At 41.7% G+C, this 144179-nt stretch overlaps 3 protein-coding genes and 1 pseudogene across 6 annotated transcripts in view; 2 read left to right on the top strand and 2 right to left on the bottom strand.

The window, feature by feature from the left end:
- The first annotated feature begins 34320 nt into the window (after window positions 1-34320).
- LOC136131876 (coiled-coil domain-containing protein 162-like) lies at window positions 34321-62349 on the top strand. Its single transcript, XM_065888646.1, is given in 9 exon segments — window positions 34321-34445; window positions 35572-35683; window positions 37110-37159; window positions 37539-37715; window positions 44598-44715; window positions 47220-47382; window positions 51815-51953; window positions 60234-60387; window positions 62245-62349. Coding segments are annotated over 9 exon segments (1143 nt in total).
- Window positions 62350-62378: 29 nt separating this feature from the next.
- Window positions 62379-111304, top strand: LOC136131875 (coiled-coil domain-containing protein 162-like; annotated as a pseudogene).
- A 9145-nt stretch (window positions 111305-120449) lies between these two features.
- Window positions 120450-134873, bottom strand: CD164 (CD164 molecule). Of its 4 annotated transcripts, XM_065888861.1 has the most exons (7): window positions 134583-134766; window positions 131648-131731; window positions 130154-130225; window positions 128659-128694; window positions 124610-124666; window positions 122861-122956; window positions 122204-122250 (listed from the first exon to the last, which is right to left on the bottom strand). In XM_065888861.1, the coding sequence occupies exons 1-7, from the start codon at window positions 134764-134766 to the stop codon at window positions 122204-122206; spliced, it is 576 nt and encodes a 191-aa protein (XP_065744933.1). The 4 variants fall into 4 exon arrangements, with proteins under 4 accessions (XP_065744932.1, XP_065744933.1, XP_065744935.1 ...); XM_065888860.1 differs by having other exon boundaries at window positions 120450-122956; window positions 134583-134873; XM_065888863.1 differs by lacking the exons at window positions 122204-122250; window positions 124610-124666 and having other exon boundaries at window positions 122790-122956.
- Window positions 134874-142444: 7571 nt separating this feature from the next.
- PPIL6 (peptidylprolyl isomerase like 6) overlaps window positions 142445-144179 on the bottom strand; it is a 34252-nt gene continuing 32517 nt past the window's right edge. Inside the window, exon 8 of the mRNA XM_065888977.1 lies at window positions 142445-142641. Coding sequence (XP_065745049.1) covers window positions 142530-142641 — 112 coding nt within the window. The 3' untranslated portion in view covers window positions 142445-142529. The remainder of the gene's footprint in view (window positions 142642-144179) is intronic.

Genomic DNA, 144179 nt, shown 5'->3' with positions numbered 1-144179 from the left:
AGAGTTTTAAAATGTTTTGTATTTACTATTAGCATTGAAGGCTTTTCTTTAAACACAATTCTAATTCCACATACACTTAAAGATCTGGGTTTGGGAGATTAGAAAGGTCAGATTTTCATGTCCTTGTTAATTGACAACGATGTATAACTAGAAAGAGTTAATTCTGATCCAAATGGACTGCATTTTGGGATATTCTTTTGAAGAAAACTTAAGATAATTTAACTGTAGTCCTGATCAGAAGAAGGACCAGCTACCCCTGCGTAGATACTCCCAGACCTGTAATTCTATTACTGTGTCCAATTCCATTCTTCTCAAAAACACCTGATTATTAAAATGGCTATGTACAGACATTAAATACTGCTATCGACCATCATATTTCTAAAGCTACAGTTTACATTGGTCGCTGTTCTTTAACTTTATGGAGTGGTGAAGTGGCAGAAAACACTGCATCCTTTGCCTCTTCTTTTGCTTCTTCTCACTGGCCACACGAAGGAGGGAAGAAGAGGACAGCCGTTTTCCCCATCTGTGTTCCTGCCCCCCTCCATCTCCAGCGATAATGCAATATAGTGAGTACATGGTGTGCTCTCACAAAAGTGGTGTTGTGTGTGGTAGCTCCAATGTACAGGAAGTTTAGGGAAACGTGAAACACCTTTTTCCTGGCTTTCGTCATTAAATTCAATAGGACATTTTAAAAACAAACATTTTCTGATGACAATAGTGACGTGTATTTATCACAGAAAATTCAGGAAATATAGAAAAGTTCAAGGGAGAATATAAAAATCACCCATTATTCTATCACCCCAATATAACAACAGTATTGTTAACATTTGGTATATATCCTTCTAGTCTTTTTACTTTGTGGGTATACACAAGTAAACCGTAGAGACATTTGGGCAGGTGGGAAATACATAATAGGCTTACTTTTCCCCTAATTATTCCCTCCACTCTACCTCCCACTCCACTGCCCCTGCCAATTTTCCGGGAGAAAATGAGATTGGCAATCAGTGGAAATCCCTGAACTGTCAAAAAACATGAACTCAGCCATTCTGGTTTCAAAGACCCAGCCACAAGGCAGTGTAAATGTCAAAGAATTAACCTACCCAGGAAGAGAGAATGAACACAGGTGGTATTGACATTCTGGTTTCTAGTTAGCCCTCTGCTTAACTGTGCTGTGTCCAGTTCTCTTAGGGGAATACACTCATGGACTTACGGCATTTCCTAAGCAGTTTGCTTCTGTGGGCTGTGGCTGGTTCGCTTTCCCGGGAGGATGCTGGGCTGTCTATCTTTACTCACCCTAGCCTGCTGTGCGCGCTTCCTTTCTTCCTGGCAATCTGCCGGTCCAACAGTATTTTTGTGGTTTGTTCAGTCATTCCTTCAAAGTGTCTTTCACTGTAACTTGACATCACTTCCTATTCCTTCCTGTGTAATTCTGGGTAATTTTAGAAGCAGCTGAAAAAGTCACAACCCCACAGAGAAAAGCTGTGACTCCTAGGCTTCCGTCTGGAGCCATATCAGGCAATGCTGAACACAAGAGCAATATAAGTCCCAGCGGCAAAAGGCTTCGGTAGAGCCCCTCTCACCCAATATTCTGGGTCAAATAGAAACTATCAAAATTCAACCCCCCTCATGGATTTCCTATGAATTTTTTTTAATTTTAAATAACAGAGATGATGATCCTGTGTTCCTATATTAAGAAACAGGAGTGCACCATGTCACCTCCTAGGGTCCTCTCCAGTCTTTGGGTTGTGGGATGTTTACACAGAAATACACTGATGTACATACTTACCTGGAACAGACAGGACCTACCTCTGCCCACAGGCAGAATGGGAAGCCACTTAGAGATACCCGGTTAGACAACTTTCTCTTTCACTGTCTCTTCCCAATATCCCTGTCCAAAGTTTTCTTCCCCACTGCCTGTCATAAAAACTGGTAGTCTATCTTTAGAGTCCTGGGGACTTTATTAGTTAAGATTAGGTTTGTGTGTCGGTCGTAGTTAAAAACAAAATAACAGAGGATTAAAGGAGATGGAAATTTCTCTATTTTCCCCTCATATTAACATCCAGGGGTAGGAAGTACAGAGCTGATGTGATGACTCTGCTTCATGGAGTCCTCAGGGGCCCATGCTACTTCCATCCTGAAGTTCCAACAAATGTGGCCTCCATACCTGAGATCAACACTTGGTCTGAGATGGAGCTCCAGCTGTCATTCATGTGCTAGGCAGCGGAATGGGGAAGCTGCCAGCTGAGGGTGATTCCCAGAAGCTGCCACATGGCATTTTTACTTTCATTCCATTGGCCAGAACTTAGTCACATAGCTACACCTAGCTGCAAGAGAAGCTGGGAAGTGTCATCTTTATCTGGGTGGCCATGTGCCAAGCTACATATTCAAGTACTGTGGGAGAAGAGGAAAATGGATATCGGGGAACAGCCAACAGTTTCTACCATAAGGACTTGTTGGAATTCTGAGAACCACTGTTAGAATACAAGTAACCCAGCTAAGCCACTGACAATCAGTGTTTTCATGAGGATCAGTGCCACTATGAAAGAGCACATCTTATGAGAATGGGGTATATGCCCAGGTTCAGGCAGAGAGGGCAACTAAGAAAGGGGCTGTCCAGAGGGCAGGGGTAGGACCATAGGTCAATATCACCTTCCTCACAGTTTTCCTTAGGGCCCTGGGTGCGTGACCTCATCCTTCTCGACATTAGGAAAGATGTCTATGGAAATAAGTGTAAACCACAGATTCTTGTAGATCCCACAGGGCTGACTGACTACTGCCATCCCTGGCCAGGAGAGAAGTGGCATGTACTGAACACCTATGAGGTACCAGTCACTGAGCTTTACACACATTCTAACATTTAATTCTCACAGCAACTTATTTTTCAATGTCATGCTATTTTACAAACGTGAAAACAGGATCAAGACTTTAGATGATTAAATCATATAGCTAAAAAGTAGAAGAGTTTAATCCACTGATCTCTCTCAGCCTGGGACAAGACTAGATTAGAGAGGTTCAGGGTTCCAAACATCTACAAATATGTGTGTCCACTGTTCATAAGATGAATCATAGTAAAAACAGCAACCTCTAATTTATTGTAGAAATCCAGATTTTCATAGGTCAGGTTGAAATGGATCATAATGCTGTTCTACTTGTTCATCTAAATGTGCCTTGGATCATGAGATTTAATTTTGTGATGACCCAACTTTGATTTTGTTAATAATATTGTGAATGTTCATGTAATTCAACTAATGCTACTTTTTTGCTAGAATGAAAACATGAAGGAAGATGATCTTTCAGTGGAGCGAGATGAAAATGACCCAGCACAAATAAGTCTTAGCCAGTGTGCTGATGAGCCTGTCAAGCAGAAGAAAGAGACAGGGTAAAATTAAATCATTTATTGGTGACTCAAGGAAATGGAATAAACACTGTGGAGAAAATTGAGTGACTGATTAATATGTAGGTTACATATTAACTCAAAAATATTTGAAGCTGAAATAAAAGCAAGAGTGTTACAGCAGACCAGATAACTAATGTTTCACCCTAGGACTGAATTTTTAATGAAAGTGATTGCTAAGAGAAATTTCTTTTTGAATTTATACATATAGAGCCATTATTTTCCTTCCAGTGCATTTTTAAAAAGTGGCTATTGTGAAGTTAAATAAAATGACTTCAGTATGGTGTATATGAATTTTTTGAACCACTTTGAGGAGAAAGGCATTTGTTCTGTCTTTCCTGCCTACTAAAGGTACAGTTATGCAGTGGCCCTACAACTGCTGGGCTTGGATGACGGGACTGGGCCCATTGATAGAGATCCTGTCCTGATGAGGGGGACCTACTTGTCCTTTCTGTATCTGCGCCACCTGAGGATCAGGGAGCTGCAGGTATGCGGACGGCCCTGCATGTATCTGAATTGCTTGGTTGTCTGGAAAGGGGGCTTTCCTGCTACTCTGGTAGTAATGCATTTTTACACTTTGTTCTTTGTTCTGATTCTTCCATGAAACCAGGCCTTTTGTGGGGTGGTGTGTTCCTTTTCCAGCAGTAGGGTTGACCTGCCAACTTCTGGGGCCCCAGTGAGTTTCACTCTGTAGGGTGGGCCAGCAAAGGCAGGGTCATGACCCTGTTCTTTCTTTGTTTCAGCGCATCTGCTTAGGAATTCTGAACTGTTTTAGATCTGTTGAGCAAACACTGACGATCAACACTTCAGGCCTTACCTTGGTTGCAGGGAGTCTGGTCCCCATCTCAGAAGATAGTTTCTGGGTAAATGTGGCAAAAGGAGGCTTGGGCACCTTGCAAGGCCTAAGCGCTCACCACTGTGCCCATGGGACATCTGCCAAGCACAAGGTGAGGAATCTGCTACAATTTTTTCTTCCATAATTATCTCATCTCCCAAGCCACCTTCTTCTTAACACCTGGAATCAGTTAACATGATGAAGTAACAGGTGGGAGTTTCTAGGGAAATAGCTTTTCTGAAAAATTGTGGTGAAAAGGGAAATGACTTTTTAACCCACAATAAAAGGCAGTGTCCACTTGAGTGCAGGACATGGGCAGGGAACACTCAGCCCTGGAAACCACAATAGGAAGGAAGGAAGGCATTTCAGCTGCTGGTTTGTCCACTTGATAGTGAACAGAGCAAGAGGGGCCCTTTCTGTTATCCTGAGAACCACATGTCCTTACAGAGAAACTCTTGTAAGACCCTCCTTGACATTGCTAGAGGTACTTTTTTTTTTTTTTGCCTCTTTCCTGTTCTCTAAACCCCAATTTAAAAAATAGGTTAAAAAACAAATGTAGAAAAAAATTTGAAACAGAGAAAAATCTAACCCTCCCAAAACCTACTTGTCCCTTGGTGCTTTCACTATCTCTTGAATATGTTTTTCTATAGTCTAAAAAATTCATATTAAATCCCTTTCTTTGGGACTAAAGTTGAAAATGCATACATTTTCTTGAAATGTTGTAGACACTCTTGCAATATTTTCATCTCAGTCTCTAGAAGGTTTATTCCTGAAGGTGGGGTTTAATATGGATTTTATCTTCTTAAAAGATACTAACTTGACAAATGTGAAAAATAAAATCTATTTAGCTGCTAAATAAGTCATATTTTAAGCTTGTATGACCCCTGACTTATGATTGTCATGTCTTATAAGGGTATGAAATCTTATTATCAAATATTGTTAATATGCAGTCTGCAGCAGTGCTGTCCAGTAGAAACATAATACAAACCACGGGTATAATTTAAAAATTTCTAGTAGCCACATTATAAAAAGTATAAAGAAACATGAAATTAATTTTAATAATGTAATCTATTTAACCCAATGTATCCAAAATATCATCATTCTTACATGTAATCAATATAAAGAAATCATTGATGAGATACATATTTTTTCATACTAAATCTTCAAAATCTAGTGTGTACCTTATTTGTACAGCACATCTCAATTCAGACAAGCCACGTTTCAAGTGCTCCATAGCCACATGTGATTAGAGCCTACTGTATTGAACAGTTCAGCTCTAGATATTAGAAAACATTTCCTTATTTTTCCTACCTAGTCACCTCGAGTCCAACTTTCACTCAGTATCTGGGAGACTCCTCTTTTTGGTCTCCTTCCCTAACGATTCCCCCCCTCCCATCTCCTCACCATACACAGACTTCCCTTTTTACCCCTTTGCCCTCTTCCCTTGATCCTAGTTCATGGTTTGTCAAGTCCAGTTAGTATGTTCCACAGTGGAGCTGGAGAGGAGGGTTAAGACACTTTGGAAACAAACACACCCATAAAACAAACACATCTTTCTGTTGCTAATATCCAGCCTGTCTTATATCACAGCTGTAGATTAAAAAAAGATCTTTCTTACCACTGAGCCCATCTCCCAGTTTGTTTGTTCTGTGATGGGGTGGGGTGAAAATGAAGGAGGAGAGGGGAGACAAATCCTATCCTGTCCCATTAATTGTAGGAGGAGCTTCTCAAGGGTAATACAGTTTTTCTTTCCTATGCTCTCATAAATGATAGGAATAACATCACCCTTAAGAAGCTGCCAGCAGCTACTACTTCAGTGTGAGAAACTCAAGGAAGTGGCCTCTTTCAGGGTCTTTAATAGGACCATGTGGTTTACTGCACTCCATGTATGTGGCCATGTCAGCATTTAATCTAGAATGTCCAGAATAACTATGTGATTCTTTCCCATGTAGAAGATGGAAGGAACAGATGCTAATTTGTTGGGTTGATCTCACCAGGCCAGGGCTGAGGCTACTGGGAGCAAGGTCACTGGGCTTACCAGCCAGGGGAGCTAACATCGAAGAAGCCCCTGAGATGGAGACCCTCTTCCCTGGGCCCAGTGTGTTTGATCCCATGAAGAAAGTCTGGGGCCATGTGTTTGCTCAGTGATAATACCAGAAAAGGAAAGCCCCTACAACCTGTCATGGACACTTTGCCATGTGCCTACTTTAAGCATGTGGCAGGGTAGAAAGGGCCCCAGAATGAGAGGCAGCAGGCTTCTCCTGGCTGTTTGACCTTGAGCATGTCTCTTCAGACACATAGACCTGACACCTCATAGTGTGTTCAGGATCTGCCTGGACTTGACATGCCGGTGGCAGAGACTGTTGTGAGCAAGTAGTGGGAGATGAGGTTGCAGAAAAAAGCGGACCACGAAAGGCTAGGCTCTCCTCAGGATGTGGGACTAATTCCAAGGTTGGTGAGGAACAGAATTTTAAATAAGAAAATGGCACTCCTCATTGTTTTATAAATTTCTCCAGATCTTTGCCCAAACATAATCACATTTATTCCCTTGCTTGAAGTCTTTATGAATTTTCTGTTTCTCACAAGATAAAGTTCAGGCTCCTTGGTGAAGTTTACAAGGCTGGGTGCAAGCTGGCCCCTGCCAGCCTTTCAGACCTCATTTCCCCCCACTGTCCCTATACCTTCATTCTTACAGAGCTGGGCCTGGCCTTCCTCTGAATGGGCAGAGCTGTTCATGCCTCTGGGTCTTGTGCATAATGGCCCTTCTGTCCCTCACCTCCTCTTTCCTTGATAAAGGCCTGCTCTATTCAAGTCCATCCAAACATTACCTCTCTGAGAAGTCTTTCTTACATCTCTCTGCAGAGCTGAGTGCTTCTCCCTATGACTTGTCTACCTACATTACAGCACTTGACTCATTCTAAAACTGTTGGCTTATCTACTCCCACAGGCTGTGAGCCTGTCATTCATTCATCCTCCCATTCATTCACCCCACAAATGTTCTGACCAATAAATATACTAGGCACTAGGGATACAGCAGTAAACCAAACTGTCACAAATCCTCGCCATCATGGAACTATTTAATGGAAAAAGACATTAAATAAGTAAGAAACATATATAGAATGCCTAATGGTTTGGCACCAAAGCTTCTCCAGACATCCTAGGCCCTTGCAGTTGGGAGGCGCCAGAGGGCTGTGAGCAGAAATGAGATGTGTCACTTCCAGTCCAAAGCATGTAAGAGCCAATCCATGACGCTCCAGCATGTCAAGCCACAAAATAGAAACATCCTGGATCCCTGGGTCACTGCTAGAAGAGAGAGGCCTAGAAAGCAACTAGTCCTGCAGTGGGCTCTGCCTGAGTGATAAATTAATTTTAAGTATTGGCTACTGAGCTTTGGGGTTGTTTGTCACAGAATAACCTAGGCTTTGTGGACTGGTGAAGATGGTGGTAGAAGCTGTGGAGAAAAATTAAGAAGGAAAAGGGGATAGAGAGTTGGTGATGGGATATTGCCAGGTGTAAGTAGGGTGATCAGGGAAGGCCTTACTGAGAAGGTACTATCTGAGTAAAGACCTGAAGGAAATCAGGAAGCAAACCATGTGACTGACTGAGAGAAGAGTGCCAGGCAGAGGAGAGAGCCAATGCCAAGGCTCTGAGGCAGAACCGTGTCCAGCAGGAACAGCAAAGAGCTTAGTGCAGCTAGAGTGAATGAGGGGGAAATTGTTAGGAAATGAGGTTAGAGAGATTGGAACAGGTTATGTAGAGCCTTATGGATCATTTTGAGGACTTTGAGTGAGAAGGGAAGCCCTTGGAGAGTTTTGAGCCAGAGAGTGATGTGATTTAACTTATATTTTAACACTCGTGCTGCTGTATTGGGAATAGACTGAAGGGCTAAGCAGAGATTCGTTAGGAGGCTATTACATTGATCAAACTAGAGACAATGCATCTGGGAAGACAGCATGATGAGAAATGGTCAAGTTCTGGATATATTTTGAAGGTACAGCCGCTATGATTTCCAGGCAGTTAGGATGTAGAATATGAGAGAAAGAGAGAAGTCAAGGTTGATTCCAAAGTTTTGGCCTGAGTATCTGAAAGTTTGGTGTTGCCATCATCTAAGATGTGGTTGGAGCAGGTTTATTGGGAAGATCAGGATCTTGGTTAAGGGCATTGAAACTCAGCCATTCTTAATAGATGTTCAGGTGGCAAAAGGAAGTAGGGAGTTGTATATATATCTTCCACATAGTAGGTATCTAGTAAATGTTTGTTGAACAAAAGAAATGTTCTGTTCGTAACAGAATGGTTGTGAGGTCACAGCCACACAATATAAATGAAAGTGCTTTGCAAAGTATATCATGCTGTTCAAGTGCAGAAAAAATCGCTATGATAAAACAGCTATGATAAAGTATCACTCTGCAGGTGAGGTGGAGACTAGAAGATATTTTTTATTTTCGTTTTAAAAGATTGTAGCCAAAGGATTGGGTCAGTAACCCAACAAAGTTTGATGAGTTCTTAGACTGGGTTATAGTAGTAGTAGTAGTACTATTTATTATTTGAAATTAATGAAAAGATGATTTAGAAAAAAGCAGGCTAGCCAGAGAAGTATTGTCTACATTGCCAAAAGGCCTAAACTTTTTACTAACAAATGATGGCAGAAATCAATAGAGTGAAAAGAATTAATGATGGGCACCAATTTTCCTGTAGTTACTATACTCAAATAGTTATTTTGGCATCAGTTAATTTGCAGGCTTAAAAACATGAATCATCCCAAAGATTAGATTATACCTTAGTCAAACAGGTAATTATTGCCACCCTTTTCTTGCCACTCCTCCAAGAATAATATTGAAGGATCAACTCTCTACACCACAAAAACATTAGAAGAGAAGGTCTTCCACATGGCTGTGGAAGAAATGAAAATAAAAAGGAAATATTATAGTGACTGAGCCATAACCCTATGTGAGGTAGTTTGGCCATCTCATCTTCACAGTTCATCTCCTGTGGACATAAGTGTACATTTCAGACACAGGAAGTCAGGGAGGGAAAGGAAAGAAATATGTGTGTCTATATAAAGGGCTTGAACCATGACTTGGGGGTGGGGAAAGTGGATAAAAAGACCATTTAAGTAGATGATGGCATTACAGTCGGCATCCTGACACTGTTACTGCTTTCCATCAGCTTCAGAACTCAATCCGGTAGCCATTTCTTTAAAATCTCAGAAAATTCCCCTGTACAAGAACACAGGGAAAGAAAGGTCTTTTCCAGCAAAGTGGATAAAACATACCTCATTAAGTTGTCCCTCTTTTCCTCAGAGGAGAGCTCATTTTGCATAACAGGCTACAGGAGCTAAATGCCAACAGAAGCTGACATGCTAGCTTATAAATCTAAGCAAACTGTTTAATTTTTGTATGTTACATGTAATTTTTTCAGCATCATTTCTGTTTTCCACGATGCCTATCATTTCATAAAAAACAATATGTTCACTTTTGGAACTCCTAGTCAAAGGAAGCTCCTAATTATTAAAGGTCAGAAGTCAGATTTTTTAAAGTCAACCAGCCAAACAGACAAAAACCACTAAGGGCTCTATTTAACACATCCCACCTCAAAATATATAGGCATATACAATAGTATCTGAAAATTCAATAAGCACATACACCTCCTCAACACACACCATTTTAGAAAAGATACAGTTTTGTTTCCAGCTCAGGTCCCCCATTTGTTGGAGACTGTAACTTGGTTATAGTTCTTACTGTTGTTTAGACTCTACTTGTTGCCCAGTGGCATTTCTGCCTTACCCACCACGGGGTGCAGGGCCCTGAGGGAAATTAATGATTTTTTTTCTAAGTGACAAAAAACTGATTGACCTTGGGGAAACTGCGGTTAGAAGCAGAGATATTCCTGAGTTCCTAACAGAAAACCACCAGGATGCAAAAAGCCCTGGGCAGGAAAATGCCAGACAAGCCCCAGAGGGAGAAATCATTAGTCAGGGTAATCAAATAACCCGTAATCTGTATTCTCTCTTCCTTTTGGCATCACTCAAATTTATCCAGTTTTAGAAGTAGATGAGGTAAGAATATTCCTATTGGAATAATATGACTGCATTAGCATTGCATTTGGAAAGAGCTTAGAGTTTCTAGACACATTGCAACACCTGGAGGGAAATTTAGCAAGAGTTTGTGCTATTTTGTAATATATGTAGACTTTAATTAAGGATAATTCATGTTCATATTCTTATAAAGGGCTGCTCTAAGAATGTTTGACAATTAACCTTTCAGATCCCAGACAGAATTAATTTAGTATTAGATTGAATTCTTTGTTCTGTCTTTGTCGCAGACCATTTGGGATCTGAATCATGGGATGCAGTGCTGGCATCCAACATTCCAGGGCATTTAATTTCAGCTCTTAGCTTTTATCTCTGCTGGTCATCCTACATTCTAATGCATCATTTTTGCTGTTAGTTTACACTACGATTCGACTATTTCCATCTCTTAAGAACTTACTGTGATTGAAATACTTAGTCACATGAGCATCTCTCGCTGAGCTAGTGAGTATACGGTCATCCATTGTAAAATGATTTTCCAACTGCTGCTATAGAAATTCCTGACCAAAGCCTTTCTCTTGTTCAAGTATGCACCATATACTTGATAATTATTAAACCTGAAAATCTCTTACTTTTGAATATTTTATTCTGAAATAGACCACTTAAAATTTTAAGCAATAATTGATGTCGACAGTGAAAACTTACAGTACTATAGTGGGAAAATATTTTAGCTGAATAATGGCAATGATTACACTTATTGATTTAAGTTAGTAATTAACATAATTAAGGAATATCTTAGAAATTTCCCTGAAAATTTTTGACTTGGCTGGCATCCATTGATACAGCAGGTTAAACTGGGTTTGTTGTTAAACCACCAGGGACCTGTTTTTACCGAAGGAGAAATGTGTGTTTTGCCTTTAAATTACAGGTTTGCAGACATTTTAGTAAATATTTCATGTTAACTGAATTTTGGTTATATTTCTAAAATTAGTCTTTTAAAACTAGAAGTAAAAACAAAAACCTCTGTTGATTTAAAAGTCAGCAAGTATGAACTTAGCACCTGGTCTTGCCCATGGCTCTTTAACCGATTCTCAGGAATCCCAGTTACCCGTTCAGTGTTTTCCTTCCTGAGAGGGAGCTGACAATCTGAGGGGTCCATTTCTACTAGGAATAGCTTCATAGAGAGACCTGTCTCTGGTCATTTTCATCCATTTCTCTACCAGGTCACAAAGAGGGCAGCGAGTCAGATGTTGACCAGGACTGGGGATGGGCCCATGCAGGTATGGACAGATTTGCTGTGCTGTATGACATGTGGACTTGGGAAGCAACTCTTCTAGAAAACAAGCGCCAGGTATTTTTAACTAGAAAACAAAACATCTATTGAACATTCTTATAAACCCCAATATATTTTTTTAAACCCAGTGGGTCTTTTAGAGCAGTTCCCAATAAAATGAATAATTATTTAAATAACCTTAGCTAGTTGTAAGGATGTGAGTAATAAATTTTATGTTCTTTACTGTGGTTCTTTGTTACAAAAGATAAAATGTGAAGGATATGACTTTATCTTAAGGGAAATTTGTTAGAGGGCTGTATAATTCAGGCCCTTTTATAATATGTATGCTTTTATCAACAACGAATGATGATTCCATTCATGTTCATTGTCCTGTCAGGGACAAGCCTCACTTTGCTAAACACAGACAAACTGACTGACCTTATTATGGCCTTTAGAAGGGTATGCCACATGTGGTTGGGTGAGAGCAGTTGGGCAAGGATTTCCAGAATGGAAATAATAGGATTTGAAGACTGGATGTTGGAGTGAGAGAATGAGGGTGGAATTAAAATGACTTCCTCGGGCTCAGGGAGGAGGCTGTTAACTGAAACAGAATGAAAGAGGAGGAGCCTCTTTAGAGGGGAAGGTAGCATTGAGTCTAGGACACAGGTATGTGAGGAGAGTTTGCTAAAACCCAGGTGTGAATGTTTTGCGGGAGCTGTAGGTTTGAAGCTCAGGAGCAGGTATGAGCTGAAGTATGAATGTGGAAGTTGAACCATAGTAATGAATCGAAATGACTAGGAAAAGCCAGAGATGCCTGAAATGGGTTCCTGGGAACACTTACATTTAACGGGAAGGTCATGGAACAAGAATCCATGAGAGGAACAAGAAGGAGGAGCCAAAGAGACTGAAGAAAAAAAGAAAGGGCTAGTGTTAGGAAAGCCCACAGGAAAAAAACATTTTAATTAGGAGAGGATGGTTTCCTGTGTGGACGTGAAACATCAAGAAAGGTGAGTCCTAAAAACCAGACAGTGGGGTCAGCCATCAGGCGGTCATTGCCAGCTTTGTAGGACTCTCTCAAAAGCGTAGCAGAGATGGAAGCCAGTTACAGTGCATTGTGATGTGGTCGGAGGATGAGGAAGTGGAAATGTTTTCTTTGAATTGTTTTTCTAGTAGAGTAGAGGGTTTACCATTTCATCTACACTCTGGTCTGTTACTCATGGAGATGTAGGTCACCCACTTTTGAAAACAACTGGCTGGACTTAAAGGGTGCAAGCGTTGGCCTTGAAAATTGTTCCTCTTTTCAAAGACAACTGGCTTCTAGAGTTTGCATCTGCAAACTTGATCTGCCAAACAGAACCTTACTGTGATCAGCTGAGTAAATGGGAGATTTAGACTCAGTGTAGAAACTGGAGAGGCTGCATTAAACGTAAAATAATACAGAATCCTCAAACTCGACAAGTTTATTGGGCCAGACATGAGTTTTAAGCAGGCCTTTTATGGAGGCCCCAGGCAGGACTCAATGGCAGAGAAGAATAGAAAGACAGAGAGTAATAAAAAACAAATTTCTTCTTACTTTGGCCCAGGGTTCATTCTGTGCTAAGCTACCAGGCCTGTCCACTGGTTTCTTCTGTGGTATGTGAAATTATTTTAACTTAAAACAATCATTGAAAATATCTCCCTCCTTTCTACCCCAAGAATGTGTTCCCTATAGAAACTGAGCTATCAGTGCCCAAAACTGGAAAATGTGGCTTTCTAAATCAGAAATTGTTGAAAGGGCCTAATTTTAATGGATAAACCAGATTTTTATCTAAAGTACAACTGATTTCCCCCAGTACTGATTCTACTGCCAAGTGTCCTCAGCTGTTTTTTATTGTTAACTATATTGGAATCACTAAAGTCAAGAACTGTTCAAACACATTGGCTTGTCTTAAATCCTTAAAGTAGCCATATTATGTAAAAGGCTCATAAAAATAGAGCTGGTGTGAATTTAGGTGGATTAAGAGACTCAGAAGCTGGGCATCAGCTGTGCCAGTTCCTGACATTTATACCAACTGCTAATTCTCTCCACAGCCACCAGAGGACACATTTTCAGGATAATTTGAATTAGTGTTTAGAGCACTAAAAAAAAGGCCAAAAATTCTGTGACAAGATGTGTCTGACACTGATTTTCTGTTTTGCACTTTCATTTGACCTAAAATACTGTTTTTAAAAGTATTTTAAGTCCAAGAAATAAAAAAAGGCTGAGGTAAAAAATATAAACACAGTACGGTTTGAGATTATTCACTTTTCTATTTTCTCCAATATTTGATGCCTACCGTCAGTGTGCACCACGTATTACTTTGCCTGAGAGTTGGCCCTTGACATACACAGGTGACATTTGACAGGCTAGGAAGACTTCTTAGACAAATATCAGCCCAGAGTTTAAATGGAAATGGGCCAGTTAGCAAACAGATAATAAATAGCAACTGTGAGGCAGAAAGATCACAGTCCTACCCCTACTGAGAAAGAATTCATAATAAAATTATGCAAAGGACCATCTGAGAGCTTTTCAAGGTGGAGGGCAAAGCTTGGAAAAGGCTTGTCCATTTAAAAAGAGCCACATTTTCCTTCTCAACAGCTAGGGTTGCCAGGTAAAATATGACAATATTGGGGACATACTGAAAAAGTATTGGTTGTTTGTCAGCAATTCAAATTTAACTAGATGACCTGTATTTTTATTTGTTAAATCTGGTAATCCTACCAACAACAAAGTGACAGTGGCAATTTAGCACCAGCCTCTGCAACCTGGTATCACCAGATTGGAATCACCAGCAAGAACCCTTACCACAAACTTCCCCTGCCAAATAACCAAACAATAGGGCTTATTGTACAAAAACAGGTCAAGGCAATACAAATACTATAAACCAGCTCCTGGGATTGCCCTGGCCCAGCCAAAAAGGTTTAAATTCGTCCAGAATGATTTAGGGAAGTTATTGTTTCTTTTCTAATCTTCCCCTAGGCTATTGAGTGGCACCCTTCTTACCCCATCACTCCTTCGTTTCTGCTTTGTCTTCTGCTATTTAATAACTGAATGCTATTCTAGAGTAGAGCCCTGTGGATGGGATAAGGTCATTGAGATCACCCTGCTTGCTTCATTTTCCCTGGGGTTCACTTAAAGGCAAGGGAGCTGCACCTTCATTTCACACTCTGAGCTGTGTGAGTTTTTAACCTGTGGAGCACATTCTGTGTCCTAAGCTTTTAGCCTCTTCTGGTGTTATCCTTTTTATACTGAGGTTGACCCAAGGCCCCTTGAACCAATGTTTCCCAAAGGGCATCCTGCAAAACTGGATGCTAAATAAAGTGCCCCAGGCTCTCCATGCTTGAGCCTTAGCATTGAAGCCCTCAGACACTGGACTTCTATTACTGAGGCAGTATTTGATTCCTGGTCTGCTATTGATTCTCAAGTGATTACCTCCTTGGGAGCTTCAGGAGTTGTTATTGCAAGATGGAGACACTCCTGGCTTTTCCTGCCACTTGGTTCCTTTACTCCCCGCTGCGCTGTTGCCACCTATATTCAAGTAGGGCTTACACCCTCTCAATTCTTTCTGGTCTTGCATTCTTAGCTGTGGGCTCCACACAATGAAAGGGGCTCTTTATCTCCTTTTAGGAAATTCCGTAGTTTGTTAAGAAGTGGGCTGGCTTCCTGGCCTCAAACTACCAGGAAGACCAACACCCAAGGAGACAAAAAGTGCTCTTTCTCTAATGCATCTCAGTGTGTGCTAGGCTGTCGGGTGGGTAGAAATTGCAGGCTCAACAATCCACTCCTTGCTGTCAATTAAATGCACACAATGGGCACACCTGTGTCTTTGGTGAGAGCTGAGGCCTTTCAGAAGCGTGAAACCTCCATTAGAGGAGTGGGTCAGAGAAGACTGGGGAGGGACATGTTGAGCTGAAACTCTTGGGGGGAAATTGGATTAGATCGGCAGAGGAAAGGGATCTGTTCTGTTGTGAGACCATTGGGAGTAAAAGTTCAGAAGCTTTCAGTTAGAGTTGATTTATCCATCAGGTAATATAGACGTGGTGTTTAGGATCTAAGAGCTTTTCAGGGACCATTGAAAATATGTGAGATCTGAGAGGAAAAAAAAACATGCATTACTTGGAAATCCAAAAAGAAAATACAAAACAGTTATCAATAAATGCTTAACTGACATGTCCATAAAATGTTAAAACTTTAAGCACTTGTAAACATCTCATTACATTTGAAAACAATTTATAGATCAGATTTTCTCAGTTCATAAGAATTCTCAAGTACATACTACCCAGAAATCATAGCCAATCATTAATGAAATGTATTGCTCATAGCCAAATAATTTGAAAAGCAAAATTATAAATATCATTTAACATTTTTACAGAAAAAGTTGATTGGGATGTGTTTTAATGTATTTGATATAATGTGGGTCAGGGTCTCCAAAAGTAAGTGAGTCTAAGGCCTATGAAAGTTTTTTTTTTTTTTAACATCTTTATTGGAGTATAATTGCTTTACAATGGTGTGTTAGTTTCTGCTTTATAACAAAGTGAATCAGTTATACATATACATATGTTCCCATATCTCTTCCCTCTTGCGTCTCCCTCCCTCCCACCCTCCCTCCTAAGAAAGTTTTAAAACAACCCTAAGACAGTAATTACATTGTTCAGAACTACTTACATATTGGCCCTTAGGTCCCTGTTTGGGATTCCAGCCCAGTGATCTCTGAAGAGCTTTTTCTGATTAGCACCATGACTGATTACACACAAATAGAATTTACACAGAGAACAGAAATTCCTTAAGTGCATAAACAAATGTAAAAACAAAATAAAGAGCATCTCTTTCTGAATTCCCACACTAAGAACCCTCTTCAACGGTTAGTGCATGGAAGCTTCCTTCGGTTTTTAGAAAAGACTTGTGAACTCCACTAAAACAGAAGCTCCCTCGATGCTCTTGAGAGTTCTGTACGTAGGTCTTTCCTAGTGAAGTCTGATTTGGGATAAATGCCTTTATAGCTAGAGGGCACTTTCATCCTCAGCTTGCCACTCTAACCCCCTCCCCCACCATTTCTACATAGGTGAAACTTCTGCAAACTGTTAAAGCGAAAGGGTCATAAATGGGACTGAGGATGTAGAAGACGGGTGGAGGCCACCTGCTCACCTTTGGTGATAGAGTAAAATGGGGGAGGGAGAGTGGATCTGTGGAAAAAGGTGTTGGAGATAAATGGATTTGATGAAGTGACATTGAATGCACTGTCTCATTGGAGCTTATAATTATTAGATGTTATATTATTCATTATATTACCTCCCCCCCTTTATTTGTGGAGAGCAGAGGAAGAGGGGACAGCGGTGAAACGAGTGCTTTGTCCCTCACCCTCCCTAGCTTGGTCTGTGTTGCACTGGTGCGGCAGCTGCCCACCCTGGCCTGGTAACCAGAGGTTCAGAGCTGTCCCTTTCCTGCTGATGGTGGGGGTCTTTCCAAAGCATGGAATGGGTGGAGGCTCACCTCTCTCTGCTGGGCCCTGTTCCCTGACTGTCAACCTTATTTGAAACTTCTTGGCAATTACTCTGAAGCCTACCAGCATGTGTTGGACCCAGAGGAGAGGTTTGCCTTAGCACAAGTGATCACTGACGTCATACACAGGTGCCCAAGGTTTGATCTCAGCTACCCTTACTTCATTAAGGCCTACCGAGAGGAATGCACCTGCCTGAGGCTTCACCTGCAGCTGGTGAGGGGCATCCTTACGTGAGTATATTTGGGTGTTAGAAGATTCCGTGTGAGAAGAGGATGAAAAACACAGGCCAGAACTGAAAATCATGTTTTCCTTTCAGTCCCAGTCCAGGATCTGGGTTTTCTAGGGCAGCACGTACACGATGTTTATTTGTAAGGTTATTTGCATTGTTGAATTCCAAGCATGACTACAATCTTAAAGGGAGGTTTCCAATCCTAATTGCATTTAACGATACCAAAGAATTGACAACCTGTTTTCTTTCAGTCACAGAGTTTATAGTGAAAGAAGGATGAAACCTACCCCCTTGTAAGACATTAAAGTGTAAAATTATATTTATTTTTTAGAAGGTTGCAATTATTTCTAGGACACTACAGGAAATGATCACAGTCTGTGTCCTCTGGGGAAAGGCTAGGAGATAATGATTGTTGCAGTACAGTTACCTTAGGCCTGCTTAGAATTTTTTCCTTGTAGTCAGTTATTTGACAGAAAGAAGTTTTCTTGTGCCTCTTAAGATTGCCTGAAGCTGGTTGCCTTTGCTTTCCCTGGCTGACCCTCAGCTCAGACTAAAGACAAGCATGTCTCTGTGTGAGTGAATCCTTAAAACCCATGTCTGGGTGAAAATTAGTCAAATAATGAAGAGATGCAAAGGGCTGATGTTCTGTTCTTATCATGCCAGGGCTCATAATTCACATCCATGGGAAAGTTTGACTTTTCTAATTTTAACTTTTATGTGATATTTCTAGATAGAGTGTCAGTGGGAGTATGTCCAGAGGCTTTGGCGTGAAGGCCATCCAGATGCTAGCAATACATTTGGACTTCCCCTTAACATAATTTGCAAATAACTCATTTCCATCAACAATAGCTGGTAAGTTGGTGTTGTCTTCAGACATTTCACATTTAATTTCTGGATAATTTAAGGGTATGATGTTAAGCCTAATACTATTCTACAAAGCACCTCTCAAGTATTTGGAGCTGAGAGAAGTAAATATAAAAGTCACAGAAGAGGGATCCCTTGGCATACTCAATATCTATTTACTTTGTAAATAAAGAATAGGAGGCTAGAATTTAAACTTATGCCACTGGGTGCAGAATCTTCATTCCCTTGAGGAGTCCTAAAAAACCCTGGTTGCTCTTGAAATGCTGTCATAGGATTTATCAGAGGTGCCACACAAGCCAACCTATATGAAACACAGATGTGCTTTAAATTTCTCAAAAAGGAATTTCCTTATTCTAGCAAGTGTCAACAAAAAGGTTTCTGCAGGCTTATCCTGTGATACCACCTCCACCCCTTTAAGGAGCAGATTAAATTTCCTGAGATCACTCAGAGAGAGTACATGAAGTCACCCGCTTTATATGTGGTATGATTCCCCCTCACCATTCCTTTCCAGGCTTCAGGGGTACAGAGGAACCAAGAAGCTGGTGACAGGCTCCAAGTTGGTCTGTGTAACCCAAGATCACAACCTCTCTGTTGCTCCAAATGGGCGGAGAAATTGTCCAGCTCCTTTCAACATTCATCAAATATTTTTGAGCATCTACATGTACCAGGCAGTGTGCTAGGAGCTGAGGACACAGAATCAACAATGCAGGCATGGCCCTATGCTCCTGTGAAGTGTATAGTCTAGCAGTACAGGCAGACTTGCAGTAAGAGATTGCCACAATGGGCTGTGACGTCATCTTGGTCCATCATTTCATGGACAGGCATCCCATGGGTAGGGTGCCATGGGATTTCATAGCTGAGGTTCTAACCTTTTCTTTCTTTCTCTTGAGAAGGAACCCTGGGAGCTCCAGGCACAAGACTGCATTTTCTCCAAAGACCTTTCACAGGACTGATTTTTTAACTATAGTAAGTTTGAGACCACTTCTACTGTTCAGGAAGTGGTTTTTGACAGAACATGCTAGGACTATATGGATACTAAAACCTGTCAGAGTGTCTCAAAAGCAAATGATATTTACTTGATGAGATTCCTTTCCAGACTTAGGTTTGTATTTTCTAAGATCTAGGAGTAAGAAGAATACCATTTGCATGGGTTTAAGAAGTATTTAGATATAGAAAGGCCCTTGACTTGACTGGTGCTATATCCTTTATTTCCAAAGCAATAACCCACAGAAAAGTGTTTTATTATCTCTGGCCTCATTCATTCATAAAATATAACATTTTTATGGCAAACATGAATGATTCCAGCAGTTGTGTACAGAACTTAAAAATCGTCTTCATCCATTATCATTTTGGGGGAAAAAAATGGATAAAGAATCGGGTGAAAAATAGAAATAGTCATGGAAAGTATTTGTTTAATATTTAGATACTTTTATATTAAGTTATTTTGTTTTCAAATATTTGGCTAAATATTGATTACTGAAATGTTGACAGGTTTGCCATATACAATTTTAGAATCCCTTTTTTCAATTTTATTGAGATATAATTGATATACAGCACTGTATACATTTAAGGTGTACAGCATAATGATTTGACTTACAATGAATCTTATTCTTTTTGGCTTTTAGAGTAAACTATGTCTTCTAGTTTTAAAAAGGTTCACATTAAAGCAAAAAGCACGTTGTGTAACTTGATGGGCTCCCTGGACAGCCTCTGAGACCCCATTGAGCTTCCAATTTTTTATAATGCCCTGGATTATAAGAGTGTTTTATTGGTCTCGAAAAATATAAAATCCAAATACCTGTAGAAACATTAAGTTCTTCACTGTGTAAAATCGTCATTAATTGTTTCTCTTCATTAAGCCCAGCTTTGACAAACATTTACCTGCTGGAGTTCCACCTTTCCCTGGGCCTGGCATTGCGCATCCCCAGAGCCCTTGAGCACCTCCTCAGGGAGGCCTGCCACACCTGCAGGCCCACATCAGCCATTGCCCTCACCTTGCTAGAGAGACACATGCTGCAGCTGGCCCTGGATGTGTGGCTCACTCCAGCCAAGCCCAAGTCCTGGTACAGCGCACAGCTCCAGAAAGACGTAGGTTCTCTGAAAGGAGTAGGTGGGTCCTTGGCAAAGAGAATGTTTCCTCCCAGATGTTACTACTTAGCTTTGCTTTTATGTTTGGCTCTATTCCCCTCTATCTGGCCAGGGACAGATCATAGTCCTAGGGCTTGACAACATTTTTATTTCTATTTTTTTTTCATTTTTGAAAAAGTTTCTAGTTTTCATTTTCAAAGTTTCTAGTTTATCAGGATGCTGCTACAGTTATAATTTAAAGGGAGATGTACTAGATATGGGGAAAATATTTTCTGGTTTATTATTTATATTTTTAAAATATCTTTTTAATTAAATTTTTTTCTTTCTAAGATTCTTCCTAAAATGTACTCTTTTGTCCTGAGCTGAGATCTGGTAGAGGAGAGACAGCACTGAGTGAGGAGTCAGTGACTTGGACTCAAGTTCAGTCCTGCATTAACTTGCTGTGTGACTCTGAGCCTTACTTTCCTATTTTTTAACATTATGTTTGTGTATTTGAGGGGAGGAGGGTAGAAGTGAGCTCAATGATCACTAAAGCCCCTTCCAGCTCTAATGCTCTGTGGTTCAAACTGTGGCCCAGTGATTTACATGGTGTTTGTAATTGGATTTTAATTTTTTCTTTTTCTATTAAGGCTATCACAGTTGAGCCTGGGTTTCTAATTTGACCTTACTCTGGGTGGGTACTTGCTATTAAGATGAAGGAACTTTCAGGCTTCCCTGGTGGCGCAGTGGTTGGGAGTCCGCCTGCCAATGCAGGGGACGCAGGTTCGTGCCCCGGTCCGGGAAGATCCCACATGCCGCAGAGCGGCTGGGCCCGTGAGCCATGGCCGCTGAGCCTGCGTGTCCGGAGCCTGTGCTCCGCAACGGGAGAGGTCACAACAGTGAGAGGCCCGCGTACCGCAAAAAAAAAAAAAAAAGTACAGCTTGGAACTAGGAAACCTAAGTTTATTCTTGGTACTGTTGTATGACCTTAGAAAATTTCAGTGTTGCTTCAGACCCCTCACTGGTAAAATGGAAATAATAGTTATCTATGATGCCTAAATCATGGGTATCTTGTGAAAATAAAAATGAGTTAATATACATGAAAATACTTGAAATTTTTAAAACTTCAATTAGAGTTTATAAGAAATTATTAATATTATTATTATTGGCCACTAAAATACTTGAAATATATCAGATACTTCTATTTCTATTTAGGTCATCTTTGTCATTTCTCTCTTTATTTTGGCTTAAAACATTTATGATAATGGTAATAGCAAATACTCTGTACCAAGCACTTTTGTATATATTAACTCACTTAACCCTCTCAACAACCCTATGATACAGTTTTGATCTATCAGTTCCTATTAGGTGCTGTTATTGTCCTTATCCCCACTTTGCAGATGAGGAAACTGAGAGACAGCTAAATTGAATAAATTGCCCCAAATCTCACAGCTTATAAGTGTCAGAGCTAGGACTTGAGCCCAGGAACTCTGGATCCAAAGTCTATGCTGCTGATGTATTTTTCTTAATATGTCAAATTTCTTTTTGTGTGTGTGTGTGTGTGTGTGTGTGTGTGTGTGTGTGTGTTTTAAAAAGTATTCTGTTTTCTTTCAGCTGTTTTCAGCTAAAGTGATGGGCGATCCCTTCCTCGTGGGGGAGATAGGCCTGCTTGCATTCAAGTCTGCAGCAGACGTAGGACAGAACCAAGGCCAAGATTCTCATATGCTGCTCCTACAGACATTTTCCAAACTTTTGGAACTCTTGACCCTCTGGCATAGGCTGATAGAGATGAGTCTGGGGAGTGTACATTTAGCACGGTCAGTAGGGGGACTGAGGATCCAGATGGAGGATAACAGACTATGGGTCCCCCTACCTGCAAGCCTTGCCCCATCTCTGCCCCAAGAGTAGCCAGAGTGAGCTTTCTAAATGGCTGAAATGATGACCTCCCTTTCTCCCTCCCTCCATCGTTTATCCTCTCATTCAGGCCTCCCCACATGCCTCTCTGACCACTCAGCTAGGCTGGGTTCTCCTCCGAGCACCCGGGCTTCCTCTTCATTCAGCCATTGCCTTTTAATTAGATGCTTAATATTGGTTTGTTGGTTTTCCTGCTAGTGTAAGCTCCCTAGTATCCTATCAGGGGTATGAAGCCTGACCCTCACTGGGCACTCAGTGAATACTGATTGTATTTGCTCTCAAATATAATGAAGTTGAATAGCAGAGCAGAAGCAATGGAGGGCCTAAAGAAAGGAAAGAATGAGTCAGTGACAGCATCCAGGTCTGGCAGAGGTATGGAAGGTTCAGCAGGCAGGGGGAGAGAACACTTAGTGAGTTAGGTTTTAGGTATGAGCGTGAGATGATGGTAAGACATTTAAGTGAATATGTTCCCCAAACTGGAAAAATATGGAACTTGAAGATTTGTTGCAAACGTGTATGAGTTCTGTTGTGTTCTGTCCCCATGAGAGGCCCTGAAGACGCAGAGTCCAATCATCAACCATCAACCACTGTCTAGGGCCTAGTGTGGCCAGGGTCTGTACTGGGGACTTTACATGTATTAGTTCATGTACTCCTCAGAATATTCTTTTGATATGATAGCTTTATGATGTCCTTATGATATATTATGATATGATAGCTTACAAACATGTTACCAGCAGGAAGGTAGAGGCTCAGAAAAATTAAGTAATTTGCCTAAGATCAAATAACTAGAAAGTAGTAGAAGCAGAATTCAAACCAAGAGCCCAGATATTATTAACTGCTATGATACTACCTCCTCATAATTTCTGATCCTTGTTCTCAGGGAGTTCACAATGTAAAAGTTCCCCCTAATAAAGTTTAGTATGATATTTTAGTCATATGAACAAAATACTATGGGAGCACAGGAAATAGTGTATTTCACTCTTTCTAAGTGAATCAGAGAAAGTTCCATAGAAAAGGGCCTAGGGATGATTGTGTAACTCCAAAATTCATATGTTCAAGCTCTAACCCCTAGTACCCCAGAATGTGACCTTATTTGGAGATAGGATCTTTACAGAGGTAGTCAAGTTAAAATGAAGTTATCAGAGTAGGCTCTTATCTAATATAACTGGTGTCCTTATAAGAAGAGGTAGTTTGGACACAGACATACCCAGAAGGAATACTGTGTGAAACCACATGGACAAGATAGCCATCTATTAGCCGAGAAAGGCCTGGAACAGCTCCTTCACTCAAAACCCTCAGAAGGAACCAACCCTGCAACACTGATCTTGGACTTCTGTCCTCCAGAACTGAGACAAATTTCTGTTGTTTAAGCCCCCCAGCTTATGGTACTGTTTCACAGCAGCCTAGCAAACTAATACAGGTGCCATTTGAACTCAGCCTTAATGTACCAAATTCTCAAGATGAAGAAGTGTGTTAGAATGGGGGTAAGAGAGGAAGGGAAGGCATTCTAGACACAGAAGCCTGAAATGCCAGAGCGACATCTGAATGGATCCTGGCTGCAAGCCATGAACACGTGAGAGTAGAGCTCAGAGTTGAAGCAGGACAGAGATGGGGGTCACAGGTTCTTACACAAGGGGGTGATGGTTAGGGCCTGGAGTTGGATGACAGACTCCCTAAGGAGGGCATGGAGAAGGTGAGAAGAGGATTAGGTTTAGAACACCAGGAAACAGGTGTTGAAAATAAAGAGGAGAAGCCGGAATGTAGCGGCAGCAATGGTGGCGGGATGGGGGCAGCAGTGCTTGGCTGCTCAGCCAGTGCCCTGGCGTGGGGTGGGTGCAGCTCTTTGTGGTCCGCCAGAGCCACAACCGTGTCATCAACAGCCCGGGGGAACGTCTAGCAGGGGCTGTGCACGTGCGACTGGTGCCACTGCCCTTCCGAGCCATCTGGGTGACCCGCATGGGGTCCTGCAGTGTCTCCAACAAGGTCAGTGACATGGCATGGGTGGTAGAGGAGGGCTATTTCAACAACCAAAAAGAGGAGAAGCCAGTGAAGACTGAGAGAGAGTAGTCAAGAGGCAGAAGCATGGAGATCCTGGATCCAGGAGAACAAAAATGTTCCTCAGGGAGGAGACAGGCCAACCATGAGGAGCTCTGAGAAAAAATGGTGACCCTCCTATTGAGGGCAATATTGGTGACCTCAGGAGGGCTCTGAAGACAGAAGCCAACTTGTAGGAAATGAGAGTTGAGGAAGTGCCCAAGCATATCTCCTCCCACCTTAACTACTATCTTTAACTGTCAGAGCTTAGGGCAGACTCAAAACCCTTGTGACTCATTCACTTCACACCGGACTTGGCTTACTTTTGTTTTGACTTTTGCTTTTGTGCTTATTCAGATGGTTTGGTTTTCTTACCACTTACTTTCCTTTTAGGGGAAAATAATAGCAAATGTTCTTGGCTTTTTTTTTTTTCCCTTTTAGTCTTATAAGGACTTGGCATGTGAGATGGGTTTTGAAGAGTTCCATTTGTATCTGAGGCCTGTTCACTTTGAATTTGCATCACACGAAGACAAGGTGGTCCATCCACCTCCTGTCTTTATTATCTCTCTGCTGGAGGACAGTGACCGTGTAGATAGGTGAGCCTTGAGAGGGTCAAAGTAAAAATAATGTAACAGTAGAATGAGTGGCCAGTAAAAACTAATTTCTATCACCGCTGGCCATGCAAATGCAATTGCATTCTAAATTCTCTCCCTTATAATCTATCTGCCATGATGTCAATGTTTTTCTTTTCCTTTCTTTCTTTTTTTTTTTTTGTTTGTTATTTTATTTATTTTTTATACAACAGGTTTTTATTAGTTATGTGTTTTATACATATTAGTTTATATATGTCAATCCCAATCTCCCAATTCATCCCACCACCACCACCACCCCTGCCACTTTTCCCCCTTGGTGTCCATACATTTGTTTTCTACATCTGTGTCTCTATTTCTGCCCTGCAAACCGGTTCATCTGTACCATTTTTCTAGGTTCCACATATATGTGTTAATATACGATATTTGTTTTTCTCTGACTTACTTCACTCTGTATGATAGTCTCTAGATCCATCCATGTCTCTACAAATGACCCAATTTCGTTCCTTTTTATGCCTGAGTAATATTCCTTTTATATATGTACCACATCTTCTTTATCCATTCATCTGTCGATGGGCATTTAGGTTGCTTCCATGACCTGGCTGTTGTAAATAGTGCTGCAATGAATATTGGGGTGCATGTGTCTTTTTGAATTATGGTTTTCTCAGGGTATATGCCCAGTAGTGGGATTGCTGGGTCATATGGTAATTCTATTTGTAGTTCTTTAAGGAACCTCCATACTGTTCTCCATAGTGGCTGTATCAATTTACATTCCCACCAACACTGCAAGAGGGTTCCCTTTTCTCCACACCCTCTCCAGCATTTGTTGTCTGTAGATTTTCTGATGATGCCCATTCTTACTGGTGTGAGGTGATACCTCATTGCAGTTTTGATTTGCATTTCTCTGTCACTCAGATGGACTTCTTTGCTTCTATATGTGTACGTGCAGGTTTGTATTTGTGTGTGTATGTTTTAAACACTAATCTAATCTTGGCAGTTTTACAAAAGCCTACCTTTGAGCATATATTTGCTAGTTAATCAGAGCCTACTCATCCTTTTCTGATAACTGGGGAAACCTGATGCTGTCCAGATACAGAGCAATTAGGCCTGGAGCCTGCCTTCATGGGATGAAACACTGCTTATGGACAGACCAAATTCAGGCTTGTGGCTGAGGAGCAAGGATCTCAACGTATCCAGCAGTTTGATCCATACATTTACATGTTAAGTAAGTGGTGATCCCCACCCTCAACTTCACCTTTCTGTTATGAGAGAAATTCCTAATTACTTTCACATTTCTTCCTTTAGCTCTTGTTCCATCCGGGAGTGGAAAATATGCAAGTGACCCTTGCATGCCAAGCTACTCAGAAAAATGCTTTAATGGTGGCTGTCCAGCAGGCGTCCTTCTATCACACTCCCTGAGGGGGCCGTCATGCTGATGTCAAGGTCAGCCTGTAAGATAGAGAAGCCTGAGGCGTGCTACCACTACCGCCAGCTACTGTCAGGTTGCCCCATTCTTTCCTCCCTCCCCCTTTCCCTCCCTCCTCCTTCCTCCACTCCTCCCTGCTTTCCTTCTTCCCATCCTCCCCTTTTCCCTCCTTGTCTTTCTCCCTTTTTTGACCATTTTTTCCCTATCTTTTTACCTTCTTTCCTTCCCTCTTCCCCTCCCTTCCTTCTTTCCTAATACAAACTGACATATGATCAAATTCTTACTGGGTCTCTTAATTTTCAGTGGTTTGCTGATAATTTTTCCATTGTATGTGACTCTATAATATTGACAAGCTAGAATCAACCAGCAGAAAATATCCTGTTCCTCCACGCCTACCCTTTGTGGATAAATGATTCCATTGTTTTCTGTTTTATCCTTCCTGTATTTCTTTTTGCAAAAGTAACCAGATACATTTGCCCTTCTTTTTTTCACAAAAGGTAACACGAAATATATTCTCTTTCTTTTCCAAATTTTTTAGTTGTTATTGATATAATTCACATAACATAAAATTCACCCCTTTAACGTATAATTCACAAGACCATGCAATCATCACCACTATCTAATTCGAGAACATTTTCCTCATTCTCAAAAGAAACCCTGTACCCATTAGCAGTCAACCCCCATTCCCCACTTTCCTCAGCTCCTAGCAACCAGTAATCCACTTTCTGTCTCTATGGATTTGCCTATTCTGGACATTTCATATAAATGGAATCATACAATATATGGCCTTTTATGTCTGAATTTTTTCACTTAGCATAGTGTCTTCAAGCTTCATCCATGTCGTAGCATGTACCAGTACCTCGCTTTTGTTTTGTTTCATTTTTTACTGATGAATAATATTTTATTATATGTATATACCACGTTTTACTTATCCATTCATCAGTTGACAGACATTGGGTTGTTTTTACTTTTTAACTATTATGAATAATGCTGCCATGAACATTTATATACAAGTTTTTGTAAGGACATATGTATGTTTTGAGTTTTGCTAACACTTTTTATTATCTCTCTTCTTTATTTTAGCCATCTAGTGAGGGTAAAATGATATCTCACTGTGGCTGTGATTTGTATTTTTCTAATTACTTATGACATTGAGCATCTTTTCATGTGCTTATTGGCTATTTGTATATCTTTGTTAAAGACATGTCAATTCAAATCCTTTGCCCTTTTATAAAATTGGATTTTTTTTATTATTGAGTTATAAGAGTTCTTTACGTATTCTGAATAAAAGTTCTTTATCAAGTATATGATTTGAAAATATTTTCTTCCATTCTGAGGATCATCTTCTTACTTCCTTGATGGTGTTCTTTGAAACAAAAGTTTTTCATTTTGATGAGTCCAATTTACCTATTCTTCTGTATTTTCTCCATTCTATTTCCAAGATTTTGAATCATCTTTACTGTCATTACTCTGAATTCTTTTTCAGGTAGACTGCCTATTTCCTGTTCATTTGTTTGGTCTGGTGGGTTTTTACCTTGCTCCTTCATGTGCTGCATATTTCTCTGTCTTCTCATTTTGTTTAACTTAACGTGTGTTTGGGGTTTCCTTTTCGCAGGCTGCAAGTTCGTAGTTCCCATTGTTTTTGGTGTTTGCCCCCAGTGGGTGAGGTTGGTTCAGTGGGTTGTGTAGGCTTCCTGGTGGAGGGGACTGGTGCCCGTGTTCTGGTGGGTAGGGCTGGACCTTGCCTTTCTGGTGGGCAGGGCCGTGTCCAGCAGTGTGTTTTGGGGGTGTCTGTGAACTTAGTATGATTTTAGGCAGCCTCTCTGCTAATGGGTGGGGTTGTGTTCCTGTCTTGCTAGTTGTTTGGCGTGGGGGTGTCCAGCACTGGAGCTTGCTGGCTGTTGGGTGGAGCTGGGTCTTAGTATTGAGATGGAGATCTCTGGGAGAGCTCTTGCCAATTGATATTACGTGGGGCCAGGAGGGCTCTGATGGTCCAGTGTCCTGAAGTTGGCTTTCCCACCTCGGAGGCTCAGGCCTGACAACAGGCCTGGTGTCAGGCCTGATCCTGTCAGCTGCACAGCCAGGTACATGGGGATTTTCTTGCCTTTTAGGAAGTCTGAGGTCTTCTGCCAGTGTTCAGTAGGTGTTCTGTAGGAGTTGTTCCACATGTAGTTGTATTTTTGATGTATATGTGGGGAGGAAGGTGATCTCTATGTCTTACTCGTCAGCCGTCTTGAAGGTCCCCCTGAAATAGGAGACTCCACTAAAGACACCAACCTCCGCAAGAGCTAGAGGTACAGAGGCATTTTTTTCAGAGGGTTTGCAGCTTGCTGGAATGGCAGAAAGGGAGAAAAAGAGAAGATCCTCTAGGGCAAGGGAGGAGAAGTAAGACCCACAACTGCAACCGCCATCGCTTTTGGGACTGGGCCCAATTTACCAATTCTTCTTTTGTCACTTACTCTTTTGGTGTTACATCTAAGAAACCATTGCTTAATCCAAAGTCAGGAAGATTTACTCCTATGTTTTCTTCTAAAACTTTTGTAGTTTTAGCTCTTACATTCAGGTCAATGATTCATTTATGGTTAATTTTTATATGTAGTGTGAGATAGGGGGTCCAACTTCATTCTTTTTTTTTTTTTTTTTTTTTTTTTTTTTTTTTTTTTTTTGCAGTACACGGGCCTCTCACTGTTGTGGCCTCTCCCGTTGCGGAGCACAGGCTCCGGACGCGCAGGCTCAGTGGCCATGGCTCACGGGCCCAATTGCTCCGCGGCATGTGGGATCTTCCCGGACCAGGGCACGAACCCGTGTCCCCTGCATCGGCAGGCAGACTCTCAACCGCTGCGCCACCAGGGAAGACCCAGCTTCATTCTTTTGAATGTACTTATCCAGCTGTCGCAGTATCATTTGTTGTAAAGACTCATTTTTCCCCATTGAATTGTCCTGGCACCCTTGACAAAAATCAGTTGACCATAAATGTAAGAGTGTATTTCTGGACCCTTAATTCTTTTTTTTTTTTTTTTAAGAATTTTTACTCCAAAGATAAAAAAGTAATAAAGAGGCAGAGAATCACATAGTTATGCACTAGTTAGATTAGGCATATTGATAATATTCCTTTGAAGTTGTAGATGGCAAATTTTTCCCTTTTACTTTCTTTTTTTAAATTACATTATGATTTTATTAGTATTAAATATAACAAAAATTAAAACATAAAGTTATCACATACAGTGCTAGATTAACATTTAAATACAACACATAAAAAATCACAAAATAAGAAATGAAAAAACAAAAACCAGGTAAGATTTATTTACACAACAGTGTAAAGCAACTATACTCCGATTTAAAAAAAAAAAGATTTATTTAACGTGGTAGGTGTGCTTGCCTGTTCATAAGTTCATTCCAGTCTGGAACACAGGAGGATAATGCTACTTGCATATCTGCTGCACCATTTAATCCATTCCTTTCCTTTGTTTTTTCTGGGTTAAGACTGAAAGCCCTAGCTCACACAAACTAGTTGTTGTGAATGGTAATAAGAGCAGGATACTCTTTCGACTTAACAAAGGAAAGTCTTCCTTTATCTTAATCCAAAATGTGATAAACTTAATGTTTCATAATCATTCTTCAATGTGTATGAAGAACTGAGCTATAATAATTCATTTTCTTCTTCAGGCACCAAGTTGAACTCAATTATTGATTCTGGGTTTCGAAAAGCGAATGGATCTTTTACCCAACAATTTTGTCTTAATGTTTCAAATTTCTCTTCTGGGAATAAATGGTTAAAAGTTTGACATAGAGAAGTGAGATGCAACAGTATCTCTAGTTTTATTTCTTCCAAAATGTTTTCATTAATAACATTCTCTTTGATGTGCTTCAAAATCCTTGGAAACATGTAGTAGCTAGGATGGTTGCTTTTTTTTTTTTTTAACATCTTTATTGGAGTATAATTGCTTTACAATGGTGTGTTAGTTTCTGCTTTATAACAAAGTGGATCCGCTATACATATATATATATATATATCCCCACATCTCCTCCCTCTCGCGTCTCCCTCTCACCCTCCCTATCCCAACCCTCTAGGTGGTCACAAAGCACCGAGCTGCTCTCCCTGTGCTATATGGCTGCTTCCCACTACTATCTATTTTAAATTTGGTAGTATATGTAAGTCCATGCCACTCTCTCACTTCGTCCCAGCTTACCCTTCCCCCTCCCTGTGTCCTCAAGTCAATTCTCTATATTTGTTTTTCTCTTTCTGACTTACTTCACTCTGTATGAGAGACTCTAGATCCATCCACCTCACTACAAATAACTCAATTTCGTTTCTTTTTATGGCTGAGTAATATTCCATTGTATATATGTGTCACATCTTCTTTATCCGTTCATCTGTTGATGGACACTTAGGTTGCTTCCATGTCCTGGCTATTGTAAATAGAGCTGCAATGAACATTGTGGTACATGACCCTTTTTGAATTTTGGGTTTCTCAGGGTATATGCCCAGTAGTGGGATTGCTGTGTCATATGATAGTTCTAATTTTAGTTTTTTAAGGAACCTCCATACTGTTCTCCACAGTGGCTGTATCAATTTACATTCCTGCCAACAGTGCAAGAGGGTTCCCTTTTCTCCACACCCTCTCCAGCATTTATTGTTTCTAGATTTTTTGATGATGGCCATTCTGACTGGTGTGAGGTGATACCTCATTGTAGTTTTGATTTGCATTTCTCTAATGATTAGTGATGTTGCGCATCCTTTCATGTGTTTGTTGGCAGTCTGTATATCTTCTTTGGAGAAATGTCTGTTTAGGTCTTCTGCCCATTTTTTGACTGGGTTGTTTGTTTTTTTGATATTGAGCTGCATGAGGTACTTGTAAATTTTGGAGATTAATCCTTGGTCAGCTGCTTCATTTGAAAATATTTTCTCCCATTCTGAGGGTGGTCTTTTCGTCTTGCTTATGGTTTCCTTTGCTGTACAAAAGCTTTGAAGTTTCATTAGGTCCCATTTGTTTATTTTTGTTTTTATTTCCATTTCTCTAGGAGGTGGGTCAAAAAGGGTCTTGCTGATTTATGTCATAGAGTGTTATGCCTATCTTTTCTTCTAAGAGTTTTACAGTGTCTGGCCTTACATTTAGGTCTTTAATCCATTTTGAGTTTATTTTTGTGTATGGTGTTAGGGAGTGTTCTAATTTCTTTCTTTTACATTTAGCTGTCCAGTTTTCCCAGCACCACTTATTGAAGAGGCTGTCTTTTCTCCATTGTATATTCTTGCCTCCTTTATCAAAAATAAGGTGACCATATGTGTGTGGGTTTATCTCTGCACTTTCTATCCTGTTCCATTGATCTATATTTCTGTTTTTGTGCCAGTCCCATACTGTCTTGATTACTGTAGCTTTGTAGTATAGTTTGAAGTCAAGGAGCCTGATTCCTCAGCTCTCTTTTTCTTTCTCAACATTGCTTTGGCTATTCGGGGTCTTTTGTGTTTCCATACAAATTGTGAAATATTTTGTTCTAGTTCTGTGAAAAATGCCATTGGTAGTTTCATAGGGATTGCACTGAATCTGTAGATTGCTTTGGGTAGTATAGTCATTTTCACAATGTTGATTCTTCCAATCCAGGAAGATGGTATATCTCTCCATCTGTCTGTATCATCTTTAATTTCTTTCATCAGTGTCTTATAGTGTTCTGCCTGCAGGTCTTTTGTCTCCTTAGGTAGGTTTATTCCTAGGTATTTTATTCTTTTTGTTGCAATGCTAAATGGGAGTGTTTCCTTAATTTCAGATTTTTCTTCATTAGTGTATAGGAATACAAGAGATTTCTGTGCATTAATTTTGTATCCTGCTACTTTACCAAATTCATTGATTAGCTCTAGTAGTTTTCTGGAAGCATCTTTAGGATTCTCTATGTATAGTATCATGTCATCTGCAAACAGTGACAGCTTTACTTCTTTTCCAATTTGGATTCCTTTTGTTTCTTTTTCTTCTCTGATTGCTGTGGCTAGGTCTTCCAAAACTGTGTTGAATAATAGTGGTGAGAGTGGGCAACCTTGTCTTGTTCCTGATCTTAGTGGAAATGGTTTCAGTTTTTCACCATTGAGCATGATGTTGGCTGTGGGTTTGTCATTATTATGTTGAGGTAGGTTCACTCAAAAGTTCATTGCTGGCTCTGAGAGAGCAGTTCTAAGGGGGTTAGAGTGAAAACCAGACTGCCAGAGTTATGGAGTGACAGAATGATAGCAATGTAGAAGTAGGGTATATTTACAGCTCCTACATTAGTCTGCTGGGGCAGCCTTACCAAAATACCATATACTGGGTGGCTTAAACAACAGAAATTTATTTTTTCATAGTTCTGGAGGCTAGAAGTCCAAGATCAAGGAGCCAACATGATCAGCTTCTAGTGAGAGCTCTCTTCCTGGCAGATGTCTGCATTTTCACTGTCCTCTCAAGGCAGAGAGAGAGAAAGTTCTGGTGTCTCTTCCTCCTCTTATAAGGACACCAGCCCTATCAGATTTGGGCCCCACCCTTATGACCTCATCTAACCCTAATTACCTTATCTAACCCTAATTACCTCCCAAAGGCCCCATTTCCAAATACCATCACTGGGGGTTAGGGCTTCATCATAAGAATTTAGGGAGAGACACAAGCATTTAGTCCATTATAACTCTTTAAGAAGTTGGGTCAGAATTGAAGAGGAAGCTTAAGGGGTCGGAGAATTAAGAATAAAATAGATGTGATCATATTTGTAGGAAGGGACTGGAAAAAATGAAGAAAGTGAGGATAGAAACAAAAGATGGTCATGGTTGAGATTTTGAGTGCAACTTGAGGGAGTCAAGGATTTAAGGGTTCCACTTAGCAGCTTCTATGGTCCAGGCAAGGCAGTGAGCTAAGTGATGGATATACCTGAGCTCATGGGTCCTCTCAGCAGCCCTAGGAGATGGAGGACATCATCCCCTTTTTCTAGGTGAGGAAACAGGTTTTGAAAGGTTAGGGAACAGAGCCAAGATCACCAGCTGAGTGTCAGCACTAGGATCTGATTACAGAGCTTATTTTCTTCCCTCTTAGCTCACTCATAGCCTTTCGAAGACCTCTTGAGTCTTCTGAACTTGTATATTCTACTATTTCCAGGAGACTGGGATAGCCCAAGAGTCTTCAGAAAAAATCAAGATGGAAACTTTAGCCTTTTTAACCCAAGATTTTTTTCTTTTGTCTCATTTTCCTTAAGTGTCCTTCAGTAATTCAGCTATGGAGAACTTATTTCTTTCTTTGAAGAAGAATAGTCTTTCCTTTGAAGGCTTAATATTTTTCTTTTAGTTAGTATTTTAGACAAATGTAAAAGAATTCCATCCATCATGCCCTGTAGTTCCATAACCAATAGGAATATTGGAAGATACAGATTTCCCTTTTTTTCTTCCCCCTCTTCCTTCCCCACCCTCCCTCCACCTCTCCCTCCATCATTATTACATTATGCAGGGCAGCATATACAGCCCACCTCCATATGCTTAGGCTATACAAGAATGGACAGGCCTTCCCTGGTGGCACAGTGGTCGAGAGTCCGCCTGCCGATGCAGGGGACACGGGTTCGTGCCCTGGTCCGGGAAGATTCCACATGCCGCAGAGCGGCTGGGCCCGTGAGCCATGGCCGCTGAGCCTGCGCGTCCGGAGCCTGTGCTCCGCAACGGGAGAGGCCACAACAGTGAGAGGCCCGTATACCGCAAAAAAAAAAAAAAAAAAAAAAAAAATGGGCACCCTGAGATGATTTTTCAGATCTTGCAGCCATGAAGTTCATCAGCTGTATTTCTTGAGAGGCCAGTATACAAAGCACTCCAACTAGCCACCTTGTAAAATGGTGAGTTTTTTCTCAGAGCACCTTAGACAACTCTATTCTGGAAATAGTCACACTTAGTGCCTCACCCCTTCATTGTGCAAAATGGTATCTCTCTTCCGTTTGCTCCCTTACTCTCTCCTCTCCTCCCCTTCTCTTCTCTCCCTTCCACTCCCTCCCACCCCCAGTGTATCCAGCCATTTACATGTATTTGGGGGTCAGTTATGGCTGTGAGATAATTTTACAGTCAGTACCACAGGACTTACAAATCCAACAAATTTAATTCACTTTGGTTTGAAATATTTTAGGAAATAACTTTCTCAGGCCTGAGAAATCATAGTGGAATGGGTCCAACCAGAAGAAGAAATTCCAGAACTGTGAATGGCATAGAAAGCATGCTGTTAGCTGCAACTCCAAAAGTCCCAGACACACTTATTCATCCTTCAGAAAGATTCCAGGCTACCAAAAGGTACTGCATGGGGGTGGTGGTGAAGGGTTGTTTATAATAACAAAAGTATCCTCTTTCAAGCCAGTTAGTAACAGTATTATGGGATTGAATGATGCCTAAACTCCCAGAGTCACCAGCATGTGTTAAATTTTTAAGACCTTGTCTGAAAACGTTATAAAACACCAAGAAGGCTCAGCTCCTTCTAATATGCTCCAGTCTCTGAAGGAGAGTCAACAGTTCCTAATTTCAGACTCGACTCTTCTCCCTCTTCTCCTTTCTCTTTCTCTTCCCTTCTTCCCCTCCTTCTTCCCTCTCTCTGTATTTTTCAAACTCCAACGAGGGTAGAACATAAGGAAGAAGAATATCAGCATGTCCAAATTTTCCACATCTTAAACAGAAAAGCACAGAACTACCCTCACTATTCTAACAAGGGTTTTTCCATTGCTTAGAATAATAGAATGGTACATTGTCAGAGAGGCACGGCCTCTACAGACATATATCTATAAACCAGGGTTTCCCTATTATATCTTGATCTCGTATTCTGTAATAATTTGTATTACAGAATACGACATTTGTATTCTGTAATAATTATGAATACTCTGAATATTTTATTGAGGCATACCAATGAGACTCTAGTCTAATTCTGGCAAATTTAGAATGAAAAAAAATAACAGGCAAAGCCACTCTACTCCTCAAGATGCCCTTAATCTGACACATGACCAGAGTTTGAGTGCTGTAAGTTCACATTCCCAATGTGTGGATGGGAGATTTAAGACCAATGTGTCTAGTCAAGAGGACCCTTAGGAGGCTACTTCAGTCCAGGTACCCCTACAGTTCAGACCAGGAGGGCACAAAGGGACCTTGGGAGTACAAACACTGGGCCAGGCTATGAAGTTTGGGAGTGAGGGGAGACTGATGATGCATGCCTCAGGCACATGAGGGTCCCCAACAAGGATGGTGACATATCAGCATCCCCACTGAATAGAAGAGAAACACTTGGAGCAGGTAAGAACCACAGAAACAGAGCCACATGATCTCCTGTTGCAGTGCCCAGTATGCAGCCGCAGGTGTTCCTGTCCACCAGTCTTATTGTTATATGTCCATTTACCTCCTGCCTTGGGCTCACATGTCTCTGTTCACTTGTCAGGGCTCTGGAAGCTTTCGTGTCTATTCAACTAGAAAAGGTGGGGCTGCGGGACATTATGCTGAACGCCTTCCTCCTCAGGAAACAAGCCATGGCTGACAGAATGAAGAACCTTGTGAGTGTAGTAAGAAGGGCTCCCTAAAGATCTCACCATCTTTTACATTTGAACAAATAAAAATTCTTAACTTGGAACCTGTTGCTTTCAGCCTATTTGGTTAGAACTATTGAAAATATAAAGAAATGAAAAAGAGAGTTCAATAAGAAATAGAAAGGAAGGAATTCAAGCTAATTGCAGTCTAGTTTTTAAAATATGTGCATTTTTCCAAGGGCACATTTTGTTTTGTCACTTTCTAAGCAGACCTAGTTTCAGCACCTACTCTGGAACATTTGACAACTCCTGAGTGACCCACAGGTGCTTAGGGGGTTTAGACAAGGTACACAAGGGCTCTTGCCATCAAATTCACCTGTTATCTTGGTTTTTCAGACACTACCACCATGTTTCTATTAAACAGTTTTATACTGACCTAATCTTTTGAGAAGTATTATGAAATTTAAACCTTTGTCAATTAAAAGTGTTGCTTAATTTTATGGATATTATTTCATTATTCATTAATTTTTTGATGAAGAAGTCCTTAGGCTAATATATAGTTATTTGGGAATGAAATGACAAGGTTCACAATCTCTAGGCTTTGTCCATACCTGTGACTGAAAAGGAAGGACTTCAATTTACCTAATCAAGTTCTACAAATTGGATATGATGGAGGCTAGACCTTCTAGATTACTGCTGAGCAATAATGGGGGCAAAGGACTCCTTTTGATAAGTATTTAAGTAAATTACTTTGATAAGTAAATTACTTTTTTAACTAAAATATTCAAAAAATATTGACCAAGTGAAAAGTATATTAGCTCATTAACTGCCCTTCAGGAATATCCAATGCCTATCAGATTAGAAAGGGTTCAGACAATATAATTGTCAGTTTTGTCAAGGTCTGGGATTTTAGCCTACTTATAGCTAATAAGTTAGCCTGTTACTGTTCTGAGGATGCTGGCAGAGGACACAAGACTCCTAGGTCAGAGACAAAGAACTTTGTTACTCACAGCAGAGCCAGCCTCATGAGCCTCATGTTTGTGCCATTTCCTTTTGCCTCCGAGGTTCCACAGGGGCAACATGGAGGAGCCGAGGTACACGCAGTTTTGTGTCACAGTTGAGTAACATTGAGCTTGGGAATCCACCTGCTTTTTTTTCTAGAGAGAGATGTTACCTCATCCCTCCAGACTGCTCTCTGCAAACATAACCCTGAGAAATGGTTCAGGTAAAGAGTGGTAAGGGCCTTGAATTCTTGGCATACTCTCAAGATGTGCTGGAGTAGGAAAGACCCACAGAGGAATATCTCCCAGTAGGTTGACCTTCAGAAAGAATATCTCAGCTGTGTGGCCTTCTCCTGCTTTAAGTTAGCTATAAGTTTGTACAGATGTATTAGCTTGGGGAATTCTTATAGCCAACTGTCTAATAGGAAAACTGTCATTCTCTTTTATCACAGGATGAAATTGGGAAAGTCAAGAGAGATGTTATAGCTGAATATTGCCAGAAGTAAGTATAGTATATGTGAACTACACATGCTGATTTATGACTCTGAACTCAATAAACAACAGTATTATACAGAAATCCATACAATTAATCAGCTGGTTTGTGTTTAAATAAGCCACAGTCCTACTGGATAAAAGCAAATTAAACTGCCTTCTGACACACAGAGGAAGCAGTATCAGAAGTGACAGCTAAGAGGCACTTGGAAGAGATCCATGTCTCTGCCTTCAGACAACAGCAGCCTGACCAAGACAGAAGTTTCTTCTTGACAGAGGTCCTCTATTCTCTTTGAAAAGTCTCCAGGGACTTATATCCTGGAACTTCCGTGAGAGATGGAACAACTTGGATTCACCTCTGTACATCATCTCTTCTTCTGACTTTTTAGATTCAACCGCCACATGTCTCACTATGCTCTTCGGGGGCAGATCATGGCATACTGCAACAGCCTGAGAGCCCTGCTGGACAATTTCCCTACCATCAGAGATACCTTTTTCGTGGTGGGACAACCACAAGAAGAGAAGGGGTCGAGGGACTCCAAGGAGGGCCTCAAGCCTGACCCCAGGTGCAGAATTCTCTTTAGAGCTTGTTATTCCCCCTCCCCATCCCACTTCTCCTAGGTGAGAGGTTTGTTAAGTTTGGTATGGAAATCTTGCTCCCTTTAACATATTTAACCTTGATCTTCTGATCCAGAAAGGGAAAAGAAAGAGCTAACACTCCAAGAATAAGTGTATCTTTGTATTTGAATGCAAAAGGAGTTCTTTGTTTATGGGCTGTTTGACTGCTTTTTCAATCTATGAAGTTTTGTTTACCCCTGGAGTACCCAGAGATTTTCATCAGTCACACCCTTTTACATAGGCCAGCATCTAAAGTAAGTAAACTTAATCTTGAACTGTTTCTGGCTTCAAATATTTTACTCAGTGGAGTAGAAGAAATATTCAGGAAAAAACAAAACAGTGATACTCCAGTGCTTTGGATAAATCAGTGTCCTTCCGTACTTCACCGATAGAGAAAAAAATATATATGTAGAATGATATTAAGTGATAAGAGTGGAGCTGCTTCCATACCTCCTTATCATGCCTTATCCAGTTTTCCAGATGTTCGTAATTCAGCCTACCTAGAGTTCACTCACTTGGATGGAGGAGTTGGCATACCTGTGCTGTAAGTGACCAAATTTCCTTTGAGGAAAAAAAAAGGGGGTATTACACAGTTATACAGCCTCCAAGAGGGAGCAAAAACACCCTATAGGGTGAGCTGCCTTCCCTCCTTACTCTTTCCCTTTGGGCACGGACACAGAGTTTAGTTCTGAGTAAGAGTAATAATAAATATGATCACAGAACAGAAAGATGGAAGGGAATTGAAAGACCATTTGTATCAGACCACTCTTTCACTCACTTATCATTCATGGATTATTCAACCATTATTTGTTCAGTGCTTAGTTAGTACCAAGTACTTTGTTATGTATACTGGAGTTTCAAAGGTGAATAAGTCATTTTGACTCTGGCAATAAATTCAGTCTAGTGGAGGAAATCTCTATAAACAAACAAGTCACTTCAAAGATTTCAAAGATAACATGTTAGAGTTATGTGAAAGTCCTGTGCGGACACAAAAGAGGAAGTGTTGAACTCTAGCCCAGGGCCTCAGGGAGAAAGTCAAAGAAGAGGTGACAAGTAAGTTGGAGTTCACCAAGGAAGAGGTGATGGTAGAACAGACTAGAGAATGCTAGAGAATCAAAGAAGTTGAGTCTCTGCCCTTGGCTGACTGAGAGCTGGCTATCAAAATAGTGGCCAATCTGACCTTGATACTTATAAGATGACCAGTTTGTGGAATACCAGTGTTTTGTCTCATCAGCCCAGCCAGTACATTCACTTGGGTAGAATTCAGGATTTACCTAATGGAAGAATGCATTAGAGAGAGAAGCAGGGCAAAAAATACCTCAGGAGACTGATAATTTTGCTGAAAGTTTGACTGGACATCTATTGCCCAGTGAGGCTGAAGTGCATCTTTCTTTCATATAAAAACATCACAGGATAATCCTCTAAGACTTCTTAGTTCCATTTTCTCATCCACCCAATAGCCATGTCAACCATTTATAAACCCAATCTACATTTGGATCAAATTTTAAAAATAGTTTACAGAACTCTAACCGTGAGTTCACTACATTCTTATTTAGGATAAATAGATTAAGGAAGTCGATTTTGGTTTCTAATCTGTTTTATTTGCAGCCACCAAATAAGGAGGTCAGGATGTAGAGAGGGAAAAAAAAATCTCTCCAACTTGCAGGTTTTGCTCTATTCCATTATTGGTTTTTTTTGTTCGTTGTTTTTTTTTGCTTGTTTTTGTTTTGTTTTGTTTTGTTTTGTTTTTGTAGATCATGTGTGTTACCTAAAGATTAAGGGAAACAGTCATTTAAGTGGGAGAGGCTAGAGCCCTAAATCGTCTGGTCAGTTAATGTGTGATCATTTCAGGACAGGGCTTTGGTCTAGGAAAGTGTGAGCAAAGGGAGTGCCCACCCAGAGCCCAAGTCATATAGTCAGGCAGTGGATGAACAGCAACTGACTGATAAAGATTCAGCAATTCTCCACTACACCCATCTCCTGCTTCGTAAAACCTCTTGATATTAACATGTCCCTTTTGATCACTCACATGAAATGGAGCATGGAGAAAGGAAGTTCTGTCTTCTATGGAAGTTTGGAAAAGGTACTGTATATAATTCTAACGCTAACCCTAACCCTAACTCCAAAGTCTATGATTCCATGCATTGAGTATTAATAAGAAATGAACCTCAGCCACAAGAAGGTATAATAGGGAGAGCCATGGCCCAAGAATTAGAATGTTGGACTTTACCCGGCATAGTCATAAGTTGTTCTGAGGTCTCGGGCAAATCACTTTTCTTCAATCTCTGGACTTCAACTTTCCATCAAATAAGTGAGGAGATTGTAGCAGCTCTCTGAAGTTAAACATGCTAAGTTTCTTAGTGGTAAATTGTCTAGAGCTTTATTCCAAGGAATAGGACTGCTCAGGAAAGACTTGCTGGGAGGGGAGCCATCTAAGAATGTTCATGAAATGATCAGTGGGAATCATCCCAGGTCAAGATTAACTAGAGATAAAGGGACAGAGTTGAGGAATGAGGGTCACGGAGAACAGAGGTCCTCACCTTATTCCTAAAATAAGGAGTTGTGTTAGATCAAGGATAAGAAATGTTTTATTTTAAATGTCAATTCTGTGTCCTGCTGCATTAGTGTCCTGCTGAGGATTCTAAGACATCCCAAACTTGTGATATTGTTGTGATAGATTGGCAATGTCATACCATGGTCAAGGAAAGGGAGAAAGGAGGCCTCCCTGCTTGTGTTTGCCATCCCCTTGACTAGAAGAGCCCCATAAATTCTGTAGGTTTAAAATTCTAAGATGCTACTTAATCCTTAAAGGCTGTAACATACTGTTTAGCTTTAGCAGAGACACCTGCTCCTAAACCAGAACCTAAATAGAAGAGGAGCCAAGGGAAGCTCTCCTCCAAAGAATGATGCCCCTTGAGGGTTCTATGTCCTTCATGGCTCTAGAGGAGACTGGAGTCTGGAGACTGGGATGACCCTTGGCCACACTCCCAGGAGCCATGGCGCTGGCTGATAGAGGAGCGCAGAAGGGACAGAAAGAGAGGACACTAACATTCAAGCCCCTACTGTGTGACAGCCAGATCCACCACTATGCCACACTGCTGCTTTATGAGGATTAGAAGAAAGCACGGTTTCCCCCGGGCAGGGGTAGCCCCATGCCAGGGTGCAGAGCTTGGCAAGTAAAGTATAGGCTGGATCTCAGCCACTGCTGGTTGCCTCAGGGCACAATCTGAACAACAGTACATGGTAGCCTTGGTGCCAAGCACTGTATAGCAATGAATTAGACATGGTTTTTTCCCTTCAGGCAAGGGGAAATAGGCAATTACAGTACGTTGTGATAAAGAATAAGATTAAAGTATAATGAAAGCACTCACCAGGAAATATTCAGTATTATCTGAAGGAGCAGGGAGGTGGGGATGAGGAGCTAGGTGGGCTTCAGGGAAGAGGGGACACTTAACCTGGGTCTTGAAGGATGACTAGTGTTTCAGGTGCACAAGGAAGAGAAATTCAGTTCATGCTGGGAGACCCGCATGTGTAATGGCACAGAGATATGAGACAGCATGTGGACCTCCCAGTGGCTCCTGTCCAAGGTACGTGAGGATGAGTTGGGGAAGCAGAATGTACAGCACGAAGGGCAACCATCCAGAAGTCTGCCATTTGTCCTTCAACAAACAGGGAGAAGGGGGCAAGATGATTGTCGGCGACCATTTAGGGACCTACTAAAACTGTACAGACAGGAGATGTTTAGGAAGTGAAATCAGCTAGGCCAGGTGCTAGATTTAATGCAGAACTGAGTGAAGAGAAGGAAGAGGAATCTAGGATGTCACCCAGAGTCTCTGGCTTGGGTGAATAAAAAGATGGCAGTGTTGCTGTTGTTTAATGGGTACAGAGTTTCAGTTTTGGAATATGGAAAAAATTTCTTCTGGACACAAATGGTGGTGGTGGTTGCACTGCAGTGTTAATATACTTCATGCCACTGAAATGTGCACTTAAAAACAGTTAAAATGGTAAATTTTATGTTATATATGTTTTATCACATTTTATAATGGAGGAAAAAAAGAATGGTAGTGCCATTAAGAGGAGAGATATGGAGGGGGAGATAATGAATCACAGCTCAGAAGCCCCTGTTGTGAATTTCTTCCCTTGGTCTCCCAGCAAGTCTCAGACGCTTCTTATTCTGGATGTTTTCCACTTTCACATACTTCCATTCCTCCATGCTTCTATCATAGCATCATGCTCGCAGGTCTAGCTGCCTCTGGAATGTAAGATCCTTGAGGGCAGAGATTGTCTTCACTTCATATCCTGTGTGTGTGCCTGTGCCTTTGACCTTGGTTTGAAAGGGAGGATGGGGAGGGGAGAGTGAGCCCACAGGAAGTGGGGGCAGTTCCAGCCCCTTTAATTCAATTATGAAATAACAGACCATGTCATCATCTGCTGCTAGGAATTTGGTATGAGGCTTAAGGAAGACTTGGAGTTGTTGAAAAGGGAAATGGACATGAGAGCTGATCAAAGGAAAGAAAACCAATTTTCCCTGGCATGACACAGCTCAGGCTGGAAACCATTTTTTTGTTGCTGCATCAATGCAATTAGCGGTATGATTTCCTCTAGCTGTGCTCAGCAGCATGCAACTAGAAGCAGAAAGCAGACTAGCTAGAGGGATCCAGAGCTGGGGTTTTGCTAGATAAGTGGGTCACGAGTACAAAAAAGCAGAGAACCGAAGGTGCTGGTGGGAGAGTAGTTCATGTGCTTGGCTGTGAGACCCAGTGTGGGTAGGGAAGGGAGTAGTGGGGGTCAGAATGGAACTGACAGATGGAAGGGGAGGCCAGAGGGCTGGATGACGTCAAGGAGCATATTTTGTGGGGATGAAGGAGGTTTAGTGGGAGTGAATGAGTGAGAAAACTGGAAGAATAAAAGGTTGAGCCGGAAAGTAGGATATTTGAGTTTAAGTCTTTAGAGGTTATATGGTTCCAGGTGATGATAAGGTCTGGAGTGTGGCCCTGGAATGGGCGGTGAAGGAGAATGGAAGTGAAGGGGGTGATGCCGAGCAGGTCAAGGAATTGTCAGGCCACTGAGTTGGTGGGCCATCACAAGCGGGGAAGATTCCTCCTTGCAGGGCTGAGAACCAGGCTTTGCTCCTGCACTGAGCACCGAAAGCTTTCTGCTGCCCTCTCTGTCCCCCTTCAGTAGAGGGCTACCTGCTGCAGGCAGGGGTAGAAATGGCAGGAAATAACGGATGAGAAGGAAAGGATAACATTTGGTAGAGGGCCCTGTGGCTCCAGGAACACATGTGCTTCTCAGAGGTCAAGACTGAGTTCAGCCACCCTGCTGCCCGCCCCATGGCCCACAGACCTGTGTGCTCAGACACGGGCCTTATGACTTTTTCTTGTTGATAGTCAGTGTTTCCTTGGGGCACCTTCAAACAAATAATAGAGATAAGATGAGCTTAAGCTGGTTTTGACCTACTCCAGGACAGGATAGTCTGACTTTGTGGTTGCTGAAATAAGAGAAGTTCTCCAAACTAACACCACCGTACTTTGTTCCTGAGCTTCAAATTACCTGATTAAAACCCTGAGACTTGAGACTACTCCAAGTAGAGTTTTAGTAATTTAAAAAGTTTCATATTCAGAATGTTTGATATCGAAAACATTCAGCCCTCAGTTAAAATGAATTACATTTTACTTTAAGAAATGGAAAGGGTCATCTGAGTCTCTCCTAAGGACCCAGAAATAATGACAGTCAAAAAATGCCCCTATGATTTCCAAAAGGCTCCCTAGAAGGTGAGACCCTCCCTTTGAGAGTCTTTGCTATAGACAATGGAGTGGGAATGGAAACTGGGTACAAGAGAGCAATGGGATCAATAGGACCTGAGGGATAAAGAAGGAAGCATCTAAAAATGACTCCCTGGTTTCTGGTTTTGAGGACTTGGGGGTTGTGTTTCTTTTAACACAGGAGGAAGCCCGGGATCGGGGTGCGGGTAGGGGTGAGGAGTTCAGTTCTTGCCTTTTTTGACCGAAGTGCCCTGAGGCACTGCCAGCCAAGGTGGAGCAAGTTGGGACTCTGGAGCTGTGGAAGGGCTTCAGAGGAGCTGGAGACATTCTGTTTCCCAGGCCAGGTAGTGGGTACCTGGGCTTGTGTGAATCCTTACACCAGACATATATGAATTATGTATTTGTATGTAAACCAGTAACGAAGAGATAGCAATACTGCTGCCTAAGAAATGATCAAGTATTTGAAGGAGGAAGAAAGGAGAAAGAAGGAAAAGTGGGCCAGAGTCTAGAGAACCTGGCAGGAAACGTGGTGGGGAGAGAAGGAAAATAGAGGCTGGTCTCCAGAGCCTGGATTCTAGAACTAGACAGACCTGCGCTTAAATCTCAACTTCATCTCTTAGGAGCTGGATAGGAAAGATCTACGTAGCCTGGTAGGGCCTCAGTTTTCTCATCTGTGAAACAGGAACGACATAGGAACATCCCAAGGTTGTCGTAAGAATTAAGTGAGAAAATGTCACCCGAGGTATGGTGCTGGCACCTAATTTATGCCCTCCGCTTCCTTTCTTATTACACCTTTCCCTCCCCCTGTGCCCACTCCTTCCTCCCGATAACAGCTGAAGCTAAAACCAGCCCAGCTGCTCTTCTCCTGTTGAGTTATTTATAACTGTAGCCACTTGTGAGCAGCCTGAAGCGGAGGGCTGCTGCCCTTGGGCTTAGACGCTGGGTGTGTGTGTCACCACAACGTGGGCTCTGGGGCTGTGGCTGGAGGGCGGTGGTATAAGTTCATGCCAGATGCCCCTTTTAGAAAGAGAAATGTACTCCCAGAGTTTTCTTCTCATGCCGCAGGAGTTTTCAGCCCTGGCCGCGATGTTTGCTGCCTGCTGACGGGAAAGTCTTCCTCAATTTATGGTTCATACCCCATCCTTCCGAAGTGCTGATTGTGTTCAAAACTCTGCCTGAAAAGGTTTGTATTTTTTTATGTGTGCCAGAATGGAAATTGGCTTTTTTATGTCCCACAGTTAAACATATCAATTTCAGAGAATATCTCTTGTTGTTGTTTTTTTTTTCAGGAACACCTAATAACTGAAATCTCACAGCTCCTCATGTTTTTGCCTGCTTTATTATATTTTTCCCTTGTGCCTCATTATTTCATAGTTCTGTTTCTCCATGGTCATTACTGAACACTAATTGGAGCTTCCAACATTCCTTATTAATCCTTAATTTCCTCCACAACGCCAAGAAAATCCCACCCTGATGCGCTGAAACTAAGGAGAGGTTGAGATCGCACTTAATCACAGTCATTAGCTGGTTCCTGTTTTTTGAGGGGTTCCTCTAAGTACCTCATTTACTGATAGAGGGTGACCATTAAAAAAGAGTAGATATAGAAATACATAAAGCATTCAAGTATTAGTTAAATAAAATGCAATGTTGAAAATGGCAATTTGGGAACATTCTGATTTTTCTTTGTAAGTGAAAACCTGTTTAGCAATTTAGGTTTCTTATCCTTCCTTTTCCCCCCCCAGGTTTATTGAGGTGTAATTAACAAATAAAATTGTATATATTTAAAGTGTACAGCATGATGATTTGATATACATTGTGAAATGATTACCACAGTTAAGCTAATTAATACATTTATCACCTCACATAGTTACCTTTTTTTTTGGAGGTGAGAATGCTCGTCTAACTCTCTTAACAAATTTCAAGTATAAAATACAGTGTTATTAACTATAGTCACCATGCTGTACATTAGATCCTCAGAACTTATTTATCTTATAAATAAAGTTTGTACCTTTTGACCAACATCAGCCCATCTCCCCCATCCCCTGGCAACCAACCACCTTTCTATAAGTTTGACCTTTTCATTTTGATTAGATTCCACATATGAATGAGATCATACAGTGTATGTCTTTCTCTGTCTGGCTTATTTCACTTAGCATAATGTCATCCAAGTTTACCCATGTTGTTGTAAATGGCAAGGTTTTCTTCTTTTTTATGTCTAAATAATATTCCTGTGTGTTTGCATGCATGTGTGTGTGACGTTTTCTTTATCCATTTATCCATCTACTGGACACTTAGGTTGTTTCCATATCTCGGCTATTGTGAGTAATGCTACATGGAAGTATGAATAATCTCCTTGATATACTGATTTTATCTCCTTTGGATATATACTCAGAAGTGGGATTGCTGGATCATATGGTAATTTTACATGCAACAGAATGAAACTGAATCCCTATCTTACACCAATCACAAAAATTAACTTCAGGTGGATTAAATACTTATCTGTAAGACTGGAAACCGTAAAATCAGAGAGGAAAACAGGGAAAAAGCTCTTTGACACCAGTCTTGGCAATGATTTTTTGGATACAACAACAAAAGCACAGGCAACAAAAGCAAAAATAAACAAGTGGGATAACATCAAACTAAAAGATCTCTGCTAGTAAAGAAAAATCTCAACAAAAGGAGAAGGTAACCTACATAATGGGAGAAAATATTTGCAAACTATATATCTGATAAGGGGATAATACCTAAAATATGTAAGGAACTCATATAACTCAATAGCAAAAACAAAACAAAGAAAAAAATTTTAAACCAATAATCCGATTTTAAAATGGTCAAAGGACCTGAACAGACATTTTTCCAAAGGAGATATACCAATGACCAATACATAAATGAACAGGTGCTCAGTATCACTAATCATCGGGGAAATGCAAATCAAAACCATGATGAGATACCACCTCACACCTGTTAGGATGGCTATTATAAAAAAAGACAAGAGAAAACAAGTCTTGGTGAGGGTGTGGAGAAAAGGGGACACTTGTGTACCTTTGGTAGGAATGTCAACTGGTGCAGCCACTATGGAAAACAGTATGGAGATTCCTCAAAAAATTAGAAATAGAACTACCCTTTATTTCATTCATTCACGGAAGAATTTTTAGGGTTTTTAAAAATATATAAAACTACTACCTTCTGCAGTTAAATCATAATTTTTCTCTTTTCCTTCACTGAATGTTGATATTTATGATCCATTGTTTGTTTTTCAATCATGTGTTTAAGCTGTGTTGATAAGTAGTTATGTTTTGCTTACAGGTATTCCCTCAGGGCAATGTTGTCTGAATATGAGTCCCTGCTAGGAATTTATCTGTGACCCTTGTAATTCATTGATAGTTAGTCATACAAACACATTTTGATGTGTTTTTGGCCTCCAATGGCTTTAAACAAAGAGAAACACTTTGCTTTAATTCCCCAGCCGGAGTTACTTTGTCCAAAGACATATAACACCTGAGTTCATGAAAAGGCTTGTTCTTTTTTTCAGATATTAACCTGTAACTATTATCCTGTATTATATTGTGAAAATGTTTATCTAAATATTCTTGTTTAAATATATTATTCCTAATCGATGCTCATATATTTTTATATCCCTTTAGAAGCTTCTTGAAAACTACTTCCTTGTATTGATTTTACCCACAGGTAGCTTTTAGAGCCTTAAAGCTAACTCTACAGCTGATAGCCCCTCTCCATGACATTGTGGCCTACCTCTTCAGTTTGACTAAACTTGGAAATCATCCAAATTTTGAATTTCCTCTAAGTCCTAACCCTCTGAGAGACAACTGGGGAGGAACTAAGGGTATTGGTAAGTGATTAAAGGTGATTAAAATTGCCTTCAATATTCAGTTGAAATTCCATGAAGCTCTTTTTTTTTTTCAGCTTTATTGAGGCCTAATTGAAGAATAAAATTGTCATATATTTGAAGTGAACAACTTTATATTTGATATACATATACATTGTGAAAAGATTTCCCCCATCTAGTTAATTACTATGAAGCTCTTAGTACCTGGAAAGACAGGACTAAAATATTTCCTCATAAATGACAGAAGGGCAAAGGGAAAGTCCCATTATATACTGCCTCCAAACGGATTGATTCCACATTTACAGGTTAAACCATGAAGTATGCCAAGTCAGAATTTGGGGGGCCTGGGTTTTTACCCTGCCTCTGTCACTTGGTTTACTAAAAGCTGGGCACTTTACTCCCTGGCTCTATGTTTGTCATCTGTAAAACAGGGGTGACAACACCTGTCTCAGGGAGATGTTCTGTGGATTAAAATCTGTAAAAATTCTAGAAGGATGTACAAGTCCCCATTAAATATTAGCTTTGCTTTCATTCCCTTTCCCCTTCTGGGCTTCGTGAACTAATGTGGCAAGGTCAAGGCCAAGCATTCACTGTCAAGAAGCTTGCAGACAGCCCTCAGTTAGCTAACAATGACCTGGTAGTCCTGTTAGTAAGAATAGTTGAGGCTTTTGTTTTATCTGCCCAGTGCTAATCCGTGAACTCTCACTCAGCACAAGTTCTCAGATAAATGCATGAGGTAAATTAAAGACACTGAAATGCTTAGTAAGCTGGGTTTATCAGAAGCAGTGAAACTGGTCTTACTATTTAAATAATTTGACTCCCATCCTAATTATGTCATTAGTCATGTAAATATTAATCAATTAACAGCAGTATATTATAACATAGTAGACAAGGATTTTAAAGTGTGAGAAGAGCCAAAGAGATGAGGTAACATGCCTATCTAAACTTAGTGGTCTTAAAACAAACATGATATAATCTGAATCTATTCCTCTCTGGGCGGTGCATCAAGGAAATGTTTGTGGGAGATTCTGACTTGTTTCACGAGGAAGATTGATGCCTATATCTGAGGAGAGGCAGCATGAAGAAGGGAAGGGGGTTGGTGCTACCTCAGCAGAAAGCACAGAATTGTTGCAGGCCTACTAGCAAGTCTTCAGTATAAGCATCAAGAGATTACAGAAGTTCCAAAGCACTCTTAGCTCCTTTCCTTTTGCTAATCTGGGGACTGTCGTAAGGGGTTAACTCAGAAAATAAACTAAGATGCTCTGCAGTGGAGCTGGATGTTGGGAGGGTGTGGGGCTGGACTGTAGATGAGGGACAGGAGAAAGGAGGATGGGCAAGGAAGAATGCTATCCCTGCCCTCGAGAAGATGAGATAGAAGCCAAGGTAGGGCCAGAGCCATGTTTCCAAAAGAAGTCACTGCATAGGAGGTTCTGTAGCAACTGGGAGGGAAGAGCCCGCAGGGAGGGTGATCTGGGGGGACTTGTCCTCACTTGAATCAATGGAGAAAAATAGGAGGGCTTGTCCTAAAGGGGGACAAGAAAAGGATACTGGCAAAGATAACAGGCAGGACTACACATGGCCAGTCCAGAGAGAATGATGAACCCACCAGTGCAACACTGAGGGATAGTGGTAAATGAGGCCAAATTGTTGAGGACCTAGAATTGAGGATGAAGGAAATTGGTTTTTTACTATTTAAATGCTTATGAACCGGAAACCATTGAAATAATTGGGGCCCAGGCTTTCCAAGGTGTACAACTAAAGAGACACACCTTGTCATGTTGCCAGTAAAAACATTTGTGCTCCAGGGAGAATGTGCAAAGTTTTACATACTCTGCTTTGCTGAAAATAGATAAAGAGCAAACTGAACTAAAAAAAATTCCATTCTAAGATAATCATCTTTTTTAAAAGGCTAGGCTGCTTAGTTCCTGGCCTGCTTCCCAAAGGAGACAAGGAAAACTAAGGTGAAAAGAGGAGACGGGTCTGTTCATAGACCCACCCAACTCCTTTTAGCCATTTCAGAGCTGTTTGGAGTTAAAGTGACTTTTGAAGACTTATGTGCTTTAAAATATCTTTTAAAGAGACACTTCGAATTTCAGCTGTGGTCTTCCCACTTGACTGAGGAAGCAGCTCTGAGATACTGTGGGCTGGTTCTGTGGACCCTGCCAAATTTTCTCCTTCCCTGAAAGCCAGCAACTCCCTTTGGAGTCAGTGTGAAGCAGAGGGTGGAATCAGAATGTAGGAGTTTACATTATGATTTTCTTGTAAAGGATTAGGAGGCCAATTAAACCCAGACACTACACACTGAACTCAGGGTTTCATGAACAAAATGTACTGGCTTTGAATATTCACATGGAAGCAGGGCCACTGTGATTCTGCTCTCTCTGTCTGATTTCCCAAAGGGAACCCTCCTGCGGAAAGGCACAGGAAGAGGCTCATTTGTTTCCCGGTGGAGAGTCTCCTCCCACCACCCCCATGACCACACGGCAACCATCTGCCCCCTCCTCACAGACAGGCTGCCTTCCCTGCCTGTGCCTGCCATCTCTGCTCCCACTGAGCCGTGTGAGCCCACAAGAAAGGGAGGCCCAAATGAGGACTGTTACCGGTGCGTAACAAAGGAAAGGTAGGCCCTCGTCCACACCTGTACTTTAATGATAATGCCACCTGTCAGCACAGAACAATTTTGCTGGGAAGTGATCATATAAAAGTGCACACACAGCATTATATAAACAGTAATGGAAATAATGAAAAGAGAAAAATCACCCATAATCCAACCATTGTAACAAGTGAAATATTTTTATTTATCCTTACTTCCTTCTAGCCCTTGCCCAAATACATTTTACAGAGCTTTAATCACAGGGTATGTACAACTTCGTATTCTTTTTTCATTGTCATTGCAGGCGATGATAAACCTTTTCCCCTGGTTGCTGCATAGCCTGACAGAGTGTATTGCTTGTAGACCAGCCACATTAGACCTTGAACAAAAGGCTCACTGACCATCACTCCTCTCATCCAGTGCAACATTCTTAAAGTTCTTGTACAATTTGATCTGTGACTCCTCTTCTGGTGGAAGTTCCTTTTCAGCCCAATATGACCATCAGATTTATAGAGGATTCATAAAAACTCTAATGATTGGCCCCAGTTCTTTTGTGGCTGGGAAAATACCCAAAAAACATTTTTCTGTGGTGTGTAAAACATCAAATGGATATGAAATCTGGACTGCTCATCTTTTCCTAAAGCCAAGAGCATATATCGCAAGTACATATTAGCAACCATTCTCAGACCTGGCTCTGCCCTGATCAGGCTCTCATGGACAGCCTCCCTGCTCCCTCAGTTCCCCTGCCTTCCATGCCAGAAATGTAGGAAGAGATCCAGTACCAGGCCAGATAGGGTACAAGTCTGCTCAAGTCTGGATGAGAGGTTGACATAGAGTAACTCCGGAAATGCTTCGTGGATCTCCCATCTCATTTCTGCCATGGGCTACAATCAGGGTTGGTGATCAATTTCCACAATCCTTCTCTTCCCATAGCAGGGATGTCCTCTCAAGTAGAAAACTATCACTGTCCCCACAGGGAGCTGATAAGCATTTCAGATCAGCTGACATTCTGGTAGCCCTGGAAATGGGACCCACCCACCTGCCCCATCAGTGCTCCCTAAGGGCTTGTCATTTTCTTGCTGTGCTCTCCCATTCTAAGCAGCTCATTTCCTGAGCCAATAATAGAGATGCTAGTACAGCCATCTAGACCCAGGCCAGGTTCCTCAAACCAGTATTGAGTGCCCCAAAAGGCCTCTAACTTAAATTTCCATCCAAAACACATATAAATCTTTTGCAGTAAGGGTCCAAGAAATAAGCCAATTTAGGATCTCCCACATCTACTCCTGAAATGATGAGAATATCCTAGAAGGATCTATGTATGTGTCTGTATACATGTATACATATATGTATACATATTTTTGCTTGCCTTGGATGATCCTGAGTCTTCCTTAATCTATGAGCCATTGACAGGATGAGCCAGTGACAGGGCTGATTTGAATGGCATGGCTATGAGAAATGAGTGCTGGTTTATAGTAATTTCAAGCCCCTAATAGTCTTACTGAGGCCTATACTTTCCCATTCCTTGTAATTTCTCTTTTTCAATCTATTTAGAGTCTGTAGCCTTATAAACACTGAAACTTTCTTTCAACAGTATGTTCTTATTCTGCTGAAAAGCAAAGCAAGTTATTACATTCTGAGGGAGGAAGGAAGGAAGGAAAGATAAATCAGACCTTGGGTTCTAGAACATAAGGCTTTGCTGATCTTGCAAAACATATAATTAGTATACTCACAAACAAAGAGAAGTCAATTTAGGTAAAAAGTTAGCTTTGGAGGTGAAATGGTTCACAGGGTAGCTAGGGTAGCCTGTGTTTCACAGTGAGTAAAATGTCGTCCATCTTCTAGGGTCTGAGCTTCAAGAGCTGCAGAAAATGATTGACAGCCTCCAGAGCCCCGAAGACCCCACTCTGGTGTCCCAGGTCCTCCTCCTTCGAAGGGAGGTTATGTTTCTGCAGTTTGACGCTGCAGTGAGGTACCTCATCCGGTAAGGGCTGGAGTGCTAATCCTGTCCAATAAATTCTGTGGGGCAGGTGTTTCTGAGTGATCATGGAGGGAGGCCACTCTTGGCACTATTAGGTAATGAGCTTTAAATAGTCGGGGGCACTGCCGCTACCAAACACGTTCGGCTGCGGAGGCTGTCCAGGTGAACTGTGTTTTTGTTGGATAATAATATTCTTGATTTTATTAAATGTGATTTCAATATAGTTAGTTTGCATAACAGGCTGTTTTATTGGGAATCACATTTTTTATACTTCTGAAGATGATTTTTCCTAAGAGTTTTATTTTTTCAGCCCTTAATTACCTTTCAAAAACACAGAATTTTCACTGCACATCTGAAACCAACGGAAATCACCACCTGAGTTAAATTTATAAATAAGTTAATTTACCTCTGGCCTTGTAGATATTAAATACTCTGCATTCAAAAAGAATGTTTATTTGGTTAATTAATCATGACTGATGAAAAAATTAGCTTGGATTAAGAGTTACAATGTTTCCTGTATAAATAATAAGCTGTGTATGGGAAGGGAAGAGGTCAGGCCTGAGGGTCTCTGCTTATTCTTAAATTGTCAAAATTAATTAACTTCATTTGATAAATTCCCAGTGTGAGTATTTAGTCAATGAGGGGGACCTGGGAGGGCAGTGCTTTTATCTGTGGATTATAATCACTTCCCACCATTAGCATGAGTGTCCATAGAGAATAGGAATGTGGGGCTTGGACTGAACCATATTTTCTCTTTCTGCTCTGCTTTTTCTTACTCTGAGCATCATGGGAGTCTGGATTTAGAATGCAAATTCAGCAGGACAAAAAATCAGGCTAATTTGTTTTCTTTGATTGACAAACAGCTTTGGGAGCTGTAGCTTTGTCAAGCACGTAGGATATAAAGGTTTTGACTAATTGTCATGATAGCCATTCATTAGCCCTCTGGGCTCTGAAATCTCAAGTCAGAATTTGCAAGGAATTTACATAGGATGAAGAAATAGGACTATACCCTAGAAGTTCTTCTTGGATTCCAGCTCCATGGAGTTCAGCTTGCTCCTGTTCTCCCAGGGGAGCCACTCTGCTTCCCCCAGGAACTGCTTTGTGGGGCTTTCTCTGCCCTGGTGCTCTCAGTCTGCAGGAATGGAGGGCACTGTGTCCTATGACTGATTTCAGTATATTCAGTATATTTTTCAGAGGACCTCAGAAGGAACCAAGAGTCCTTCATTCATAGCATTTCCTCCAGCCTTTTTTCTTCAGAGGTCTTTGGGGGTGTGTCTGTGTTTGGAATCACACAGCCAGGGAGTAGCAGACCAGAATTAGAACCTATGTGCATTTGACTCCAAAGCCTGAGAACTAGGATGGATGCCAGACAGCAGCAGGATTGATGGAAAGGGAGACTCCAAAGAGAGGGCAAGAGGCAGGAGGAAAGGAGAAGCTGAAAGATAAATGTCTTTCCGCTTGAGGATTTTACTTAGTGCTGAACCTGCAAGCAAGGAGAAGTCCTTAGATAACCAAAAGAGACAGGAAGCTTGGAGAAGTTCCCTCGCCCTTCCCAGAGCTCACCAACTGAGTAAATATGACCAAACATATTTACATATATGTAAATATATACTTTTTTTTTTTTTTTTAACATATAAAAGTTCCCCAGGGAACTTTTTGCTTAGGTAAACTGAAGACTTCTCCAGAGTTTGAAAAGAAGGAACTCTTACCTGGAATGAGAACAGCATACTTCCATAGACCAGGGGAGGAGAAGAAGCATGTAGCTCAAGGACAACAGGACAGTGGCCCCGTAGGGTCCCTCATATCTGGCCTCTGCTTCTCTGTGGCATAGACCAGCTCAGATTGCAAGAAAGTTTAATGTTTCTAGGCACAAAAGTTTCACTCTGCTCCTGTCGACCTGTCCTCTGCCAAGGACCTGATAGAAATCGGTGCTGTCCTCCGATGGCATCAGAATCACATTGCCCAGGGCCTGTCATTCACCTCTGGGCATGTCCACCAACGTATAAGAGTTATTTATTAGCCAGTGCAAGAAATGCCTGACGATTGAGCTTATCTTTAATTTCAGGTGAATTAATCATTTGCGCCAAAGGTAAATGCTTCAGTAGTACAATTGGTTCTAATCAATCTCATCTGTTTAAGTTAGGGATCAGCAAACTACTGCCATAGGCCCCTGCCTGATTTTGTAAGGCCTGTGAGCTAAGGATGTTTGTTTTGTTTTTTCCTTTTTCTTTATTAATTTATTTTATTTTTGCTGTATTGGGTCTTCGTTTCTGTGCGAGGGCTTTCTCTAGTTGTGGCAAGCAGGGGCCACTCTTCATCGCGGTGCGCAGGCCTCTCACTATCGCGGCCTCTCTTGTTGCGGAACACAGGCTCCAGACGCGCAGGCTCAGTAGTTGTGGTTCACGGACCTAGTCGCTCCGCAGCATGTGGGATTCCCAGACCAGGGCTCGAACCCGTGTCCCCTGCATTAGCAGGCAGACTCAACCACTGCGCCACCAGGGAAGCCCTAAGGATGGTTTTTATGTGTTTAAATGGTTGAGGGAAAAACTCAAGGGTAGTATTTTGTGACACATGAAAATTATGTGGAATTCAAGTTTCTGTGTCCAGAAATGAAGGTTTTTTTTAGAACACAGCCAGGCCTATTCATTTATAGATAGTCTCTGACTGCTTTCACACTAGAACCACAGAGTTGAATAGTTGCAACAGAGATTATATGATTCACAAAGCTGAAAATATTTACCATCTGACCCTTTAAGAAAGAGTTTGCCACTCCCTGATTTAAAGGATTGAATTCGTTTGAAATTCAAGGATGGAGGGAAACCAGAAAAAAAAAAAAAAAAAAAGTCCCTCAAAGGAATTCTATAGGACAGAATAAAACATATGGCATGCAGAGTGCCACTGATCTGAGTGTATTATTGATGTTCAGAGTGAATATGGTAAAAAGGAGGAATTTAAGGAAATAAACCAAAGGTACCTTAACTTTCTGCAATAAGCCTGATTTAAGAGATCATCAAGCAATCTCTCAAGAAGCAACACCAATTCTTAGTCCTCGAATTTGTGTTGGTTTTCTCTTCATTTTTCAATTTATCTTTATGCTCACCTAGTTTGAGTGTCTCTGAACACACAGATATTAAAGTGTGCTTCAGGGTTATCTGGGGATTTCTGGGCGACACAGAGAAGGCCCCATGTGCTCCTTGGTCTCCAGCGCCTGAGAAGTGAAGAGCCACAACTTTTGCCTGGCCTCCTCTGGCCACTTTGCAGGCGTTTTTTGGGTTTCATTTTCTTTTTCATATCCTTGCATCCAGGAAAAACCCTAGCATGTGTCCCATGAATTCCCTGCTCCCTGTGGCTACAGCCAGCTTGCCTGGGATCGCATTATGGCTGACTCTGTCACACACAACATGACTGATATTCTAGGAAACCCTTGACCGCTTCTTGACAGTAAGGCAGCTGGAGTGTGGCAAAACAGTTTGGAGAATGTGATACGTCTATCCTTGTATTTTAGTGGACTGCTGGGGAGACCTGACTTTATTAGGGGCTAGCAGTTGGCAGGTGTAGCACTGGCACAAGCAACAAGCTGACCTTTCATTCCTGTGAGTTTCCCTGTATCTTGAGTGCTGCTGGCAAGCTGCACTGGTCAGACGTACCCCAGCAGAAGGCTCAGGCCAGGTTTACCAACTGAGGGTCTGAATGAGTTGTCACAGTGAGCTGTTTTCAGTATTTCTAAAGACATGATGAAAAAGACACGTTTGCCCAAAAGTTTTGCAGGTAAAGAAAATGTCACATTTCTTTCTTTTTTTAACTGGAATCATAAGAACGAATGAGATAAGGAGCAGAGGGAACTTGCTTTGGTTGAGTTCCCGCCATGTGCCAACTCCGTGGAATAGCAATCATATCACCATCTTTACAGATGAAGAAATAGAGAGAGAAGTTGCATAACTTGCCCCAGGGTCACAAGCTTGTTGTAGCAGACCTTACATTCACAGGGTTTTACTGACTCCAGTGCCCTGTTCTTTCCTTTATATCATGTTTCTTCATCTCTTCCTGCAGCTCAGAGCTTAGGCTAGGTGTTTATGTGGCTTTGAGTTAAAAACAGGAGAATGCTTAATTTGGTAGAAAAATCTTTCAAAATATTGGGTGCATGGGGAGGAAGGAAATAAAAGAGGATATAGTGCTAAAAATGTTAAGTATCATTCTGAGACCCCTTTCTATACATAGCATTACATTGTACAGCTCCCTAATAAGTAGTACTATTGATAAAGGAGAGATGGGACCTATCAAGGACAGTGATCTAGACTGAAGAATTAGGAACGTGAGGAAAAGGTTAACCAATGATTTGATCAATGGTGGTGCCTAGAATCTGACTCTCATCTCTCTAGAGAGTGTATCATGTGCTATGGTTCTCTAGCTTAGAGTAGCAGTCATATTTATATCTGAACTGTATTGATATTTTTTAATAGTCTCCAAGTATCTATAAATTAATAGACCTAGTACGTGTTTGGGGCTCTAAAACTCTGCCAAAAATTGTGGTTGTTTGTGGCACTTAGTAGTTAAAAGTTCTGCACAAACTTACCAAGATAAGAGAGCAAGTCAATGTTCTATGTTCTCTTATGTGAAAATCAGTCTGGTGCAGCCACAAGAGGAGACACAGGAGAGACTCAGGAAAACAAAATTATTATACTCAGTTCCTAGAAACATCCATCATGCCATGTCATACAGGGCCACAGGTCGGGAGCAAGGAGAGTGCTTAGGCCATGACCTGGAAAGGCAAGGCAGGGCAGAGGAACAGTTTAAGATCGGCTACTTTGAATAATTCCAGCGGGCTTTGGGCTATAGGAGAGGTCTCTAGTTGCCTGTTAACTAGCCCTGGGATGATTAAAGGAGAGAAATATTGCCTCCTGGGTTGCAAGGGTCAGAGGACGTATGGCTCAGATTGGTTAGTTTGCATATCAGAGGCATGCTGGGCCCTTAGCTATCTCTAAGAATTGGCTATGCAGGGAAGGGCAGGCTCTCCCCAGCCAGCAAGGTTTTTTAAAGATGTTAAAACATCATAATAAACAAAAAAGAAATTTTAAAATATAAGCAATACAGTCAACAGTATGGTACGAACAAAGCTGGACCCAGAGGCTGAGAGAGAGAAAATAATTTTGTGGATTGGTGGGAGAAAAGCATAGGAATGACATGGAAGGAGTCAACCAGGAAGAGGTTTGTGGGATATTGGGCTTCTGTGCTCTTGATTTAGGCTGAAAATAAATGTTTCCATTAGAATACTCTGCTTTTTGGTACTGTTGGCTAAAGAAAAATGCACAGCCTAAAAGTTGCAAATCTTTTATTCCGGGAACCTTACTGAGGACTATAGCCTGGGAGACAGTCTCTCAGATAGCTCTGAGGATCTGCTCTGAAGAGGTAAGGGAGGAGCCAGGATATAGAGGAGTTTTTACAGCAAAACAGCAAAAAGAGCAAAAAACCCATGTGGTTGAACATCAAAGGACTACTGCTAATCACAAAAAACAGACATCACAAGTTAATGATTTTAGTGATTTTCTACGTATGGGAAGATGCAAGAGTCTGGACTCATTAAAATTATTTCTTAGATATGCATCTTACCTATCTAGGGCCAGTATCCTGTTTTTCTCTATCCTGAATTCCCCTCAGGGTGCACCGTTGGGGGGCAGCTGTATCGGCTGATGACTTGGTGGCAGGCAACATTCTTTGTTTAGTGGAATGGCAGGTGACATTTTTTTGTCTGCAGTACCATTATTTTAAGAAGATATATACAACCTATAAGGGAGGTATATATATAGAAAGTGCCTTGGGAGTTTAGAGGAAGGTCAGAAGTAGCTGGATAATGAGCTCTGCCTCACTGGGCCCTACTGGGCTAGAAGGTCAGACCCATGGGGGACCCATCTTTGTATCTCAGACAGTTCCTGACACAGTACTCAGTACATAGTAGATGCCTGATACATCACTGTCACATGGGTGTTGAATGAATCATGGGCCTCTTGGCAGGGCTCATTGAGAATCATGAGAAAGCATGTGAATGATATGAGAAACAGGAGAAAATGTTTATATATCCATTGAGCAACTCCAAGCGCCATCCTTGAGCTATCAGGATAAGTCAAAGTTTTTATTCAGTGTCTCAGTATATAACTGTATGCAACTATCTTTTGTTAATTCTCACAAAAACGTGAAAAGGGTGGTATGATTTTTGCACTAGTACAGTGGTTTGATATGCAAATAATTGAGTTACCTTTATCTGTCTTTGAACTTAAGTTCATAAGCCCCTACTTCTGCTGACAAAAAGATTAAACTTTTCAATTCCATGTCATTCAGCCACATTTACAGTTTAAAGTAGTCAGTTTGAGATATAAAATCAATTAATTCAAGATTATCCCCTTTTACCTTTGTTTTAATTGCCTCCTCCTACCCTGTTGGTGAGGGAGGGATTCTGCCCTAAGGTTATGGGGATGGCCAAACACATGACACTAAATACTTGACAGATGGGATCAACAGCAGTTTACTCGTCACATGTACTCACAGCTAAGGGGAATAGAACATAGCATGCCATGCAGGGCCACAGAGCATTTGTACTTGTGACCAGAGTGAACAACTAGGGGCTTGAGAGGCAGGCTTCCTGGCTCCCATAGGAGGATGTGATTGGTTCATTTGAATAATTTTGTGGTCTGGCAGGGAACTGAAACCACTACTTGGGGATAAGCAGGGATTGTACTTGGTCCCTTTGATAAGGAAGTTTGTTTGACTAGGGGACCTTACCTGTGGGAGCAGAGTAGACAGGGGAACTTATAGTTAGGTCATTCAAAGCCCTCCCAATTTTACCAGATGTCAAGGCAGCACTAATACTGGACCTTAACTTAAGCCTTACACCACACCCTTCTCCTCCTTTATCCTTCTCAGAGGTGATCTAAATTCCTGGGGGTGCTTATAAATTATCCCAGCAGTTGAAGAGGAGTGGCTACCTCACCCATCTCTGTCTAATCCCAGATCTCTTCTGATTGGCCTGTGGCTCAGCACCCCACTTGGACACCCCCTTGTGGGGTCTTAGGCACTCCTCAGGTCTTTCCACAACACTTGACTATCTGCTCATCTCTGGGAGGCTGCCTCATTTCCATCAATGCTAACATCTCCCTCAGTCATTGCTAATCTCCTTTTTCTTTTTTTTTTTGTTTTGTTTTGTTTTGTTTTTGCAGTACGCGGGCCTCTCACTGCTGTGACCTCTCCTGTTGCGGAGCACAGGCTCCGACGCGCAGGCTCAGCGGCCATGGCTCACAGGCCTAGCCGCTCCGCGGCATGTGGGATCTTCCCAGACCAGGGCATGAACCCGTGTCCGCTGCATCGGCAGGCGGACTCTCAACCACTGCGCCACCAGGGAAGCCCACTAATCTCCTTTTTGATATCTGTTTTATGCATGACTTGGCAAAACCCATGGAGGATTTAGGCAAAAGATCCCTTCTGTCCTGGGGATCTTTTGGATCCCCCCGAAACTGATCCTGTTTCATCATCTTTTCTTGGGCATCCACAAGATCTAAGCTCTAGAGAGAGTCTTTCCTTGCTCGCTAAACTCATTTCCTTTGGGGCAAGAAAATGATTGTGATTTATCAAGCATACTTCCTTTTCTGTGACTTATGGTATAAATTTCATGCTCTAGTCTTCAGGATTTTTGGTTCTTGATATGCAAAGCCAAGTTTTGTTCAAAACAAAACAAGAAACTTTCTCTCTCAAACCCCAGGCTCTTATTATTTAACTTAAAATTTGGTTTTACATATCAGGAATTGCTGTCTCAGCTACTGGTCTCAAAATAAATTCAACAACTGATGTCTTTGTTCTAGAGCTACAGCTGAGCTGTCCAGTACAGTAGCCACATGTGGCTATTTTAATTTAAAAGTTTAAATTAATATTGATTTTGATGATATAAGACTTAAAATTCAGTTCCTCAGTCATGGTAGCCACATTTCAAGTGCTCAACAGCTACATGTGGCTAGTGGCTACCATATTGGACAGTCAAATATGGAACATTTCCGCCCTGCAGAAAGTTCTGCAGTTAGACCGTGCTTGTCTAGAGGATAGCTACCTTTCCCTTGAGGGCTGTGAATTGTGAGAGTGAAGGGCAGTGTGTAAAGAAACGGGAGTGAGGGATGACGTTGCTGAGGAAGAAACCTGTTGATATCTCAAAATGTTATCTTGCTCCAGTAACCTTGAAGAGAGTTTTGAGCTTTAGAAACTTGAGTAACTGCTGTTAATGAGATTCCCTTCCTGTTTTAGTAGAAGAACATTTTTGGCAGCTGGAAATGCTCCTGCCTACCAGTCTGTCACAGATGACATGTAGCATGGGTTGCCGCCACTGAGCAACTCTCTCATGAAGAGCATGTTTGCTTCCCAGCTCAGCTTGCCACAGCCGCTGGATCCACAGAGCCTCCAGGTGTGTTGAGAGCTATTTTTATACCAATCAAAAGTGCATTGTGCTGGAATGCCCTTTAGCCTTGGTAAGCTCTCCTTCACTCACGTGGTAGAGTGGGCTAGGCCCCCATGGCCCACTGTTACTCCCAGTCAGGTGCTCTCCCTCTAAACCGCTCAACAGGCTAATTGGGACAACAGCTTATCTGCTCACAGCTGGTAGCAAAACCAACACCTGATCTCTTCCATGTAATAAATAATAATGATAGCAATTACAATACGTAAATTAGGTCAGCAGCTGAGTTGTGAACAGCCCGGTAACAACATGCGTTATCGAATGTAATCCTGGCAACTATTATTGCTCCTAGGCACTAACTATATTACCCACCTGCTACAACTAAAGAGTTTGAGGTTCTAGAAGCCCAGAGATCAGACTGCTGCATAGTCATGGCAACACTAGGTCACAAACTGTGTTAGTTATCTATGGCTTCAGAGCAAATTACCCCCAAATTTAGCAGATTGACACAATAAACATTAATTATCTCATATAGTTTCTGAGGCTCAGGAGTCTGGGAGCAGCTTAGCTGGGTAGTTCTGGTTCAGGATCTCTCATGAGGCTCTGGTCAAGGTGCTGCACCTCTTAATGGGAAGAGAATCAAAGAATTTGTGGACCGGGACTTCCCTGGCAGTCCATTGATTAAGACTTCGCCTTCCAATGCTGGGAGCGTGGGTTTGATATCCGGTCAGGGAGCCAAGATCCTACATGCCTCGTGGCCAAACAAACAAAACATAAAACAGAAGCAATATTGTAACAAATTTAATAAAGACTTAGAAATGGTCCACATCAAAAAAAATCTTTAAAACAAAAAAGAATTTGTGGACATATCTTTTTTTTTTTTTTTGGCCTCACAGTGAGAACTTAGTTCCCCAGCCAGAGATCAAACCTGTGCTCCCTGCGGTGGAAGCTCAAAGTCTTAACCACTGGACCCCCAGGGAAGTCCCTGTAGGCATATCTTTAAAACCACCTCACAAGCCCAGATCTTTTGACTCCAAAACCTCCAACTTAATGTTTTTATGTTACAAAGCTAAGCCAAGTAATGCCAGCATCAACCCCATGTAAGTCTCACACTTCTACCTTCCATAGCTACAAGACAGTGACTCTTGGCCCAAGCCTTGACCCTCATTTAGACCCGAAAACAGGGTTGGACCGTGACCATTGGGCCTGCTCCTGCTGCCTTTGAGTGTTGCCTGGGGTTAGGTGGATGCAGGTGTCCTGGCTCCCTGCTACCTGAATCAACTCCAACTCTAGGAATTGTCTGAAGCCAGTACCGAGTCTGGAAGTGTAGAATGGGGTCAGGTGGACAGGCCCACTATATCCAGGACTGCATGTCATGCCCCAGGGAGTAGGGGATGCCTTGGCTGTTGGACAGTGATGTGGAGAAGACAGAGGCCCATGTGTAACGTTGTGACATTGGTTTTGAGTTGATGCCTAGAACTGGAGCACAATGGAGATAAAGGACAAATATTTAAGGTTTGTAATATTGAAAAAATTTGAGTAAGTTTACTTTTTTTGATTATAAATATGTACCATTGGTTTTATACTATTCTGGGACTTTGAAATACTGGTGTTGACTATTTACACTGAAATCTTAAGTACCCTCTGTGTTTAGTCACTTTCTGAAAAATCAATTTAAAAAATAAGATTATTACTCTCTCCTGTGCATCATCCGGGACTATCCATCAAGAACTATTTCTACATAATAGAGAAATCATCCCACAGTGTTTTGGTGTGCAGACACAGACATCTTGTTCATATACAAATGTCTATTTCTTATGGACATTATTATGCAGCATTATTATATTTATTATTTGGTTCTTTTAGGCATTTGTGCTGTTCCCTTGGAGAGCATTTCTGGAAGATGGAGGACCATTTCCAGTTACAAGTAGCAGCCCAGATACCCTAGAATATAAGATGCAGGTAGGATAGGTCTTCCCACTTGTCACAGAGAGAGCCGAATGCAGACTGCAAAGCAGGTGTCATTGGGTCCGTAGGTCTGATCCTTCATACTCTAGTCAGCGGTGAATAATTTATGAGATAAGCAAGGTGTTTGGTTATGAAACTGTAAACCCAGTGCTGCAAGGTGAGTCATGTTTTCTTATGACAGAAGAAAATCATGGTTTCAGCTGGCATCAGACTTGAAACAGCTGAAATACTTATGGCTAATAATGATCTGGGGGAGTGGTCATCCATTTCTGGTCACTCTCGGGAACTCTTAGAGTAACTCCCAGGCTGGCAGTTCAGAGACGTGTGACTACTGACCAACCTACAGTAGTAGGAAGAGAACTCTTTAAGCAGAACTCAAAGGGAGAATTTCTTTCAATTATATGTTTCCCCTTGATTATTTAAGCAAGTATTATTGTGTTTTCATTTTTTTAAATAGAAAATATTTAAAAAGTATTATTAACAACATTAAAGTCAATGACACATTTGCTTCAAAATAATATGGAGGTGGGGAGTGATGAAGATGGGGCAGGACTGGCCATAGGTTGGTGGTTCTTAGGGCCGGGTGATGGGAGCTATTCTGTTTGCTTTTTGTATGTGCTCAAAATTTTCCATAAGTAAAAAGATTTTTTTTTAAAGTGAAATAGTAAGAATGGCTTAAAAAAAAAAGTAATCATAGTCCCCCACTAGGGGACGGTCACAGTTCATTTTGGTTTCTTTCCAGTATTTTCCCTGTGCATACATGTATCACACTATACATACACCACATACGGACACCACCATAAGGTTTAGGAAACTTGGACTTCCACACAGAGCCGGAAGTCTGATATGTTCAAGGGGGACTTTGAGCTAGATATGTTGCTCTGATTTTTATGGATTTTTTTTTTAATAGTTGAGAGCAGGGGACTTGTAAACACAACTACTCCTAATTTTCTCCCTCAAAACCACGTGTAAAGGATACATAGAAGTGTTCAAAACGGATGTTTTGGTTTCATTTTGTTCCTTTTTGGTTTTAGCTATGCCTCTGTAGGCTGAGTGACCGTGACCTCAGGGAAGCTCATGGAGAGCTGGTGGGCAAGCAGCTGCTAATGGAAGATGTCCTTCTGAGTAACTATCATATGATCATGGAGGGTCCCCCAGGATGGCAGGCCACACTGGACAAAAATACACAGGTATTCTTGGTGAACGGTCTACGTACTTGACCAGTGCTGCATTGTACCGAAGGACCTTTCTATCTGGGAGAGGGACTAGACAGCTTCATCCATCCCATAGCCTCTCCCAGGGTCCCGGGACTGCGCTTATCTGCACGGGAGCAGCAGTGAAGCAGCGGTAGCCCGTGACAGCCCCTCCAAAATATGTTCTTTCACAGCAAGTCCCATGATCAGTGGTATATCTATTTCTTTTAATTTTAAAACTAGAACAAACTTCATGGGGGGCGGTCCGTTGAAACCAATTTGAACTCCAACTGGCTGCTTTTCCTTGTGAGTCTCACACATTTCGGGCTGGAGTTGGCAGGGTATGACAGAGGCCCCAGGTGAACATCTTCAGCCTGGCTCCTGTCTGCATCACTCCGCTAGCCCATGGACTCCTAAGCAAGCACTCCCTTCTCCGGACTTGCCTCCCTGAAGCTCTAAGGTGCCAAGAGCCAGTAGTCCCCCTAGTATCATAACTTGAAACAATCCTGCATGATTCTGGAACTAGACAGAGACTTGTCTGGACGTGGGGTAAGCTAGCCAGTGCCCCCATTTAAAGAGTCCCCTTTTCAGAGCCAAAGTCTCTGCACCAGCCATTTCCATTTCCTTACCTTCCATCCACTCCTTAGAAACTGTGATCTGTCTTCTTCCTCATCTCATCAAGACTGCTCTCACTGAGAGCACCATGGTCCTTGTCACTAAATCTCCTGGATACTTTTCAGTCCCCTTCCAACCTAAACCCTTAGCAGCATTTGACACAGTGTGTCCTTCTTGAAGCCTCTCTGCCCTTAGCTTCTAAAGCACAGCTCTCTCCAGTTTTCCTCTGACATCGTGGGCCATGCCTTCTCAGACTTCTGTGTCAAGTCCCCTCCCTCTGCCAATCCTGAAAATGTTGCTTTTTGGGTTCTGTCCCACTTCCACCACTGCCAGGGCTGCATTTTGACTTCCATGACTCTAGCCACTTTTGTCTTTGTGGGCCCATTTCTCCATTAGAAAACATGAAGAGTTATAGTTTACAACTGTGTTAATATAAAGAAAAATATATTAATATCATAAATTATAGCATTTTATTCAACCTAAATATTCTTTTTCTTTCTGATTTTAAAAGAAATTAAAACATTTTGTGGGCCCTAAGCACTGTGCCTTCTGTGTCTAATCAATAAGTTGGCCCTGAACACTATTAATAGATCATTATTAATTAATAATGTCTATGATTGAGATCTGTTCAGAGGCTTTATTAACTATTAATTTCTTTAATTCTCACAATAATCCTATGAGGTAGGTACTTTCATTATTCTCATTTTATAGATAAGAATACCAAAACTCAAAAAGGTTAAATGATATGCCTAAAAGTCACTTGCCGAGAGAGAAAAGAAACGCAGGTTCCAACCTAACAGCCAGGCCCCGGAGCTCCCTCATACTCTTATCCATGATATTGCTCCACTCCTCGCCCTCTCCATGGGCAAACCCAGCTAATTTTATAACTTGGATGGCTTTATGCGATGACTCCAAAATTTATATGTCTAGTCCAAATCTCAATCCTATCAGATTCATATGTTCAACTGCCTTGTTCCATCTCAGAGATACTGTGTCCCAAACTGAGCTCATTTTACTGCCCCTAAAGGTGCTCCTCCTTCCTTATTCCCTGTCAGTTAACCACCACCTGCCCAGTTACCCAGGCAAAAAAAATCTGGACACCCATCTTTGATTTCTGTCTATCATACCCCACAATCAGACAGCAAGTTCTACTATCCTATTATTTTAATATCTTTCAAGTTTTCTCCATCCTCCCTCAGCACTCCCCTCCACCAGTCCAAATCACTGTCATCTCCTAATGCTGGGCCAAGATCATAACCTCCAAAGGACTCCCTGTATTCCCTTTGCCTCCTTCACGTCCACTCACCAGGATAGTATTTTAAAATGCAAACCCGATTATGTCACTTCCCTCTTACAACTCTTCAATGACTTCCAAATGCCCTGAGAATAGAGTCTGGGTGCCTTAACCAGATCTTCACAACCTGAATCCTGCCAATATCTCTACCCTCAACTCCTTTTATTTTGTCAGATGCACCATGCTCTCTCCTCAGTACCTTCATGCAGACTGGCCCCTCTGGTGGAAAACTTCCCTGTCCTCCCACTCTCTGCTTCATCATCTGATTAACTCCTACTTATCCTTCAGATTTCAACTTCCAAACCACTCTTTCAGAAGCTTTATCTGATCTCCCACCTTTGAGCCAATAGCCCTCTGTGCCAGTTAGGGTGCACCTGCTAGAAGTAACTAGTCATGACTTAAATTAGAAAGTGTATTAATCTTTCCAAACAGGTGTAGAAGGAGGCAGTTCATGTTGGTGCAGGCACCCAGCTCTGCCATCCTGGGTATGTCAGCAAAATGTCTCCCTCATCCTTGTAAGATGAAGACAGGAGCAAAAAAGCTTTCTCCTTAAGGGGCTTTGTCTTTTTATCAAGGAGGGAATTCTTTTTCAGAAGACTTCCAGTAGATTTTTCTTGTGTCTCACTGGCTAAAACTGAGTCACAAGTCCATTTCAGGCCAACTAGTGGAAAATGAAGTATGTTAGATGTGCCAACTAAATTCCACAGCGGGATTCAATGCTTCACCCAGAGGGAGCATTTGCAAAGCTGGATATAGACCAAGTAGTGCCAAGACCAAGAAGCCTGCCAAAGGGCCCTTTGGTCCTTCTGTTTACTCTCTTTTGGCCCTGTTTCTGATGGATTACCATCTTTCCCTGACAATTCTGCCCTCCCCTGCCTTGTTCTTTATCCTGTTTCCTGTTCCTTCTCCCATCCTGTAAAACACTTAGGAAGAGAAGACTTCTCTTAACAGGAATATATTAACAAGGTAAGTTTGCTTTTAAATTATTATTTATTTTAATTGGTTTTATTTTATGATTGGTTCCATTTAAGAGTATTTCAATATTCATAGATAATAGGCAGCCCTGGAATTTATACTGCCTGTGACTTAGGACTCTAGGTTTCCTCTCCCAGCTAAGCCACCAGTTCTATGACCTCTTAGACTTCAGTCTCTAAGACTCCCAAGTGAAGGTGATGGATTAGCTCAGGACCTTTAAAATGGTCCCAGGAGCCCTGGGTTCCTCAGAGGCACCTTGGGGCTTTTTGAGTGGAGGGGCCCAGCTACATGGCCTGTAGGCAGCCCCCTCCTTGTCACCACGCTTGGCCTCGGTCTGTTGGATATCTTGGGTCACTGAGTAAGATTTCATTTGCTGAAAGGCTTCTGAGGATAAAATAAATTTGGAAACGCATGAATTAGCTGATTGTTGAGGAGGTAGGCTACTAGGTGGAAGGGTTGCCAGCTGTTGGCAGGAGTTCACTCTCCCCTTGGTCTTGCTTGTAGTTCTTCCCCTAACGACCTCTCTTTCTGGCAGCCCCACCCCCATCCTACCCTCCCCATATGTTAATAGCACTGATCTAGGGTCCAGTTACATCATGTGGTGGTTCTTCCTGTTCCTGACCAGGAAACTTGAGTGTCCAAGGTGTTGTTACCTGAATGTCCTCTGAGTCCCTTCCTGTCATAACATCATGGTCCAGGTGTGCAAAGGAAAGCTCCTTTTCCTATAACTGAGACACTGTCTTCAGGCTGAGGGTGGGATACAGGTTCCCCTTCTGTCTGTCACTCTCTGGGTAGCCCTGGCCCTCACATCGCTGGTGCAGGAGAGCAGGGACCTGAAAACCTTATTCCCTCCACGTCCTCCTGGGCTCTCAGCAGCCCCTCAACAAACACTTATTTAAGGAAAGCACCAAAGAATGAATGAACAAATCATAATTTTAAAGTGAAATTTCCTATTGAATAATAAATTCAAATCAAGAGACATGTTCTCTGCCTAACTTTTAAAGGATGGGAGGAGGAATAGGAGATAAGATAAACTTAAGTTTCCATTTCCTTACCCATAAAATGGGTAAAAATCCCCAATTTAAAGTTATAATATAGCTCTACCATGATGGGTTGTTAAATCTTGAGTGTGTGGAAGAGCTCTTTCCAAAATGCAGAGGCTAAACATGAAAGGCTCAATTTTTCAACGGCAGATAAAATGTTGGCACCCAAGTAAAAGAGTTTTAAAGTGAGTGGTTCACAGCTCAAGCAGAAACTTGAAATGGAGACATTTCTCTCCTTTCTATATACTGTCTATTCAGGAAGGATGCTTATACTCTAAGCTCTACATGTGCTGCTGGCCTGTAAACCATTCCTCCTGGGGAGAAAAGTCGTTCTCCAAAGACTTCATTCTGCATGAGCTGAATGAATATAAAAGGTCATCCTGTAGTGATCTATGGCTAATAAAAAAAAAAAAGAATTTCTGTAATGCTTTCAGCCAGATTTGTCCAGAGTACAAGGATTCAGAAGTCGGTTCCAAAGCAGCTCAAAGACCTCCAGGCTGCTGGGGGGCCCATGTGATGCAGTGATGTCCCTTGCTTTGCTGAGATCATTTCTGGTGCTCTGGAAGCAACTGGAAGCGCTAAAGGAGCACTGGGGCCGACTCAAGCTGCGAGGCCGGGACATCAATTCTCCCTCTCTCCACAAACAGTTCTCGGAGCTCTATGGGTGAGTGTGCTCAGGGGGAAATTCATGTGAAGGAGTGGAACCTGGGATCTGGCAGATGACTGCCCTTGCTCTGAGGGTGACGTTTGGTCCATGAATTTGGTATGCCTAGCCCCACTGATCACAGAGGAGGCTGGGCAGTGTGTCTCTGTGAACAGCGCTTTACAGGAAAAGCTGAGTTCTGTTGACTGCAGGGACAGCCCTGGATTCCACTGAGCAACACTGTATATCATTTTCCCAGAGTTCTGCCCCTGGGAACTGGTGCTTCTGAAGTGTCCCTTCAGTGCTAACTCTAAGCTTTTTAGCTCATAGGATCCCAGCGAGAATTGAGTGGGGAGTGCTGCTGCCGTGACCTCCTCTCCGCTCTCTGCCCCATTAGACCCAAGTCTAATGAGTCTCTGAGAGCCTCAGGCATCCCGGCAAAGGGTACAATATGGTGCAGCGTGAGGTGTTCAGTATGCAGAGTGCTGGGCTGTTTTCTCAACTTCAAGCCCAGGCTGGGATGACTTCGCTGGTGGGAAAGGCATGTGGTTTCTGCCATGTGTCTGTAAGCAAACAAGCATTCACTAAGCACCCAACCACCCCCCAGGACCTTACTGAGGGTATTAAGGCTCACTTTGGTGGCCTAGTCCAAATCGTCGATCTTATGAGTTATGACAGTCCGCTTTCCTGGTAAACAGGGAGTGAGGAGACGTGTCAATATTTTGAAGAATGAAGACTGAAATTAAATGTGCCCAATGGGAAAAGGCCTCACGATTTAGTATTGACTAAGGGAGTGGTAACTGGGGTGGATTTAGATGTCGATGTAAGTGTCTGTGATGAGTTGGGAGGTTTATGCATGATGACGGGAAACAGAACATGAATGAAAAGAATTGTCAGAGAATCTGAAAGAGAAAAAATGTTTGTTAATTTCTGTCTCTCTTCTTTAATAGAACTCACATTCTCCACCCTAGCATGAAAGCTATAGCTAGGTGGATCGGGAAAGAAGATGAATTTGAAGGACTTATAATAAGTAGTAAGTCTACTCTTCCCGCTAAAGGAGCTTCAGAAATTGAAATAAAAGCTCAGCAGGTATGCAGGAGCTATTTTTTTTTCTTTTTCTTTTCTTTTTTAATAGATCTTTATTGGAGTATAATTGCTTCACAATACTGTGTTAGTTTCTGTTGTACAACAAAGTGAATCAGCCATATGCATACATATATCCCCATATCCCCTCCCTCTTGAGCCTCCCTCCCACCCTCGCTATCCCACCCCTCTAGGTAGTCGCAAAGCACCGAGCTGATCTCCCTGTGCTCTGCGGCTGCTTCCCACTAGCTATCTATTTTACATTTGGTAGTGTATATATGTCCATGCCACTCTCGCTTCACCCCAGTTTCCCCCTCCCCCCACACCCCATGTCCTCAAGTCCATTGCAGGAGCTATCTTGAACTTGACTTGAAAATTTACTTTATGACATTAGCATGTAAAACTACAGATATACCCAAGTGGTGTTTTTTCTAAGAAGATACGTGTTTATTGAGGGTTTGTAAATTGCTGAACAGACTCTGAGGAAACTCAGTATGTAAAGGTATGTGGGGCTTTGATTACCATCTCAGTTCTGTAAGTCTAGGTTTTCCTATTTTTATTTTCCTCAAATTAAAAAAAAAGACAATAGAAAACATAACTACTAGCATCTTAAACATAAAATCCTGCACACAGGTATCTCCCCTGCAACACGCACACTCATGGAAGTGGAATATCTAAAATAGCTCCTGTGATTGTTTTTCCGAGAATAAGACAACACAATTTATGTACTAGTCTATTTGGTGTGTGTTGATGGTCTATGTGGAGGGGTTGTTTTCCCAAGTGTTTGTTCCTCTTGGTCCTGGGATGCGGGCTCTGCCTGGCTGTGCTTATTGTAACAGGGAACAAAGACTCTAGCTGGTTGGGTGTAAGTGCAGAGGTGCATGTCCACTGAGCATCCAGGAGAACTCAGCACTTGCACCTCCCCCCCCAGCCCCCTGCCCACACACACATACCCCAGTCCCAAGCCCGTTGCTTACCCTTCTGAACTCTGCTTCCTCTCTAGTACCTGGGGTCCTCTGACAGGGAGAAACGTGGGCTTTGCAAGCATAATGGGTAGAGTAAGAGCTCAGGGGTATTGGAACAGTTTTTTCTTGATCATGTATGGAGTTGTAAATCTTCCCGTGAAATCCTCCTTGGTATCTAAATTGAGTTTTAGACCTAAGCGCTTCCTATAATAACAGCTCATGAAATTCCTGGCCACATTTAGAGACTCCAAAACACAAGAGGTCGCTTCAGACATTGAGCACTTTGCAATTTAGCAGAACCTGGTAAAAAGGGATATATTTTATCAATCAAGATGTGGGCCAGGAAAAAAAGATGTCTGTCTCCAAAAAGGTGCATCTATCCCACTTGGGAACCCAAAAAAAGGAACCGTTTCTTCTTCCCCAGGAGAGAGTAACAAAAGGACTGGACCCAGCCCAAGGCCCTTATGCAAGAATTTAGGAGCCTAGAGTATAAGCCAATAGTGGAGAGTGGCTCTCAAACTGCTTATGCTAGCTTCAGAAACTTCTGGAAAATCTTGAAATTCATATGATCCAGGAGGTATTAAGTTAACAGAGAGATAACACTAGTTGTATCAGAAAAGTCCAAGGAGCAGCATACTCTCCCTATAGGTAAAGTATGTTTATTTTATTACTTTATAAAATAACATTTTTATTTTTTTTCCTAATTATGAAAGCAATCCATGTGTCCATATTCATGGAAAAACAAAAACACTACAACGCCCAGAAAATAATATAAAAATTACTTTTTAACACCTTGGCCCAAGAAATAAGTACTTAAAAAAAATTTTTTTTTTTATTGAAGTATAGTTGATTTACAAGGTTGTATTAGTTTCTGGTGATTCAGTTATATATTCTTTATCAGATTCTTTTCTGTCGTAGTTTATTATAAGATATTGACTATAGTTCCCTGTGTTCAGAGAGAAGTACTTTTACCGTTTTGATATATATTCTTGACTTAAAGGGCTTTTAAGTAGAAAACATTTGTAAACTTCAGTCTCTGCTGATTAACTCATAGCTGAAATAAAGTTGAAATGGGGGAAACACATAAAGCTTTTTCGTATATATAAGCGTATATAAATATATATCTTAGAAATACATATATTTGGGATGGGAAGACAATCAAAATTGTTTCATTTGAGGTCTAAAGTGAGGGTGACTTAATGGGCAAGTGACTAGTACACTCCCACAGGACTCTCACAGGGGCACTTGGGGTTTAATGCTTTGTAGGTTCCATCTTGTACTCTTCATTTTCACTTAGAATTTGTATTTTGTAAGTGGCATCCAGTGAGTCAACGGAGGATGCACCAAAGGCTTGTAGCCTGGGCTCACACACACTCCTGCTGCCTCCCCACCTTGCCAGGAGGAGTTCTCAGCTGCCTGTTCCTCTGCCCTCTGGCACCCCAGGCACCACTAACTTCCCCCTCACTATCTGCATCCGGCAATGGCTGCCACTCCCCACCCAGTGGGGGCCTGAGCACGGCGAGGGCATGTGTGGGGCATGTGTACCTGACAGCATTTCAGGGACCCCAGACTGGCAGCACCAGGCTATGTTTGATGGGTGACTCACTGGGTGTGAGCTTGTTGCCCATCCCTGGGAACCTAGAATATCCCAGGGCAGAGGTTGCAATACCCTTGGGGTTGCCCATCCGGGGTAGATAGGAGCAATGGGCCTGAAGGAAGAGGAGACGCCCAGCTCAACTTCCTCGCCCCTGGCTCGGCATGAAGCCTCAGTCCAGTAGCTAGTAGACCAGGTGCATTCATGCACCCGTCACAGGGTGGGGCCCCTGGTGCCCCTGCGCGCATCCCCATGCCAAGGAGCCAACATTAAAAACAAAAACACTGTGACAGGTCAAGAGAGAGACTGAAGAACATTTTATATTTTAGTACCTTTAATGGCACTTTTTTCCTGCTTTTTGAACAAGGCCTGCGTTTTTATTTTTCATGGGGCACCATAGATTATGTGGCTGGTCCTTTCTGAACTACAGTGTCTACTCCTAACTCCTACTAATTCTGTAGGAAAATCCACAACCTTTGAGCTAAGGGGAGTTGTTTGACTAACAAAATAAATAATGGTTTCCTTTTGAGACAAGGTTCACAGACATTGTAATGTTAATTAATAACCTTTGTGGGCATCTAAGACACTGTGGTTTTATCAGTGCTTCGAGCAACTGAATTCTGTAAGCAGGACTTTGGGAAAAGGCTGTGCAGTGAGAGAGCAAGCCCCCACCAAATGGGCATCTCTGACTGTCACCAGAGAGTGGAGTGTGGTTGAGCTCCGATTACAGAACATTTAACAAGACACAAAGCGACTGTTGTTTGTGCTGTGTTTGCTGCATCCAGGCGGTTCCCTTCTGAGTCCTTGGAGAAAATCCACAAGCACAGGGCAGGTGCAACCATCTGCACGTTTCAGGGCTGTGATGCTTCTGAGACTTCCGGGTGGGGGCCCGGGAGGGGCGGAAGTGTCTTTGCTTTGCAGCTGTGCTATGTGTTGCCTTGTGCAGGGTGCTTGTCAGCTGTGCTTGGAAAGGGCCTTCAGTAAGGGGCTGGTGGGAGTCAGGCAAAGGGGAGGGGTAGAGTTATTTTTAATGGTGGTAAGGTTGATATTACCAAACCTTACCAAAACCTAGAGTATACTGGCCAATTCTAAAGTCTTGTTCAGATTCTGTACTCTTAAGATATTTTAAATAAATGCCAGTAAGGAGGGTGTTTTGTTATTGTTGGGTTTTGTTTTTGAATCATGGTTCAGCATGATTCAGTGGAGAGGCCTAGGTCTTCTCCTGTGCTGAGTTCCCCCAGTACAAGTGATGGAGTCCCCACTGTGTGCTAGGGGTGCTTTTATATTCTTCGTCTTAGTCTTCCTGAGACCTCTGTGGGCTGGGTATGTGGAAGAGGGTGATAAAACCTTGGAACTCGCACTCACCTACTGTTCATCTCAGCAGCAAGAAGCAGCCATAGTGGATTGGGCTTCCAACAGGGGCTGCTTCTTCATGCAGAGATCACCATTTGTGGTCAAGGTTAGCTTGGGGCTAGGGGTTTCTCCAGAGGGAGTTGGGAATGGAGAGTATTGAGAACAGGGGACATCACGGGCTCGAATATTTCTCCCCTATTTCCTTCCCTCCTCCCCACCTTGTCTTGGAGCTTCATCTTTTTATACAGCTTCTGAATGAGCTTCGTTTGTCAGTGAGCATCTGAAAATGTGGCAGCCACACCTGGTCTGGTGCTAGTTCTTGGTAGCTTGTGCTCCCCTGAGAGTGATCAAAAGCAGCCCCAGATACCCTCACTCAGCCTCAGGGCTTGCTTAACAGAGAAATGGGCACCACTGATTCAAAAAGGCTCTGCCATTCTCCATCTTTGACATTTTGGCATTGAAGTAATTTTTAATTGATCTTCTAAATTTCTCTGAGAAGTTTATAAGGCCAGCAGCCTCCAGAGTGGAGGCATATATCCCAGGGGTGTGGGAAGAAAATACTAGGACTTCTAAATAGATTACGTCTGTATGTAAGAAGCCCATGTTACGCGCTACACTAAGGCGTCCTGAAGTGACCACGGGGAGGCAATGCACAAGAGAATAATAAGAAAGAGTAGAGTTGACAGTACTAATCCTAGTACATGCTTATCTTTAGCCACATTATGAGGTTAAAAAAGATAACCTAATCACATCTAAGAAGTCAGACAAAACTTTTTTTTAAGTCAAAGAAACTATTGGGAATGTGGATTGAGATTCATTCTTATTGTTGATGAATCTCACCCTATGTACATCATGCTTTGCAATATTAGCCATTGATAGTACTGGAGGTAGTTATGAATACATAAACAGACATATGTTAAAGGTGAGTGAACAAAAATGCTTTTCTTGAAGGAAGCACAATCAAAACATTTGGGAGAACATGGGCTAAGTCAGCATTTCCCCAGAAGTGTGCCCTGGAATACTAACTCCTTAGCATGTTAATGCAGTAGTTCTCCCAACCCCCCTTCACTAACGGACTCATGGATTACCTGAAGCTTTCCATTCCCTTGGTAGCACAAGCCAGCAAAGTACACACTAATCACAGCCTTTGGGTTGCATATGTTTACCTAGCATCACTGATCATTGTTTGCTCCAAACCTGTTTGTGCCAGTTTTACTTGTCATTGTGTTTGAGTAATTTAATTATTATGTAAACCAATGAAATAGGAGTACAAAAAGAAAGATCTGTCCTCTAAAAACTAAGTTGAAATAGATAAACTGTGGTACATCCAATCAACAGAATATTACTGAACGCTAAAAAGAAATGAGCTATCAAATCATGAAAAGACATGAAGGAAGCTTAAATGTATATTACTAAGTGAAAGAAGCCAACCTGAAAAGGCTACATATTGTATGATTCCAACTATGTGACATTCAAAAAAAGACAAAACCATGGAGACAGTAAAAAGATCAGTGGTTGCCAGCAGTTGAGAGAGGAGAGAACAATGAATAACAGAGCACAGAGGATTTTTAGGGCAATGAAACTATTCTGTATGATACTACAGTAGTGGATACATGCCACTATACATTTGTCCGACCCATAGTTTCACAAGAGTGAACTGTAATGTACACTGTGGACTTTGGATGATATCAGTTGTAGCAGATGTACCACACTGGTGCGGGATGTTGATAGCCAGGGAGGCTGTATGTTTTGGGTGAGGGTGCAGGGGATTTATGGGAACTCTCTGAATTGTCTGTTCAATTATTCTGTGAACCTAAAACTTCTTTTAAAAAAACAAAAGATGATGCTTTTGGATTGTTTCATGGTCTTTAAGATTTCTCTCCGTAAAAAGAAACACGCCAAAAACACACACACACACACTAGAAATTGTAGACCACACACTATGTATTATGATTTATAGAGGAAAGATGGTACAGAACTCCAGTGAGTGGGTACATACAAAGAAAAAGCCTAGGCTCTATGTTAGAAGATTGGCAAATGTTTGTATATTCGTGCTTGTTTGGGGTTGTTTTGCGGTATGTGGGCCTCTCACTGTCGTGGCCTCTCCCGTTGCGGAGCACAGGCTCCGGACACACAGGTTCAGCGGCCATGGCTCACGGGCCCAGCCGCTCCGCGGCACGTGGAATCTTCCTGGTCCGGGGCACGATCCCATGTCCCCTGCATCGGCAGGTGGACTCCCAACCACTGTGCCACCAGGGAAGCCCTATTTGTGTATTTTTAATTTAAATAAAATGTTTAAGATAGTGCATGTCGTTTTTTAAGCATTCTCTGGTTTAACAGACTCCTTATGATTGACGAACCAACTCTTAGTCTTGATTGCATTGGACAGGAGGATTTCTACTGTGTCTTGCAGGGTTAGGGAAGAAGGGTTTGATTTGCTTTTTAAAAATAAGTTTCGGAAACTGGGAGTAAATCATGTTAGAAAGGTTCCTTTACTCCAGACTTTCTCAGAGCCTTTACTATCCTACTGTGTGTTGAATCTCCAGAGAGAGAGTATGAAATGTTCTTTGAATTTATTTGACCACAGAACCCTTTTATTCCCTTGGGAATATCTTTCATCACCTCAAAGAACTAGTGTTCTGGGAAGCAGTTTGAGAAACACAGGAGTACAAAATTCATACATATGCTTGAAGCAATAAGGTTTTCAACCTACCAGTTGCCCCCAGCCACCCAGCTGATCAAGAGAACAACTGTGACTGGCAGTTGTGTGCCTTCAAATTTCAATTCTGCCTTGGCTTGGGATGCAGGGGCCCCTCAGGTGCAGAGCGTTGGTGGTTGTGTGAGAGAAGTGAAGTGCTGCCAAACCAAGGTGCCCTTCAGAAGGAGGGGGCTGTGTGGGTGTGGGGTGTTCAGAGAGGAAGAGAGGGGAAGTCGTTTGGCCACCAGGAAGTCAAAGTTTCCTTGAGTCAGATGACCTAGGAACAGAGTGAGAGGGAAGAAAAAACTGTAATTGTACCCCCAGTGTGCTATCTCCCTCCCACCTCCATGCTTTGTCTTAAAGAAGCCATGCACACACACACACACCTAAAATGGGACCCATTTGGAGACCACCAACACCACCTGGCCAGGAACTGTTTCTCTTGGATGAATTCTTCTCATCCTGACTTCGCCTGACTCCTGCCTACAGTTGCAGGTGCATGTCTGAACTTGAACTCAGGAGGAGGAAGCATGAGGGAAGAATTCCCAACACTTCAGTAAAATATTACCCTCTTAGCTGAACCCATAGCTAAACCCCAAACCAGCTCTGTGGGCATTTGCCAGGTGAAGATCCCCAAACTAGAAGTGTGTGGCCCCTCGCAAGGATTATCTGTGAGCCAGAGACCTGCCAGGAGAGTACCCTGGAAAAAGTACCCAGTTTCTTATCTGAACATATCTGAAACATACATGAGCTCTGTCTTGTCAAAGTTTAGACTTATGGAAGTCTTAAACATCTTAGAAGTATGAACTTCTAGGCACAACATTAACTCTTGGATTTTCTACTTCAACTATGTTAGGACAGTGGTGATATGTCTATTCACCTTTATTATCCTAAAGAAAAAGCAAAATCAGATTTATTTGTTTATGATGGAAAGTAGCCAATTGTAGAAGAAATGTTGAATTCCATTTTGAAAAACAGGACCCCTGATAAATAATAAGTGCAAATACCAGAGGCTCCTGCTCTGTCATATCCACATTTCGGGGAGGATTTTGCTGGACGCTTGCTCTTGTGTGCACTGAGTCTCCCGTCTGAAAATGAAAGTATGAGTAGGAAATCGCATCTAAAATTAGAAACAGGTGGGGGCAGGGAGAGGCCCTGTGGGTACACTTGCTGGTGGCCAACCCCACCCCCAACAGAAAAGGGAGTGGGGCGGGGCTTGGCTTCCACCTCTGAAGCCCTACGCCTCTGTGAGTTTCAGGACTTCCCGGAAGTGGGAAGAGGAGAGAAATAGGTGAGTGAGGTTAAGAGGTACAAGCTTCCAATTACAAAGTAAGTGAGTCATGGGGACAAAATGTACAGCAGAGGGAATATAGTTAATAATATTGTAATAACTTTGGTGACAGATGGTAACTAGATTTACGGTGGTGATCATTTTGTAATGTATCGAAATACTGAATCACTGTGTTGTGCACCTGCAACTAACACAATGTAGTAGGTCAATTATACCTCAATTAAAAAAAAAAGACCCTCCTGGGGCCATGCGCGAGGAAGTAGGCCTCACACAAAATGATTACGTACACAAGTACTTTTGCTCTCCCATATGGAAGTTAAAGAGTGTTGACATACTTCCTTGTTCCAGCACTGTCCTATTATTTTTAAATTTGATTTTATTTTTTAACAGATAATGCATTTACCTGGTTCAAAACTCAAAATGACATAAAACATATATATTTAGCAGGCTTGTTGCCACCATTGACCCCCTTCTGCCACCCCTATGTAATGATCTTTTTCAGTTTTTAATATATCCTTTTCAGTGCTTTTTATATATCTACTATTTCATTCTTTTATTCAATACCTATTTCCTAAGCACCTGCTGTTTTCTAGGCTATATATTTTAAGCACTGTTTGGGGCATACAGTAGTCCTCCCTTTTCTGTGGGGAGTATGTTGCAACACCCCTAGTGGATGCCTAAAACCAGGGCTAGTACCAAACCCTATATATATATATATATATATATATATATATATATATATATATATATAAAATGATTTATATAGTATACTGTGTTTTTTTCCTATACATACATACCTACGATAAAGTTTAATTTATAAGTTAGGCACAGTGAGAGATGAACAATAACTAATAATAAAATCGAACACATAACAATATATTATAAAAAAGTTATGTGAATGTGATCTCTCTCGAAATATTGTACTGTACTCACCCTTCTTCTTGGGATGGTATGAGATGATAAAATGCCTACGTGATGAGAGGAAGTGAGGCGAATGACGTTGGCATTGTGATTTAGCTCTGGGCTTCTGTTGATCTTCTAACGACAGGTCAGAAAGACGATCGTCTGCTTCAGGTGACCCTGGATCATCGGGCCATTATGACGTCCATGGTTGGATGTCAGGAGACTATGTTAGTGGTTCGGGATCCCGGGTGGGGCAGGATGGAGCAGGATGGCCCAAGATTTCATCGTGCTACTCAAAATGGTGCTCGATTTAAAACTTACGAATTGTTTATTTCTGCAAGTTTCCATTTAATATTTGCAGACTGCAGTTGACCACAGGTAACTAAAACTGCAGAAAGCAAAACCACGAATAAGGGAAGACTACTGTACATCCTAACTGTCATGGAGCAAAAATCCTTACTCTCATGGAATTTATCATCTGGAAGAGGGTAGACAGACAATAATCAATGAACATAAGAAATAAGAAAATAATGGAGTGAGGAGGATGGTGGTGTGAAAGTTCAAAGGGGCACATTGTAATTTTAAATAGGGTAGTCAGAATACACTTCACTGAGAAAGTGACGTTTTGAGCAGAGTTGAAGAAGGTGAGGGAGTTAGCTATGTGGGTATCTGGGGGAAGAGCATTCCAGACAGAAAGACAGCCCATACAAAGGCCCGAAGCAGAGCATGCCTGTCATATTCATGGAACAGCAAAGACCCAAGTGTGGCTGGAGTGGAGAGAGTGAGGAAGAGTAGTAGGAGATGAAGTCAGAGAGGAAGCATGAAAGGACAACAGACTGTGCAGGAGCTTGCAAGGACTTTAGTGTTTACTCTGAATGTGATGGGGAGCCTGTCCCAGATTTTGAGTGGCATGACCTGACTTACATTTGAATAGAATCTCTCTGGCTGCTATGTTGGGAACAAAGGGTGGAAGAAGGGAGAGGCTGGTTTTGAGGCTATTGCAGTAATCCAGGCAAGAGGAGATGGTGAATCAAACAAGGTTGGGAGCAGTGGAAGTATTAAGTGGTAAGATTCTGGGCATATTTTTAAAGTAGTCACTGATGAATTGGGTATAGGGTTTGGGAAAAAGAGAAGAGTCCATGATGACTCCAAGGCTTTTGACCTGAGCAACTGGGAAAATTGAATTGCCGTCAGTTGAGATGGCAAGTTAGGGAGGGAAGATCAGAAATTTAATTATGCACAAGTGAAGTTTGAAATGCCTTTTAGACATCCAAGAAGAGATGCCAAGTGGATATTAGATCTAAATTTGAGGGTTGTCAGCATACAGATGGTATTTAGCCATGATACTAAATGAGATAGCCAAGGGGGTGAGTGCAGACAGGAAAAACAAAAACGGTGAACCAAGGGCTGAGTCCTAGGACACTCTAATGTTAAGAGCTGGTGGGGGGGGGGGGGGCGGGAGGAGAACCAGCAAAAGGAACCTACAGGGAACAGTGAGGTAGAGGAAAACTAGGACAGGGTGGTGTCCCAACGTCTGGTGATGGAAGTTTCTCAAGAAGGAGGAAGTGACAAATTGTGTGAAATGTTATTGGCCGTCAAGTAAAACCACTGCCTTTAGCCATGTTGAGGTCACTGGTGTTTATGACAAAATCAGTTTCAGTGGAGTGAAAGGTAAAAGCTGTGTGAGTGGGTCTAAGAAGGATTTTGAGAGAAGTCACAGACATTAAGTATAGACATCTCTTTCTGAGAGATTTGCTAGAAAGGGAGCAAAGAAATGAGGCAAAAGCTGACAGGGGAAATGGGGTCAAGTGGAGAATTTTTATGAGGTGGGAGAAATGTGTGCTTTTGTGAATGATTCAGGAAAGAGGGGAGAAGTGATGATATCAGAGAAAGGCAAATATTTGGACCAATGACCTTGAATAGACTTGAGGGGATAGCCTCTCCCTTTATTGTTATTTTCTGTATCTTTCTTTTAAAAGATAGCATTTTATACCCACTTTTCTACACCTTGCATTTTCCGCTTAATCTATGGTTCTTTTCACATCAGTACGTGGAGAAATTCTTCTTTTTTTTACAGCTGCGTACTATCCCATTGGAAGGATATACTACAGTTTGTGTATTGATCTAAGTTTTTGCTGTCCTCAGCAATGCTATTCTGAATAACTGTGTATATGCCTCATCACATACGTGTCAGCCCTGTTGCTGTTTCAGTGCAGGAGCTAAAGTTCATCTTCTGCGGCTCTCAACATTTCTAATGTGTGACTCTTTCTTCTCTCTTTTGGATTTCCTCCTCTTTTTTTATTAACTCTGCATTCAAATTAATTTTGCCTTGTAACACCAGGAATGTACTTAAATAGATAAATATAATAGCTCTTCATTTATTTCTGATCATTGTGTTAGGTCAAAATAATTGTTCAGATACATATAGGGACTTTATGAAAACAGATGCCATATAGGATCAATAATTATATTTGATTTGGGATTTTTAGTTATGGTAACAAAATATTGTTCACTGGACTTCAGAGGTACTTTTCCAAATCTTTTTGTTAGGAATCTTTTTAGAGATCTTCCTTATTCCCATGTTCTGGAGGATCCTGTGTCCTCAACCACCACCTCCCCTCCCCTGCCTCACCCATTAGTTTTTGTGTATTTGGAAGTAACAGCTTGTGTCCAGTGTTATGTCTCAGACAGTTGCCATCTTGTAGCTATTAATGGTTGTTCAATATTTTCTGGTACTAGTGTTGGTATGTTTCTCCCCTAGACCTTTGGAAACACCAAGTCATGAGAGAAAACTTTTCAGTTATCAGACCACAAATAGTTGAAAATTTTGTACAGAGATTACTGGAGAATTACCAGGATGGTGGACTAGAGGTATGTACTAAAAATTAGTCATTCTAGAGTGTGGTTTGCTTTTTTTTTTTTTTTCATAAACCCAAACAAGAAAGACTTTCCCTTCAACACATCTCCTAATGCTTCCCTTACTCCCTTAGAGTTGAAGATGTGAAAACTGAGGCTGAACTCAAAGTAGAAATCACATGTTACCATTTTAATTTTGGAAAAAGACTGATTTCTAGTTAAGTTGGGAGAGTAATTAGAATATGCATGTTGGCTAATTTCAGATTGGGCCAATTCTTTAGAGTAACCTTGGAGTTTATGGATGAGTTGTTTTTAGCAACATTTCCTGTTATTGATTTTTTTAGTATAAAAATTTTAAGAGAAAAACCAAAATAACCTATGAAATCACTACCTAGAAAACTTCTTTAAATGTGCAATACGAAGAAAACGTAACACCTCAGAAAGGTAACATTTTCACCCCTATTCCACTCCATCATCCCCAGTTTCCTCTCCCAAAGGAAACCAGTATCAACAATTTGTATGTGCGTATATGTATTTGAATTCATAACTACTCCATATAATATGTATTTAACAATAATATATATTTAATACATACAACAGGCATACACATAGTCCTTGGAGTTTTTAACTGTTTACTATTGACAGGAGGTACCTTTCTAAATCAAAGGCATCTGCTGAAAAGGCAGTATAAGAGAGTGTTTGTGTATATTTGGCCATAACAGAGTTTTTAGGATCTTTGAGGAATTAAGCCTTAAGTGCAGTAGGTAGCTGTGAATCCAGTTTCCTTTGAAATTCAATCATTTTTAAAAGCCTGCCTTAGAAAAATGTGCTCAATTTTTTGGACAACATTTTCTCCACATTTACATTTTTCTAAGCTCTCCAGATAGTCCCCATAATTTTATAATAAGCACTTCAGTTCTTATTTATAAGGTAGAGAATTCACAAGCTTGCTTAGAGATACACTATTCCTCAGAATTTATATGTATTTGTTTTAAGCTTTCAATTATACCCAGTGTGGTGCTGTGTATTCTGATGAGGGGGTGAAGTAATTCCTCTTGGATCCCTGCAGTTCAGTGATTCTCAAGCAGAAGTACAGAGGTGATTAAGGTGGGGTATGCTCAGAAAAATGTTTGAATCAAAAACGTTTGTGGCTTTCCTTAAAAGGAAGGAAATTCTGACACATGCTTCATTATGGAAGATATTCTGTTACATGAAATAAACCAGTCACAGAAACATAAATGCTGCATGATTCCACTTAGATGAGGTACATAATGTAATCAAATTCATAGAGACAGAAAGTAGAATGGTGTCTGTCAGGGGCTGGCGGGTGGGGGAACGGGAAGTTAGTGTTTCATGGGTACAGAGTTTCAGTTTGGCAACATGAAAAGAGTTCTAGAGATTGATTGCACAACGTTGTGAATGTCCTTAATGCCGCTGGACTGTATACTTAAAAATGGCTAAAATGGCAAATATAATGTATGTTTTACTGTGATAAAAAAAGCAAACCAAAAGTTTGTGGCTCAAGATCTGCTCATCCCTTATCTATGTACTTCACCCCAACATTGAAGACAGGATCTTCTGGGAAAGAAATGTGAGTATTAGTAAACAGGGCAAACCTAGATCAGGCACAGCTGAAACTGAGGGCACACTGAAGAGGCTGGTATCAGCCTGCGGTTGTCTTGGAGTAACAGGACCCCAGAATGTTAGGTCCCTCCAAAGTCTGTACCTGGTGGGCTTCTAGTCTCTTCTGGATCATCTGCAGTGACTGGGAGCTCACTCTCTTTCAATCCCCACCCATACCTCCCCACCCCCATTCCTGGCAACTCTTGTTTCAGGCACCTCTTACTGAGCTGGATTTGGCCTCCCCACTGTCTCCACCATGGATCCTAGTTCTGTCTCTGGGACACCACAGATCATGGTTCTGACCCCTCACAACAAGCCTTTAGATAAATGAGGGCAGGTCAGTCAGAGAAGCTCAGTTGGGCCATTGCTAGCATGTGTGAGTCTTCTGTAAAATTACAAGTTGGGCCAGCTCCAGGAGGACAGACCCAAACAGGTGCCCCTCTGGGTGGTGGGTAACAAATATTTACCCCTTCCTTCAGGCCGTACAGCCTATACCAGGGCACGTGGACAGGGAAATGGTGCTCCCCTCACCTGGGTGCCCCTGTGCAGAGCAGACTGCACTGGTGTGCAAGGAAAGCCTGAGCCCTGCCTTCCCTTCTTCAGCCTAAACCAGCTTCCTTTCCTTCAACCTCTATGAGTGCCCCACCCTCCTGGTCAGGATCCTCTGAATTCAAGGTTGTCTGGCCAGCCAAGAGTACCTTTGTCCTGGGTGCTCTGCTTTGATTAACGCCCATGAATGTGTTAGGTTTTGTCACAGCTGACTCATTAGGCTAACAGCCACCTGCAGCCCACACATGGCCTTCAGGCATCCTGCTACTGCCTTATCATTAGCCTTGTTCTTGTTCAACTTGGTCCACTCTTTGAACCTCTTGAAATCTTTAAAACTCTGGATTTTTATCATCCACCATACCGTCTCTCCCTTCCAGGTTCATGTCAGTCTACCCTCGGTATCCTCCTTCAAGCCTTTAATAACAGGGTATGAAAGGACAGGCCCCAAGTGCTGTGCTACCCACTCTGGGTCCCCTCCAGGCTTAACAGGTACTTTGGGCACAGTCTTTCAGTGACCAGAAACTCATCCGGTTGTCCTTTCACCCAGCCCATGTTCTCCATTTGTCCAAAAGGACATCATAAGAAACCTTCTCAGATGTCCTGCTGAAATCCAGATACACTGCATCTGCTCTATTTCCTGAGGGAAAAGTTTAATCTGATCTGACTATTCTTGAACCCACGTTGGCTTCTCGTGATTTTTGCTTCCTTCTCCAAATTCTAGAACACCAGCATTTCACAAGCAGTTCTAATATCTCGGCCAAATTTTGTACCAAACACACTGGCCTGAAGTTAGAGATTGACCTTTTTTTGCAAATCAGAACTGTAATAGTCTATTTTGTGGATTCCAGAACCATTTCCATTTATATGCCGAGAGTCACTCACTCATTCAGCAAGTGTTTATAGATCTCCTGTTTTTTCTCAGGCGCTTTATTAGAGATATAAAGGCAAAAGGCACAGTCTCTGCCCTCAAAGAACTTATGGAAAAAGTTAGGTGAACCAGCAATGTCCGGAAAAGGCTCTTCACATTAAGCACTTTGATAGAGGCACAAATGGGGTGCTATGTGAGCTCCAAGAAGGGGGAGGGGTGGGAAGTAGTCAGGGAAGACTTTCTGGAGGAGGTATTGTTTGGGCCAAGTATTTTTTTTTTTTCATTTAAACATCTTTATTGGAGTATAACTGCTTTACAATGGTATGTTAGTTTCAGCTTCAAAACAAAATGAATCAGTTATATATATATACATATGTTCCCATATCTCTTCCTGCTTGCGTCTCCCTCCCTCCCACCCTCCCTATCCCACCCCTTCAGGCAGTCACAAAGCACCGAGCTGATCTCCCTGTGCTATGTGGCTGCTTCCCACTAGCTATCTACCTTACGTTTGGTAGTGTATATATGTCCATGCCTCTCTCTCGCTTTGTCACAGTTTACCCTTCCCCCTCCCCATAGCCTCAAGTCCATTCTCTAGTAAGTCTGTGTCTTTATTCCTGTTTCACCCCTAGGTTTTTCATGACATTTTTTTCCCTTAAATTCCATATATATGTGTTAGCATACGGTATTTGTCTCTCTCTTTCTGACTTACTTCACTCTGTATGACAGACTCTAGGTCTACCCACCTCATTACAAATAGCTCAATTTCGTTTCTTTTTATGGCTGAGTAATATTCCATTCTATATATGTGCCACATCTTCTTTATCCATTCATCTGATGATGGACTCTTAGGTTGTTTCCATCTCTGGGCTATTGTAAATAGAGCTGCAATGAACATTTTGGTACATGACTCATTTTGAATTATGGTTTTCTCAGGGTATATGCCCAGTAGTGGGATTGCTGGGTCATAAGGTAGTTCTATTTGTAGTTTTTTAAGGAACCTCCATACTGTTCTCCACAGTGGCTGTATCAATTTACATTACCACCAACAGTGTAAGAGGGTTCCCTTTTCTCCACACCCTCTCCAGCATTCATTGTTTCTAGATTTTTTGATGCTGGCCATTCTGACTGGTGTGAGATGATATCTCATTGTAGTTTTGATTTGCATTTCTCTAATGATTAGTGATGTTGAGCATTCTTTCATGTGTTTGTTGGCAGTCTGTATATCTTTGGAGAAATGTCTATTTAGCTCTTCTGCCCATTTTTGGATTGGGTTGTTTGTTTTTTTTGTTATTAAGCTGCATGAGCTGCTTATAAATTTTGGAGATTAATCCTTTGTCATTTGCTTCATTTGCAAATATTTTCTCCCATTCTGAGGGTTGTCTTTTGGTCTTGTTTATGGTTTCCTTTGCTGTGCAAAAGCTTTGAAGTTTCATTAGGTCCCATTTGTTTATTTTTGTTTTTATTTCCATTTCTCTAGGAGGTGGGTCAGAAAGGATCTTGCTGTGATTTATGTCATAGAGTGTTCTGCCTATGTTTTCCTCTAAGAGTTTGATAGTTTCTGGCCTTACATGTAGGTCTTTAATCCATTTTGAGCTTATTTTTGTGTATGGTGTTAGGGAGTGATCTAATCTCATACTTTTACATGTACCTGTCCAGTTTTCCCAACACTGCTTATTGAAGAGGCTGTCCTTTCTCCACTGTACATTCCTGCCTCCTTTATCAAAGATAAGGTGACCATATGTGCGTGGGTTTATCTCTGGGCTTTCTATCCTGTTCCATTGATCTATCTTTCTGTTTTTGTGCCAGTACCATACTGTCTTGATTACTGTAGCTTTCTAGTATAGTCTGAAGGCAGGAAGCCTGATTCCTCCAGCTCCATTTTTCGTTCTCAAGATTGCTTTGGCTATTCGGGGTCTTTTGTGCTTCCATACAAATTGTGAAATTTTTTCTTCTAGTTCTGTGAAAAATGCCAGTGGTAGTTTGATAGGGATTGCATTGAATCTGTAGATTGCTTTGTGTAGTATAGTCATTTTCACAATGTTGATTCTTCCAATCCAAGAACATGGTATATCTCTCCATCTATTTGTATCATCTTTAATTTCTTTCATCAGTGTCTTATAATTTTCTGCATACAGGTCTTTTGTCTCCTTAGGTAGGTTTATTCCTAGATATTTTATTCTTTTTGTTGCAGTGGTAAATGGGAGTGTTTCCTTGATTTCACTTTCAGATTTTTCATCCTTAGTGTATAGGACTGCCAGAGATTTCTGTGCATTAATTTTGTACCCTGCTACTTTACCAAATTCATTGATTAGCTCTAGTAGTTTTCTGGTAGCATCTTTAGGATTCTCTATGTATAGTATCATGTCATCTGCAAAGAGTGACAGCTTTACTTCTTCTTTTCCGATTTGGATTCCTTTTATTTCCTTTTCTTCTCTGATTGCTGTGGCTAAAACTTCCCAAACTATGTTGAATGAGAGTGGTGAGAGTGGGCAACCTTGTCTTGTTCCTGATCTTAGTGGAAATGCTTTCAGTTTTTCACCATTGAGGACGATGTTGGCTGTGGGTTTGTCATATATGGCCTTTATTATGTTCAGGAAAGTTCCCTCTATGCCTACTTTCTGGAGGGTTTTTATCATAAATGGGTGTTGAATTTTGTCAAAAGCTTTCTCTGCATCTATTGAGATGATCATGTGGTTTTTCTCCTTCAATTTGTTAATATGGTGTATCACGTTGATTGATTTGTGTATATTGAAGAATCCTTGCATTCCTGGAATAAACCCCACTTGTTCATGGTGTATGATCTGTTTAATGTGCTGTTGGATTCTGTTTGCTAGTATTTGGTTGAGGATTTTTGCATCTATGTTCATCAGTGATATTGGCCTGTAGTTTTCTTTGTGTCATCCTTGTCTGGTTTTGGTATCAGGGTGATGGTGGCCTCGTAGAATGAGTTGGGGAGTGTTCCTCCCTCTGCTATATTTTCGAAGAGTTTGAGAAGGATAGGTGATAGCTCTTCTCTAAATGTTTGATAGAATTCACCTGTGAAGCCATCTGGTCCTGGGCTTTTGCTTGTTGGAAGATTTTTAATCACAGTTTCAATTTCAGTGCTTGTGATTGGTCTGTTCATATTTTCTGTTTCTTCCTGATTCAGTCTTGGCAGGTTGTGCCTTTTTAAGAATTTGTCCATTTCTTCCAGGTTGTCCATTTTATTGGCATAGAGTTTCTTGTAGTAATCTCTCATGATCTTTTGTATTTCTGCAGTGTTAGTTGTTACTTCTCCTTTTTCATTTCTAATTCTATTGATTTCAGTCTTCTCCCTTTTTTTCTTGATGAGTCTGGCTAATGGTTTATCAATTTTGTTTATCCTTTCAAAGAACCAGCTTTTAGTTTTATTGATCGTTGCTATCGTTTCCTTCATTTATTTCTGATCTGATTTTTATGGTTTTTTTCCTTCTGGTAACTTTGGGGTTTTTTTGTTCTTCTTCCTCTAATTGCTTTAGGTGCAAGGTTAGGTTGTTTATTCGAGATGTTTCCTGTTTCTTAAGGTAGGATTGTATTGCTATAAACTTCCCTCTTAGAACTGCTTTTGCTGCACCCCTTAGATTTTGTGTCATTGTGTCTCCATTGTCATTTGTTTCTAGGTATTTTTTGATTTCCTCTTTGATTTCTTCAGTTATCACTTCGTTATTAAGTAGTGTATTGTTTAGCCTCCATGTGTTTGTATTTTTTACAGATCTTTTCCTGTAATTGATATCTAGTGTCATACCGTTGTGGTTGGAAAAGATACTTGATACAAATTCAATTTTCTTAAATTAACCAAGGCTTGATTTGTGACCCAAGATATGATCTATCCTGGAGAGTGTTCCATGAGCACTTGAGAAAAATGTGTATTCTGTTGTTTTTGGATGGAATGTCCTATAAATATCAATTAAGTCCATCTTGTTTAATGTATCATTTAAAGCTTGTGTTTCCTTATTTATTTTCATTTTCGATGATCTGTCCATGGGTGAAAGTGGGGTGTTAAAGTTCCCTACTATGAATGTGCTACTGTCGATTTCCCCTTTTATGGCTGTTAGTATTTGCCTTATGTATTGAGGTGCTCCTATGTTGGGTGCATAAATATTTACAATTGTTATATCTTCTTCTTGGATTGATCCCTTGATCATTATGTAGTGTCCTTCTTTGTCTCTTCTGATAGTCTTTATTTTAAAGTCTATTTTGTCTGATATGAGAATTGCTACTCCAGCTTTCTTTTGGTTTCCATTTTCATGAAATACCTTTTTCCATCCCCTTACTTTCAGTCTGTGTGTGTCACTAGGTCTGAAGTGGGTCTCTTGTAGACAGCAAATATATGCGTCTTGTTTTTGTATCCATTCAGCCAATCTGTGTCTTTTGGTGGGAGCATTTAGTCCATTTACATTTAAGGTAATTATCGATATGTATGTTCCCATTCCCATTTTCTTAATTGTTTTGGGTTCGTTATTGTAGGTCTTTTCCTTCTTTTGTGTTTCTTGCCTAGAGAAGTTCCTTTAGCAGTTGTTGTAGAGCTGGTTTGGTGGTGCTAAACTCTCTCAGCTTTTGCTTGTCTGTAAAGGTTTTAATTTCTCCATCAAGTCTGAATGAGATCCTTGCTGGGCAGAGTAATCTTGGTTGCAGGTTTTTCTCCTTCATCACTTTCAATATGTCCTGCCACTCCCTTCTGGCTTGCAGAGTTTCTGCTGAAAGATCAGCTGTTAACCTTATGGGGATTCCCTTGTGTGTTATTTGTTGTTTTTCCCTTGCTGCTTTTAATATGCTTTCTTTTTATTTAATTTTTGACAGTTTGATTAATATGTGTCTTGTCGTATTTCTCCTTGGATTTATCCTGTATGGGAGAGTCTGTGCTTCCTGGACTTGATTAACTATTTCCTTTCCCATATTAGGGAAGTTTTCAACTATAATCTCTTCAAATATTTTCTCAGTCCCTTTCTTTTTCTCTTCTTCTTCTGGAACCCCTATAATTCGAATGTTGGTGCGTTTAATGTTGTCCCAGAGGTCTCCGAGACTGTCCTCAGTTCTTTTCATTCTTTTTTCTTTATTCTTTATTAGTTATTTCCACTATTTTATCTTCCAGGTCACTTATCCGTTCTTCTGCCTCAGTTATTCTGCTATTGATCCCATCTAGAGTATTTTTCATTTCATTTATTGTGTTGTTCATCATTGTTTGTTTCGTCTTTAGTTCTTCTAGGTCCTTGTTAAATGTTTCTTGCATTTTGTCTATTCTATTTCCAAGATTTTGGATCATCTTTACTATCATTATTCTGAATTCTTTTTCAGGTAGACTGCCTATTTCCTCTTCATTTGTTAGGTCTGGTGGGTTTTTTATCTTGCTCCTTCATCTGCTGTGTTTCTGTCTTTTCATTTTGCTTATCTTACTGTGTTTTGGGGTCTCCTTTTTGCAGGCTGAAGGTTCGTAGTTCCTGTTGTTTTTAGTGTCTGTCACCAGTGGCTAAGGTTGGTTCAGTGGGTTGTGTAGGCTTCCTGGTGGAGGGGACTAGTGCCTGTGTTCTGGTGGATGAGGCTGGATCTTGTCTTTCTGGTGGGCAGGTCCATGTCTGGTGGTGTGTTTTGGGGTGTCTGTAGACTTATTATGATTTTAGGCAGCCTCTCTGCTAATAGGTGGGGTTGTGTTCCTGTCTTGCTAGTTGTTTGGCATAGGATGTCCAGCACTGTAGCTTGCTGGTTGTTGAGTGAAGCTGTGTGTTGGTGTTGAGATGGAGATCTCTGGGAGATTTTCGCCGTTTGATATTATGGGCAGCTGGGAGGCCTGTTGTGGACCAGTGTCCTGAAGTTCGCTCTCCTACCTCAGAGGCACAGCACTAACTCCTGGCTGCAGCACCAAGAGCCTTTCATCCACACGGCTCCTTAATTTGGGATGATTCGTTGTCTATTCATGTATTCCACAGATGCAGGGTACATCAAGTTGATTGTGGAGCTTTAATCCGCTGCTTCTGAGGCTGCTGGGAGAGATTTCCCTTTCTCTTCTTTGTTCTCACAGCTCCCAGGGGCTCAGCTTTGGATTTGTCCCCGCCTGTGCGTGTAGGTCGCCGGAGGGCGTCTGTTCTTTGCTCAGACAGGACGGGGTTAAAGGAGCCGCTGATTCGGAGGCTCTGGCTCACTCAGGCCGGGGGTAGGGAGGGTCACGGAGTGCGGGGCGGGCCTGCAGCGGCAGAGGCCGGCGTGACATTGCCAGCCTGAGGTGCGCCGTGCGTTCTCCTGGAGGAGTTGTCCCTGGATCCCGGGACCGTGGCAGTGGCGGGCTGCACAGGCTCCCCGGAAGGGGGGTGTGGATAGTGACCTGTGTTCGCACACAGGCTTCTTGGTGGCGGCAGCAGCGGCCTTAGCGTCTCATGTCTGTCTCTGGGGTCCACACTTTTAGCCGCGGCTCGCGCCCGTCTCTGGAGCTCTTTTAAGCAGCGTTCTTAATCCCCTCTCCTCGCGCACCAGGAAATAAAGAGGGAAGAAAAAGTCTCTTGCCTCTTCGGCGGGTCCAGACTTTTCCCCGGACTCCCTCCCGGCTAGCCGCAGTGCACTAACACCCTGCAGGCTCCAGTCCTCTCCCGGCGCTCCGACCGAAGCCCGAGCCTCAGCTCCCAGCCCCACTCGCCCCGGCGGGTGAGCAGACAAGCCTCTCGGCTGGTGAGTGCCGATCGGCCCTGATCCTCTGTGCTGGAATCTCTCCGCTTTGCCCTCCGCACCCCTGTTGCTGTGCTCTCCTCCGCGGCTTTGAAGCTCCCCAACTCCGCCACCCACAGTCTCTGCCCGCGAAGGGGCTTCCTAGTGTGTGGACACTTTTCCTCCTTCACAGCTCCCTCCCGCTGGTGCAGGACCCGTCCCTATCCTTTTGTCTCTGTTTATTTTTTTCTTTTGCCCTAACCAGGTACGTGGGGGGTTTCTTTCCTTTTGGGAGGTCTGAGGTCTTCTGCCAGCGTTCAGTAGGTGTTCTGTAGGAGTTGTTCCACGTGTAGATGTATTTCTGGTGTATCTGTGGGGAGGAAGGTGATCTCCACGTCTTACTCTTCCGCCATCTTCCCGGAAGTCGATGAGATTAACCTGGGCCAAGTTTTAAAGCACAAGTCAGAGTTGGCCAGAGGAAGAAGGGCTGGGGAGGGAAGGCAGCAATCTAGGAAGGGAGTTATAGCAGAGTTCAGGGGAGGAGATTGTAAAGGTAGGCAGGGCCAGGTCCTGAATGGCCTTGTGTGTAATCCTTATGAGTTTGGATTTCATCCCAGAGTCAGTGGGAAGTCACTGAAGCATTTTGTCAGCAGAGGTAGGTTTTAGAAATATCGTCAAAACACCTTGTGTGTGCCTGATGTTAGATGGATTGTTGTGAGGGGCTCCGAGAGGAAGCAAACCACAGAAGCACAGTTTGCTCCCAGCAGGGTCAGACTTTTGCCATAACAAGGCCTGGCACCTACCATGCTTCACTTCAGGCTGTATCTCCAGAAGAATCCATGGGGCAATCTTGTGCTCTTCCAGCCAGTGCCACACAATATGGTTCAGGTTTAAGTGTTGGTGAAGAAATCAGCCCACTGGAGGGCACTGGGCCAACAGTCATGACTCTGGTTCTTATGCAACCCAGGCGCCTGCCTTCGAGGGGAAGGTGGCAGATGAAGCCCCTTTGTGCTGCACTTTGACATCAAGCTGACTTTTAGTGACCTAGGAAGGCAGGGGTGAGTTGTAGAACAGCTTTTGAGAAACAAATTGCTCTCTGAGCTCATAAGACTTGCCAACAGAAGCACATAGGCTGTAGTCCCGCAACAGATGCTGCTCAGGTGGCTCCAGTGCTGCTTCTGGGAGGCCAAGTGCCATCTGCAGAAGCAAAGTTCATCTGGAGAGAGGGACTGCTGGGAACTGGGAGTCTCCCTGCACCTCTCTGTCACCTGTCAGTCACTGCTGCCTGTCTGCCCCACTCAGACATGGTCCATGTGCCCACTGCAGATGCTCTGGCAGGGCCCTTACTCCTCTCCCTGCCTTCCCCTCACCCCCTATATGCCATCGCCTTGAGCTGTTCTTTCAGCCCAGTCTCCTGAAGCCTCAGCAGAGCCACTGAGGGAAGGGAGCAACATGATTTCTCTGGCTTCTGGAGATGCTCAAGGGGAGTCCTGGCTATTCCTACCTCTTTGGTGTAACACAGACTCATCCAAGGCTTCCTCCTTGGCTGGTTAAAATAGCATGCTGGCTAAGAGAGGATGGCAGAGGGCCATGGTGGTTCAAGTCTGCATTTCTGTTTGTTTGGGATCCTATATCTGCAGTGGCTATGGAGGCATTAGTTTGAGAAGTGTTTGCCCTGTGGAGGCCCTGTTGGCATGCTCAAGTTTGGGCACTGCTGTCCAGGACAGAGAGGGGTGAGTCACTCTGGCTGACTCCAAGCACTGGGCCTGGCCCACCTGGATGAGGTCACCGGCCACACCTTGATGGCCCCAAATGTGGTCTCATGACTTCTCAAGGCTTCAGGCTTTCAACGCACTCAGTCTGGGAAGTGCTATCTTTGTCAACACTAATTCATGTAGCCTTGGCCCTTTCACCATAAAGAAGTCAAGGTCCAGGGGATGGAATCTTGGTGTCCTTTGCCTTGGTATCAGCAGCGGACTCTGGCTGTCCTACTGCTCACTTTCCAGGACCAGGATGGATTGCCCTCACCCACCTCCTCTGAGGGAACCCCTTGAGGAGGCCCTGGAGAGTGAGGGTGGGAGGCTGAGCGCCTCCCCTGACTGCCTGGCTCCTGCTCATAAAATCCCCCATGAGCAGAGGTTTTCATCTACTGTTTCCATTATGCATGTCTTGAGTGCATCCTGCCAAGCTGCTATAGTTGATAACCTTTGCCAAAGCTTTACTATTTTTTAATTAGTATATACATTTTATTTAGGCATACATTTTTATATATAATTATTTTAATTATATATACATTTTATGATTATATTAGAAAATAGAAATATGATGTATTAGAAAATACACTCATAATCTTACCCTCATTGATAGCCACTATTATTATTTTGGTCTTTCCTTCCAAATTTTATTTATAACTTTTAAAAATTCATGCACTTTTTTTTAAACAAAATAAGATTATTCTATATGCCTTTTTGTTGTAGTGTACTTTTTTCACTTGACTATATGTTATAAACATGTTTCCTTGTCAGTAAACATACATCCACAGCACAGTTTTTGGTGGCTGTTTAGTGTTTCATCCTATAGATGAATAAGACGGATTCAACCTGTTTTCCATTATTAAGTACCTTAGATTGTTTCCATTTTTCTTTTCTATTGGAAGGGCTACTCTAAAGAACATCTGTTAACATATATTTTTGTGTATAACTTTTATTATTCTCTAAAAATAAATTCCTGAAAGAGGAGTTACTGGATCAAAGAGCATGAATATTTTAAAACCCTTTCACAGCCACTGCTAGTCTGCCCTCCAAAGTACTACATGGATTTCTCCTCCTGTCAGCAGTGGTGAGCAAGCCACTTTCCTCACTCCATCAGTACTGGGTTTTTATCAGTATTTGCCATCTCCGCTAGTTTGCCTGACCTGGCAAAGCGTGTCTGGGCCCTCTCTGGAGGTCAGTGGCACAGAGGTTGCACTGATAGGACAGTGTCACCAGGACAATCAAATCAGAGCCAGGGGAATCACCCCAGGCTGGAAGGAGAACCTAGTTTGTGCAGCAAACTTCCAGTGAGCCTAGAGCCGTCCAGACCCTGGAAGTGTCACAGATAAAGCTCATCAAGTGAGCAGGCTGAATCTTGGAGTGGGCCCCATAGGACTGCCAGATACACACACAAACACACTCACTGATACGCGTTGAGGGACACATACAGACATATAGAGACCTATACAAACACTCACAGAGAGACATACACAGAGAGGTACAGACACACAGAGAAGCACACACAGACATGCATTTATGAATATAGACACACACACACAAATGCACACAGACACACTCGCTGATACAGACACACAGAGACACACAAGCACTCCCATGGACGTGCAGGTCCTAGTCAGGTAGATCTGCCCTACCTTTCACATATTGGCTCCCATTTCTCTTGAGTCTAAACCTAAGTCTGCCTTGGACGGTTGGACTTTTCCTCTGTTCCTTAAAGACCACCTCTTCAAAAAGGGTGCCCAGCAGCCTAGAGAAAGGGATGGAATGGGACTGCCTAGAGAGTGAGAACTATGGCCCTTTGACCAAGGCAAGAAGTGCCCCTGTCAGAGGCCCCACTTCAGAGGCCCCTCTGGCTCTGCTCCAGCCCCACCCTTCCCCACGGCCAAGGGGACATGCCCACTCCAATCCCTGGCCTTCCTTCTGGACCGTGCTCCGGATACCTGGGCACTGGAATTCCTGGCCCTTCCCCAGATCATCCTCCCCAGAGAGAGAATGGGCCTCACCACCCGTGAGCACACCCTGGCCTGTGGGGTAGACAAGGACAGCTGTGCAGGGGTGTGGACAGCCAGGGTGTCTGCTTATATGCATGCAAGCCCGCCTCCCACCCGTGTGATGTGAGGTCAAAGGGAGGAAGCAAAGGGGGTCAAACTGTAAACTATGGGTTCTAGCTCTCCCTGACCATATCTCAGCATAGAACTCAGAGTAGTCCAAGGATGATAAAAATCAAACCTGGCCTCCCGAGTCCCTTTGAAGGTCTGTTTTTCAAAGTAGGAGAATTAAACATTTTCATTTTAATAGTTTGATTTATAACCTTTAAATATTTAGAACACTTAGACACATGGAACGTGGGCATCTGTTTGTACTCTTGTCCCTGGCCCTGCAAATGTTAAGAGCAGACCTGAAAGAGAGACGTTCAAGGCTACAGAGCTGATGTTTTTCCATGGAGGAGAAATGGAAGTGGATCTGTGAGCCAAGGTAATATGTGCCTTGAGCTCTGGTGTGGTGGGGCTGCCTGGGGGAGCTGCTGTGAGCGATGCCCCTTTTCAGATCACTTTCAGGAAAGACCACCTCGAGACCTGCCTCCTTTCCCTGGGTTGTGATGTGATGGCCAGAGGATGCAGCAACTTCGAGAGCTACTCCATGTGTTAAGAGCATGTATTGGAGCATGCTAGGCAGAAGCTTTGCCAGAAAGAGCAAGTATGTTCCCAGACAGACAAGAAGTGCATTGGGGAAGGTGTGGGGAGGGAGGCCCAGGAATCACTCCAAAGAGGAAATAAAACACAGTGCAGTCTGGTGCAGGGAGGTGTTCTTTTGCAAGAATTGAGGGTAGATGGCCCTCTCCAAGGTTTTCTTCTCATTGGCTCATTTCCTTGGGCTCTGGTCTTCTCAGCTGGGAAGGTGATGGCCCCAGCAACACTGGGTTGTATGCTTTGGAGGGGTCTAGTGGGGAATATAAGAGGTAAGCAGTAAGGCAGCTGGCCCCCAGGGGAAGATCCATAGCTGACCTTCCCACCCTCAGCAAGCACAAGGGACTTTGTGCTGTTCCTGGTTCAGCAAAGAAGCTAGGATCCTTGAATAAACTCTGTCTTTAGGATGCACATCATGGGTCTCACTGATGAGACTTCCTTAAAATGAGATCCCGTCCTAAAGTTCAGTAGAGCAACAAGCACAGTCCTAGCTCCAGGTGGGGCCTGAGGATCTCAAAAAGAAGCACGAATAACACAGATAAGAGCTGTCTGGAGCATGGTGCACTGAATAAATATTTGAGTTTGGCTATGCACTGCTTTCTCCTCTTTAGGAATTAGACATTATACGAAGAGGTCAGAGGCCACCTGAAGACAAGGCTGGTCAGGTAGGTCAGTTATTACTAAAAAAGTTCTCCATTTCTCAAATCCACAATCTCAGCAGTAGTCAGACATGGGACATCCTGGTGTCATTTTCTTGTGCCCGTTTCTATAGAAATCCCATCAATGACTGGTCCACTGCAGAGACATCCAAGGAGTGTGCCTGTACTTTTTAAGCAATGAGGGCTTTTTTTTTCTTAGTTTTTTGGTGACTTTTGTTATTTTTTTATTGCTTCGTTTTTTCTTTCTGTTGTTTTTTTGGGAGGGGGTGTTTGTTTTCTTTTGAGGCCAATGTGCCTCCTGAGGAGGAGGTATATAGGCTAAGGTGTCATGGGGAGGCCAGTTTGGAAATGGAAGCCAAGACAGTTGAAGTATTTTCTCCAAAGTACTTAAGTAGCATCTCTTCTGGGTTCATTCATTCAGCAGCCATTTATCGAGCACCTACTATGTGTCTGGAACTGTTCTGGGACCCTTAAGCCAACTTTAGCTGCTTCTGCCCACACTTGCACAACAGGATATTCACCTTCTTCATTAAGTTCAAAGTAGAATACCAATTCAACATTGATATATTGATACAAAGGACTCTTTTTGCAGTGGCCATTTGGAATTCCTGAATTATTTTCCATTAAAACAAAATTTCTGCTACTAGATTGCAGAGCTCAGTTACAATATGATCATGGAAGTCACTGCTCTGACTCGACTCACGGATTGGGAGGAGGAGACTCTGGATCTCAAAAAGCAAATTCGAAACGAAGTCCAAGAGGAATATGAAGCATTAGTTCAAGCTTTGTTTGTGACATGTTTGCACATCAAAGTAAGTGACCTGGGTCGGATGTCTGGGCAGTCCTGTGGGGACCCGGGTGTACCTGACCCCCGTGGCGGCTGTACGGAGAGATCAATAACAGAGTGGGCTTTGTGACAACAAGAGATTGTTGGGCCCAAGAATTCTCCAGCTCCAGGCTTTCACTGCAGAGAATGAGTCAGCAATGAGTGGTCATTATTTTCCCAAAAGAGACACTGAATTTTAAATAACTTAGATATTTGCAGTTTTCCTCACTCTACTGCCATGTTGCCATCTGATTGCTGGTGAGGGAAGGGGGAGTGAGTTTCTTCTCCAAAACCCCAACAGTTTATGTCACTGTTTTGTCTATTGAATGACCATCCAAAACAGGAGAGGAGAGTACAGTGCCCTGGGCCAGGCCAAACCCCAGTGTAAGTGTAGGTAGCAACAGCCGCCTCCTGGAAGCTCACTGGGCAGATTCAGAATCTGAATCAGCTTTCAGAGATTTTACAACCTTCAAAATGCCCATCAGCCTTTCTCTCACATCTGGTGTCAGGGAGCTGCTGACCTGTCAGTAAAGGTCCACACAGAAGAGGAGTGAGGGGGTTCCCATGTGCCCACAGCACTGTGGAAGCCTGTCACTGTCTTATGATGTCTGAGCAGCTGTAAGATGGAGACCCATGCCTAAAATGGGCTATTGTGGAGCCTGGTCCCCCTGCCCTACAAGTGAGAATTTCAGTACAAACCTACCACCTCCAAGTCCATGGCTTCCCCCAGACCTGCCCCCTTCTCTGCTATTAGATGTTCCCCAGAGCCAGCCCCATTTGGGTCCTTCCCTTACTCCCTTCTCCCAAAGGATTCCAGGGTGGTCCCTGGAGTTGGTCCATTGAGAGGAGTTTCCACTGATGCTCTGCCTTGGTCTGGTTATTCCAGAGAGGAATGGACCTTTCTCCTTACTGTGAAGTGTCCACAAAACACAAATGCTTACAAATATTAAGGTATCCAAACCAACACGCATTGGGCCTGGTGCTGCAGGAGAGAGGTGAGCAGACAGTGAGTCTAGAATTTACTAAGCCATCTTTCGGGTGTCAAACTGTTGAAAAATTTCTTAGGTTCTTTTTAGTTTCTGCCAGATTCCTAGACAAAAAGGAAATTCTCCACTTCTCTCAGGCTCAGTTAGTTCCACAAGCCCCTAAGGGTAGGGAATCGCTGTTTTACCCCAGGGTCCCAAGAAGATGGTGAAGCTTTTGCTGTGTGGCCAGTAGCCAGGCTTCCTGCTGTGGCTCCCCGGCACTAACCTCCTGTTTCCTCTCCCGGGAAGTGGTTCAGAGGTGAAAGGATATCCCACAGTCACCCCTCACCCAAGGATGCTGGGTCTCCAAGTTGTACTTACTGATGAGCAAGCTATTTCACCATAAGCTGTTAGCCATAGACATTCAGAACGGGCTGTTTCACAATGAGATTTCTGTTGGAGCCTAAAGAGGAAGGCAGCCAGCTTGATTCCTTCCTCTAATTTATCTATTTTTATTTTATTTTATTTTATTTTTATTTATTTATTATTATATATATATTTTTTTGCAGTATGTGGGCTTCTCACTGTTGTGGCCTCTCCCGTTGCGGAGCACAGGTTCCAGATGCGCAGGCTCAGCGGCCATGGCTCACGGGCCCAGCCGCTCCGCAGCATGTGGGATCCTCCCGGACCGGGGCACGAACCCATGTCCCCTGCATCGGCAGGCAGACTCTCAACCACTGCGCCACCAGGGAAGCCCTTAATTTATCTATCTTTAATGGAGTTCCTTGTTAGTGGCTCATGGACAATGTTTTACCTGGTCAGGTTCTGCTGGGTCAAACTGATAGCAAAAATCCCTAGGTTCAAATTCCCAAGTAACCCTTTGTGTATGGGGCGGTGCGGGGGGGTGGCTGGGGGGTGGTTTGGTTTTCCGCCTGTGACCTCCCATTCTTCTACCTGCTCAGCTTGTCTTGGCCTCTGACAACCACAGGCTCTGAGATGTGCGGGTGATGAAGCCCAGCCGGTTGAAGACAACACTAAAGGGGCCGCTAGTGAGGCTTCCAGACAATGCCCGATGGAGTAATTGTCTGGGTGGATGTTGCTTTAATGTGATATCATTTCTGAAAGTTGGGTTTTAGGGGGCAAAGTGACTCTTCCTCAGCTGACCTTCCTGAACTTGAGCCTGCAATTTGCAGAAGCTGGATGAGAATCAGCTTAATTTGATCCAGAAAGTGTGTGAGCTCATCGGTGAAGTAAGAACAGAAGGGACTGACAATACGAAAGAAAGGCCTAAAGAAGAAATGGGGCTCCACCAGACCTGACGAAGAAATGAAAGAAAATCCAGCCATAGTATGTGATCTCATTTTGAGTGGGGTATCAGCATTTCATCCTAGCGTCTGACCCCACTGCTCACTCTGTTTGCATTCCTGTCCTGTTTCCCTGAGAAATCCTTGTGTCAGGCATTTAAAAAGGGCACTGGGTCTCACTGCACAATTGTCTCATCTTCTGGAAGGCATGTTTCTGATGTCAGGATCCATGTCCTTCCTGAGAAAAGTGCTGGGGGCAGCCTTTTCTGAAAGTGAGCCTTCTAAGCAGGAGCAGCTGCTGGCCTTGGAGCAGGACAACTGCAGCCTGGCCGCCCTGGTGTGCAAAATGAGAAGCCTGGGCCACTGGAGGCTGGCGGTGCAGCAGGCGCACTTCCGGGCCAGCTGAGCAGGGCTGAGAAGGTGAGAGCGCTGGGGGAGGGAGGCCCGGCCCAGCAGGGGGAGGGGGAGACACTGGCCTCCTTGGCTGCAGCTGCTGTGCTGGTGTCAGGTAGCAAGTTTTCCTGGGACCGGGCAAGAGCAGAGCCTGGGGAGAGATAGGAAAGAGCCAGAAGCAAATGAGAGAACAGATCAGAGTTTAGCACAAGGGAAGGGAAAAGATGGAGCGGGCAAGCTTTGTCAAAACACTGCAAATCCTTGAGTTTCAAGCATGATGATCTGAGGAAAATGAAGGAACAATAAGTGGAAAATCTGCTTTAAGGAAAATTGAAACCAGAGCACATATCAATAGTGGTTTGGAAACTTTTACTTACTGTTTCTGAAAGTCTTTGTTTACTCTGATCTGTCACACTGTTCTTAGCTGAAATCAAGGAAGCAGTGGCCAGCAGGAGCTGTGTTCTACCAGAAATTTTAAAGAATGTTAGATGATGAAGTGGTTTAGAGACTGCTTGGGAAGCTGAAAATACGGAAAGGAAACTTATATCCTACCTTACTGTGTTTGGGATGTTGACAGGAAGCTATGCAAAGTAAAAAAGAGTGTTTGAACATCAAACTAATGGCAGAACAAGAAGTGCTTTTATTTTGTCAACAGCTATTGGCTCTAAGGCAGGCCCTGGCCAGGGCTCAGGCAGACAACGTGAGGATATGCAAGTAGCAGGAGAGCCAGGTGTCTGAGCTCAGAACCCCTCTTCCTCCCTCTCTTTGAACACGCTCTGGCGACCATACGTGGCACTGCGTTGCCTGTAGCAGTCACCAGAGGAGCACAGTGTGAAGCCAAGCAGACGGCACTACTGGTGAAAGATGGCCTGGACCCTGGCTTCCCTTCTGCCTTCTTTCCAGCCCAGAAACCAGGGGCAGTGGCCAAAAGGCTTTTGTTCTTATTCATATTTGGCTAAGATGGTGAAATATAGCTCATAACTAAGATTGTTCTGTGTGTTTCTGAGGATCTTTTTTACTCAGAGGGCATCTTGGGGTCTGGGTCTCTGCCTCTAACACATTCCTTTCACGCTCCAAGCATGTTTTCCATGAGTGTGGCCCCGCCATCAGCGTTATGCCCCAAGCAGAGAGTCTTGGTTTCCTTTCCTGATGACCCACACTAAGTCTTAATTTCAGAAGTTACTGCTGCTCTATAGGGACTGGCACCAAAATAAAGGCTTTTTAAGTCTAAGCTCTTAATAACTGTGCCAACCCTCTGAGCATGAATGAAACAGAGACCCTACGTTTAGAGAGAGAACAGCTGAGTTCAAATAACAGCCTAGGAAAGCTGGGCATATTTTAAAACATAAAATATAATTTGTTCCTTTTGGACCCTAATTTTTCCATTATTGTGTGCCAGTGAGTTATGATGTATAATTATATAAAGTCACCCTACAAATATTAATCATCATTATTAATATTATAATTAAGGATCGACCTTCTAGTGACTGTTGATTAGAAAAATTTCAGAACAGAACCAATTATTACTACTCTTTTCCTTTTCCAACCATCTAGAATCTGGCTTCCTCAGGGCTATTTTGGAAATCGAAACAAAGACAAGATTAGCACCTCCCTTCCCCACTCACTGTACGTATTGCATCACCCTGTGTCTCCAGGTTCAGCCCTTCCATTGCTATTGTGTGATAAAGGCGGGGTGACAGGGCAAATGCAGGTTGTGGTAGACATGACTGTTTGGTCTTGCTACTGGCTGGCACAGGACAGGATAGAGCAACTGGGCTGTGGTACCCTGAGCCCAGGAATACTTCACACAGTTCTGCCCCTGGGCGCTAATGGAGGGGACAGTTGTGTTGGCCAACCTCTCATCCCCTGCCCTCTGCTGAGAAGAAAGACTCTGTGCCTTTATTTCCTTTGGCCTTTTCCTGCCATAGGCGCAATTGCTGAAAGAACTGGAACACAGAGTGACCCAGGAAGCTCTCCACCGGCAGCAGGTGGATTTAATGAAAACCTCTAGCATGGAGAAGCTTTTGGAGGATGTGGAGCAAAAAGAACAGCACCTGCAGCTCCTTACTGAAGAGGCCAAGATGACTTCTAAACTGGGCCAGCTCCAGCAGTAGAAAATTCAGAGAGAACTCTGACAGGTAACTCCAGTGAGAGGTAGTAAATCAGGGTGTACCAGCCACAGCTGTTTGATTCTTACCCTGTCTTTTCCATGCCTCTCATGCCTCCACAGCGGTGTTCCTCACCTTTGGCACTCCCAGGAACAGCAGGGAAATGGAAATATCTATACCTGGGTGATTGTTCAGGCTGCTTGTGACAAAAGATGATGGCTTGACTGCCACGAGGCCCAGAATCTTGGCGTCTTTGTAAGCCACTTGAAAAACATATTTCTACCTGGCTCTAATCTTTGAACTAGGAGGGATCTTTTGGAAAATCCCGACGAATAATCTGGAAAAGCAGCAAGTATTATGGAAGCTATTATAAGGGAATTTTATTCATGGTGTTTCTGGAACTGCAGAAATAAAAAAGGAAAGGCAAAGTGGTTTCCAGACCCAATATGTTATTCTTAAATATACCCCACAGTTGGGGCTTCCCTGGTGGCACAGTGGTTGGGAGTCCGCCTGCCAATGCAGGGGACACGGGTTCGTGCCCCGGTCCGGGAAGATCCCACATCCCGCGGAGCGGCTGGGTGCGTAAGCCATGGCCGCTGAGCCTGCGCGTCCGGAGCCTTTGCTCCGCAACGGGAGAGGCCACAACAGTGAGAGGCCCGCGTACCGCAAAAAAAAAAAAAAAAAAAAAATACCCCACAGCAAAAAAAAAAAGGGAGGAAATAATATAGTGTACATGCGGACTAATGCAAGTCCCAACAAAGGAGACCACAGAATGAAATTCAACACAAAGGGAAAAAACAAAAAAAACTGAGCACCCTCTGGGGTCGGTACTTCACACATATTCATTGAATGAATAAGTCAGTTAATTCACCAGAGATATTAGGAAACAAATCAGAAGTTTAAATTAAATGATTGCAAGTGTTTCAAGTGCTCAAGGAGATCAGTAAGGAGAATTTTACAAAAATAAATGACAAAAAAAGGATAAAAAATGTATCCTCTCACAGTTCAGGAGGCCAGAGTCTGAAATCAAGGTGTGGATCCCTACAGGAGGCTCTGGCAGGATGTGTTCCATGGCTCTCCTAGCTGCTGGGGGCTGCCTGCCATCCCCCGCGTCCCTCCGCGTGCAGCTACAGCTCTTCAGTCCTGGCCGCCTTCCCTGTCTCTCTCTCTCTCCCCTGTGTTTATACTTGCTTCACTTTCTGTAAGGTCATCAACATTGGATTTAGGGCCCACCCTTTAATCCAGTATGACTTCATCTTAACTTAATCACATCTACAAAGACTCTATTTTCCAAATAAAGTCACATTTTGAGGTTCCAGGTGGACACTTTGTGGGGGACACTATTCAACCCATTACACTATTACTTTTTTTTATAATTAAAAACAATTAGGAGATGATAAAAATAAATTAAAAAAGAAAAAAATGCCTGTGATCTATGCAGATGAGGCACGCTTTGGACCTAGCGACTCTCTGGCCAGGGGACTCTGGGTAAGGGTTGCAAGGGGAGAGCAAACACAAAGTCAGCCTCTGGCTGTGGGCCCTGTGTCAGGCCTGGAGACAGTGCTCAGAGCATTCCCTGCACATGATGAATTGAACTCAGCATAGAGATCTGGAAGAGAGATCACGTCTTTGTTTGAAGCCATCCCGGGGCTCCACAGGTTCTTGGGGTAGATGCATGGCTTGGCCTACAAGGTGAACTGGTTCCTCCCCCCTCCCCACTTCCCCTCTAATAAAGTAAACATAAAAGATATGACTTCTGTGAGTAAACTTCTGGCTATTATAAGGTAATAAAGGGTTCCAAGGGCTGCCTCTGTCCCTCTCTGATTAAGTTCTTGGCCTTCCTGGAGCTCCTGATTTTCAGAAGGCTGAGTTCAGCCTGACCAGGATTTCATGAAGACTTGTATTCCTGGGGTAGCCTGGGACCCACACTCTCCATAGTAATACCCCTAACCCACCCCTCACAGTGAACTGACGAAAGTGTGCACCAAGAAGCATCTCTGCTTCCCAAGCACTTTTCCCTTCAGATGAGAAGCCAGCTTGCCCACGAGCGTAGCATGGAACTGGACGCTTTCCAGTGGATGGAAGAGCTACAAAGTCAGCTTAGTGACACTGAGAGATCCTCCGCCCAGAGGAGCTCACCAGGCGGTAAGGATACCCTTTCTCTCTCTAAGCTCTCAGGGTCCAGGGTTGGGATTGAAGGAGGGCCCCAGGGACTAATGATAACAAACCAGTGGTTATTGAGTGGGTGCTCCATGTTTGTTGAATGAATGAATAAACCTTCATCCTCAATTGCAGTCAGAACTTTCTACTTCAGTCCACCTTGGAGTACTGATAGGCTATACTAAAAAGTTTCAATCATAAAAACTGGTTCCAGTTGAAATATGTCAACTAAAGAACATTGTGTAGTTCACTAGATTTTGAAGCATCTTAACACCTTGGTCCTATAGAGGAGTAGAGTTTGCCACCCTAATATGTCTCTTTGGCATATTGTTTTAAGCTGGTTGTCTCTGAGAAAAAGCAGACATCGGAAAGAAGTTGCCCTTTTGTAAAAAATGTTTACAGTTGTAAGGGTGTCTCGCTCTTCAGTACGAGGAAGAGGAGGATGACCAAATCTCTAGAATTTTATCTATGGAAAAGACAAATCTGTGTAACAGTCTTAGCCTTGTTTATTGTGCTTTTCCTGGTAACCTCCCATAGCTGACTTTCCCCCATCCTCATCATCCTCTTCTGTCTTTAGCTGAGGATGGTATTTAAGTTGAGAGCTTCGGTAACGTCGGCAAGTAACTCAGTTTTCCTCAGTCTCTCCCATGTATACATGTTATTAAACTTTTGTCTGATTTTCTCATGTTAATCCATCTCATGTCAATTCAATCCTTAGACCAGCCAGAAGAACCTAGAAGGGTAGAGGAAAATTTCTTCCTCCCCGAAAAGATATTAATGACCACATTTCTCAGATGTTATTCAGAAAGTACATCATGATTCTTGGGTCCTAGGGGCTTGAGGAGTATTATGGAAATGGCAATCAAAACAGCACTCTGGACAGTGCAGCCAGCAAATAGCAAAGAGGCCAGACTCCGGGATGTCTCTAAACTAACTCCTTCCCCTATAAGATGAGGACTAAATAAATTCCAAGTTCTCTTCTAGATCTATCAAAAATATTACCCAATCAGTAGCCACGATCAGCCTATTGTTAAGGTCAGCCAAGCTCCTCCTTTCTGTTCCATAGCATAGCTGGTGGGTGAGGGTATGGACTTTGGGGTAAGACAGCCAAGGTTCAAATCCTTCCTCTGTCACTGCTAGCTGTGTGACCTTGGACAGGTTAATTCACCTCTCTGAAGAATACCCACCTCAAAGGTATATTCTGAGGACTCAGTGAAACAATGTGTGTCTGCCACAGAGTGTAGTAGCACTAGGTCACTGAGCAAATGTTGGTTATTACACTTGCATATATGTGTGTCCTCCTTTATGTGTTTCCTTTTGGCTACTTATAGTGTGAATGATGTGAGAAAACATAGCCTGTCAGAGGCAGAAAGATTCTTTTCAAAGGTCAAGATAGTTTGGGTTTTCTAAGAACAAGGCTGGGCTTGTTGGTAAAGCCCCAGGGTGCTCCTGCCTGCCGGTGCCTGCTGCCTGGGCCCTGACCGTGGGGCTGGCATCCCCCACCCCAGCCCAGGTCCAGATAGGAAGCAAATCAAGAGCGCCCAAGGGCCCTATTTTGACCACCCACCCTGAGTGGTTCTGTCCTTGCACTCTCCTCTCCACTCTCGCTGGGGTTTTTTGTTTCTCCCTTTCCCCTCTGCCTCCAGCCCAGCCAAGCATCTTTTAAATTCCTTTCTGAGTTAACATGTCCTCTCAAACTGCCATCTGTGTCCTCTAAGACCTGCACATTTACAAAGAAGGACCAGAGTGGGGCAGGAGGCAGGTGGGGGGAACCCTAATTCCCAGGATTGGGGACACGGCAGGAGTAAAAGAGAAGCCTCTCTTTCAGGAAGCAGAGGTAGAAGTTACTCCCAAGTCTCAGCCCCTATCTGTCTCCTTCTGCAGCGATGGGAGGAGGTTTGCCTAGGACTTTCTACATGTTGTCTACTGAAGAAAAATGCACAACCTAAAAGCTGCAAACTAAGTTTTACTTGGGGAGCTTACTAAGGACTGTAGCCCAGGAGACAGCCTCTCAGATAGCTCTGAGGAACTGCTCTGAAGAGGTAGAGAAGGATCCAGGATATAGAGGAGTTTTGCTGAAAAACAAACCATGTGGTTGAACATCATAAGATTACTGCTAATCACAAAAAAAACAAGTTAATGATTTTAGTGCTTTTCTATGTATGGGAAGATGCAAGAGTCTGGGCTTATTGAAATTATTCCCTAGGTATGCATCTTAACCATCTAGGGCCAGCTTCCAGAGCACAGAATGTTTCCTGTTTTTCTCCATCCTAAATTCCCCTCAGGGCACACTGAGGGGAGCAGAACTGCAGTAGCTGATGGCTTGATGGCAGGCAACATTCTTCATTTACTGGAATGGCAGGCAACATTCCCTTTCCAGAGTGTAGATTCATCAGAGGTCATACCTGTCTAAATTTAGTACCAAGCACTAGAGGACAGCCAGATATTACCTATACTATTGGTGCTAAAAGGTAAAAGTCAGCCATTACCACTCCTTTCTCAGATGTCTAGCCAGAAGCGTGAGGTGACCCAGGTCTCTCTCCTTTATGTAGAGGTGGTCACAGCAGCCTCCCTGCTTCCCAGCAGAAGCAGAATTAAGGGGCAAGTTCTCTTTACTTAGCCTTAACATGGATTCCCCTTAGGATCTTGTAACTCCTGAGAAATTACAATTTGTTCTAGTTCAGTTACTCTCAAAATGCTTAAGGAAAAAAATGAAATCAATTGGCTTACAAAACTGAAATGTTCAGAGATGGATTGGCTTAAGCTGGCTTGATCAAGGTTTGTTTTTATTTTTTGAATTTTTATTGATTTACAATGTTGTGTTAGTTTCTGGTGTACAGCAAATTGATTCAGATATATACATATATATATATATACATATGTGTATATATATATTCTTTTTCATATTCTTTTGCTTTAGTTTATTACAAGATATTGAATATAGTTCCCTGTGTTATACAGTAGGACTTCTTTGTTTATCTATTTTATATACAGTAGTTAGTATCTACTAATCTCAAACTCCTAATTTACCCCTCCCCCCCCACCTTTCCCCTTTGGCAAGCAGAAATTTGTTTTCTACGTCTGTGGGTCTATTTCTGGTTTGTAAAGAAGTTCATTTGTATCATATTTTAGATTCCATATATAAGTGATATCATATTTGTCTTTGACTTACTTCACTTAGTATGATAATCTCTAGGTCCATCCACGTTGCTGCAAATGGCTATATTTCATCCTTTTTTAATAGCTGAGTAGTATTTCATTGTGTGTGTGCGTGTGTATCTCACATCTTCTTTATCCATTCATCTGTTGATGGACATTTAGGTTGCTTCCACGTCTTCTCTATTGTAAATAGTGCTGCTATGAACGTTGGGGTGTATGTGTCTTTTCAAATTATAGTTTTCTCTGGATATATGCCCAGGAGTAGGATTGCTGGATCATATGGCAACTATTTTTTAGCTTTTTAAGGATCTTCCATACTGTTTTCTATACTGGCTGTACCAATTTACATTCCCACCAACAGTGTAGGAGGGCTCCCTTTTCTCCACACGCTCTCCAGCATTTATTATTTGTAGAGTTTTTGATGGTGGCCATTCTGACTGGTATGAGGTGATACCTCGTAGTTTTGATTTGCATTTTTCTAATAATTAGCCATGTTGAGTATCTTTTCATGTGCCTGCTGGCCATCTGTACGTCTTCTTTGGAGAAATGTCTATTTAAGTCTTCTGCCCATTTTTTGATTGGGTTGGGTTATTTTTGTTTGTTTGTTTTTTGTTTTTTTTGCGGTACACGGGCCTCTCACTGTTGTGGCCTCTCCCATTGCGGAGCACAGGCTCCAGACACGCAGGCTCAGCGGCCATGGCTCACGGGCCCAGCCGCTCCGCGGCATGTGGGATCTTCCCGGACCGGGGCACGAACCCGTGTCCCATGCATCGGCAGGTGGACTCTCAACCACTGCGCCACCAGGGAAGCCCTGGGTTGTTTTTTTGTTATTGAGTTGTATGAGCTGTTTGTACATTTTGGAAATTAAGCCCTTGTCAATCGCATCGTTTGCAAATATTTTCTCCCAGTCCATAGGTTGTCTTTTTGTTTTGTTTATGGTTTCCTTTGCTGTGCAAAAGCTTAAAGTTTGATTAGGTCCCATTTGTTTATTTTTGCTTTTATTTCTATTGCCTTGGGAGTCTGACCTAAGAAAACATTGCTACAATTTATGTCAGAGAATGTTCGGCTATGTTCTCTTCTAGGAGTTTTATGTTGTCATGTCTTATATTTAAGTCTTTAAGCCATTTTGAGTTTATTTTTGTGCATGGTGTAAGGGAGTGTTCTAATAACTTCATTGATTTACATGTAGCTGCCCAGCTCTCCCACCACTTGCTGAAAGGACTGTCTTTTCTCCATTGTATATTCTTGCCTCCTTTGTCAAAGATTAATTGATCATAGATGTGTGGGTTTATTTCTGGGCTCTCTATTCCATTCTATTGATCCATATGGGTGTGATCAAGGTTTGAACTATTTCTTGAGGACTGATTTCTCTCTGCATCTCTGGGCCCTGAGCCGTCTGAGAGCAGACAGGAAGTGGAGCCCCTTGGGAAGCAAGATGGCTGCCACCCCTGTAGCTTCCATCCTCTGTTCAAGCTCATATGGCAGGAGTGGGGTGTGGAGAAGGGACAGTTAAAAGCAATTGAGCTCTGACTAGGCTGACTCAGGTCATGTGACCAATTTTGAACAAATCACTGAAGCCAGAGACTGAGATGCCTGGTAGGCTTAGGCCCAGCTCACATGTTCTCCCCTGGAGCCAAGGGTAGGGTCGGCTCACTCTCTCCTCCTCTTCACAGCAGCTATTTTATTTTATTTCATTTATTTTTAATTGAAGTATAGTTGATTTACAGTATCATATTAGATTCAGGTGTACAACATAGTGATTCAATGTGTTTATAGATTATATTCTATTTAAAGTTATTATAATACAGCAACTATTTTAAATCTTCCTGGTCTCTTCAGACTTTCAGACACTGTCCTCCTCCCCTATCAGATGGGAACTCCCTCTACTTCTTGTCCCCAGCCTACCTACATCTATACTCAGCTGCTTCTCCTTCCCTCCTGTTAAAATGGAAAAGGTGCCCCCTTTCTTCCTTGGGACAATTGCTGTTAACAGCATCCCATGGGCTTCTGTCTTCTCAGGGGTCTTGAGCTAATCTTCGTCTGCTTCCTCTCTACACACTCATGTTTCCCACACATCTATCCTTCTGATCTTATAACCAACAATGACTTGTTGAGCATGTATGTGCCATCATCATAAAATCCACCATAAAATAAAATTAACATCTAACCAGTTGAGCCAGAAATCTGAGAGCTATTCTTCCTCACCCTGTAAATCTAATTAATTACCAAGTCCTATTAATGTGAGTATCTCAGTCTGTCCACTTCTACCCACAAGTCCAAGTAACCCATCATCTCTTTCTCTTTCACTTGGTCATGGACCCTCAGGCAAAAGACTCCATCCAGGTTTTGACATCTTCACTCAGAACTGATGAAGCTGGATCAGAGGCCCATTTTAAGCTCTAAAATTTTATGAATTAAATCTAGGCCTGTACATTGTAACCAGAGATACAATTTAACATTTTTCACATTATAGGCCTTATATCCCTGGCTCACTACTCCCTAAGTTCTGCTTCCACATCATCCAGATACAGCCAGCAACACCTTTTAAAGACTCATCTCATGGGCAGTAAAATAACAAGAAGGATTCAAAGGCCAAAGACTGTAAGTAATGATAAATTTGATTATGTATATGAAACAATGAAAAATGTAAATATGAAATTATGGATTTAGGGTCACTTCAAACTTACATTAAAAAATTGTGTATCAGGGGCTTCCCTGGTGGCGCAGTGGTTGAGAGTCCGCCTGCCGATGCAGGGGACACGGGTTCGTGCCCCGGTCCAGGAAGATCCCACATGCCGTGGAGCGGCTGGGCCTGTGAGCCATGGCCGCTGAGCCTGAGCAACCGGAGCCTGTGCTCTGCAACGGGAGAGGCCACAACAGTGAGAGGCCCGCGTACCAGAAAAAAAAAAAAAAAAAATTGTGTATCAGGACCTTATCTCAGTGGTCGGGTCTTAGAAAATAAAATTCTGGATTTCTCACAAAGGGAATTTGTCCATGAATTGTTGCTGAATCAGTGTGTTTATGTGGGAAGGAGGGTCTAGGGCTTCCTACTCTGCCATCTTGATGACATCACTCCTCAGTAATAAAATTCTGATGAAACAATTAGGTCCAAAAGCACTCACTCAATTACAATTCAGTAAATGGGTATGAAAGTCAGTACCAACACCTTGCCGTGTTCTGTCTCTGAATTTTTTTTTTTGATTATCTACAATAATTAACTAGCAGCATCAGAGCCTTTATCTGAGTTGGCAGAGCAGAAATAAAGAATTTCAGAAGTCATCTTAAAACACGTGAGAAATCTACCCTCCAAAGAAATTCTTGGAATGCAGATTAGTTTGAAGTATAGCATATATTTGAAGAATTTTTTTTTTAATATTTCAGCTCTTAGCTTATGTAAAACACTATTTGCATCCTCTTCCACTTCCTTCTCTGAGTGTAATAAGTATTACACTCTTTGCTCCACTGTTTTTCAGAATCCCCTCCAGAGGTTTATATATCTAAACAGATTTAACAGTTCCTCCCCTCTTACCTTGAGAAAAATTAAGAGGAAAAAATATAATCATTCTGTCAGAGAAAATATGCCATCCTAAGGCCTCTTTTGAAACTGATGGTCTAGTTAGTGGACCAAAAGTTTGTTGCAGTATTTCTAGACACAGTTAAGGGGAGACACACAGAGAGGGAAGAAGCAGGTCAGGAACATACCCAATTGAGATCCTTGACCAAGTAGGGCCACATTATCAATACCCACCTTTTACTTGGCCCACCAATCTCTGTGCAGTCATCTTTCAGCAAAAGGTGAAGTTCTACTATATGTCTATTTGTTTCTGCAAAGCCCTTTCCAAAAGGAAGCAACATTCTATTGATTTGTATGGGACCACAAGGGCTTTTAAGATTCACTCCATCCCCACTTCACTCCCCAAAGCAAATGTTCCTGCAGTGGGGCAGGTTGCTGATCACAACTCTTATGGTTGCGAAAGCTGCTAAGTAGCTAACTACATTAGTGGACATCCACTAGGTTTTAGAGATTTAGAAGGGTGATGGTCTAAGACTAATTGTTGGCCACATTACCCTAAATAAACTCTAATAAATAAAGAAGTGTCTTGTGGGCCCATTGGCTTGCGTACAGTATAGAAACCCCGAGCAAAAAGGCTGAGGTCCAGGAAAGCCACAAAATTAGTTGGGGCCTCTTCAAATCTATCTAAGGTCTGACTTCTTAAATAAGGCCTATGAGACAAGTCAGATAAATACAGATTGAGAGGAGTTTATACATGGCTGAGATATAAGAACACCAATGATTTTCTTTTAGAAAGTATCACTGCACCAACACAAATGATAAAACATTAAAGAATTTATTGATTACTCCAAATATGGGATATCTTTCCTTCCTTAGCTGGAAATAGCTTTCCATTGATGGATTCATTCCCGACCAGTTCCCTTTATAACAAGAGGCAAAATATGTACAAGAAGGCACACTAAATGGCCTAACCCAGACTGAACCAATGACCTTGGTCTTATTAATAACAATGACTTGTAATGATGCTATAACAAGAATTATTCACCATCTTTTTTAAAGGCTCCAGTATCTACTTAATATTTATATTGCAGGTACCTATTAAACACAAAAAAAGAATTGACCATGTCTTCCTACCCAATGTGGCAGAAAATGTTCAACTTTCAGGTTTTCAAGTTAAAATGGCTCCATCCAGAATCCCATTCAGACCTGACTGGTAATCATATATCCTTTTTCAAAGTTTTATTTCTATGAGCATTTGAATGAATAAAAATGATTCTAAATTCTATTAAGCCTTTTATCTAAATTTTACTATCTGTATTGTGAAGATAGCATGGAAGGACTGAGATGACTACATGTTGTTGTCCCAGATGAAGTAGGGTTTGGCCCTGAATTTTAAAACATAAGAGTTGATTTGCTTTTTGTTTTTCTTTTTTTGTTTTGCGGTATGCGGGCCTCTCCCGTTGTGGATGCACCGGACTGGGGCAAGAACCCGTGTCCCCTGCATCGGCAGGCAGGCAGACTCTCAACCACTGCACCACCAGGGAGGCCCTTGATTTGCATTTCTACAACCTAGGCCTTGCCTCTGGTCAATGAGCAACCTCTTAATATGGGTTCTAGAGTTACTGATTAGGTGAGAGAGCCAGGAGAGAGGGCCTTGCTACCAGACAGTATTCACTAACAAGTGAAAAACCAGGACAGAGATTAATCCAAAGAAATTTCAAAGCACTTATTTCTATTTGTTTCACTTAAGAACACTGTTCTCTATTAACAGTCTTTTTTTTCTTCCTATAAATGGCAAGACACTCTTCAGACTTTTGTAAAGTCCTAATCCAAGTCTTTTTGTTCAGACAGGAAAATTTATCTTGGGTAAAGGAATAAATAAATAGATGAATGGAACAGAAGAGACCAGAGAAACATATTTACATACATAAATTTATATATGATATATGTAGCTTTTCAAATTAAGGAAAAGGTTGGGTCTATTTGAATTAGATTAAATCATCACCTTACACTATACACAATGAATGCCAAATGGATTAAGTATCTACATGCACACACACACGCACAGACATACAAACTTATTTCTGAAATAGGACATAAAAAACAAAAGGAAGACTGATGACTTTGACATCAAAATTAAAAATTCAACATGATATGACCAGGTATGATACCACTTAACAGTTTATGACCTCTCAGCTCCAAATTCATCCTTCACTGTCTTCTATGAAATAATGAATCTGGACCCTGTAAACGTTTCTTCTTTGCCACCTGGCAAGATGTTAAGCTTTGTCAGGAGAGGGTGCTGGAGGGACCCTGGAGAAGGAAGAAGGGTTTCTCTTCCAGGTTCTGGGGTCCTCCTCTAGGCAGCCTCCTGCAGTATGCATGGCTTCTGCAGCACCAGGTTCCGGTAGCACACGCAGCTTCTGCAATGCCCAACTCCAGTGGTGCATGCAGTTCCCTGGTGGAGTGCCACTGGCATGGCTCCTCCTATGAAGGGGCTTCTCCTGCCCCAGCACCCCTTTGGGTGCTTCACAGCCTCAGTGAACTTCTCTGCCATTCAGCCTTGGCCACACCTTCTCCCACGAGGTCTGGATGTCAGCCCAGGAGGGTAGTGGTGGCTCCCTGTATCTGATATTCCTATATTCTTTAGAGCTCTCTTTATTGCTTACCAGCCAATCCTCCCATTACTTCAATCCCTTGTTAAATAATTCTTTATATTAAACTTTCCCCATTTGATTTCCATGTGATTTCTGTCACCTAAATGGCCCATGACCAATATAGAAATGATACCAGTAACAGAGTGGTCCTAGGAGACAGACCCACAAAGATGGGGTTTGGGGTTTTGTTTGGTTACATCCTTGGGCTTGAACACAATGCCAAGCTCCTTGCTAAGGGGAAATGGAAGGCTGCGTGTAATCCTTTGCATGCAGTGGAATGACAATTAACCGAGCTACCACCTCTCGTAGACTGTGATGAAGTACCTGCTGAAGCACTACCTCGGGAACCTAAAGTGCTCCTATATTGACTCTCATGGTAGTAAGGATGACCATAAAGACTGTGGTGTGGGATGGAGTTTCTTTAATGCACTTCAGCACTTAGGGAAGAAAATGACAAGCTCAGGTCCTTTGATTCCCAGCTCAAATCATGGCCCTGAGAACCAGAGAGCTTTGATAGTAGCCTTTTAAAATCTCTTATTTCTTGTAGTTAGAAGGATAATACTGCTAAAAGTCAAGCACAAATTTTAATTGTGCAAAATGCTAAATTACAAAGATAGTTGAATTTACAATCTTGTTGTTTCTCACTGCTGTTGAAATGGGCTCTCTCATTTCAGTGGTGATGATGCACTTCAAGAGTAGCAGAAGCCAACTGCCAAGACAAGGTGGGACATCTATCATAAAGGGCAGCAGGGACATGTGAGTAGTCAAAATGCCTTGGCACACAGAGATCTTTGGTGGTTGATGCACCTCCATGAATGAAATCCTATGGGCAGCCAACTATTGAGAGAATATTGCTTGATCTACACAGGAAAAACTCTGGTAGCCAAAACCTGACTTGAATAGGCATAATGAAGATTTACAGCCTCTCATCCAGATGCCAGACCTAAGTCAATTCACAGACCAGGGCCCCTTAACTACAGGAGGATAGATCCGCTTGAAAGTACATACCATAAATCTTCCTCCATTTTCCTAGGTATCTATAATTATTTGCTAGAGTGACTGTTCATGAGAGGAAAAAAAGAAATCTAGACCATTTGGCATTTACTAGGTACTACCTCTAAATTAATTCTACCTCTAAATTAATTCTAATACCTGGGAGCCCAAAACACCACTATGGCTCACCAGTCAAAATGAAGGCTTACAGTGAGGTGATAGCTTAGCTCAGGTCCAAATTACAGTAGACCCAGTTGGTCCTACTTCCTGAATGTATATAATTGGAATAGACATAATTAGCAACTGAAAGGATTCCAATATTATTCTCTGACCCACTAGTTAAAGGCTCATTATGGTAGGAAGGGATAATGAAAAGCCCCTGGAACTTCCCCTTTCTATCAAGAAACTAGAAGCGACAACTCTGGGGAAATTGCAGAGATTAATGCCATCATCAAAGACCTGAAAGTGAGGGTGGTGATACCTTTAACATCACCACTTAACACACCACTTTGGCCTGTGCAGAAAGCAGATGGATCTTACAAAATGACTAGGGACTATCAGGTTCACACCTTAACCAAGTAGTGATTCCAATTGCAGCTGCTATCCCAGATGCCGTATCTTTACTGGAGCAAATGAGTATGCCCTTGGCACTTGTTCTGCTGTTATAATGCCTTTTGCTCCATATCAAATTGCAAGGAACACAAGAGGCAGTTTGCTTTTACCTGGAAGGGTCACAATGTACCTTCAAATTCTTGCCTCAAGGCTTCATCAGTTCTCCTGCTCTGTCATGATACAGTTCATAGAGACCTAGAGCATCATGGTATTCCACAAACATCACACTGGTCCACTACATGATACGATGAGCAGCAAGTAGTAAGTACTTAGGTACCCTAGTGAGACTCGTAAGAACTAGAGGGTGAAAGATAAATCCTACAAAACGTAACTGCAACGAAGTTTCTGGGGGCTTAGAGCATGATGAACCCCCAAGATGGAAGACATATTGCTTCATCTCACAGTATGTTACCATGAAAAAAGAGGTATGATGCTAAGTAGGTCTTTTTGGATTTTAAAGGCAAACATATACTATATTTGAGTGTGCTACTTCAACCAACCTGGAGAGTCACCCGTAAGACTACCAATTTTGAGTAGGAAATCACTCACGAAGGCCCTGTTGTGAATTTGAGGTAAAGTATAAGCTGCTCTGCCATTTAGGTCGTATGATCCAACAGAGCCAATGATACTAAGTGTCCAGGCATATAGGGACACAGCATGGAGCTTCTGTCAAGCACCAGTAGGAGAATCACAGGGCAGACCCCTAGGATTTTGGAGCAAATCTTTGCCCTCTTCTGAAGATAACTATTCTCCTTTTGCACCTTGGTAGAGACTGAATGTCTAACCAAGGGAGATTAGGTGATCATATAGCCCGAGCTTCCCATCATGATTTGGGTGTTGTAGGACCCACTTAGTCATAAACCCGAGCATGCACAGCAGCAATCAATGGAAATGGTATACAACAGACTTAGCTTGCTTGAGCTGGTCTGCAACATAAAAGGTGTCCTTGAACACGTGGCTCAGACTCAGTATCAACTCAATCCATACCTCTGACCTGAGGTGCTCTAACAACTAGCTGGCCAAAAAAGAAAAAACAAAACAAAACAAAATCAAGCCGGCTTTATAGATAGGTCTGCATATTGTTGGTTCCAACCAAAAGTGGACATCTGCAGCACCAGGGGTGGACCTGAAGGACAATGGTGAAATAAAATCCTCCCTGTGAGCAGAAGTCTGAGAGTACATTTGGTTGTCCACTATGTCTGAATGAGAGATGACCACAGCTACAGATCTATACTGATTCATGGGCTGATGGTTCGGTTATCCAAGGACTAGGAGGAAACAGGATTGAAAGTCCGGTGATAAGGAAGTCTGGGAAGAGGTATGTGGATGGACCTGTGAATGGTCACACACTGTGAAGATATTTGTGTCCCATGTCAATGTCCAGTAAAGGTCATCCACAGCAGAGGAGGCTCTTATTAATCCAGTGGGCAAAAAATAATGTACTCCGTGGGTGTCAGTCAACCTCATTCCCCAGCTACCCTAGTGCTTGCTCACTGCGCCCATGAACAATATAGCATTGGTGGCAGGGCCAGAGGCTCTGAATGGGCTCAACAACAGACGTCCCCTTCCTAAGGCTGGCATGCACTACTGACAAGTGCCTAATCTGTCAAGAGCTGAGACCGATACTAAGGCCACAGTACGGCACCAATCCCATGGGTGATAGTCATCCACCTGGTGGCAGTTTGATTACATTGGACCCCTTCTATCATAGATGGGGCAGAGATTCAACTTCACTAAAATAGACATGGATTCTGGACATGGATTGCCTTCCTGTCCATAATGCTTCTTTCAGCATTACCACCTGACCCATGTCATGTACTCACAGAATGCCTTACCCACCATCATGGCATTTCCTATAGCATTTCTTTTAACCAAGGAAACAATTTCACAATAAAGGAAATGCTACAGTGAGCTCATGAAATTAACATACCCCAACACTCAGAAGTGGCTGGTCTAACTGAAAGGTAGAACAGCTCAGAGTATTCGTGTGTAACAGTTGGGAGACACCACCCTGCAAGGATGGAATTCTGTCTTAAAGGTAGCATCTCGCTTGAGATGGAGTATATGGGTCCCAGATCAAGGGGTGGCACCTCTCACGATTATACTACTCATCCCAGCAACCTCGAACTGTGCTGGTTTGGAGGTCTTAGTTTCCAAGGGATGCTTCAACTAGGGACACAACAATGGGCCTACTGATCTAAGATGAGACTGCCGCTTGGCCAGGATTCTTTTACCGCTAAACCAATAGGCAGAAAAAGGTCTTACTACACTGGCTGGAATGATCAATTCTGATTACCAAAGGGAGGTTGTATTGCTGGTACATAATCGAGGCAAGGGCTATATCTGGAACACAGGGGATTCTCTGGGTACCTGAGAAACAGAAAAGGTTAATGAAAAATGACAGTGACCAAAACAGGTAGGACAATTAAGAGGATTCAGAACCTTTGTTAATGAATATTTGAGTCACTCCACCAGGTGAAGAACCCTGACCAACTGAGGTTCTGACAAAGGGCAAAAGAAATATCGAATATATAGTGGAAGTTCATAAATTTAGAAACAAGGGCTTTGAATCTACCCCTTGTTGCCTGCTCCATCAATTATTATGGTGAAAATGGAGCTGGGCCATATGAATACTTTTTTGCTAGGTGGCATGTTTTGTCAGTAGAAGGTACTGGAGGAATTTCTCTTCCTGGTTCTAGGTAGACTCTTAACAGTGCCCAGCTCTAGCAATGCATATAGCTTAGCAGTACAGTGTCACCTTACCCTGCACCCCCTGTTGGATGACTTCACAGACTGCCACTGATGTAGTATCTCCTCATGGATAGTTTCCCTGGCACCATCGCCAAGGGATTTACAGCTGTCACAAGCTTCATCCCAAGAGCCATGGTTGTATCTTGATTTCTGGAATTCAGCCACAAGGAACATAGATAGTGGCTATTCCCTAGATGTGCTATTTTCTGTATTCTTTAGAGTTCTCTTTACTGCTTTGCAGATTTTTATTTCTTAAAATATTACAGATAATATGCCCCATCACTCCAATCTACTCCTATAGTTAATACTTTTCTGTCAAATCTGCCTGTTCATATTATGTGGCTTCTGTCTCCTGCTGAAACAGACACCAAAATCAAAGACTTGAAAATAATGATTGAAGAAAGTCCACTGACCATGGGTTAGCACCCAGCATATTTTAAGATTAAAAAAATCTACAAAATGTTAAGATGATAGAAAAACAGGCAATTCACAGAGGAAGTACAAATTAATTATAGTAACCAAATAAATCATTCTACTTACTGGAATATTAAAATTTAACTTTGCCAATATCAAGTGGTAAGGATACAGAAAACATTCTGATATCTGCTGGTGGGGACTGGAAGGCAATCTCAGTGTTAAAAATTTTAAAGTGGAAACCCTGTGACATAGGTGTCCACTTCTCCATGTTTACTCTAGAGAAATATTCATACATAAATAAGGTGACAGGTACAAAGATATTCTTTAGAAAACAGTAAAAACTACAAATTGCAAACAACCTAATTGTGCTTCAATAGGTAGACAGTTACAATATTCACACTACATATACCAACAGAGAATTTAAGAATTTGCTATAGCTAATGAGTGGAAAAAAGTTGCAGGATAATGTTAAAATAAAAATTCGCATCATATATTTTTTTAAGGGTACATTTAGTTATGTGTATATAAATTGCTGAGGGGAAGAGTTTAACACCAAACCAATTCTAGTAATTACCTCTGGAAAGTAGAGGAGGGCAAGGAAGGGGAAGGGGCTAGGGATGGTCAAAGCAGACTTCACCTGTAAGTTCAAGGAAAAAAAAATGTATTTATTACTTAAATAATTAAAAATTAAGACTAAAGTCATATCTCGAACTTTTTCTTCTGGCCAAGATGAAATAAGACTGGATATACCCTGAAACAAATGAAAAACTAGACAAAACACATTAAACAGTAGTTTTCAATACACTGGACTTTAGGCAAAGAAGGATAGTGATCCCTGAAGGAAAGAAAACCACCGACGCAGCTTACCGCCTTGAATTTCTAAGCCATGATGCAGGAAGGAAACAACCAGGCAGAGCTCAGTGGACTTCCTGAGTTGAGGAGATGGAGCTGAAAGTTAAGGGAGACGAAGGGAGATAGAGTTCCCAGGGCAGAGGACCAGGGAGGAGAAAACTACACAAAGTGGAACTCCAGAGATTTGCAGAGGGCACCCCTCCCCTCAAGTATTCAGCAGTGTACTGGTCAGCACATGTACATGAGGAAACTACCCAAGGCTGGGGAAAGGCTTAGAGGAAACAGTACCTGGAACGCACACAAGTCTAGGAATAGAGGCTGTTTCCACTAGCCCAGACCAGAAAGCCTCTTAATCCAGGAGGCACTATGTACACAGAACTGGGGAACAATTAGCCCTAGAACAAATGCTCTGGTCTCACCTAACAAAGCTTAAAAGCAAGACCTGAAAGGATCCAACTGTTTCCAAGTTGGATCCAACTGTTTTCATAGTTTTCAACTATGTCCCAGAACAAAAATAACTGATATCCAACAAGTTAAAATTTATGTCTGGCAATGCAATAAAAAATTACCAAGCCTACAAAGAAGTAGGAAAATATGACCCATAATGAGGGGAAAAAAAAAAGTCAATGAACAGAAACTGACCCAGATGTTAAAAGCTGTTATATGTTCAAAAAGTAAAGATGGAACATGCAGAAACATGAAAAACACCCAAACTGAACTTTTAAAAGTGACGACACCTGAAATGAAAAACACACTGTGTAAGATTAAAAACAGATTAGACATAGCAGAAGTTGTTAGTGAATTTGAAGATGGTAATAATCTGACATGAAACAGAGAAAGATTTTTTAAAAACCTAAACAGTGCATGGGTAAACTGTAAGTCACCTTCTAGCAGCCTCTGTGTAATTAGAGTCCCCAACACAGAGAATGGAAAGAACAGAAAAAGATACCTGACGAAACAGCTGAAAGTTTTCCAAATGTGATGAAGAACCATAGATCCAAGAAACTCAACAAACCTCAACCACAAGAAACAAAACTACAGCATAGCACATCACAATCAAAATGCTCAAAATGAGTGATAAGGAGAAAAATCTTTAAAGAGGAAAAAAAAAACATGTACTGAGGAACAAAAGATAAAGATGAGATTTCTCATAGGACACGATGCATGTGAGAAGATGTTAGATCAACATCATTAAAGGGCTAAAAGCAAAAATGTCAACCTAGAATTCTATATCCAATGAAAACGTCTTTCAAAAACGAAAGCAGACACACAAAAACTGGAAGAATTCATCAACAATACCTGTACCATCAAAACTAGAAATGTTCAAGGTTAAAGGACATCCTTTAGGCAGAAGGTAGATAACACCAGCAACAGGTTATCTACACAAATTAAGGAGGAGCACAGGGATGGTAACTACGTGGGGAAATACACAGGACTTTTCATTATCATAAAAAAGAAAAAAGAAAAAAAACCTATTGTGAACACCATTCTTATCAAAATAACAATTTGTCTCTAGCAATGTTTTGGGGAGCCTTCAATACACTCTTCTGGATTTTAAGGCTGATAGGTGAGTATTTATTCTCTCTTCTTAGTCCAAGTTCTGTGATTTAATATAGAATATAATGTTGCCCCAAACATGGGCCTAAAGAACCAGATTTCACATACCAGCATGTGGCTTTGTCCTAGATATTTATACCAAAGACTGAACAGAAACCCAATTTTACTTTATATGCAATCTGAATAAGGCAGAAAGTCACAAACAAGCTTTCAGATATCTAACAAGATGGTATTCTGATAAATACTTGTTTAACTAGCACATAAGTAGATGATTTCTAATGATTTGAGGAAGATCAACTTGCATGTCAATCCCACAGGCATACCAAGTCCTCCCTCCAACTATCATTTCTAAGGCTCTGTTCTCCACTGATGAATATGTCCCTCAGTTACTATCTGCTAGTCTTCAGGAGCAATGAAAAACTGAGGAGACAAGCCATCCCCCAACAGACTAAGGTAAACTCACTAGCATTAAACTTCATAATCAAAATATAAAAACATACTTTAGTTAATAAAAAAGAGCAGATTAATCCAACAAACATGTAGATTTATTTAAAATCAGTTTGGTACATGATACAGATTGGTTTTGCAGTTTTTAATGAACTGAAATAGAAATTTCTAAATACAGCAGTGTCTGTGCAACAAATATCTATAAGGTAAAATAAGGGATTTTAACAGAACTACAATCTGCATGAACAAATCAGATGAAAAATCTGAAAAGGTTTCTATATACCTTCTGGATTAAAAAGAACCCAAAAATTATTAATGGCTCAAGATACTAAACTGCTAAAGGAAGAGGGGAAAAGCCTGTGAGTTCTGTTGTAAGAGCTCTTTTTGTAAAATCTAATTCCATATTATGATTCTGTTAGAGCAGTATTCAAAATTACAGAAGATGAGAGGCTTCATCAGCTATATTTTCACAAAAGTAGCTATAGTGTTAACATTAATGTGTGGCAAGGTATTCCTATCTAGGTAAAGGACAATTATACCATTGTAGCTAATTTTTACCACTTTGGGAGAATGGAAATTCTGTATGTTTTCAACTGAATCTTGTATCTTAAAGCACTCACTAAAAACTAATAGCCATGGCACCATAATAAAATTTTTTGTGAGGTACCTAAAATATTACTACTGAGGGAAACAAAAATGTGAGGTAAGCCTACCTTTCCCCAAAAACCTTTGAAGCCAGAGATTTTAAACAATTAAGGCACTTGAAAACATTAGGTATATGTACCAATGTGCAAGTAAAACAAACTTTAGCTGTACCAGCAAGTAAAGAAGAAACAGTAAATCTTCATTTTAAGAACCTTTAATTATCTAAATGTAAGGAATTTTGGCTTATGAAATGGACCAAAGCAACTTGTCATTTCTTACTATAAAATATTGAAAACCAAGTGCTAAACACAGCCACTATAGGCTAAAGAAACTAAAACAAAAAACCTTAATGACCTAGAAAAGCAAAAGCTCATTTTAAACTGCTTTAAGCCTCTGAACTAATCCAATGTGTCAAAGGCAGGGAAGAAGTATCCCTCTAAACCTGAAAAAACTAGTGCTTCATAAGGAAGCTAAAGAAATAAAAGTATGCATGCTTATACTACAGCAATTGAAATTGAGAAGAAGAAAAGGATGGAAAAGGAGAAAAAAAGTACAACCTGTTTATCCAGGGCAATCATCATTAAAAATCTACAGTAATCTGATCAACTAAAATTTTTCATGAAATTACACTGCTCACGTTTGCTGTCTCAAAACTTAAAATGATTGTCTCATTTAAAGAGTTAATAAATGATTCTAAAACAACTTCTTTCTTTCTTGCCTTACAGAAGTTACTTTTCCAGAAAGCTTCGTGGAAATCCTTTTAAGGTACAACAGTGTGAGGATAATTTTTTGAAGTACAAAGGAAAATATAATTAAATCAACTTTATCTCTATACTTTTTAACAGCCATAAGCAAAACGTTGGGAGATTCAATAGATGAAGGCTTTTGACTTTGTATAACATCCTTTAAATTACTCAGGCTTGAAATAAAGTAGGCAAGTTTTCAATTAAGTACTAACAGTATGGTATCTAAAAGCAGGTTTACTACTGCTCACATCAACAGTTACATCCTCAGACCAACCTTTCCCTTCATTAATGTGAAAGAACAAATTACCAACATTTTAAGTTACAGTCTACCTTTCGGTCTGTCTTTTAAGGCACTGTTCTTTATTTTCTCAATGATATAAGGTGCTTTACAAGTATGAACAATAACCTGCTACACTTTAATGTTTTGTATCCTTTCCATTCATTTCTTTAAATCTGGAATGTAATTCCCTGTGTGGCATCTTTTTTCTAATGTAGAAAAAATAACTTATCAAGCACAAAATTTTACTCTAAGGATACTGCATTTATAAATTTATTCCACTTCTGCAACGATAGCCCCAAATCCACCTGATTGATGCTCATTTGGCACACATTCTTCTCAATTCTGGTCACTAAACTACATCCTGAGTTAGGATGAAAAAATGCAGCTTTCAGGCTTTAAAATAACTACATTTAAATTGCCAAGAGTCATGAGGTTGTCTGCGCAGGACAATGTTTTCCATCACTTACAGAGTTACATTTGGCATGTCAAGAAGAGAGAACATAATCCCACAGCAGCAGCCATTTAAAATAAAAGAAGACAGCCACAAGGATTCATGCAGAATATTTTACATATTCCCGTTGAGCAAATAGATTTCACTGATTTTTCTTCAAGGGCGATGCTCCTATATGCATCCTTTGAACACTTAAAGATCCTAGAATAGCGTCTTCCATGTGGGACATCTTGAAAGATAATATTTTGGTTTCAGTGAGTTACACACCAGTCCTTGTTAATTTAGCGGGTCTGTTTACAGAGTGTGGTAGTTTCGTTCTTTAGATTTGCAGAATTTATAGAGAAAGAAAATTACAGCCTGCACACCCAAGACAAGGACAATTCCTCCAATGAAACTGGCTGCATCAAACGTAGACTTCCGTGCAGGTTGTGAAGTCGGAGTTACAGTGGTATTAGTTGTACCTGTTAAATGAGATGAAAGAAATAACAACACTTAATATGTCTCATGATCCTCTATGATAATTTTAAGACTCACCTGAGCTTCTTTTTTGCCATGTGTTAAATTCTATGAAGTATTTCCTCTTGTGTCAAGTCTTTACGGCTTCCTAATTGAGGAAGACGACCATTTACCAATCCCGTTCTTCATTCTACCCAGCAACATCAAATGGTCAATGCTGCTATATAATTTCAAATATGAAAATGACAAAAATGACTCTCCTGGCACATTATGCCCTGGGAACATGTCAAGCACTTTTAAAACCTGGTTTCTTCAGACTACATATTTTAGTTAATTGCTAGAGTAAACATTAATATTTGTGTTTAAAATTTATACAACTTTTGCATTTTACTAAATAAGGTAAATAAAAATTTGATTAGCTTTTCAAATTACAGAAGTAATCTTAATAATCTACAATTATAATCTTATAAATCTGCAATTTGTAATTCTAACAAGCAGAACTCACCATTAAAGACATTTAAATTTTACTCTGAAAATGTTATAATGAAAAAGTATTACCAAAGGAAATAAAGCACAAAAATTTAAATTCCTTTTCAGGCAGTAAAATGTTTCAACAAGAAACAAAACAAAAATTCCTTTTCAGAGACTAAAATGTTTCAAGTGGAGCACCATCCGCTTTAACAAAAAGCAATTTCTTTCTTTTTTTAAAATTTTTGGCTGTGCCACGCGGCACACAGGATCTTAGTTCCCCGACCAAGGGATCCAACCCACGCCCCCTGCAGTGGAAGTGTGGACTCTTAACCACTGGACCACCAGGGAAGTCCCAACAATTTTATATTTAAAATAAAGTTTATTTTCTTAACTGGAATAGCAAATAAACACTGGTTCCTGTGGCTGTATAAGTTGGCCAGCTTTAAAATTAATTACAACTGTTCTGTATTTCTTCTTGTGAAGACAGAATGGCTTCGCTGCAATTTAGAGAAAGGTAGCACAAGAATGAAACCAAAAGGATCAAAAAAACCATAAATATTCATGAGAATCAAAACAGTATTATAAATATGGCTGGAGGGAAGGGTTCCTAACCTGTGTACCTACAGTGCCCTGTGGCATAACCTAAATATGATTTAGTTAATAACATGTCAAATCATTAATTAATAAAAAGTTAATTTTCACACACACTATCAAAGGTTATAAAGGAATATAAGACATGGTAAGAAATATGAGGTGCACATTTGGTAGTGATCTTGGCTTTTTAGACCCTTCACAGCAAAAAGGATGGCTATATTACCTTCACTCAAATTGCCATGGTCTAATACAGCACACAACGAATCCCTAACAATAATCAGTATTTAATTTTTAAGTTATAAGAAATTAGATTTCACCTACAGGTTGTACTAAAAGGGTTTTGGAAAACCATTACCATTTAATTCTAACATGTCATGCCAAATGTGATTACACTTTAAAAATCCAGAAGAGGACTCTCAGCAAACCTATCATTATTGCTTTAACAGCCTACTATCTTGGTCCTCCAAATACAAGAGATGAATTTCAGTTCATAACTATTCATGAATAAAATTGGACAGTGATAGCAGAAATAGTAAAAGGCAACACAGCACACACATCCTACCTCACTGTTAGTTTAAAAAAACCTCAATTACCTGATGTAGTAGCTGTGGTGGAAGCTGTAGAAGGGGAAGGCGGAGTTGTGGTTTTAGCTGGAATGTAAACAAAATGTATTAAAATTTTAAATTTCTCAATTATCTAGCACCTTTTAGAAACACTACTACCACTTCAACATGCTTTCAAATTTTTTAGAGAATAAAGGCCAAATCTCAGTTAATGGTTCAATAACATATCTATGCATCCAAAATATTAGCTCTGAAGTGTATTTTAAAACATTAAGCAATCAAAAACTTCTATCTATGTTAACATCTATGTACACATCTAAGTATAAAAATTTATGTATACACCTGGATCAAGTTGCAAAAAGACACACAGAAGGGCAAGAATTAGTATTTAGGTGAGGGAACTACAAGTTCTTTCCCAATAATCTTGCTTCCAAGACAAAAACTATTAACTTTAATAAGTCAGGTAAGAAACAAATACAATTCAGTCTATGTAAGTATCAAGATTTGCTTATCTTCTTCGTTTCCAAGGCTTGGCAAACTTTTCTTAATGAGGCAGACAGTAAATATTTTAGACTTTGTGCACTGTGTAATGAACCAGCAGTCAAAGACAACAAGCAAATGAATGGACATGGCTGTGTTCCCAAAAATTTTATTTAAAAGAACAGGTGCCCTGGGGCCATAATTCCCCATCTAAATGATATTAAGAGCCCAAGGGTAAGCTCTCTCTACCACACTGCATGAGTGTCTCTAAAGAAATGCACTCATGGGAAGAATCAGTTTGAATGTAAAAACATTTTAGGAACTAAAGCACTATACTGAGACTTCTGATAGTATCGATACTACTAATAGATATTAGTAAACGCTGATATGTTCACACACATTTATTTGTACCCCTTTCTCTCTAACTGTAAGCACCGCGGTCCAGCTCTTGGTTGGACATTTAGGTCATCTTCCATTTCTGCATGCTATGAACATCTTACAGGGTAATATTTGATCTCATCTCTGATAGGACTGATTCTTATACAGAATTCCTAGATTAGAGGGTATGGTTATTTTAAGACTCATAATCCCTTCAAAGTTTTTGTTGCTTATACATTCTGTGAAACAAAAAATATACTTCATAAATTAAACATGTATCAAATTCTTTTCAATCTTAAAATACTAATTTTGTCTGACAACATTAGGGGAAAAAATTTGCAAATTTGCTATTTGTTTCTCACTACCAACCTCTGAACATGGTAAAAGATAGATATATATATATATTTTTTTTTTTTTTTTTTTTGAAATCTGCACTGGTTTAAATCTCTGAAGCACTAGAAGCCCACTACATAATCAATGAAGGCAGAGCTATGAGGTTTAATTTTTGGGTATTTGTAAAAGTTGCCCTCACTTTTTAAAAAATAATTCATTTTTTGAAATAGGCAAAACATTTACATACTTTTACTTTTAACCAAAGTATTACACTGGTAAAATTTTCAAAATCAGGCACTACTTAGGGAATACCTTGTTGACCTACCCTATGTTCCTTTCATTTAAAAAAATAATTCATAGGTTATAAAAGCTGCTACTGGGATAGAAAATTTAGAAAATACAGTAGAAGCATTTAAGTGACTCTATCATTCTGAGAAACATGTTACTTCCTGCTGGCCATTTTTCTAGACATGTATACAACAAAAAAATGAAATTGTACTGGAACTACTCAGCAGTTTGTTTTCTACTTAATATATTTTCCACTGTATTTCTAATATAATTTAGTCATTCTACTGTAAGATATTATGTTACCTATAAATATTTTTATTTATGTTTATAATACTTATATTATTTGTACTGGTGTTAGACTATATAATTAACCTCACTGAAAGCCTATCTACATAAATCAGATTCTCCTTGCATCGTTTCTTTAACAGTTCCTTTATTTCTCACTTGCTCTCTTCAGCAGCTGACATGGAAAGAGACCATATAAAGGCTGCTCTTCAACCACTAATTACCACTCAATTGATGCATTTTCTGCAAGCAAGCCCTGACTTCCTTCCACTTCAGAGAACCAAAGAGAGAAAACAAAAGACACTCAAGGAGATCACAGGAGAACCCAGTATAGAGCAAGTAGAACTACATCAAGATTCATAAGGAAGAAATGAAAAGCAACCCACAATAGTTTTGGGGAAACTATTTCCTCCTCTGCCCCTCTCTGTTCATATCCTACCTTCTGGAAATCCATATTCTTTCAGTATCTCTGCTTTCATCAACTTTTAACACATCCTCCTTGTCAATGACTTCTGGTGGTTTTATCAGCACACCACTGTTTGCTCTCCAAAATACTTTCTGTAGAATTTGCAGATTTCCATGGAGTGACTACTCCCATTGTAGCCATTAATTCAAGCTGCCAACATAGTATCACTGAGGGTACAGGGGGGATGAGCTGTGCCAGCAGAAGCTGGTACAAGCTAGCTCAACACTGCCAAAGTCTTTCAAAATGAGTTCTTAGCCTTGTTACACCATTTGACTACTTTTTCCTCTGAAAAACTACACTTAAAACGCATACACACACAAACACAGGTTTTCTTAGGCACACGTCTCTGGGCTTACTTCTCTGCCCATCCCTACTCAGTTTCTTATCCAGTCCTCTTCCCACCTCTTAGACATTACTGTTCCCAAGAGCCTGGTCCTCAAGCCCTGTTCTCTCTCAAAGCTGCTCCAGTAGACTCTACCACTGCCTACAATGGTTAACTTATCTGTGCTGTGTAGCAGAGTTCTCCCATCACCTCAATCATCAAGTGCTTTCCTTTCTACTTCCTAAGCCAATTTGCATACATCTGCAACTCCTCCGCTATTAGTTCTCTAGAATTACTGCAATAGCGTATCTCATCTGTGTTCGCTCTTGCCTCTTTCCACTCACCTCTCTACACAGTTAAAGTAAGTTATTTTATTAAAATGCAAATCTCATCATGCTTCAAACCCACCAGCGAAGTATACAATGGCACGTCCCAATCTGGCTCTTGACCTGTTGACTCTCCAGCTTAACTTGTTCTCGCCTTGTACTGGACACTCCAAATGCCAATTCCCTGACTTTATTATACTCTTTTACCTCTCCTTCACATGAGCTAACCAGCCTGCTCCACTTGGGAAGTTCCCCTCGGATTTTACCAGTGTAATTTCAAGACTCAGTCAACATCTCCAGGAAGCTGTCACCACATATTACTCAACACACACACCTTCCTACAAATCCCCCAACACACTGTGCTTCCCGACCTTTCATAGTTCCTACAATAGACAAAATACTACCTTACTTGTGTTCCTATATCCCTATCTTCTAGCCTAGTACTTGTCCTGGAGAAGATGTTTTTTAATTATTTAGTCTTACTATCAAATTGGTAAAGATTTTTACAAGGAGATATTATTTAATTGCTATTGAAGATGTGGTAAAAAACTTTCCAGTTGTTGATAGGAATGAAAAGCATATCTTTCTGGAAAGCGATCAGTATTAAGAGTCTTAAGATAATCATATCCTCTGACAGAGAATGCTGTTTGAATCAATCCTACCAGAGATGACAGCAAATACTTTCCTATAAGATATTCACTGCATGAAGAATGAAAGATGATCTAACTATCCAACCAAGAGTAGATGGGTAAAGTGCACACAACAACGTGTGCAGTTAACAGGGAGAACAATTCAAACCTGCATGGCCATATCATCCAATTTCCTAATATTTATTTAGATACACAAAGAGAAAAGTCTGTAAGAACTGAAAACCTTTTGGTGTACCTATGGATGATGAGAATTAATTTCCTTTAGGCTTCTATATTTCCTTAAGAGTTCCACAAAATGCACAAAAAGCTGTTTGCAGACTCAACGTACAAAGCTACGGCAAATCTGCTCAAATTCAATGAACGTGAAACACTATAGTTATGTTTCACTGTCACAAACAGTACATGTTAATGTAATTACTGTAGTCCAAGACTACATCTACTCATTTTTAAAATCATACTGATTTTTAGATATTTAATTACTAAAGTTATTCATCAAAAAAAGCTTAAAAACCTTCAAAGGAAGGGGAAAAGAGTCAATTATCTTGTATTACCTGTAGAATTGGTTGGCAATGGTGTGGCAGTGGGCACTATTTAAAAAAACAAACACACATGTAAGTCAAAGCTGTCTAAAATATCACAATCTGTAACACTATTTCCCAACCTGCAGTCATCTGAGTACCACTTTCACAATGTTTTCATTTAAGTGCCACATATGGAGTAGATAGTTGCTCTGTACCAATATTGGCCTTCCCTTCTTTAGAAATAGCACCAATTTTTAGTGACACCCTCCCATGCAAAGACATTTCTTAGCCTCCCCTGCAGCTACGTAGCCATCTGCAACTGCTAGGAAGTATCTGTAAGGTAGGGGTCTCTCACTTTCCCTTCCTCTTCCTGTTGGCAGGAAAACCATTTTGATGGCTGGAACATAAGCATTCACCTTGGAGAATAAGGTCAAAGCCATTTCTGAGGAATGACACAGTAAAAACCTAGAAGGAGCCTGGGTCTCTCTAATGGTTGTAGAGATGCCTCTCTAGCCCTCTAGCTGCACTGAAACCCAGATTTCCTTTACACGAGAGCCAAATTAATCTATCAATTAAAGCATATTAATTTGGGGTTTTATGTCCTTGGTAGCCAAAACTAATTCTAACTGATACATCGTCAAATGAGTAGAATTACTTATTCAGTTTTTCTTCAATGTATTTTAAAATTCTATACTTAATCTTACTTCTAAACAATATTATCATAAAATCACAGGTACACACACATTAAAATAAATATTAAAACTGTTTGTTCATTTACCACCTAAACCATATTATGGACTCTACATTGGGTATAACTGATCTCATACTAATCAAAGTTTCAGTTACAAAGTTCAAGTTGGGATAGGGGGAGGCGAGAGGAATGGGGAAACCCCACCAAAATTAAACAGTTACAGGTAGTCTTTCAAGGTTACTGACACACTCCAGAAAAATCTTTTATTCTATTTATTATCTACACACCAAATTAGGAGTTTGACTTTCCAATTAATTTATAATCTTGTTAGAAGAATCAGTTTTCATCTAGGAAATTTTAAAAACTATTTCCTGGGCAGAGTAAAGGTTAAATAACCAAGTTCCCCAAACCAAAGTACAGAAAATGGAGGAATACAGAGAGGATTCATTTAACCATAGCACAAACTGATCCAGACTGTGATAATCACCAGTACCATAATCAAGAAAGTGCCAGAACAAGGTTGTCCAGGCCTGTAAAATGCAAATAAAGAGAGGGTGTAAAATACAGTGAGTATCTGGAAGAGTTAAAAGAAAAACAGAGGAGGAGATATCTGTACCTACAGCACCACAGTATGTACCAGCAAATGACTAAATCAAGCTTCAGAACACTGTCCTTTCAGCAATCAACATGAATATACTATTCAGATCCAAGTTTGTAATGAGATTAGAATTATAGAAATGCTTTAAACCAAATATTGAAATAAGGCTTCCTGAGGCAATGATCTTCCTTACCTCTTTGTAGCCACTTTTCCCAGACGCCAATGTGAATACTTACCAGTACAGAATTCGGTGCTGTTCACCACCTTGCAATCACTAACTGTTGAATTATCTGAACAGTAGCTTTTACCTGTTATTGGAAGGGGACAGGAAGAGCATCAATTATTCACATTATCTTTGACTTTGTTACTATGCTCCAGAGTTGCTTCCAAAAATCAAACTCAGGTATAAACTCTCTAGAAGTCCACAGATAAACAAAATACTTTATTATCTTTTTCCCCTTGTTTTAGACATATTACACAGGATCTCTCCAAACATCCTTTTAAAATCCACATGAATATACTGAACAGATAAGTCAGAAACACGTATATCTCAGAATTGTGGTACTATACCAGGAAGGTTGCTAGAATCCACAAGAGGGCTGAGCAGTAGGGAGAAGTCCTTAGAAACTAATAAAGGCTTAGTAAACATGAGAGGTGCCCCATAGCAGCAGTGGGATCTCTGTTCCAGATCTCTGCTTTAGTCTTCTACACTTTCTAAAACCACTTTCCTGGATGGGAAGACTTGTAACACCAGCAAGGGAAAGCCTTCCCCAACATATCCTACAGTAAGGCAGGCATTCAATCTCCAAAACTTGCCAACTCTGCCATACAAGAGGGGAGGGGTACACTCTTAAATTCCATTTTATCACCTAAAGGAAAGTGACCCTTATACAACAAAGAAGTTAATTTAATTCAAACTTAAGCTAATACCTTAATTTTAAAAGAGGCTTTTAAACTTTGTTACGTAGTGACATAATTTCCAGAACTCTTCAATTTTTCAATGAAGAATAAAAAGCTTAACATGTAGCTTTGGCTTTTTCTTTATATATAAAACAAAAAACCTGAGAAATTGTTTTACTGATAAGAAAAAAATGCAACCATCTTACCTTAAGAAAACAAAATAATTTATGCTGTAATCCAGTGGTTCTAACAAAAACCTTACTGGCATTTCAAACTATCTCCATCTAGCTCTTTATCCCTCAATCAAATTAAAGACAACTTTAAAACTTAACAATAGCACAAAAAAAGTCACTCTCTTCCCACCTCATTCTCCCATATCTAAGTATCCAACAATGCTTCATAAGGTCTCTTTATAGTTCATCTAGTAGGACATCTACAGAAGATAAATGCCTCAGACATTTTACTGGGGAACAGTTTTCAGGGGAAAATCCCACAGCTTTCTCTCACAGCTAATTTCAGTGTACCAGTACACTTAACCTAACCACAAAGGTCTAAAATTTCTCTTCCTTTTAAAGCTATCGAGCCTTAATTATCAAGTCTAAGAAATTAAAGGGGGGAGCATAGGAGACAACAAAAGATTTTAGGGAGAATATTAAGCAATTGGTTAAAGTTTAAAGGAAAAGTATTTGATTTGCAAAATAAGTAATGCACACCATCCCAAATGTTTTACATAAGTTTCAAGTGTTCAAGAATACCTTGCAGTATTTTTTAAATGTTAGAACAAAACAATACTGAACTCTCAAAATTAAAGCAATCCCAAAGTTTCTTACCTTTACACTCTATCCAAAAGCAGGTAGTATTAGCAGCATTAGGATCAAAACAGGAAACACAGTTGTTGCGGCTTTCACAGATTTCTGGGGGTAGGAGTGGGGGTTAAAATGTATAAAATCAATTAATTGGTATCTTATTTTGAGTTTGTACTAGTTACCATTTTTAAACAACAGCAAGTATTACATACAGTACCAGACTTACTATTTCAAGAAAATGGCAAAACTGTATAACCCATCCACAGATGAATGGATAAATATGTGTTATACACATACAAGGGAATACTATTCAGCCATTAAAAAAAAAAGAAATCCTGTTATACACTACAACATGGATGAACCTTGAGGACATTATGCTAAGTGAAAATAGCCAGTCACAGAAGAACAAATACTGCATGATTCCACTTATATAAAGTATCTAAAATGGTCAAAGTCTGAAGCAGAAAGTAAAATGGTGGTTGCCAGGAGATGGGAGAGGGGAAATGGAGGTTTGCTGTTCAATGAGTATAAAGCTTCAAGAAAGATGAAAAATTCAGGAGATCTTCTGTGCTTATAGTTAATACTGTACAGTACACTTAAAAATCTATTAAGAGGGTAGATCTTACGTGTTCTTTTAAAACCACACACAGAAAAAAAAACATTATAAAGTGGCTTACTAAAAAATTCCTATCATTATAAAAAACTTATGAAGCCAGAAGTCAACTCAAGAGAAAGGGGGGAAAAAGCACAAGCTAGTGGGAACGCTCAGTATTTCTTGGTACCTATCTAAACAACCCCTTTTTGCACAGCAACTATTTCAGACACTCAGAGTTTCTTGAGTGTTCCTTAAAAAAGAAAAATACTGGAAAAAAGGCTGTTGCGAGGCCAACACTATACACAAGGAAATCACTGCCCCAAAACATCAGATGTGAACTGGAATTTTTAATAGTAATAAAGATTTATTACAGGTTGAACCCAAGCTCCGATGATGCCTATCCTGAAAAATCTGAGATCGGTAATTCATAAATGGTCCACTCTTTCCGGGGTTTTCCATGACGGGAGGATAAGAGACAACACATCTGGAGGGGACTACAGTCACATAATTTAACAAGTTAGCAAGGTCTTTGTCAATAATTTAAGCCAAACGGCTCTGAGACAGGACATCAAAGGCAGCTAACTACAATTCAAGGTCTGGACAAACAAATGGACTATAGAGTTAGGCTCTATACATTTTCCTAGAAGCTAGATGCCTCCAAAAAACATTCTCATTTGCTTTCCCCGTGCCTAAAAAATAGTTCTGCACAAACACATTGCATTTCAATATTTATCAGAGATTGGGACATATACCGTACCCTTTGGGGAGTGGCAGGGAGTCACAAAGTAGAAATAAGTTATTCAGAGGTTTGTATACACATGAAAAATGCTAGTTGTTTAAAATCTTCTGTGCTTGATGATGAATATTTGGGTAGCATAGTGTATGTTATTTACAATGAACTAAACTTGCTGCCTTTCAGGCTGCAGTTTATCCAACCACCACTTAACATAAAACACAAATCATCTCCTTTGCACTCATTTCAATTACACAAATGCAATTAACATATTTCCAAGCCTCTCTTTAAACACACACACACCCCACCCCAACCCCCCCTGAAAAAAATTCTAGGAGGAAACTACCAAATAAGCAGAAAACAAATTCTGCTCTATCATCTTAGAAATAGTGCGGTTAGAATATCCAGTATTGTACTGCAATTTCCTTTCTTCATTAAAAGATGTTTGAATTTTACCATTACATCTTTCTAAATTTAACAAATAACATTAAGTTTACTATATGTGTCATTAAACTCCTACAAAATACAAAAACTAGAGAAGATATTGTAAAACAACGTGATCGGCCTAAAAAAAAAAAAAAGTAAAAATTCTTACACTTCAAGTCTTCGGTCTATATGCCAGTTACTCCTTACCCAATATTAACTAGGATAACCAATCACAATAGACTGCAAGTTTTAAATATCTAAGGTTCTTCACCTTAATTTAAAATTTACCTTCCCTCCTCTCGTGCGTGTTGTCACGGCATTGACAATTTCTGCTGTAAGATTCAGTGTATGCCTCAACCAGTCTCCAAATCGACTGCAGAGCTTAACAAAAGGTCCTGGTCTAGTTTTAGAAGAACGACAAACCTGGGTTCCAATCTCAGCCTCACAATCTACTAAACACACGGTTCTGGCGGAGTTACTTTATTTATCTCCATCCACCTCCTAGGTTTCACCACTTATCTTCTAGTTTAGCCTAAAATACTAACAGATACATGCGAAGCACCGGGTACACGAATGGGTACTTTTTCTCCTTTGCACACAGCACGGAGTGCAAAATTTTCATTAATTAAATGCTCAAGTCTCAAATATATCCCATACCTATCCGCAAAACCGATGTAATTAAATCTCAAACGACTTATTTTTTCAGACCTAGGGCTGAGACACCAGCGAGCATTAGTTTGCAGCGTCTCTTTCCTTCTTTCGCCAACTTCGGGAGAAGCCTCCCTTCGAAAAGAAGACCTGGATGGACAAACGACTAACCCCAGAGAGAGGGAGTTCGGTCTCATCGCCAACTTTGGAGGCGGTAGCCTCGCCCCATAATCAACCTCACTGCCGCCACTACGGAAGAAAGCCACGTCCCCTCTTCGGAGCCTCAAGTGAGGATGGAGATTACAAGGCACTTTTAAACAACACCTCCAGGCGGGCAGGACACTGTTGGGCCGGAAACAGCCCAACGGCCCCAAGGCTCAGCCGCCCCTTCCCCCCGGGGCGATCCCCAACAGCGGCCACTTCTGCCCGTCCCCGGCCGGACTCGGACGGGCCGCCATGTTGCCGGACCGCGGCCCGCCCCGGCCCCGCGCGCACCACCGGCAGGGAGAGGGCCGGCGGGGGGGCGAGAGCAGAAAGCCCGTTGGGCCGGCGCCCACCTGGTGCTGGAGTGGTGACCGTCGGGAAGGTCGGCGGCGGCACCGGCGCTGTCGTGGTGTTGGTCGGTAGAACCGAGGATGTAGTCGTGTTCGAGGCCGGGGTGGTGTTCTGAGCTGCGGTCATCACGCAAAGCGAGGCCAGGCAGCCAGCGGCCAAAAGCAGCGGGCGAAAGAGCCCCGACATCGCGTCCTCCGCGCTGGCCTTGGAGCAAAAGCTAAGACACCCAACGTTGCGCCCGCTCCTCCGTCCCCTGCGGCGCCGCCTCTCAGACCCCGCTCCCCCCGCGGGAGCGCGCCGGTGTCACGTGAGGGCGGCGTGCGGAGGCGGGGAGCCGGCGATACCAACTGGAATCCTACGGAAGGGGGAACAGAGGAATCGAGAGGAAACTGAGGGAAGATTTTCCCCAAAGCGACTGTACTGGCCAAGCGGAGAAACTGCCTAGACACAGAAAACTCTTATTTGCCCTCAGGTTGCCACACAGGGCGCGGCTGGGCTTTTCTCGTTCCTGTAATAGAGAAGGCTTCCCCCCGGCTTAGATGGAACAACCTACATGATGTGGCGAAGAAGTCCTCGCGAACAACCAGCTTGGTCCCACGTGACCTCCGGGGCAGCACTTCCCAGACCTGAGACCCGGTGGGCGGAAGTTGTTTTCAGGCGTTTAGTTGAGAAAGAATTAAGTTTGTACTGTCCTCCCGCGTTCCCAACGTGCTTGCATAAGTATGCTTCGTAGGACCCGCGCTTTTTTCCTTGAAAGTCGATTTTGCTGGAATTCTGTAACCTTGTGCTGGGACACCCCAGGGAAATAGAGGCACGACGCGGTTAAGGAGTTTCTGCGCCGCCGCCCACGTAATGTGAGCGGCTGAAACACCGAAAGCGGTCTCCTGCCTTCCAGCCGGGAACGCACACTGTCTACTTCTGTCACGCTTTCCCACTCTGACTTATATAAATCTGGCGATTTCAGCCAGCGGTAGCAGCAGCCAGTCTGTGCCACCGCTGTAGTCGAAGAATCAAAGAAAGACGCTATGGGTTGGAAATCCATCTGGTCTGTTCCCACCCCCACTTTACAGATGAAGAAACCGAAACTTAAAAAGAGACTTGACCGTAAAGCACAATTGCTTGGCGTCAGGGCCGGTTTTCGAAATGCCTGTTAATATTCTGTCACTGCTCAGGCTTTTAGTACGGGTGAGCGCCATCTGATGCCCGACTCACAGAAATATTCAGAAGTGCAGCCATGCTTTTATCAAATGGTAAAACTTAGGTTATAAAAGCTGTATTTAACGCTGTTTTCAGCTATTTGTATTTATCATCTAATTTTAATTACGTGCATTTAGTCTAATAAAATAACAACATCAGTTGCTTTTGAGATCTGCTTTTCTATGGAAACCCCAAAAAAGAAGACTGCATAAGTGCTTTATCATTTTTTACCTAAACTTGAAGCCTTTCCTAACCCTAAAATCGAATCAGTGGGATGCTTCTGTACCCTCATGACTATGAATATTTGTTCCATCAACTACACTAGTTGGAGATTTGCTTGGATGTAAACAAGAAACTCGGTTTTTGACTGATCCAACCTATGGCCAGAAGCGTGAGAGTACAGACAAGTAAGTAAGTGAGGTCTCATTATCAGCCTTCAAACAAAGAAAGGTATTTCTTTTCTCAGGATACTTCTCACACGGTATTTATTTAGCACATAACCATCTGACACCAGACCAAATGAAGGCACGAGTCAACTTTTTTTTTTTTAATATTTATTTATTCATTTGGTTGCGCCGCATCTTAGTGGTGGCTCGCGGGCTCCTTACTTGTGGCATGCATACTCTTAGTTGTGGCATGTATGTGGGATCTAGTTCCCTGACCAGGGATTGAACCCCGGCCCCCGGCATTTGGAGCACAGAGTCTTAACTACTGCACCACCAGGGAAGTCCCTCATTGTAGTTTTGACTTGCATTTCTCTAATAATTAGCCATATTGAGCATCTTTTCATGTGCCTGTTGGCCATCTGTATGTCTTTTTTGGATAAATGTCTTGTTTAGATCTTCTGCCCATTTTTTGATACAGTTGTTTGTTTTTTTTGTTACTAAGTTCCATGAGCTGTTTATATATTTTGGAAATTAAGCCCTTGTCAGTTGCATCCTTTGCAAATATTTTCTCCCAGTCCGCAGGTTGTTTTTTCGTTTTGTTTATGGCTTCCTTTGCTGTGCAAAAGCTTTTACATTTGATTAGGTCCAATTTGCTTACTTTTGTCTTTATTTATTTTGCCTTGGGAGACTGACCTAAGAAAACGTTGCTACGATTTATGTCAGAAAATGTTCTGCCTATGTTCTCTTCTAGGAGTTTTATGTTGTCATGTCATATTTAAGTTAAGCCATTTTCATTTTATTTTTGTGTATGATGTAAGGGAGTGTTCTAACTTCATTGATTTACATGCGTATAATACAGTTTTAACATGTATTAAACCTTGTGTAATATTTAAATAACTTTCAACAAAACTAGAGAACGATTGTAATAAGTCAAATATTAACAGTGAGCTAAAACTGTGTATTCGTATTCTTACTGTTCACACTGTGATTAGGATTGGTGATAAAATACTAGATGCTCTCCACTTGGACTATGGTATTTCCTTGATAATTGTTCCAGGGTTTCATAGGGGAGCATTACACTTTAAAGCAGGTGTTCTCAACCTTGGCTGAAAATAGGAACCACCCAGACATTTTGAAAAATACTGATGCCTGGGTACTGATTTAATTCATCTGGAATAAAGTCTGGGCTTCAGGAGTTGTAAAAACTCCCCAGGTGTTTCTTGTCTGCAGCTTAGGTTGCAAACCATGCTTTACCCTTGCTTCTCGAAGCCTGGTTCATGAACCAATACCATTCATACCACTTGAAAACTTGTTAGAAATGCAGGTCAGGCCTCACCTCAGACCTGCTGAATCACAATCTGCATTTTAACGAGATCCATATGTGCACCTGTTAAAGTCTGAGAAGACTGCTTTACACTGTAACCTGTGGAGAACTATTCTCCTAAGTGGCCGCAATTCTTAGTGGTGAATCCTCTACAAAATTACATCAAGCAAGACATGTTGTGAAGTTTTTGTTTCTTTATTTGGGTTTTTGCTTGTTTTACAAAGGTATGTAAGGTTATGGTACAAGCAACACAAAACTACTGGATATGCAAGAGTCTTGGAGCCCAGCCTAGGTTCCCTTTAGGCTGGCACTTGAGACACATTTATTTTTATTTCTATACTGCTTTAAATCCTGGGCAGGCTAGAGCTTTTCCCATTATATCGCTTAGTCCTTTAGGAAACAGAACGAAGACTTGTTAATAACTCATTCCTTAGGAACAACCCCCGAGTTCAAAGTAAACTACACCCAGGCAGCTTTCTGATACCAGCATTACCCACTACTTGCCCCTGTGCCCAGGCATCCTTTGTGCTCCTCCCAATCCTGTCTTGGAGTGCTGCTTTTCAGTCGGAACACACCCGATGGATATTCTGCTTATTAAAATGTTCAACTGATTCTGTACTGAGTGGTAAAGATCACTGCCCGAGCAGCCCAAGCAAGGGTCCCAGTCATTCTTCTGAAACCCCAGACTGCCCTGTTGCCTCTCTAGAAGTGGAGGACTCACTTCCAGCCCAGCCAAGAGCTCTAGGACCCTGCACCAGGCCTCTAGTTGCTATCCCTTCTGATTGATCAGTGTTTGCATACCTCCCTGCTGCTTTGATGAAATCAGTTTCTTGTCTCATCATTTTTTCTCATTCTTTTCTGTTGTCACACTTTAGTGTTTAATAACTTTTTTATTTGTTCTGCATACCTGTATGCCACAAGTCTCTCATGTATCTATGACTTTAATATATCCCAGTAGTTCTTAACGTGTGGTCTCCAGGCCAGCAGATCATCATCACCTGGTACATGTTAAAAATGCAAATTCTCCAACCCACTCCAGATCCGCTGAACGGGAAACTGGTGTGAGGCCCAGGAATCTGTGTTTTAATAGGCTCAAGCATTTCTGATGCTCACTGAAGTAGAAGAACCTATGATTCACCACGTTTTCAAAGCCCCCTATCAAGTGTCAAACTTTGTAATTTGTGTTTTATGTGTTACTACTTAGTTTGTTACATTTTGTATGATGTATACAATCTATTGGAGATACGGACCAACTAGATTTGCAAGTTGAAGTTGCGATTCCATTTTGGGAAGGGTAGTGGATGGTATAAGCAATACAGTAGTTTAAAAAATGAGTTTCCATGAGGGAAAGAGTATCACTAGGTTGACAGAGATTAATTTTAATTTTGAGGGTATACCTTTGAATTAATTCAGTCAATTGGAAATTAGTATGTTAGTGAGAATAGCTAACACTGAGCATAACAGGGACTTGCTGTTTCTTGAAATGATGATGATGTTCTTTCTATCAGTGGCAGTTTCTCTGTTTTTTGTGGGTTGACATTCCAGATGGGAAGATAATTTTTATCAAATTTCTGCTATGTGTCCAGGATCATTAGTGGTGTCTTCACAAATTATCTCAATCCTCAAACCACTATGAGATAGATGTACCCCGATTTTACTAGTGAAATTGAAGCCCAAAAGTAGATAATAGTATTGTTATTGATTTTATAAATTTACTCAGGGAACCACTGAAGTTTTAGAGCCTGAAGGGAGCTAACAACTTCTTTACTCCTATTTGTTCTTTTTACAAATGAAGAAAATGCAAGGTTAAGTGATTTGGGCACCATTTTGCTAGCTAGCTGGGACTAAAACAAACACACCTGATTTTAAATATGTATAAAATGTAAATAGCATGGATTCCTGAGGTTGCCAGCCTATTCATTCATTAACAAATAGCTGGCATTGTTTGGAGTTGGGGGAAACATATTCTTTAGATAGAATTTAAAATATTTATCTCAAATCTCCCAAAATAAACAAAATGAACCGATACCACAGTCTGCTTATTCACGTGGCTCGGTGTAAGACAGAGCATATGTACTTGACTTTGCCAGATCAGCATTTAGGGCCAGGTCACATAACTAACATTTTGTACAAAGCATCAGAATGCCTCTACTCTCATATTTGTAGACTTGGACGAATTTAGAATTCCTTCTGTTTAATCAAATCGGAATCTTTCATTTTGGTTAAATCAAAGTCTTATATTTGGAGTTAATTGGGATAAGCTTCTGAGTCCTCTGTAACAATCAGTCTCTCCAAACGATATAGTTAAACATAAATCATTCTAAGACAATATATTCTAAGACAGAAGTATCATGTACCTTTAAATGATGGCAGTAAGAACCACTGCATATACAATCTGTGACTAAAGTTTTTACACAGCCTAAAAGTGGGAAGTGAGAGCAAACAAAGTGACCATGAACTTGCCATCCTGTAGGTGGTTAGCAGAGTTCCACCTTTACACTGCAGCCAAGCTGAAAAATAAGGGGAGCTGGCATCAGCTTCTTACACCCATGCAAATATCCCAGTTCTTTCACGATATCAGATAGGTGCTTAATGCCCTAATATGCAGGTTCATTGCCAGTAAGAATTGCTCTGCCGCTTGTTATTACATGACTAATGCCTGTAATGTTTTAACCAGGACGTTTGCAACATGTCAGTTTCTTTCATCCCGTGCTTCAGGAGTTGCTGAGAGCCTCTGCGGCAAGCCCAGCGCCCCTTTGTTTGAGGTGTCGCCAGTGTGACTGGAGGAACCCCTCCAAAGGCCCAGGGAGTGGATCTGGAGGCTTCATACAAACAGCTTGAATTCTCAGGTTGGCCAAAACTCCTAAGAGTAGAAGAGGAGGAGATACCTCCTCTTCAGTGTTTCCCAAATCTGGCTGTTAATCAGTCATTGAGGAGTTTTTTCAAAATACAAGTTCCTAGACAACACTCGGAAGGTCATATACCAGGATTTTATTAATCATACGTGTATCGAGCACTTACAGCATAATTGGTCGTATTCTAGATCCCTGAACCCTCACAGCAGCTCTGTGTGGTAGGTACTACTGTTTTGAGATGAGGCAATAGAGGCACAGTGAAGTTCTTACCTGAGTTCATGTCGTATTCTAGATCCCTGAACCCTCACAGCAGCTCTGTGTGGTAGGGACTACTGTTTTGAGATGAGGCAATAGAGGCACAGTGAAGTTCTTACCTGAGTTCATGCAGCACGGGAAGGGCAGAGCCAGGATGCAAACTCAGGCTGTCTGGCTCTAGAACACACATTCTTAACATTCTGCTGCCCCTGGGTCACTTGAGAACGTGACACAGGCAGTACGCTCCCTCCCCGTCCACCTCAGAGCTTAGGATAGAACCATATGGCAATAGCAATGAAGCTGTTATTAGAAAGAGAAAGGGAGGGAGGGAGGGAGGGAGAGAGAGAGACAGGAAAAGAGAGAAAGAGAGAGGGCAGAGAGAGAAAGAGAGGGAAGGAGAGAGAAAGAAAGGAAGGAAGGGGGGAAGATAGAGGTATATATAGATGCCCGATGGGAGCAAGGGAGTAGGTTAACTATAAAGGGCTAGCCAGAGGGAGGCTTTTGTGGTGCTGAAAAAGTTGTGTCTTTATTGTGGTGCCACTCACACAGATCTACAATATACAGGATAAAATGACAACTCTGCCATTGTCAGTTGCCTGGTTTTGATGTTATACTGTAGTGTAAGATAGGACCCCTGGGGAAACGGTGATCTGTACACAGGGCTGCTCTGTTCTATTTTTGCAATTACTTGTGAACCTACAATCATTTCAAAATTAAAAGTTTTTAAAAATCCTTTGCCTCCCTTTGGCAAGCCCCAGGTCAATTAGGGGGCTGTCTCCTTAAGATCAGCTCAAAGAGAGATTGTGCTTGGAAGACAAACCTTCACTTAAGGGCAAGAGAAGTGCAGTGGGTCTGGGCAGAGCAGCAGTTCGACAGCAGTGGTGGCGGCAGCTCAGCACAGTCACCACTAACAGAGGCAGGCACCTCACTGACTGCAAAAAGGGGGCTGAAACATGTTGCTTATGTCTTGCAGTAATTCCCAAGTGACCAGTGCCCAGGTGGCTTAAATAAGAACCTCTGGGGAGAGAGCTAAGCAAATGCGCAGAATCCCTGTCCCACATCTAGAGATTCTGCAGGTCAAAGACAGGGTCCTGTAGTCTTTGTCGAAAAACTTCCCTAGGTGACGTGGGTTTGAGAATCTCAGCTTAAGGAGCAGCTGATAAAGCTGGATCACTGTAACATCTCAGGAGTCCACCACCACAGGGACTATAACCCAAGCCCTTGGTTTTCATATGGTTGGTATGGCTCAGAGACAAGCATTCTATTCATAAAACCATCTAAAGTGTATATCCTTTTCTGAATGTTACGTATAAACAACGAAGTATTACAATGAATTTTTTTCTGTTGCCTCTCTGCTATTTGGTTATTTACCAATTTTCTTATGGCAGAAATATAATTACAGACACCAACATAATTCTGTTATAGGTACAAATGTTTTAGGATTCAAAGGCCATTAGGTACTGCTGCTAAATTAAGAATGGTTTTGACTACAAGTAACAATAATTGACCAACAAACAGGGATCTATTTGTCTCAGATAGCAAGAAATCTAGACATAGGGAGTTGCTGGTATTGGTCCCGCAGCTCAAGAATTGGGGCTGACACCTCTGTTCTCTTGGCCTTTCCTTCATGGCTGCAGCCTCTCTGCATTCAAGACTGGATAGAGGGGAAGGGGCAGGACCACCGGCATTCTGCTGCTGTCTCACTGGCCAGAACAGTATCCCATGGCTACTCCTAGCTGCAAAGGAGGCTAGAAAATTGTGTATTTTGCTTTAGGCAAGAAAGGAAAATGGGGAGGGATTGGGTGTTGGGAGAGCTAACCTACAGCATCCGCCACAGCTTTCAAATCAAATTTTAACAAATACTTTAATTAAATCTAGAAACAGCTGATCTGATGTACAATAATAAATCATCAGAAAATACTGATATGAAGGTTAGGCATAAAACTCTCCACTGTCAATAATTACACATTGTTGTATTGGTCTTTCGTTCTCTGTTGGAACCAATTCTAGTTGATGAAGAACATCTGTTCCTTCAATCAATTGCCTATATAGGAGAAAAAAATGGAAAATTCAGTCAGTCATAAATTTTCACATTTAGCTTCCATTCCTAAATTGAGTCCTATCTAGCTTAGGCTAGGCTGTTTCCTACAAATTAAATTAACATCAGTCATAAATATCTTAAATAGCTCTAGATATGTCCACTTTGCCATGCTCCTCCACACCTGCTCCGGGACCCTTCCAGTCTGTTATCCTCACTGCCATCAGAGCGATCTTTTCAAAATGCTAATGTGGTCTCACCTTCCCCACTTAAAACACTTCAATAATTTCCCATCATCCTTATGATAAAGACCAAAGGTCTCTCCCATGGCCGGCCTCCCCACTCCCCTTGAGGGTGCCTTGCAGCATGCTCCCTTGCTCTGTCGGTTCCAGCCAGACTGGCTCTCAGCACTTCAGCCACCACCCCATGTGCCCTTCCTGCCACAGCTGTCTCCTTTGCTCTTGCCTCCCTCTGTCCCCTGGCCTGGTCACCTCCTGGCCTTCCTTCAGATCTTAGCCATCACTACCTTGGGGGATGTTTCCCAGACACCGCCCCCCTCCCTGCCCTGCTTATGTCAAGTTCCCCCTCTCCCTTATAGGAGTGATCAGGGATAAATTTGACATTTATTTCTATGCTTCTTGGATTCATTTCTGATTCTCCCCTGAGGGCAGAGATCATGCTTTTGCTTAGTGCTCAGTGCCTAGCACAGAGTGGGCACCTCATTGCCATCCACTGAATACATGAATAAAAGACAGCCCAGAGCCATGCTAGTTTGGGTCTCTGTACATGTTCGCTGGCCACAAGCCAGAACTCCCTGAGTGGAACTAGACTTCTGATGGTCGTCTCAACTAAAAAAAAGGCAGCAGAGGCCAGAGAGATAGCTCTAAACATAGGACTGTGCCCTCTGCCAGTGTTTGGGTTGAAGCAGTGGTTAAGGGGAAGGTGCAATTTCCATTTCATGATCCTTTATGGGGACAGTGTCAGTGCTGACACTGACCATCTCTAGTCATTTCTTTTCTGGGGGGCTCTATTTTTGCCATCCCAATTAGAAAACATGACACAGAGCAGGACACAATATACATTCTGAGGATGAAGAGCAGGGAATAAATGGACAGATTCACCTCTGTCCAAAGAGGCTGTGAAGGGCTTCCCTGGTGGCGCAGTGGCTGAGAGTCCGCCTGCCGATGCAGGGGACACGGGTTCGTGCCCCAGTCCGGGAAGATCCCACATGCGCGGAGCAGCTGGGCACGTGAGCCATGGCTGCTGAGCCTGAGCGTCCGGAGCCTGTGCTCCACAACGGGAGAGGCCACAACAGTGAGAGGCCCGCGTACCGCAAAAAAAAAACAAAAAACCAAGAGGCTGTGAAGCCTATTCTCCATATTGGTTTCACAAATACTGAATGAGCACCTACTGTGTGCACCTTTCCACTGTGACAGGTGTTAGGGCACAAAGTAAGTGAGACTCAGTTCCTATTTCAAGTTGTTCACAGTGTGCCAAGAGGACAAAGAGGCAGTTTGATTTTGGTAGTTAGGGGGGGTATTTCT

The sequence above is a fragment of the Phocoena phocoena genome, chromosome 12 (genome assembly GCF_963924675.1).
Source record: "Phocoena phocoena chromosome 12, mPhoPho1.1, whole genome shotgun sequence".
Taxonomy (NCBI): domain Eukaryota; kingdom Metazoa; phylum Chordata; class Mammalia; order Artiodactyla; family Phocoenidae; genus Phocoena; species Phocoena phocoena.
This window is presented reverse-complemented; position numbering and strand designations above follow the sequence as displayed.

Coding starts and splice junctions, on each gene's coding strand:
- CD164 (XM_065888860.1), bottom strand. CDS start 134,766: ATGTCGGGGCTCTTTCGCCCGCTGCTTTTGGCCGCTGGCTGCCTGGCC. Junction 131,732..134,582: donor GGTCACCACTCCAGCACCAG/GTGGGCGCCGGC, acceptor TCCTACCCCCAG/AAATCTGTGAAAGCCGCAAC. Junction 122,957..124,609: donor CACCACAGCTACTACATCAG/GTAATTGAGGTT, acceptor CTCATTTAACAG/GTACAACTAATACCACTGTA.